The sequence below is a fragment of the Phascolarctos cinereus genome, unplaced genomic scaffold (assembly GCF_003287225.1).
Source record: "Phascolarctos cinereus isolate Bilbo 61053 unplaced genomic scaffold, phaCin_HiC Scaffold_7;HRSCAF=346, whole genome shotgun sequence".
In the NCBI taxonomy this organism is placed as follows: domain Eukaryota; kingdom Metazoa; phylum Chordata; class Mammalia; order Diprotodontia; family Phascolarctidae; genus Phascolarctos; species Phascolarctos cinereus.
The window spans coordinates 41586652-41730830 of record NW_027556180.1 but is presented as its reverse complement, the minus strand read 5'-3'; the positions used below and the strand labels follow the sequence as shown (position 1 = coordinate 41730830).

The following is a 144179-nucleotide window of genomic DNA, read 5'->3' as shown; positions in this document are numbered from 1 at the left end:
CTGTGAGAATCAAATGAAATAATATGTGAATGAAAAAGGAGAAGGAGAAGGAAAAGAAGAAGAAGAAGGATGAGGAGGACAAAGAGGATGAGGACAAGGAAGAGAAAAGAGAAAGAAAGAAAGAAAGAAAGAAAGAAAGAAAGAAAGAAAGAAAGAAAGAAAGAAAGAAAGGAAGGAAGGAAGGAAGGAAGGAAGGAAGGAAGGAAGGAAGGAAGGAAGGAAGGAAGGAAGGAAGGAAGGAAACATTTAGTACAATGTCTAGAACCTAATAGGTGGTATATAAATGCTTACTACTTTCTCTGTTCTCCTCTTGAAACTCTTTCTCAGACCCTTACTATAGCTGTGTGACCCTCTACAAATGACTTGACTTCTCAACTTCAATTTCCTCATCTATAAAAAGGGAATAATAGCACCTATTTCCCAGAGATGTTGTGAGGATCAAATGAGATAATGCATGTAAAATCGTTTACAAATCTTAAATCACTGTATAAATGCTAACTGGTTATATTAAGATGAAAACATGGCTCAGTCCCCAAAAGCAATCTAGGTCAGCCTTTTCTTTCCATACAATTCTGAGTCCAGCTCACTGTTCAACCATAGTCTATGTAAAAAGGAGGCAATGATAGGCCAACTCAACATGCTGTCTATCCAACAGCAAATCCCAGCCGGGAAAGTGTATTAAGTACATAAGTAGCATTAAGCAGCAATGTATTATCGAAGATAGTATGCTAGACTTGGGAGTCAAAAGGAATTGGTTGTAGAGTCAGAGAACCCAAATTTGCATCCTACTTTCGTCACCTTTGTGACTTTGAGTAAGTTATTTCACCTCTCTTAGCCTCAGTTTCCTCATCTGTAAAATGAAAGTGTTGGACCAAATAACTTGTAGGGTCCCTTCCATCTCTGAATCTGTGATCCTGTCACTAGATGGCCTCCAAGGTCCCTTCTCATGCTGGATCTAGAATTGATCTATATCTAGAAAGGTATCTCTCCTCATTCTTGGAATTCAGGGCCTTTTCAAGGCTCAATTCAAGCATCACATCATTCAGGGGTTCTATCCTGATCTTCCTAGCTGCTCATGCCAAAGAGTCCCCACTACCACCACCAATTCCTTTGTATTTATTTTGTATTTTCTTATATGTATAAATGTTATTTCCTTCTAACAAAATGTAAGCTCTTTGAGGGCAGGACCTGTTTTTGCTTTTTCTTTGTATCCTCAACACACAGCTCAGTTCCTGGCACATAGTAGGAGCTTAATAAATTCTTGTTGAACTGAACAATAAGTTTCTCATTTAAAGGGATCTGACTTCCAGTGGGCTATTTTTCAAAATCCGCTTGAGTGAAAGCTAAATAACATCATCTGTAAGGCTGAGCTGGGAGGCTAAGTGGCACCATAGTACATAGAATGCTGGGCCTGGAGTCAGGAAGACTCATCTTCCTGAGTTCAAATGTGACCTCAGACACTTATTAGCTGTGTGACCCTAGGAAAGTCACTTAAACAAACTGCAAAATGAGCTGGAAAAGGAAATGGCAAACCACTCCAGTATCTTGGCCAAGAAAACCCCAAATGGGGTCATGAAAAGTCAGATACAACTGAAGTAACTAAACAACAATAATTTTAAAAAAGTCTAGCTGAAAAAGAATAGTAAAGGAAAATCCCTGGAATGCTAAAAAGAATTATACAGTGAGACCAAGGACTGTGGCAGAGATAACAGAGTCCCATCCATTTTGGAAATGCAAATATTGAACATTGGAAGACTCAAGGAGTGAATGTTTAGAGAGGCATTTTATTTGGATCCACACTCTTTGCTTCTGTGCTCATGGGAAAAAACCTACATATGAACATGTAATCAGAATCAATCTAAATTATGAAGTGGCAGGAAATGAGAAATATTGTTGCTGGAACACAAAAGGGATTGAAGAGGAAACTAAATGGTCTCAATTTTCCTTGTTGGGGCGTTTATAAACCAAGAATCATTAATTGAAAAATTATCCTCCTGGGCAGACTGACTTGGTCTCCCCTTGGAATTTGGCCTTTTGTATTCCAGAGGCTTTCATACCACTGAAAAGAGGCTCAGGTAAATAATAAAAGTAACACAGATGAGAGGGTGGGAAGATGTCATTCCTAGAGCAGGGAAAGCTAATGCAGGAGTCAAAAAAGCCAAGCATTCTTTCAAGTGAGCCATTACCCAAGCGGTAGGATTGCAATAATGAAACTGAACAGAATAATTGCTTTAAATATCTGTTTAAAGGTCTAGTGCAAAGGGGGTAGGGGGTGGGGGGAAGGCAAGGAAAACTGGGCAAAGATAAAGAATGCTAGAAAAGCAGTAGGGAAAGAGACTCAGGGAAAGTCTGCCAACTAAGAGTGGGGGGAGGGGAAATCCAAACAAGAAAGCTAGGGAACAGAGAAAAATGAATCCTTAAAATGGGAAAGAAAGCCCTTGATTGCAGTGGCTGGCCTTCCAAAAATAATCCAAACGTTGCAATTAAGGGCACTGTATGAGCAGCAACAATATGGACTGTTTCCAGCAAAAGATGGTACCAAAGTACCCTCCAGAAAGGGAAGTATCAAATCAATGTTTTCGTCTTCCCAAGTATCCTGTGTCCTTCCCATGAGAGGTGTATTCAGGGCTTCGGGGAGTATTTAAGACCCTCCATAATCTGACTTCAATCTATCTTTCTAACTTTATCTGAGGCAGGATGATGTTATGAATAGAGTTGGGAAGGTCTGGGTTCAAATCTCATCTCAGCCACTTGCTGGCTGTGTGACCCTGAAGAAGTTACTAAATGTCTCTGAGTTTCCATCGGACTCCTTGACTTTTAAAGAGCCTTCCAGCTCTAGATGGTTGGTCCTTTAATCTCACATTGACACCCTTCGTATGTTCTATGCTTCAGCCAAAAGGAAGCCCTTTCCCTTCCCTATTCTTGACCTATCCTTTGTTTCTTTGACAGCTTGGTTCATTCCATTCTCAATTCCTAGAAGGGATTCCAATCCCTGTTCACTTTCGCCCCTTCAAAGTTCTAAAATCACCAATTCAAGTGTCCTAGAAAGGCTTCTCTGACTTCAGTAGGGAAGAATAATCTCTCCTTCACCAGATTCTCATTGCATGTTGTCATCTAGACCTTTCATTCACACTCACTACATTTGGCCTGGGTTCATAAGCTCATAGTGTAAGCTGGGGTTCAAAACTCCCTACCTCAAGTAATAGGGCAGCTAGGCAGTGCCATAGTGCATAGAGTGCTAGGTCTGTAGTCAGGCCCATCTTCTTGAGTTCTTGAGTTCAAATCCAGCCTCAGACTCTTAATCCTAGGCAAGTCACTTCACCCTGTTTGCCTCAGTTTCCTCATCTATAAAATGAGCTGCAGAAGGAAATGGCAAGTCACTTCAGTATCTTTGCCAAGGAAACCCTGAATGAGGTCACAAAGAGTCAAACACAACTAGAAAATCACTGAACAATAACAAAAACCCCAAGTGATGTGGATGAGAGAGCTCAGACTTTTTGACTAAATCAATCAACTTAGTAGTGAACTATGTCTTAATAAATTTGGGAAATGTGACTGAACTTAGGTCATTGAATGCAATCTGATGACTTCCCAGAGAAAATGTCCTTGGATTGATTGCAAAAGATCAAGCACTCTTCTGGGACTGTTTGTGTTTCAGCAAGCCAGCTGGTAATCAAGAACTCTAGCAGGGGTGTTTATGTTGGTTGAGGGAATCACTCGGAGGATAAGGGGAAAGGCCTGAGTCTTAGCACTTTGTAGGTCCCACAAGCAGAATATAAGAAAGTCAAGATTTGAACCCATGTCCTATACCTCTACATTATTCTCCTCATTTTACAGATGAAGAAACTGGGACTCACGTAGGTTAAATGACTTTCTCTTTTCATAGTGTCACAAAGCTAACAAGTGTCTAAGGCTAGATTTGAACCCAAGTCTCGGTTTGACTCCAAGGTAGTGGCTCCTGAGCTGGGCCTTAGAGGAGCAAAAGACTTTCAAAAGTTGGAGATATGTTCCACTGTAGTCACAAGGGATGGCATGCACATGGGGATGGCATGTACAAATGTAGGAGGTGAAACAAGGTGAAACAAATTAGGAAAGAGCAGGAAGCCCAGTTTGGGGGTAAAATATAAAGGAAGAGAAGAAGAGTCATGCAAAACAAGGCCAGGAAGGTAGACCAGAGACAGATTGAGGGAATGGGAAATTTGAGCATAGGCTGCTTTTTCTAAAAGTTGGATCAAAAAGGCAAGCAGAAGGATAGGGACTTAATTTAAGGGGGAGCTGTGCAGGAACCAGAAGGTTGGGTTTTAATTTTTTTATTTAAAAGATATGATGAATGATATGAGATATGAGAATGAGAAGACAGTCAGTAAAGAGATAAAGATTGAAAAAAGGAAAGTCCTGGGAGAGAGGAGGCAATCAAAGACACAGGTGGAAAGGTGAGGATTAATAATGAAGAGAGCCACCTTGTCCTCTGAGGATTAAAGGGAGGATGCCAAGGTGAAAGAAGACGGAGGTTTGAACATGTGTAAGAAGGAATGTGAGGGCTCTCGTGCAGGTTCAAACATTGGCTCATAGTTCTTCCCTACAGATGACATGAGATCTCCTACCTCCTCTTTGTACAAGGGATTTCCCACCAGAATCATGGGATCATAGAGTTAAGTCCTATCTCCTTATTTTCAAAAATAAAGTAGCTGCAGCCCACAGAGGTAAGGGGACTTGACCAAGATCATACAGATAATAAGGGGCAGAGCCAGGTTCTCTGATACCAGACTCCATGTTCTTTCCATTGCATCATTCCAACTCTATAGCATGCCTTACATAGTGAGATGCCTAGAACATTAGGAGCAAACTGGTGCAATGGAAAGCAGTCTGGATTTGGAATCAGGAAAGACTTGAATTCAAATCCTGCCTCAGACACTCACTAGCTTTGTGATGCTATGAAAGGAGAAAGTTGCTTTACCTATCTAAGTTCCAGTTTATTCATCTGTAAAATGGGAAGAATAATTGTAGCTACACCTCAGGATTATTGCAAGCCTTAAATGAATGAATGCATATGAAGTTCTTTGCAAACCTTAAAGTACTATGTAAATGTCAGCTCTTATAGGGGCTGGGCCAAGGGTGGGAACCTGTGCCCTCAAGGCTACATGTGGCCCTCTAGGGCCTCAAGTGCAGACCTTTGACTGAATCTAAACTTCATAGAACAATCTATGATTTCATTAGTATAGGGAACTGTACTAAGGAAAATGTTGTGTTAATTTAAGTCAACACTTTCTTTGCAATTTTTTAGTCTTAAAGAGTAGCCTGGAGTGCCTAGAGTTGCACTGAGAAATTACATGATTTGCCTGAGGTCACACAACCAAGCATGTGACAGAGAAAGGCTCGAACTCAGGTCTTCTTGGCTCCAAGATCAGCTCTATCCACTAAGTCATCCTGCCTCTCAGTGATTATTACTGAGTCATACATGAGCTGATTTACATGTGCTGTTGACCCTGTTCTATAACACTTTGTACCGATATACCCCTTCACAATGAGATCTACCAAAAGCCAATCTGGCATGAATGGGACCAATCTTGGACAAAACTGAAAAAGAGGTGATTTGTCTTTTGTATCCTTCCTTTCTCCTACCTCCCACACTATGACCAGTCATCTAGTCTTAGTGATTCCGGCATCAGGGAATGCAAGAGGAGCACAAATTTGGTGTTAAAGAAGAGCAGGGTATGTCAGGGACGGTTTGTCAACAAGATGCTACCATCCCATGGGTGGCTTTTTGAAAAACACTCAACCACGACATTGAATGAAGATTCAAGAGCTGTAGAAACAATTGCTCTCCTTGATTCAGGGTGAATCAGTATCTGCGTACCCCAATTTCTCTCTTCTCAAAAAAGGAGTCATGGTATTCCTCCAAGAAAGAAGAGACTAGGGTTCAAGTCTGGCCTCTGACCCACATGGGTGATATATGGAAATCAACCTGACTCTCAGAGCCTGAGCAATTCACCAAGACTCCCAAGTGGCATTTGAGATAATGGTCTCCATTGGAAGAAATTGTATCCCTTTTGGTATGGAGTTTCCTCTGTGGGAGTTTCCCACATACAAAAAAAAAAAGTAAACTCAGTGGGAGCTTTGGACATATAAAAAAGAGAGAGAGATCATAATACTCTTGTTCACCACTTCTTCCTACCTGCCTCCTAAAAATATTTTAGAGACACATGAGTGAAATGCCTGGAATTATTCAGAATAAACGTGCTAACAAGCCTCAAGGTGATGGGGATATTTCAGGATTTGTCTTAAAGAAGTCATAGCACATCTAAATTTGGAATGTGAAGCAATGAAATATCAAATATGGAAAGAATTCTGATTCTAAGTATCTGGTAGTCAAATTCTCAAGGCAACAGTGGATAGAAAACTGGATTTGGAATCAGCATTCAAATCCTCAGTGTCATTTAACACCTATGTGGTCATGGGTCAGTCATGATACCTCTCTGGAGTTCAGTTTCCCCATCTGTAGAATTAAGGGGCTGGAATAGATGACCTCTAAGGTCTCTTCCAGATCTAGTCCAGCTCCTCCCTGGAGGGACCTCAGATGTGATCAAACTCATACCTGATGGGTGATGGACGCATTGGCCAAAATAAGGAAGTCAAAATGAGGAATCAATTTGGGGGGAGGAAAAGAGGGAGTGATGTGTTCAGTTTTGGACATACTTCAAGTTGGAGGTGTGACTGGAACACACAGATGGAGCTGTCCATGACACGGTTTGAAATACAGGTCTAAAGTTCAGGAGGAAGCTCTGGACTGGGGGGTGTAGACTTGGGAGTCTTCTTGAATGGGAGTGGCTAAGATTACCAAGGGAAATACTGTAGAGAGAGGAGAAAAGAGAGACAAGGATAGAAACTTAGTGCATGAACACTTGAAAGGGAAGGGCAACCTATTTCCCTTCTTAGGGTTTCATTTCCTTGACATATAAAAGGAAAGGTTTGGTTAAGATAACCTCTAAAGTCAATTTCAGCTCAAAAGGAAGGTTGGAGCTTGGAGGTAGGATGAGGGGGGAGCCTAGGGGGCAGGGGTATCCATGTTCTTCCAAGTCACATTTCTGAGAATTTCTGTCATCAGGCCAACCAGGACAGTGGGTCAGCAGACATCCTGAGGAGAGCTGTTCATTCAAATTAAGTCAAACAAATTAAATATTAAATAGTTAATTAAACATACAAGCTCCTCTCTACTTGAGCAAATACGCATTTGTAAATAATCCCCAGACTGGGAAGACTTAAAAGAATTAATACAGAGTAAAGTAAGTAAAAACAAGAGAATGGTTTAATCAAGAGCCAAAATGTAAAAGAAAAAAAAATGTAAAAGAATGTAACCACTGTAACGTAAAGGACAAAAATACTTGAAAGAACTTAAGAAGTCTGATCAATGTAATAATTACAAATCCACAAGCATGCTTCCCCCTTGACAGAGAGATGATGAACTGGAAGAGTAGAATGAGATTCTCCTTTTCAGACCTGACCAAAGCATGACTTTCGTTTGTCTAACTGTATTTATTTGTTACAAAAGAGGGATTTGGTTTGAAGCAGAGGAAAGAGGTATGGGCAGCAGGTGGGTGGCATGTTTCATTTTCAGTCCTCTGGGCTCATGGTTTATCATTGGATTGACCAAAGTTGTAAAGGCTTTCAAAGTTGTTTTTCCTTACATCTTGGTTGTCATTGCAAGAACTGTTCTCCTGGTCCTGCTTACTTCACTCTGTATCAGTTCTTCCCAATTTCCTTTGAGACTGTCCATTTCATCATTCCTCATGGCACAACAGCATTCTGCTACATTCATATGCCACAATACACTCCAGTAAAGTGGGCACCTTTTTAGTCTCTAGTTTGGAGCTGCTATGAATATTTTTGTGCTTAGAGTTCCATTTCCTCTTTGATCTCAAAAAGGATAAATTATCATGAGGTGATTGTTAAAATTTTCAAAATTTATTTCAGGTTTCCTCTGAATAGCAGCTTCCTTAGAGTATTAAATCTTTGTTTATACATTATTAATTGCTTTCCAGAGAATCTTAAAAAAATAAATAAATAAAGGAAATCTATGGTATTAGAAGTGATTGTTGACCAAAGATCCATCAGAAATGAAAATGAAGTGTAAATGTAAGTGAATGGGAAAAGATTATTCACCAGAATTAATATTCTTTTCAGAGACAATCACTATACAACGCAAAGGGCAATGGCATTATTTACCCCCTAACGCTATCAAAATGAGATTCTCAATAAAGGGAAGAGTCGTATGGTATGATCACATTGTTGAAGATAACAAGGATTCACTAAAAAGAATACTCAAGTCTCATGCTATCAGGGTCAGGCTCATTAGAACCACATCCCTTTCCCTCTTTATGCAAAGTTTTAATTAAGATAAATCTAAGTATAAAGAAACTTCCATTGAGTCCAGGGGAAAACTTAGAATGAGAGCACTAGATGTCAAGAAGAAATGCATATATACCTACACACATACGTATGTAGGTATGTATATATGTATGTATGTGTTGGATTTAAAATTCAAATCTATTTAATGCTTCCGCCCAAAGGATCATAGAACCATAGTTCTATGATGGACCTTGAAGGTCATCTAAAATCAATGAGGTAGGAGTAGTGCTAGATTTGGAGTCAGAGGAGCAGGGCTCAGAACCTGGATCTACTCCGCTGCTCATCTCCTTGGGACCTTGAGCAAGTTGAGGGAGTTGGACTGCCATTATGGGTAGCTGGATTGCCCAGTGGATAGAGCACCTGGCCTGGAGTCAGGAAGACCTGAGTTCAAATCCAGCCTCAGACATTACCAGCTGTGTGACTCTGGGCAAGTCAATTAATCCTGTTTGCCTCAGTTTCCTCATCTGTAAAATGGCAAACCACTACAGTATCTTTACCAAGAAAACCCCGAATGGAGTCACAAAGAGTTGGACATTACTGAAAATGACTAAACAACAACAAAAATTTCTAAGCTCCTGCAGCTCTCATTTTACGATGTGATGGAGCCAGTCTTAACCCTTCAATTTACAAATAAGGAAATTGAGGCACACGTTAAGTGATAAGGTCATGTGAGTGTTGAGGGGGAGAGGCAGTATTCAAAGCCAAGTCAGCAGAGCTCAGTATGTTTCTCTGCCAAGGCACTCACTTCCTCCCTGGAGCAATCTAGGACCTGTCAAGGTCATCAGAAGGGCAGGTTGGAGAATTGAAGACAACGTGCCTCCAAGGCTGATTGAAGTAGAGAGATCACAGGACCTCAGATGCCATCGAGTCCAATTTCCTTAGCTTACAGATAAGGAAGTTGAAGCACCGAATAGCTAAGGGTCACACAGCTAGTCAATGTTGGAGACAGGATTTGACCTCAAGTCTTTTTAACTGAGCCCAGAGGTCTGTCCACTATGCCACCAGTGCCCGTACAAGGTGACAAGGACCCCTATCAGATCAATTTGAGGAAACTTTTCCCTATGGGCACCTTCCTTGCCCGATTCCTTGTAATAATTATAGCTGATATTTATATAACACTTTACCCATACTATTTGATTTGTACCTCATAATAACACTACTAAGTACAGGAGGTATTCCCATTTTACAGATGAGGAAACTTCATATCCGGATCTCCCACCTGTCAAACCCCACCCATTAATCCATGCTATCTCTCGTCACCTTTCTGATCTTAATTTGCTTTTCAAAGCAGCCTTCCCTCCTGGGTAGAGACACTCTCATCAGCCTGTGGAACGCCAGCTTCCTTGGCTGGTATTTCCAGTTCGGAATTATTAAACTGACTGTCTGGCACCTACCAGCTGGAGTTCCATGAGCCCAGTTTCCTGGGGTCTGAATAAGCTGATGACTAAAATTCCAGATCAGCAGGAGTGAGAAACCAAAGTCTGAAGCACCCAAAAGAGTGGGGACCCTGCAGCCTCCCGTGACTCTGTGCCCCACTGCTACCTGTCACAACATTGTTTCCCCTTCATTAAATCCCTTACCCTTAAAAAGTCACTGTATCAGGACTCAAAGAGTTGTCCTGCATTCAAAAACATGTTCCTGGCACTTAGGAAAGAAATGAAACAGATGCCCTCTGTTTTATCGACAATGAGATGCTACAAAACAACCCGAGCTGCTCCTAGGAAATATTTTTACCCTACTAACATATTGCAGAAATAATCATTCTAAAGACTTGCTTCTTTTATCCATAGAGCTCAAAACTCTTTAATAATCAACAGACAAGGATGTATTAAGTGCCTACTATATGACAGGTACTGGCAGCCACAGGATTACTATTTTCCATACCAACATAGGTATCAAGATAGTAGCTGGCATTTACATAATAATTGAAGGTACACAAGACACTTTACAGTGTCTTACGAGTGAACCCCATACCCCTCATCACACCAGCCCAGGCAGCTGCCCACAGACACCATACGTAGGGCACTAAATGGAGGCATGAGCTGCTGCCTTGGAGCTGGCCAGCTAAAAGAGCAGCTATAGCTGTGGACATCTCCAGAACCAGAGGCACTGACCTTCACCATCACACAGTGCAGACATACTGAAAACGCTCCTGTAAGGTTATGGGAAGGACAATAAACAAACACCCCCTGGACCACAGCTGATGCACTGTCAAATGTGAGATGATGGCGGCTTTAGCATAGGGAGGGAAAGGACCTCATCGGTCCCAGCGACCTGAGATTTTGAAAAGCTTGTTTAAGTAGAAGAAGGGATTTACTTTTTAAATCTGGAAGCAGACTTACTAGCTGTGTGACCCTGGGCAAGTCACTTAACCCCATTGCCTAAAATAACAACAACAACAACAAAAATTTGGAAGCAGAGAGGCAAGCATTGAAGGGGCCATTGGAGTGTGTTTGCATTCATGTCAGTCTCTCCGTTTCTCTAATATTTAGAGGCAGCTAGGTGATGCAGAACATAGAGTCAAGAAGGAAGACAAGTTTAAATCCAGTCTCAGACACTTCTTACTTAAGATTCCCTAAGTAAGTCACCTAATCTCCACCTGCCTCAGTTTACTCAACTATAAATGAGGGTAATAATAGCACCTACCTGCCAGGGTTGTTATTGTAACTGTAAAACACTTTGTACGTGGTAAGCATTTAATAAATGCTTGTTTCCTTCCTTTCTCTACCTTCCATCAAAGCTCAGTTTGTATGTTATCTCCCCCATGAGGCATTTTCTGAGCCCCACCCCCCAATCACCAATGCCTCCCCTCCAATTATCTTATATTTTGTATTGTGGTCAAGCGGTTCAAAAGCTAGCATCAAAGCTGGAAAGACCTGGGTTCACAATTTGCCTTAGCCCCACACTGGCTCTGGAAAATAGAGGTTGGAATATTTGAACTTTAAGGACTCTTCTAGTTCTAAAACCCAAACACGATGACCTTCCAGGGCTTACAACCCTCCTGGGAGGGATACAGGACAAGGATTATTGTCCCTATTTTATAGATGAGGAAATGGAGTCTCAGAGAGGTTTGTCTAAACACAGGTACCTGTGCCTTTCTCCTGGAAGTTACCTTGTGTGTGATTTTTTATGTATTTTGTGTGTGCTTCTATATGTGCCCGTTCTCCCCCACCACAGAATGCTCCTCAAGGGCAGAGGCTACTTAATTTTTGCAGTAATCCTAAATCATTCAGCAAGCATCTAGGTGGCACAGCGAATAGAGTGCCAGTCCTGGAGTCAGGAAGCTCACCTTGTTGAGTTCAAATCCAGCCTCACATACTAACCAGCTGTGTGATCCTGGACAAGTCACTTAAACCCTAGTTGCCTTAGTTTCCCCATATGTAAAATGAGCTGAAGGAGAAAATGGCAAACCACTCCAATATCTCTGCCAAGAAAACCCCAAATGGGGTCACAAAGAGTCAGATGCAACTGAACAACAACAATAATTTCTAATCTTCCTGGTGAAGGCCATTGTCTTATTTGGGGCAAGGATCTGAGTTCTTTCACATGCTCCGCCCTGCTGACCTCCAGGCCTCTACCCACTGTACCATGCAGTTGCCCAAAGATTAAAGTGTCCAGTCCCAGGTCCAGGAAGACTCTATATCGTCAATGGGCAGTGAGAGAAGAAATGATTCCTAAGCAAGGCAGTCTAGGCTTAGGCTACCTAGGCAGTGTTCATCTCGGGTGATTTGGAGTAATCTGGAAGCTAGTTCAAGTGCCCCAGTAACTTAAACAATGTAGCTTGAAACCCACTGGTACTTTGGGTAAATCCATTAGCCTGGATTCTAGCTAAAGTTACTTGTCACTTATCCATACTTCACTAGCACCCAAGGTTACCTGAGTAGGGAAGTAATATCGTGGAAAGCATAAAGGCCCTAGAACCAGAAGACCCAAGTTCAAATCCTGTTTCTGATGCTTACCATCAAGGCAGTTAGTAGCACAGTGAATACAGCTCCAGGCTGAAGTCAGGAAGACCTGAATTCAAATCTGACCTCAACCACTAACTATCTGTGTGACCCTGGGCAAGTCACTTAACCCTGTTTGCCTCAGTTTCCTCATCTGTAAAATGAGCTGAAGGAGGAAATGGGAAACTCCTCTAGTATCTTTGCCAAGAAAACCCCAAATGGGGTCACCAAGAGTTGGACACAACTGAAAAGGGCTAAGCAACAACAAATAATTTTTGAATCGCTGAATTTTAAAAGGTTTTTTTCCTCCATATTTTTGAAGGTTCCCAGTGCTTTGCTAAATTTTTTCTAGCTGGCCTCAGGAGCCCTGGAACAACCTGTACATAGATACACATACACAAAATAAAAATAGCAGGAACAAGCATTTATTAATTACCTGCTGTACCAGGCACTGTCCTAATTGCTTTACAAATTTCTCTCATTTGAACCTCAAAACAACCCTGTGAGATAAGGGCCCATTATCATCCATTCTGGGGAATTGCAAGAGACCAAAGACAAAATACCAAACACCAGAAGGCCAAACGTCGGTCCAAAGTTTGAAAATCATCCCTCAAAGTTTACAAAAACAAAGGAACTTTCTTCCTTAATTACAAGGCAGTGCTACTATCGGCAGAGAGGCTCCAGAAGCTAATACGCAGTTAGGCAGCCTTTTCTGCCCATTTGCAAATAGGCATGCCCAGGTTTGGAAAGATTTTCTCACCCTTAGCCAGAGCATTTCTATTTACAAACAGGTAGCCTTATCCAAAAGAAGGGGCACTTATCAGAATGCCATTAACAGACACTAAGATTTTTTTGAGTGATTCCAATAAGGGGGGGGTAAAGTTGTATTTCCTGATTACCAGAACAAATATACACTGACAATGCAATTTAGGCCTGGTTCTAATTCAGTTACATTCATTAAGCACCTGCTATAAACAAAGCTTTATTAAGCATCTACTGTGTAACAAGGCACTAGGAGAGGAAAAAAAAGTGAATGCGACCAAATAAATACAAAGAATATGCAAATAATACACAATAATTTCAAGAAAGAAAGCATGCTGATACAAAAGATGGAAGGAGGCAAGCCCAGGGAACACTTTGCTTCTTACAGGAGGTGGTACTTAGGCTGTGCTTTAAAGGAGGCTGGGAAGTCTGGTAGGCAGTGTATTCACAGATGAACTTAATGTTTTGACTGACTCCCAAATCTTTGGTCTCCTCTGATTTTTCACTATCCTCTCCTGCCAGTTCTTTAAAAGATCCCTTTATCTAGTCTCTCCTGTTATCCTCATGCTAAGTCCTTTCTCTAGACATCCTTCCAAATGAATGAATGAATCGAGCATTTATTGAGCACCTACTATATGCAAAACACTGTTAAGTGCTGGGGATAGAAAAATAAACAAATACAGTGCCTGCTTTCAAGGAGTTCACATTCTAATGGTGGAGACATCACACATGAAAGGTTTCAGCTGCAAATCAGATGGAAAGGTCCCATGGTCAGCAAAGCAGATGGTCATGCCTCTTCTTCATTGTCATTTCCAGTGATAAAATCACATCAGCTTCTGATGTCGAGCCATTTGACAATACCAAGGACTTTGGTGGCAAGAACTCATCCTTTGGATTTGTCTATTTCCGTCCTTCTATTGCTCCTGTTGATGGCCATCACCCCATACACTAAAACTAAGATCCCCACCAAAAGCCTGATACCTGCCCTGGTCACCTTCTTCCTGCTCAGCTCCACTGCCAGGCTTATTTTCTCTCTCAGCTCTGCCTGGACAAATCTCTCTTCTCCTTCCATCCACTTCCTCAGTTGGCTCAGTGCCTTCTCCTTTGCCACCATCTCTAGTGCTTGGAATCAGCATTCTGCATATTCACTGAGCCTCTGGGTATTCTTTTCTAAAGATCTCCTGAAAATCCAATTCCTTCTTAAGGTTGTACTTGGGTTAAATGGAAAAAGGGAGGGAGAGTTTCCAACCTTATCTGATGTATCCAGCCAGTCATCCCCCAGTATCATAACAGGAATGCATATAAATACAAACTGCATAAATAAACCAGCCCAAAAAATTATGGTGAAGCATCAACATGCACAAATCATCCCAGCTCTGAAAAGTTTAACCCTATGCACATCAGTGGTCATCTCACTTTTCATGCATCCTATATTGTGAAGTAAGAATCAAGTCACTCTGACCATCTCTGAACAAACACAGAAGCGCATTGGAGATAATCGTGACAGGTAAGGACATAGTCTGCCAAAAGAACAATTAACTCTATGGTCAATGTAGCACATGTCTAACTATACCATTAAGTTAAATAAATGGGGGAGGGGAGAGAAGTCCAAGGCTTTCCTTCCTAATGAATTCTTCATAACCCAGGAGTGTTCCCTGCTTCTGCAATAGTACTCCCCATGGACCCCAGATACACATTTGGCTAAGCTGACCACCACCTGCCTTTTTTTCTCTCCACCAAAAATAAATAGTTGTTTGTCACTAGATTCCAGACAGATGAAAACACTGAAAACTCTATACGGTCTAAGTAAACATTATTACACACACACACACACACACACACACACACACACACACACACGCATGCACACACGCTCGAACACACGGAGCCAGAAGAAAATTGTAGGCTATCACTTAAACTCTACCCGCTCCATCGCCATTCTGCCACATATCTATTCCATCCATCAAAGAGGGACAGACATTTGTGTGAAGATCAGTCCCTAGGCTGACCAGTAGGTTCCCATGAAGTCAAAGTGTCTGTCTGCTCCTCCTTGCTAGTGTATGCAAAGGAATTATTTGAGAAATTTGTGAAATAAAGGAATGCACAAAGACCATTTCATTTCATAATCCTAAAACTATTTTGATAGTGGTTATTTCTTTCCTTTTAGTTTGCTAAAAATTTGAGTGGATGTGGAAACATTGTACTAATTATTTCTACAAAAGTTAATTTAGAAAGGTGAATATATTTGCTTGAAGTTTTCCTGGATCATCCTAAGAATCTGAGAAGATGAGAACCACACCCACCTAAAACACAATTGTTTCTCATTGAAGCACAAGGCACCAAAACTACACTCTTTGTAAATGATTCCTGATAATTGGCAAGGCAACAAGAATTTATTAAGTACCTACAATGTGCCAGGCATGGAACTAAATGAGCACTAAGTATGCTAACAGTGAGAAAGTTTGAGTTTTCATGATAAAACAGGCTACCCACCTCCCGACAGAGAGGTGATGGACTCAGACTGTGGAGGAGACATCATTTTTTTGAACATGGCCAATGTGAGAATTTGTTTTCCTTGACTGTTCCCATCTGTAATGAGGATTTTGTTCTTAGTATCTCATTTGGGAGAGGGAGAAAGCAGCTCTTCATTTAGAAAAATACGATCAAATGTAATTTTAAAACATTTGAGTCCTAACATGTACTTATTTTTTCCCATCCTTCCCTATGCCTGTCGTTACTTCAAAGTGATGGAGGATCAAAATATATCTTAATTTCTTTTGAAAGGTTTTGCAGTTTCCATTTAAACTCAGAATTGTACTGAGGAGAAGCCCAGGTCTCTCTGTGTGTTTTCCCATACCAAATGCATTTGTCCTCCAAATTGCCAATTTCCACCCCATGTACAGCTTTTTAGTAAATTTGGTGATGCCATTAAGACTTTAATCTTCTCAATAAAATATGTTATGCTGCACATATGTGTGTTAGCTATGTAAACATATATTTCTACATATATACATATATTACCATATAGGTGATACATATTTTAAGTGGACAAATTAAAGATAGGAAATCACCAAGTGATTTAATGTGTAATGATGAGGGATGAGGGGATTTTCACATTTGCAGTATGCACCATTTCCAATGGAATTAATTGTTCTACATGGAACAAAAATACAAAAAACTTTGCTATCAAAAGATGGTACCGAAAGCAAAAGAATAATTCACAAGTAGAAACATGAAAGGATGGGAGAATAGACTCTAATTTGCGATTAATTGACCTGAATCTCCTCCAGCCCCTCTAGTCAGTGTGTGATATTTTTATAGGATAGATTTTTAAATCAAATCCAAGAATGTTGATATTTCCTTTACCTAAGCAGTCAGGGTAAGCTGTCATAGGAACCCTCAGAAAAATTTAGGAGGAAAAAAAGAAAGAAAGGAAGAAACTGAAAATGTAGTATGACAGATCTGAATTCAGACGCCAGGAAAATGTATGTTTGTTTCTATGCTGATGTGGGCGGCTTTTACTCTAGTATTGGTAAACACTATCAAAACGCTCCAGAGGATCAGACATTTGAACAGGCTGTCAGAGGAAAGCAACAGTTCTCAGTATAGGGGGGGGAAAAATACACACACACACACACATACACACACACACGCACACATATATAGCCAAAGTTCCTCTCTTAAATGTGGACTGATAATAAATTTGTTGTCTACTCTAATAGGCAAAAAGAATGCCAGAGTCAATGCTCAGATTCGTCCTTAAGAAATATCTTAAGCATTCAAAAAGAAAGAAAGAAAGAAAGAAATATCTTAAGCAAATACACACAGTTTCAAATGTGCTCCGAGACATCAGCACCAAGGTGAGCTCACCAGCCAAGAAACCTGGAAATTGCTTGGTGCAAGCCTGTAATTCCAGAAGGAACCATCCTGCCTTAGCTCCCTGTCATGGAACTTTAGAAACCATTTGAGTTGCTGACACCCTTCACCCTCAACCCCACCCTAAATCATAAATCTCCCAAGGATATCAACTATGGAGCAAAAGCTTATCTGGTTGCAGAGAGAATGTTTTGAAATATAAGTAGATCTATAGGACAGCTGCATGCTCCATCATAGAAATAGTAACAATTTGAGTCAAGCTACCCACTACAAATTCCAGGGCTAAGCAGAGGCTTTTCAAAGGTTTTTTATTGATTAGAGTTGGGAATTTGGTTTAGTTCGATTTTTTCCAGAGAAATCACATCAGTAATGTTGGCAACTCTGTCATTGAAAAATAGCCAAAATATCTACCTATCCCTCCAAGAAGCCTCAATATCCTTCAGCCTTCCCTAAGCAAGGGTCACTGATTTTAAATCTAGGAGGCATTATAAACTTAACTTTGATAGAGATATATGCAAATCCACCCATATGAATGCATATAAGCAGGAGACTAAAATGTGCTGCTAAGTTATTTACCCTGAATCTTAGATATAGGGATCTGATTTTTAAAACCCAACAACTCTGCTCCAGGTAATAAATTTAGAGCCAATAGCCATAGAAAGTCCTGATGGCTAGTTGTCAGTCCTATTTCCTTATGAATCTGCCTAAACCCTTTTGCTTTCCAAGCTGTTGAGATGATTTTTTTTCCTCTCCAACTCAAATTTCCAAATTTCTTACATATGATGAGAAAGATGGGCACAAGAAATAGAAGTTTGCTGTGAAATGGACTTGAAATTCATAACCAAAGGAATTCTTCTTCCTTCACTCAAAAAGACTCATGTTGACAACATAAAATACAGAAACATCTGTTCTCCTCTTGTCCAGGTTACAGTCTGTATAAGCCAGACTGTAAATATTTCTATGATGCTACTGAAAGTTTTCTTCCTTTTGATAGGGAATGTGTCACTTACAACAAAGTTTCTCATTAAAGGAGTAAGAAGAAAACCTTTTCATGACTAAAAGTGAAAATGTTAATTTTTTTCCTTTCCTTTCAATTATAATCCAAATGAATTTGCAAGTGCCAAAAACTATTAAATTAATATCTAAATCTTATTCCTTCCCCAGTGTCAAGCTTCCAAAATGCAAAGGATGTCTTTGTATCCATAAAACATGACACATTCCCTATAAAATAGCATAAAAGGAAAGAGCCAACTGGACCGTCTAATGTTGTTTCAGCTGAATCTGAGCTCAAGGGTTTTCATAAAAATTTCTGCATCAAAATGCAAATTTCGTCCATGGTGGGGGTGGGGGGAAGTTCCTAAGTGAATATGAGACACGATGGGACAAAGTTGCCCAAAGTAGTTTCAATAATTCCAACAATGTCAGGATCTAAAATAGAAAGGTAAAGTTATGGAGGCAAGAAATTTCAGTTCTTATTATTTCCCAATATTTTCTGTGTAAGCAGCAAACCCTAAGCGGATCAACCATATTTTATGTCATCAGCATTTTCTAAGTGCCATATTTAAGTACTCCAAGGAAAATGCCCTGAGTATGTATAAAGATGAAAGGCTTATGAATATAAATAAAGCTAAGACTCCAACTGCAAACCTTATCATTTTCTAAAATGCATTTTTGTTAAAAATGGCTAAGGATACTTGAATTTTGCTTTCTGGGTTCACTCTCCTCAGGTACAGAAACCAAAATATACATTAAAGAATTTATCATAGTACTTGTCTAAAGAGAGAAAAATCAATAACGACCCCTAACCCCAGTTTGATTCAAAACAGAAAAAAAAAAGGTCACCGAGAGCATCACAGGATTCCCAACAATACCGTAAGACAGTTGCGCCAACCATAAAAACAAAGCCCGGATATTAACCTCCGGTTGTTGATGAATAAGAAAACTATGAAAGTGAGAACAGTGTACCAACAAGGCAGTCCAAACTTTCAAGACTGATGCCTGGCTGCCCTTGAGAGTTCACCTTTATCTCCTGTGAAAAATGCCAATATAAAAATTCTAAAATACCTTCATAAGCCCCAAGGAAAGCCTGCGGACAGACAGATGATGTGATATATTTCTTCCTTCCCATTCTTGGGCAGCTTCTTCTCTCTGCGGCTGAAAGCAAAATGCTTTGAGACTCAGTCGCATATTTAATTAGAAGCAAGCTGCTTGCACTATCACTGTGTGAATCTACCTCTCCAATCTCTCGTGAGTCAATCTTCCCCATCTCTGATTTTTCTTTTATATTTATGCTAGAATATTTAATTGTAGACAAAAGGTTACTCTGGCTGTATTCACTGCACAGAGGCAGAATAATCTGCTTTAAAAGGCTTGACATTTCAGGCTTTTCAAAAAGGCTGAAAAAATTATATCCCTGCTTTTGTTAATCAATGAAGTAGAACTCTCCCGAACAAAGGAATTAAATTGCTTGGTTGGTTTAATAAAACCAACAGAAATAGCAGCTTCCTCTGGGCCTCATTGTGTAGGCATGGCGCACGCATCCAGCACTGTAATTCCATATGATTCAGGGGCAAAACTCTAATTTATGCACACAGTTGGGTTTTTAAATCCTATTCAAGCTCCATCCATTCTGGCTGGTGCTTGGAGACCAGCTTTATCATTAAACTTGACTTTTTTGGAGGTGCAGCCTCCATATAGTAATTTTATTTTATTTTTTTGTTCCTCTGTTTTCACCCCCCAAAAAAAGAGGCTCATTAAAAACATATTAATTTAACGATTACCTTTACCATTTGTTTAGCCAAGAACTAATCATTTTATACTTTTTCTCAGTGAATTTAACTGGGGAAGGGGGGGAGAGGCAAAAGATGTGTGCCAAAAACTTTGATGCAAGCATACAAAATGGTTGTTATAAACACCACTAAGATCAAGCCAGAAAACATGATTTGGCTAGATTTCTATTTTCAGCATGGGTTCACCAATAACCAAGGATGTCTCTCACCAAGGACTTGGGGTCGGTTAAAAAGAAAAGATAACCCAAGTAGGTGGTGACAAATGTCCAGAGTGATACCTCTCTATAAAGTCTAAGCTCATCTCGTGATTTTCCTGAGAGTCTTATCATATGATTAGGAAATAGATGGACAATGTTCATCTGCCAACATCCAGTGCCTTTAGGTACCCTCCCTTTCTTCCATTGCCATTAGGCTGACAAGTGTTCCAACTTTTATGGAGAACAGCATCTCAGTTCAGAAGGATTCATACTGTCCTTGACTCTTCCTCCAACCCCATGACTGGGGAGAGACAAATGGAGGAGTCTCAAATGCAATGTTGCCATTTTCTTCACCACCACAAACTTTTCTTTTGACTGTGGTCTTAGTGTCCTCCACATAGAAGCATCCTCGTCAGCTACCTACCAGTGGCAACACAAACCAACCTAAATATTTCCCAACAGGTCATCAACATGGAGCAGTGGAAAGAGAGTCGGATTGGGAATCAGAGGACCCATTCACCTCTTTGGCCCTCAGCTTCCTCATGCATAAAATGCAGGGTTTGGATGAGGTAAGCTCTAGTATTCATCTGTGATATGATGGTTCTATGACTCAGTACTCCAAGGCATCTAGGATCTCAAGAATGTTGGACTCCCTCCAACAATGCAAGTTGCAACCCATCCTGGGTGATGCTTGTCCATGTTCTCCCATAAATCCATTGCAGGGAGTCCAACATGCTAGAAACCTTCCCCCTCCTCTCCTTCTCTTGCCATCACATGGATAGCAACAGAGCACACAGGCTGTCCATCAGTTTTCTCATGCTCTCACCATGTGACCAGTCTAAGTGGTGTAATAGACAGAACACTAGACTTCTTAGAGTAAGGAAGATCTGGGTTAATATCCTGCCTCTGGTACTACTTGTGTGACCATGGGCAAGTCCCTTCACCACTCTAGGTCTCAGTTTCCTTCTCTGTAAAAGGGTAGATTTGATGGTTTTGAAGGTCTCTGTTAGCTCTAAATGTATGATCTGATAATCCTTTCTTTTTCCCAGTCATACCTATGCTTCTATAATAATAGATAGCTTTAATGGTTCCTCCTGCACAATTCCTCGTTTATAGTGTTTTAAACCACTCACACCTACTATGAACTGTTGCAATACCCTTAGGGTGAGATTCAACTTCAGTTCATCAGAGACCTAGTCAGCTAGGTGTTACAGTGGGGAGAGCACTGGAATTTAAGTCCAGAAGACCTGAATTCAAATCTGGCCTCAGATGCTTACTAACTGTGCAACCCAGGGAAAAATCACTTAACCTCTCTCTGCCTCAGTCTCCCCAACTGTAAAATAAGGATAATAATGGCACCTAACTCCCAGGGTTGTTGTGAGGATCAATATTTGTAATGCACTTAGCACAGTGCCTGGGATGGAGTAGGTGCTATATAAATGCTAGCTATCATTATGATTATTATTTTTATTATTATGATATATAATTTACATATATGCAGCAATATCTGGAAATACAGGAAAGAAAACAATGAGACCTTTTGTTTGGGGAAAAAGATTGAGCTCATTCCAATCTCCCCAAAGAAATCCAGCCTCTCTCCTCATCCAATCAGATTCTTAGATCATCCATGCTCAGCAGACAAGTACTGACTAACCAGCTCTTTCTAAGGGTAAATTAATTTTCCGGAGTACATTTTCCAGTATCTTTGAGTGGTCCGTTGCCTAGCAATGGTCAAGGTCATTGTATAACTTGTGAGAAAGATCGCCATACCTGGAGAGGCAGCCATATCCAACAGGGTTTTGTTCTCTCAACCAAAACACCTGTTGTTAGCCCTTTGTAGAAATAGTCTTGCTCCTTCATTGTTGCATAAAAAGTGGCGAAGTGCGAAGCATACCTGTGTGGGAGTCAGAGGATCTGAAGGACCTTAGAGACGATCTAGTCTAATACTCTCTTTTTACAGAACAGGAAACTGAGGCAAAGAGAGTTTCAGTGACTCATCCAAGGTCATACAGGAACTACATGTTAGAGGAAGATCTTCTGGCTCTAAAACCAGCCCATTTTCCACGCTGCCACTATGGTGAAGGACCTTTCTACAAAATATACTTCTTGTTATTTATATACTTTAATATACTAGAGGAACTAACTTTTCTCCAGCTAATTCCACTAGTGCCAAGGGGAAAAGGAAGAAGAAATGTCCTAGGTTTTCAAGAAATGGAGAAGGTGGATCCCCCCCCCCAGAGACTACACCAACAGACCAGTGGGCTCATTTTCCAGATGTGCATTGCAGCTGGCTAGTTTCTCCCAGAGTCTCTTTAGCCCGTGACCTTGCCCAATCTGACATAGATGTATTCCAGGTTGACCTGGTTATACAGAGCTCATCTTTCTCTGAAGATAAGTCCACATTATACAGTCAAAAGTTAGGATAGCAGTTGGGGCAGGGGACCCATTTGGGGGAAGGTGGTCCTGACCTGTAATTTCATTAACCTAGGGGAATGGGGAGACTCCCTCCAACAACGAAGATCTGCTACTGTTCTTCTCTTAGTCTTAGGGAACCAAAGTATTGGGTTTTGAGGAGCTGAGTGACCTGCACGAGGTGTCAAGCTAAACTTGGCTCTCGATCCACTACACCACTTATGATTGCAAGTACGAGGAAAATTCCAGTTAAGTATTTTCTCAAACCTTTTAGACATGGTAGAGGTGATCTGGCCTGCTGGAGAAAGTGCCAGGCTTGGGATCGGGACAATATGAATTCAAATACAGCAACTGATCCTTATTCCAGGTGTATGACCCTGGGCAAATCATTTACTCTCCCTGAGCCTTACACAATTAATTCCTTAGGACTTAACTACTAAGTTAGGGACAGCTAGGTGTTACAGTGGATAGAGTGTCGGGTCCTGGAGTCAGGAAGACCTGAGTTCAAATACAGCCTCAGATACTTACTAGCTGTTATGACCCTGGGCAAGTCGCTTAAGCCTGTTTGCCTCAGTTTCCTCATCTGTAAAATGAACTAGAGAAGGAAATGACAAACCACTCCAGTGTCTCTGCCAAGAAAACCCCACTGGGGGACTTCTACTTCTGGGAGCCAAGATGGCAGAATAAGAAGTAAGTCACTCTTACCCTCTCTCATTAACCTCTGAAAGCCCATAAAATATCACCCCAGGAAAAGCCCTGGAACAGCTGAACCAGAAGAAAGATGGAGTGCAGCAGTCCAGTAGCCCAGGGAGCTTGAGGAATTAATGGGAAAGGCCCCTCTTGCCCAGGGGAAAGGGGAGCAATACAGAGCCTGAGGCATCCCGGCAAGCTAACAGAAAGCCCCACCTCAGCGTACCAGGAGGAGATCCTGAAGCCCAAGTGGTGAAGCAGGCAAACTCCAACACCTGGACCCCCTGAGTGCCTCAGTAATGGTGGGGAACCAGTGGAAACCAGCTTGGAAACCCCCAGGTGCCTCCACATTCTACAGTAACTAGCTCTCCTAGTGCCTCAGCAAAACTAACAGAAGTAGTGCTCCAAGGGGCCCCAAGCAGATAAACATCCTGCAATATCCATCTGAAAGGAGCTGAAGAAAGTGAAAGGAAGAAAAGGCCAGGGTGAGCAGGAAATCTCCTGGAACCACACTACCCAAACCTACCCCTAGAGTTCCAGTGTTGCTGATTCCAGCCCAACACCAGGTAAGCTGTCAGAACCCTACAGCCTCCAACTGTCAGCATTGGAGGCCCCAGCATACAAAACCAGTGACCAGGCCCTAGGCCCCCAACACAAGAAGCTTGGGTCAGTGCCCTCTGCTCCCCAGCAGGAGAGCTCAATCTCTTTAAAGGCCAGGAAATAAGCAAATACCATGAGCAAAAAGAAACATATGATAGATTTTTATTGTGGGAAGAGTGAAGATCAAGACAGAAATTCTGAAGAGGACAACATCGTCAACAAGCCCACATCTGGAACCTCAAAAGGGAATATGAACTGGTCTGAAGCCCAAAAACCCTTCTTAGAAGAGCTCAAGAAGGATTTTAAAAGTCAAATGAGAGAGGTGGAAGAAAAAATGGGAAAAGAAATGAAAAGGTATGCAAGAGAGAGTCAATAGCTTGGAAAAGGAATGACAAAAATTAACTGAAGAAAACAAGTCCCTAAAAAATACAATTGGCCAAATGGGGAAGGAGGCACAAAATCGAAAAGATAAAAACAATTTGTTAAAAATTAGAATTGGGCAAATGGAAGCTAATGACACTATGAGAGAGCAAGAGTCAGTCAAACAGAAACAAAAAAATGAAAAAATAGATGAAAGTGTAAAATGCCTCACTGGAAAAACAACTGACCTGGAAAATCGATTCAGGAAAGACAACTCAAAAATTATTCATCTACCTAAAAATCATGATTAAAAAAAAGAGCCTGGACAGTATCTTTCAGGAAATCATAAAGGAAAACTGCCCTGAGGTCCTAGAACCAGAGGGTAAAATAGCCATAGAAAGAATCCACTGATCACCTCCTGAAAGAGATCCTAAGTTGAAAATGCCAAGGAATATAGTAGCCAAATTCCAAAATTACCTGGTCAAAGAGAAAATACTGCAAGCAGCCAGAAAGAAACAATTTAAATATCATGGAACCACAGTCAGAATTACACAGGACCTCACAGCTTCTATACCTGTATCTTTGCTCCACATTTGTGCACATTTATGTTGGCTAGGAAGGCCTTTTGTATATGGCCCAGCACCCACAACTTCTGGTTTTGTTGTTCATTTCTAAGCAGGGGCTTGACTCACACTCTGAGGAGTGTTTTGCATGCAGTAGGAAGGCATCAGAATGAACAAGTGCTGTTTGAAGCAGTTAATTGGACCCTCTTCTCACAACTGTTGGTGACTCATAACAGCATGGAGTAGTAGAGTGAAGATGGGACCTTGAGTCAGGAAGACCTGGGTTCAAGTCTTGCCTCTGACACTTAGGATCACATATTGAAAAATGGAAGAGGCATCTTAGAAGTTATCTAGTCCAGGGGGCAGCTGGATGGTACAGTGGATAGAGCACCAGCCCTGAAGTCAGGAGGACCTGAGTTCAAATCCAGCCTCAGACACTTGATACTTACTAGCTCTGTGTGACCCTGGGCAAGTCACTTAACCCTACTTCCCAGCAAAAAAAAAAAAGTTATCTAGTCCAGTCCCTTGCTTTTTTATGTTATCTATTTTATCTTTTCTTATCTTAATCTCTCAAAGGAATATTGATATTTCCCAGGTGCAGCCAAGTCAACTTGGACCTTTCCAAAATATGACATTCGAACTCTTGTTTTTAGACCTTTGCATGGCCCTCACTCCTTACCTCCACCTCTTAGAACCCCAACCTCCCTTTGAGACAAATCTCAGACACTGCCTCCTCCACCAGGCCTTTCCTCTCCATGGCTGCTCATGCTTTCTGCCTCTTGAAATTACTTTGTAAAACTTTGCATATGCTTTGCATTTACTTATCTAGGTATCTGTTTTATCCCTCTAGTAGAATGTAAGCTTCCTGAGGGCAAGAACTGCCTTTATGTTGTCTTTGTATACCTAGCATTTAGCCAGCATGTGGCATAAAGTAGATATTTAATAAACATTTGTGGAATTTGAAGTCTGTTGAAGTGACAGAAGGTGAACCCAATTCTAGATGAGTTCTTATGATTATATAACAGGGTTTGGTGTATGACCAGATCACCTAAAATGAAGGCATCAACATAGGAATATGACAGATATATCGGACAATCCCTTCATTTTACAGATGTAACACCCCTTAGGGCTATCAAGGAGATAAGGTTGCTAGAGATGGATGCATACAGATCAGCATGGAATTCTCTCCCTCTTAGAATTATTAGGGACTTTCATTCCCCAATTGATAAATGGTCAAAGGATATGAATAGGCAGTTGTCAGATGAAAAAACTAAAGCTATCTATAGTCATATGAAAAAATATTCTAAATCACTACAGCTTAGAGAAATGCAAATCAAAAGGTACCACATCATATCTGTCAGATTGGCTAACATGACGAAATAGGAAAATGATAGATGTTGGCGAAGATGTGGGAAAATTGGAACACTAGTACATTGTTGGTGGAGCTGTAAACTGATCCAGCCATTCTGGAGAGCAATTTAGAACCATGCCCAAAGGGCTATAAAACTGTGCATAGCCTTTGACCCAGCAATATCACTTCTAGGTCTGTATCCCAAAAAATTATGCAAATGGGAAAAGTACCCACATGTACAAAAATAGTTATAGCAGCTCTTTTTGTGGTGGCAAAGAATTGGAAATTGAGGGGATGCCCATCAATTGGGGAATGACTGATCAAGTTGTGATATATGAATATAATGGAATACTATTGTGTTATAAGAAATGATGAGCAGGTGGACTTCAGAAAAACCTGGAAAGACTTGTATGGACCGATGCTGAGTGAAGCAAGCAGAACCAGGAGAATATTGTACACAGTAACAGCAGCATTGTGCAATGACCAAGTCTGATAGACTTAACTCTTCTCAGCAATATGAGGATCTAAGACAATTCCAAAAGACCCACGATGGAAAATGCTGTCCACATCCAGAGAATGAACTATGGAGCCTGAATGCAGATTGAAGCATACTATTTTCCCTCTCTTTTTTTTTGTTCTTTCTAGTAGTTTTTCCCTTTGACTCTAATTCTTCTTTACAACATGACTAATGTGAAAATGTGTTTAAATATGATTATACTTGTATAGCCAATCTCAGATTGCACACCATCTTGTGGAGGGGGGAGCAGAAGGAAGAGGAGAAAATTTAGAACTCAAATCTTATGTAAGTGAATGTTGAAAACTAAAAACAAGTAAATAAATAATTTTTAAAAGGATTATTAGAGACTTAGATCTTTCCCCATCTAGACTTAATTGGAAAGCCTGCCCTCTAATATTATAAACCTCCCCACAATCTGTAAAGGGGATGGCAGGCATCCATCTCTAGCACCCGCATCTCCTTAGTGACCCAAGGGACAGAGGAGGAAACTGAAGTCTAGAAAGGTATGTCAACTAGTCCAAGGTCATGCAAGTATAAGAGGCAAGATTAGAACCCAGGCCTCTGTCCTCAAATCAAGCTCTCTTTCTCCTGTGCCACACTGCCTGCCTCACATCCTCATGAGACAAAAGTTTACTAAAGAAGGACCAGCTGTAGATTCTTAGGTAACAACAATTTTATTTCCAAATGATGGTGGAATATACAAACTTTGTCATATTGAAGTGAAGGAAATTAAATAGTCAGATTGGATGTAGGAGTAAGAAATTCACCATTTGAGTCGTTTCCTCAAGTATCTACTGTAGGACCCTGGCTGTAAGTTAGGTGCTATGTTCCTCATTTTCCTTTTCTGTAAAATATTCCATTGACACCCCAAATTGACTCATCAATTATTGCAAAATCCTTGAAAAGACCCAAACTCATACACAAAGAGTCTTCCAGACCAAGAGCTCCCCCCAGGACACTGATAATGTTCTGCACAACATAAAAAGACCCACCAAGAACACAAAGCAAGATGGCAGATGGAATGACTATGTCTAAGCACAGCTGCCCTTCATTACCTCAGCAGCACAAAGAACTCCCTGTGTGGGAGCTCTCTCCACCATGACAGATTGAAAACTCATCCATATTAATAACACTTTCACAGCATGTCAAGCTCTGCAAAAACACTTTCCATACAGCATCTCATTTGACCTTCACAATAATTTTGTGACGTAAGTACTATTATCACCTCCATTTTACAGATCAGAAAGCCTAGGCTCAGAGAGGTTACCGGGCCAGGAGTCAGGAAAACCTGAGTTCAAATCTAGCCTCAGATACTCCCTAGCTGTGTAACTCTGGACAAGTCACTTAACCCTGTTTGCCTCAGTTTCCTCATCAATAAAATGAGCTGGAAGAGGAAATGGCAAACCACCCTAATATCTTTACCAAGACAACTCCAAATGGGGTCACAAAGAGTCATAAACAACTGAAATGACTTAAAAACAACAAAAATGGAGATAATAATAGCATCTACCTCCCAGGGTTGTAGTGAGGATTAATTGAAATAGTATCTGTAAAGTGCTTAACACAGTGCTTGGCACATAGTAAGTGGTATATAAAATCAGCTTTTGTGTTATTATGCTCGTCATCATCATCATCATCATCATCATTATTACCCTGCCACAGAGGTTCAGTTACTTGATAACAAATCACACTTGTCCAAGTAAGCATCCAAGGTGAGATTTGAACCCAGCTCTTCCTGACTTGGAGTTGGCCCTCTATCCCTTAGCCCATGCTGTCTTTGCAATGGCTTGTAATGACAGTGACATTTAGATTAACAGTTAGGTCTGAAATTCCCTCCTGGGTACACTCTTTTTATGCTCAGAAATACAAAGGGAAAGCCAGGCAGGGACCTTGGCTTTCTCATCACCTCTTGGGGATGGCCCCATGGGTGGCTATTATTTTCCTTAAGACAAGTGGCTCCACAACAACTGGGGAAACTAATCACATTCAAGAAGGCAAAGGGGTCTTGGCAAAGCCCTAATGCATTTCAGAAGAACGGTCAGATTCAACCCTCAAGAACCTGGCAGTGTTCTTTTAAGACAATCCAGAAATTAAAAAAAAAAACAAATGGGCTAGATGAATGAAAAGACCTGCAGATGGAAAGAGGGGAGCAGAGAGCACCCCACTATTGAACCTGCCATTTGCCCCAATCAGTGATTTCAAGGCAGATTCAGGATTACCCCGAAAAAAGCAAGGCTTGGGCAAAAAAGGATGGGGACAGTGGAAGAGAGAGTCTCAAATACAGTGTTAAAAAAAGATTCTTTTCTCTTTACTCAGGGGCATGCCCCACTTTGTGTGATAGAGTCCAATTTATATTTAAATGTAAATATAATTTCCAAATAACCGACGGCAGCTCTATTAGAAACACAGTCCAAGGACACAATCCTTTTGCTAAAGAGCTCACACAAGACCAAAGGTTAACCAGAAAAGTCTAAAGGGTCACAGAGTAGACGAGTTTGGAGCTGTGCTTGGAGTTCTGAATGATTCAACTCCAAGGGATCCTGATTGGATGTGAGTGTCTTGGGATTTCCTCAGAATTGTTCAGTACTCTTAGAGAAGACTGGAACTGTACCTAAGACAGGGCAACAGGAGCTTTATCTCCATGAACTGAAATTTAGAAAGTGCACATGGCACTTGGACATCTTAACCAGTTAGAAACAACTAAGTTTAGCAACTAGTTAGCAAAAATTATGAGTTAAAATATCAGATGTAAATGGATAGAGCTCCAGTGTTGGAGTCAGGAAGATCTGAGTTCAAATCCAGCCTCTGACACTTACTAGCTGTGTGACCCTAGGCAAGTCACTTAACCCCAAATGCCTCACCAAAAAGCAAAAACACAACAAAATAAAATAAAATATCAAGTGTAGTACTTTCTCTTCCTTCTTACTGGTGGCCAAATGCCAGAGGAGATGACCTGGCCTTGGCCTGCTTTGTCCAGAAGTAGCTTTATGACGCTCTGGAGTCTCTCTCCCATTAGCTTTTGTCTCCCAAAGTCTGTTTCTTCCTTTAACTCTCTCTTCTCCCACTCTACCAAACTGAATTTATCTTAAAATGTTGATTTCAGGCAGCTTTTTATGCAGTTGCTAGCAGTGTTTCCTAGCGTTTGTACCAGAATTCAGAATCACTAGTTCATTAATTTTCTTTGGGCTTCCTCACTAAGAGAATCACAGATGCTATGGATACAATAGCCTCATTTCCAGGATTTGTGGGACAGTTTCAAATCTTTTTAAAAGAAAGTATGCTTCTTTTTTAATTAAATTTTATTTTTTCAACTAACAAACATGTATTTTCTCTTCCTTCCTGCCCCTCCCCCAACTTAAAGAAAAAGAAAAACAATGCTTGTAGCCAATGCGTATACTTAAGCAAAATAAATTCCTATATTGGCCATGTCCAAAAATGTATGTCTCATTCTGCAACTTGATCCCATCACCTCTCTGACAGGAGGTGGGGAGTAAGCTTCATCATGGATACAGGCACTCTGAAATCCTGGTTGGTCACTGCATTGATAAAGGTGACTACTTTCTATTTCACATTGAGGGGAACAAGGTAAATCTCTCTGGGTTTTAAACCAAAACCTGGGGTGAGGTCCACAAAAGCCCCTGAGCCAGCCAGGGATCCACACTGGAGCTCACAGAATCATAGATTTAGAACCAGAAGTGATCTTAAAAGGTTATTTAGGCCAGTAAATGGAAGCCGGGGAATGCAGTGAGTAAGTAACAGACTAGAATGAAAGCCTTGGGTCTCTGATTCGAATTTCCTGTGTTTGGTTTTGGTTTTTTTTGTTTGTTTGTTTGTTTGTTTTCCCACTGTACCAAGCTGGCCAGTAAATCTGAGAGGTGAGTTCAATTTCCACATGTGTAAAAGGAAGGGGTTCATTCATTTATTCATTCAGAAAGCATTGACTAAGTGCCTACAAAGTGCCAGGCAGTACATTAGTGCAGGAAATAGAGGCAAAACCAAAAACAGTCCTTGCTTTTAAAGAGTTTACCTTTTGTTGGGAGGACACAACAAACATGGCAAATGAGCAACATAAAAATACATACAAAAATTAAATGCCAAATAGAGTAGTCTCTTGGGATAGTGGGCACAGAGCCAGCCTAGGAATCAGGAAGGCCTGGGCTTAAATCCCATCTTTGACAGAGGCTGACTGTGTGCCCTTCAGCAAGTCACATGACCTCTCATTGTCCCCAGGCAATTTTTTATTTTTTTGATCATTATACCTCTGGCTTCTTGGGAGAGTAGAAGTATTTATTTAAAATGCTTCAAGCAATCTTTGAGCTCAAAAGTTCGTACTTTTATAAAGAGAGTTTATTAATTAATTTATTTTTAGTTTTCAATAGTCACTTCTATAAGCTTTTGAGTTTCAATTTTTCTCCCTCTCCCTCCCCAAGACAATGTGCAATCTGATATAGGCTCTACACATACATTCCTATTAAACATATTTTCACATTAGTCATGTTGTAAAGAAGAATTAGAACCAATAGGAGGAACCACAAGAAAGAGGAAACAAAATAAAACAAAAGGAAAAAAAAAAGAGCAAATAGTGGGCTTCAACCTGCATTCAAACTCCATAGTTCTTTCTCTAGATGTGGATAGCATTTTCCATCATGAGACTTTTGAGATGTCTTAGATCCTTGCATTGCTGAGAAGGGCTAAGTCTAATAAAGTTGGTCATTGCACAACGTGGCTATTACTGTGTACAGTGTTCTTCTGGTTCTGCTCACTTCACTCAGCATCAGTCCATACAAGTCTTTCCAGGTTTTTCTGAAATCCGCCTGCTCATCATTTCTTACAGCACAATAGTATTCCATTACATTCATATACCACAACTTGTTCAGCCATTCCCCAATTGATGGGCATCTCCTCCATTTCCAATTCTTCAGGCAATTCTTTTTAAGATTTCAAATGGCAGCAAAGATTGGGATCCACTCTAGTAGAGGGAGTTTTTGAGAGCTCCATGCACTGAGGAAATCACAGGCCTGAAAAAAAATAGAAATAAAAATAAACCAAAAGAACAAACTTTTACAAAATAAAAAAAAATTGTGACACTGGAAGATTTCTCCTTGTCCTGCAAACAGATTTTCTCTGCTTTCCATATGAAGTTAGTCAAATAATCAAAGAACATTTATTAAGCTCTTTAGTATGTGCCATTCACAATCCTAAACCTCAGGAATACAATCAAAGTCACAAACACAGTCCCAGCCCTTGAGAACCTCATACTCTAACAGAGGAGATACTATGTAAATAACTAGGAACACAAAAGGTACACAGGATACCTTTTATATACTTGGAATGTACAAAAAAAAAAATGGAAGATAATCTAGGTGGCACAGTGGATCCAGTGCTGAGCTTGGAGTCAGGAAAGCTCATCTTCCTGAGTTCAAATCTGACCTCAGACTCTTACAGCTGTGTGACCCTGGGCAAGTCACTTAACCCTGTTTACCTCAGTGTCTTCAACTATAAAATGAGATAGAGAAGGACATGGCAAACTACTCCAATATTTTTGCTAAGAAAACCTCAAATGGGGTCATGGAGAGTCAGACACAACTAAAGTGATTGAACAACAAAAAGTTCAGAGAGACAAAACCAGAGGATGGAGGAGGAAGTGAGGGGAACATGATAATAAAGAATTAGGGTTAGATCTAGCACACTTAACATGTCTGCAGATCATCACACTTACTTGCAAATGGATATTTCTCTGAAAATAGGTCACAGTACAGTCATAGTTATTCTGAAAAACCCGACAGAGGTGAAGCTGAGACAATCTTTGAGAGATCTTGAAGAACAGGAGAGTTATCTCTGCTTTGGGGAAGAGTAAGTGCTGTCAATGACCTTGATTTCCAGTCCTGGGAAATTCTATATTAAATTATTAAAGGGATGGTTTACAAGCATGAAGAAAGGGAAGCAACAACAGGTCAACTTGTCTAGTAGATCAGGGCAATACTATCATTGTAATTGGCAAAACAACTGTCCAAGTTCCTCCGGCCATCCTTGTGGACAAGATGGAGAAATGAGGGCTAGAAGGTAGAACTATTTAGGGGGACTCAGAAACTGTTAAATGACTAGGACTGAAGAGTAATCACTGATGGCTCAATGTCAACCTGTGGTTATTGTCATCAGATCTGCAGGTGACGCAAAGCTGAAAGCTATAGATCAAACACCAGACGACAGTTAAAATCGGAAAAGATTCTGGCAAACAAAGATGATGAGTTGAATCTAATAGAATTAAATTAGATAGAGATTAATGGGAGGGGAAGAAAAGGTAAGGGCATAAGCATTTACATGGTGCCTGCTATGTACCAGCCACCATGTTGAGCATTTTTTACAAACAATACCTCATTTGATCCTCACAACAACCCCACAAGATAGATGCTATTATCCCTATTTTACAGTTGAGAAAAATGAGAGAAACCGAGTTTAAGTGACTTGCCCAGGGTCACATAACTACTAAGTGACTGAGACCAGGTTTGAACTCCAATCTTCCTGACTCCAGGCCCAATGGTTTCTTCACTGTGCCATCAGCTGTTTCTGTATACATATAAAGCTTTGCATTTGTTTTTTAAAAATCAGTTTCACAATTTGAGGATGAGGGAGACATGAATAGACAATAGTTCTATGAAAAAAAAAGATCTGGTGTTTGTAGTAGACTAAAAGCTCAATTTGAATTTGCAATCAAAAAGTATTTATTAAATACCTATCATGTGCCAGGCCCTATGCTAGCTACTAAGGTCAAAAAGGCTAAAAAGAAATCACTGTTTCCCTCAAGGAGTTTGCATTTTATGGAGGAAACAAGATACTCACACATATGCAGGAATGACTGAAAATAGTAAATACCAACAAACATTACAAAAAATGAAATTGATCATTTTATGATAATCAGGAAATCAGTTCTTACTGATGTGAATCATTTTTGAAATACCTGTCTGTGGATAGTTAGACCATAGATTCATTAAAGAAAAAATCAAAATTAATATAAACCTCGTAGCAATAATTAAAATCATAAAAAAGGGGGTATAATTAAAACTCTAACCTAACTCTATTCAAACAAGTTACTGATATCAAAAAATGGGAAATAAGTGAAAGAATTGGCATCAACATCAATTGTAACTATTTACTCCAGAAATTTGACCATAGTGAATCAATTGCCATAACAAAGAGTCCAAACAGAAACTAGAAACTAAACTGTCTTAGCCAGCAAACACTTGATCTCCTTGAATAGTAGAGAGATATGGTGGCCAAGAGAAGCACATTTATAAACTACCTTATAAAATCTCACAAAAAAGGATGTTGGAAGATTATAAGCAGCATAAACTACTCATAATGAATCAGAGAGTAGTAGAGGAAAGAATAAGTTTAAAGCAAGTCTGATGACAGAACCAACAGAAGAAACTGGAAAAGAAACTGGAAGCCAGACCCACCCAAACCCCCGAAAAAAAATTAATGAAAGATGGAAAAGTTCTGAAAATAATTTTTAAACAAAGTTTTCAAAATCAAGGACAGCAAAGCCACCATATTTAGACTCCACATCACAGTCCCAGATGTCAGTCAATAACATTTGTCAAGTACCTACTATGTGCCAGGCACTGGGACAAGTCCTAGGGATACAAAGAAAAACAAAAGACAGTCCCTGCTATCAAAGAGCTCACAGTCCAGTGGGGAAGACAACAGGCAAACAAGCACTGGAATTAAAGGGGATGATGTGATGAGAGGATGGTGGTATCCTCAACAGTTATAGGGAAATTAGGAAGATTAAGGGGTTTTGGAGGGAGAAATAAAGGGTTCAGTTTAAGGTATGTTGAGTTTAGGATGTCTATAGGACATCTAGCTTGAGATGTCTGGTGATGTATAGCTAGAGATTAGACTAGGTTAGAGATTAGGAATAGATAGTTACAGGACAAAGTGGAAATGTCAAAAAGACAATGGAGGTAAGAAAAGTAACTGGAATAGACCAAGTACACACAGAGGAAGTTTAAGGTATAGATGTCACAAACTTGAGAGCAGTGAAAGATCAATTCTCAAGGTGTCAGAAAGATACCAAAGGCACAGAAAAAATCTTGAGTTTTATCATTACTACCACCACCTCTTCAAAAAAGGCAACCAGGAAGAAATCAATTAACAACCAAACCACAGGCTCTCTTTCCATCTCTAGCAGGTTGTTTACAGAATAATCTGCCCAAGCACCAAAGGCATCCTTCAGAAGGGCTCAGACAGGCTTTTTCAAATAATCTTCTAGAGTAGACCACATGTCTACAGTCACACAATCAACTGAAACACAAAATCCCACTGTGTTCATTATTTATTGATTTTTTCAAAAGAAAAAGTAAAGATTGACAGTAATACTAAAAAGGAAGTCAGGGGCTTCATGGTATTTTTATCTCCCTATAGATTTCTTTATCCAACTAAGGCTCTCCACTCTCTGCTCTGTCCTGCATGGTATCTCAAGATTAATCTTCTAAAATATTCTTTCACTATGAGCCTACTCTCTTCCAACTCTTTCAGAGGAATATTGCTTAGCCTGACAGTCATGCTCTTCCTATCTTACCCACCCAATCTATCTCGCTGAACCAGTTTTTCTCCCTTATTACTCTCCAGAACTAATACTTGGCTCTATGTAGACCATTTCCATACTGTCCTCAATATGCATCATGTTCACTCCTGCTTTAGAACCTTGTTTCATGTTCTTCTCCCTAGATAAAATGACCTCTCCCTCTATTCCACAAAGAATCTTACATTTCTTAACAAATTTCTCACATAGGTACTTGGTATCCAAACCATATAGACAACTAATAGAAACACAGGGTATCTCAAAGTCCTAATGCAGTTTTATGTGAATTCCTCCTGGTGCCTTCATTTTAGTGAGAGTGCCAGGCTGGCTAGCCTGCATTTCCTCTCTCAGCTGTGTTGCTCATTTTATGGACTTCAGTACCATACCCCTGAGTGAGTCCCTTCATCTTCCCCTGACATCTTTCCCCTCCTTTTTACAGCCCTAATGGGAATATGAGCTCCTCAAGGATAGGGACTATATTTATTTTTGCTTGTATTTATATCACCAGCACTTGGCATGGTGTCTGGCACATGGTAAAAATGTTTAATAAATACTTCTTGCCTTGCCTTGCCTTTCTCCCACAATACAAATCTTACTCAACTTCAGAGGTTTCAGAGGGGAGAGAAAAATCAGTCACTTTAACTTAGTCTAGTTATATGTTTATGCCTTAAATATATTTTCCTTGAGCATAATGTTTTCCCCTTGATTCATTCTGAGATTCTCTTCATTTAATGAATGCATTCAAATATACTTATTCTCCTAATCAAATAACAAATTATTTAATTAGATAATTAAATGGTTTGGGAGTTAAATGATTGATTGGATTAAGTAATGAATTCAATTGGCCACAAGGAAAAAATAAAATTGATTTTGGAAAATTACAAAGAACAAAGTTAACCGCAAAGAAAAGAAATAAGAAGACATGTCTCCCCACTCCTTGGCAGAGATGCAAGGAAGGGGTTATGGAACATTGCACATAGTGTCATTTTTTCAATGTATTGATTATTTTTTTTCTCTTCTTCCTCTTTTTCTTTTTTTAAAAACATTCTTTCCTATAAGGGATAGCTCTCTGAGTGGAAGTAAGGAAGAAGAATAAAGAGGTAAATCTAGGTGAAAAAGAAAAAATGTCAATAAACCTTTATTTTTTTTTTAAAGACTCCTACATTTCTTTCAAAGACCAACTCAAGTCCTACTTATTCTCTGAGTTTTCTCACGGCTGTTCTTTTTCATTTCTTTCAAGCCTAATACTATTTATAGTCCATACTACACAGTTGAGAGCTAAAAGGGCCTTCAGGCATCATCTAGTCCAGTTAGTTGAATATGTGCTGTTTCGTGCTTTTTTAGAGAAAGCTAAGTATCATAGTGTGTAAAGAGCTAGACCTAGAATCAGGAAGGCCAAAGTTATAACATATAAAATTTTTCCCCTAAAGACTGCTTTGACTGCCTCCCAATAATTTTGTTGTTTTTTTCATTGTTGTCATTACTTTTAATGAAATTATTTGCTGTTTCTATTATCCACCACTTCTTTAGAAGTTAATAAATGTTAAATTAATTTTAATACTTTCTTCAGCAGCCATTTATTATGCATTGAGATCAGTAAAAGATGTTTAACATTCCAGACTTCTGCATTTGTTTATGAAAATTTTATGTCCTAACACATAGCCAAAGAACAGCTTAGAAATAGTTATACTTCTTATTTCCATCCAATAATCACCAGAAGCTTATTATATCTAACTTTTAACTTCTTTCTTTACATTGTTGCTGTTGGTGGTGGTGGTGGTGGTTAGATTTGACTAGGTCTGGAAGGGTACATTGAGGTTCCCCACTATTTTAGCTTTACTGTCTAATTCTCCTTGTCACCTATTTAGGTGGTTTTTTTTAAGTCTTTAGATGCTAGGTCATTTTGTGAACATATGTTAAGTATCGATATTAATTCATTGTCTATTAACTTTTAACATAATGTAGTTTTCTTGTTGATATCTTTTAATCAAATCTATTCTTTCTGTTGTCTTGTCTGAGATATAATTGCTAACCCTGCCTTTTTACTTCAGCTAAAGCGCAATAGTTTTTTTGCACCAGTCTCTTATTTTAACTCTGTGTGAATCTTTAAGTTTTAAATGTTGTTTCTTATAGAAAAAATTTATTGTTGGATTCTGTTTTCTAGTTTATTCTGCTACCCTCTTCCATTTTATGGGTGAGCTCATCTTGTTTACATTTATAATTATGATAATTAATTGAGTATTTACCTCCATCCTATTCTTTATATTTTTCCTCTATTTCCCACTCTTTTATACAAAGACGAAGAGGATGGTGAGACAAAATGTGCTTAGCACCAATGTTCTATGCTTCATGAAATCTTCTTCTACTCCACAGCCCCTCTTCTCTTTTCCATACCAAGATAGCAAACACAGCTTTTTACTTTTTTCTTTCCTTTCAATCCCTTCTTCATAACCACACTCCAAGGCAGAGCTTGTTTTAGTTATGTCAAATCCAGGGCAGGGCCAGTAAATGTTCAACAACCAGCTCTCCTGGAAAAAGAATTATACAGATGACACAATTTTAAATTTAATCTGCGTTAGTATTATTTCCTCCATTAGTTTATTAAGTCACAACAGTTAAAAATAAATAAAGCAAGCCTTGATTTGTAGTGTTTGACAATTTCCAGGGTGTAAATGATCAAGCTGAAAATTTAGCAGTTGGCTCTCATGAATCAGTATCAACTGACTCCAGGACACTGCTAGGCCCTAATTTCTCCTTGAATTAATCTTATCTCTTATATCTTTCTCTCCTCTCTCCCTGTTGTTCCTGTTTCACTGTAGAATTGAAGGTATTTTCTGATACAATTCTGTGTTTGTATTTTACCCTCCTTTGACCAGTTCAGATGAAAGTGAGGGTCAAGTGTCACCAGCTTCCTCCGTCCCTTCCTCTTTGTTTGTGTAGTATTTAATTTGTGCACCCTAAGAGAGAAGTTCCTCCCCTTCCTCCTCCTTTCTTCCCTAGCGTATTCTTTTTTCATTCTCTTTCGTTTCTCCTAAGACCATCAAAACATAACAAAAACCATTTCCAGAGCCACTTTTATTTATCTTTCTCTATGACCCCTGAGGAAATTAGGGTTCTAAGGGAACATTTTAATCATCTCCCCCTATTAAAATTCAAAAACTTCATTCTTATTTAGCCCTTTCCAATTATTAATTTGTATTTACTTTTAATATCTTTGTGTTGTGTTCATATTTCAAAGTTTCTACTCAGCTTGGATCTTTTTATCAGAAATGATTGGAAGTCTTCTATTATATTACATCCCCTGCAAGATTATACTCAATTTTACAAGTTAAGTTATTATTTTAGGTAGTTCTCTCTCTCTCCCTCTCTCTTTCCCTCCCTCCCTCTCTCTCTCTCTCTCCCTCTCTCTCTCTCTCTCTCTCTCTCCTCTCTCTTCTCTCTCTCTCTCTCTCTCTCTCTCTTTCTCTCCTCTTTCCCTCCCTCTCTCTTTCTCTCATCTGGGCTTTCAGGTGGTCCAATGATTCTTAAATTATCTTTCCTTGATCTATTTTCCAGGACAGTTTTTTTATATGTTATGCCTTTCATTTTTTTAGTCTTTTGACTTTGTTTTCATATTTCTAGTTGAACTTATTTCTAACCTATGTTTTTCTTTGCAATTTGCTTCTAGATGTTTTGGAATTATCTCCTTCTTTGTCTTGGGTGTCCTTGTTACCACAATAGATTTTTTTATGGTATAAGAATTTTTTTTGTTTGTTTTTGCTTACTCATTCTTCTAGCTTTGCTTCATGAATTGAGATTTTGCCTTAGGGCCTTGCTGGTGCTTTCTCCCAGGTATTGAGTGTTGAGTTCCTCAATGCTTTCCAAGGCTGGAGACCTACAAGCTATTAGTATGCCAAACATGCTCTGATCTAGGGCAATGTCTGATGACTGCCCTTCTGATCTGAGTCTTGCAGTTCCTGACCATGGACAAGCTCCAGGACTCATAGGTAACATGAGTATGGGCTTGTCTCTAGTTTGAGCCCCAGTAAATTGCTGCTGAGCACAACCTCCATCAGTTAGCTGGAAGGAATCTGCAGGTTCACATTGAGGCACAAGTCCCTTCCTGAATCCACACTGGGTTTGTGATCTAGTAGTCCAAAGCAACCAACTCTTCCTGCTCCCTTGAAAAGCTCCTCCATGCTGGATCTGGAATGACCTCCTGTCTTAGTGCACAGCCGAAAGCTCCAGTTCATTTCCTGAGCTGGAAAGTTCTATAAAACCTTCTAGATAAATATGGTTCCCCACTACCAACAGAATTCTGTCTATCTCCCTAGGCTGACCTAGCTAGGAAAATGACTCATTGTGTTTTCTCCTCAGATTTCCAATCATAGCTGGTATTTTTTCTAAGTCTTTGTTGAAGTGGTTGTGGGAGAGAACAGGACAGGACTGCTTTTTCCTGTTCTTCCATATTTTCAGTATTTGCAGAACACCTGTATTAAAAATCTGGTCTCAGACACTATCCATTTGACCCTGGGCAAGTCATTTCACAGCTGTTTGCCTCAATTTCCTCATCTATAAAATGGGAATAACACTAGCACCTACCTTACAAACTTGTGGAAAGAGCAAAGGAAACAATATGCTAAATTACCTTGGAAACCTTAAAGAACCATATAGACTTTGGCTGTCACTGTTATTATCATTTTACCAGCTCATTGGCCCATTGAAGTATTCAAGTATAAGCTTGTGGAGGGCTCCTTTTACTTTTTTTGCATCTTCTATGGCACTAGAAGGCTTGAAAAGAAATTTGTTTAAGTTCTTTTACTTATTTCCTGTGGGCAGAATAATGATGGCTTTGCAAATTAAATTAATTGCATGAAATTAATTGTTTGTATCTTGATAGGGCACAGGGGTGACATAGTGGAAAGAGTGCTAGCTCTGAAGTTAAAGGATCTGGATTCAAATGCTGCCTCAGGTCCTCTGGTTACCTTGAGCTGTAGTTTCTTCAACTGCAAAATAAAGGGGATGGCTTCTGAGATCCTTTCAACTCTAGGGTTAAGATCCTATTAGCCTAAGTATGTGTTTTTAATTAATGTCAGTATTTAAGCACTGAATCAATCTTTACTCTGCCCTCAAGTAGGTCTTACCCTATCAATTTGCAGAACAATTACAAACCAGCTAGTTTTTGCATACCATGTGGCTCTCAACAGATGCATTTCACTCCTGAAACCCTTCATTATTGTGATTATACTCAAGTCCATAAAATCCTAAGAGCATGAGACCCTTGAATTCTCTTTCCTGTTAAGTTCCTCCACCCAGAAACTCAGAGTTGGAAGAGATCTCTGAGGTAATCAAGTTTAATCCACCACCATACAAGAATTCCCTTTATGGTATACTTGACAAATGCTCAGTGTCCATTTGAAGAACTCCAGCAAGGGCTGAATAAATGAGGGCCTGATAAATTATGTAATTTACTCCAAGTAGGGTATTCTCTTGTTTTCATTGAATACCTTAATGAGGAGGAACACTGATAATGCCTCCCTCTTGTGACTTTTAAAAAGTTCATCATTTCTGGGTAATTATTTTATTAATAATGCTAGTATTTTATATGGTTCCTGGGTTTGTTTCAGCAAGTAGATTCCTAAGTATTTTATAATGTCTGCAGTAACTTTAAATGAGATTTCTCTTTTTAGCTCTAGCTGCTGGGCTTTGTTGGTAATATATAGAAATTCCGATGATTTATGTGGGTTTATTTTATAGCCTGCAACTTTGCTAAAGTTGTTTATTATTTCAAGTAGTTTTTTACTTGATTCTCTAGGATTCTCTAAGTGCATCATCATATCATCTTATAATGCTAGCATTTTGTTAATAAAAAGAATGGTGGTTTGGCTATTTCTCTCTTGGAACAATGGCAAATGGTGTACAGTTTATATGCCCTTGGAAAAGTGGGTGGTTAACAATTAATGATGGGTGGACCTATTCTAATGAGGGGCTGGGATAGTGACATCAAGTCACCCTATACAAAGAGACTACTTCTAGACGCAGACTACCCACAGCCTTGGGCAACCTCTGCCCAAATTAGCTAGAGTGGAACACAATGGGCAAGAATTCATTTTAGTTTAGAAGTGAGATCTAGGTGGGTAGAGTAGCAATACCCAGAATAAGGAGAATGTTAATCCTATCTCCCATCAGCCCTGTCCTTGAGAGACTGGGCTTCAAACACAGAAATGGGCCAGAGAAAAAAGCTTGGGTCTCCCCAATTTTACTAACTGGCTGTTAATATGGGAGAGTCTTCCTGTGATGATGATTTTGATCTGGCAAGGAGTTATCCAACTCCTTGGAAGACATGAACTTCACATGGTGTGAATTCCTTGCTTTGCCCTGGGTTGTCCTATTAACGCCATATTAAGGAACACAGATTTGGAACTGGAAAGGACCATAGAGGTCATGGAGCCCAACCCCCTCATTTTACAGATGATAAGCTGGAGATCAGAGAAGTTAGTTGGCTGACATTAGTAAGCATCAAAGGTCAAATCTATACCTGACTCCAAGTACAAGGTTCTCCATCCACTATACCATGCCATACCACGATTGATTCATGTTCATTCATACTCCTGAGCTATCCCTCAGGACCAGGATGGCTTCCTCAAGCTGTCTGGACCAGATTCCCTCAGACTGAGATAAGCCCCTGTTTCCTACTAGCTGCCAGTGTTGTTTCTGACCTCAATATTCATTCTCCCCAATTCCAGCCTTTGCTGAACTTGTAACCAGTTGCTCAAGCTTTTTTGTCCCATCTGTCTTCAGCACCCCTGCCATCAAGCCCCCATCCAGCATGGCTTGAAATGGGCCTCTCCAGAGAGACCCTCTAGGGCAGCTTTGTCCTATATGACATGATGTTATTAATACATGACACGTTGTTATTAATAATCCTCACAAACAAGTCGCAGACCACCTATTTCACCCTCGTTAAGCTGCCATTGCCAGCAATCAAGTCATCAAGCTTGTCTGTAAGCCCCCCGCATCCCAGCCTCTCACATAGACGGTGTCCGTGGTCAGTTCCACTTGCTGACAGCCCAGCAGGGAGGCCTCCATTTATGCAGAGCAGAAAACCAATGAGTCTGAGGGGAACTGAAGCTAGGAAAACAAAGGGACAGAAATGAAGGAGAGAGATGCTCAGAGAGAGGGACAAAAGAGTTCACTGGCCAGACCAGAATTGGAGGAAGGAGAGACAGGTTCCCAGCTCAGACACTGTGGATCCTGGGCAAGTTCACTCCACAAACCTTAGTTTCCTCATCTATAAAATGGGACTAATAATAGCACCTACCCACCTGGGTCATTGTAAGGTTTAAATGAGATAATATACACAAAATACTTTACTAACCTTAAAGTGATACCTAATGTGAGTCATCATTATTATTATCATTCTCATCAGGGGGAGTCGAGATAGAAAAGGTGGTGAGATAAGTCACTTTTTATTCTCTTATGCTGAACATTCAGTAGACTATTGAAAAGGTGGATCAAATGACTTGGTTTTTTTGCAATTGAACAGAAGTGTTGGGATTTAAATCAGTCTTCTGTACAGTCAGTGAAAGCATCTTCCGGAGTACCGAAGGGGCAGAGGACAACAGGGATAAAACTATTTCGTCAAATTCCTCCATGGTTTTTATTTCTTCTGCTAGGTCTCTACACATTGAAAGTTATCAGAATTAGTATTAATAGTGTTAGAGTTGGTACTACTGTTGGTATCAGTGATAGAATTAGTATTAAAATTAGTGTTAGTTCTAGTATTAATATTAGCATTAGTATAAATACTAGTTTCATGTTAGTACTAGTATTAATATTAGTATCTGTCAGTACTGTTATTGATGTTAGTGTTAGTATTAATATTTATGTTAGTGTTAGTATTAATACTAGTATCAGTGTTAGTAGTGTTAGTATTAGTACTAATGTTAGTACTTGTATTAATATTAGTATTAGCATTGGAATTGGTATTAATATTAGTGTTACTGTTAGTATTAGTATTAATATTAGTATCAGTGTAATACTAGTATTAATATTAATGTTAGTATTAATAGTAGTGTCAGTGTTAGTATTAGTACTGGTGTTAATATTAATGTTGGTATTAATATTAATGTTAGTATTAGTAATACTGCCAGTATTAACATTCATGCTAATATTAGTACTTGTGTTAATACTAGTACCAGTATTAGAACTGGAATTAATGTTAGTGTTACTATTAGTTAGCATTGGTGTTAATATTAATGTTAGTGTTAGTTTTAATATCATTGCTAGTATTAGTGTTCATATTAGTATTAATATTAGTATCTAGTATTTTTGTCTTGTGTAATGGACAGAACAGTGGTTAGAGGAATACTCCTTGAAAAAAGTGCCTATTCCTGGTGTACACACAGGGTCCTTCTCAAACTTCCAATTACCTTTTGGACTAAACAAACACAAGAATATCACAGATTGAGAGTTTGGAAATGCCCTTCAGGTTTCATTTATTCATTTGTTCATTCAAGTATTTATTAAGTGCCTACTGTGTTGGAATATGTCAGGATACAAGACCACCTCTCTCTTTTTACTCCTCTCTTTTTACTATTAGGAGACATCTTGTTTCCCAGAGCTAAGGCCCAGCGAGCAAGCTGTGCCCTGAGCTTGGCATCACAACAATCTTTTGCACTCACTCTCTGCATAAATTCTGCTGCAACTAAATCACAGAACTGATGGTCCTTGAGCTCAGGCAAGCACCAAAAGGCCCAGACATGAAGTCCTACTATGGGTCGACTTTTTGTCACTAGGTAACCTCACCATGGCTGTTGTGCCTCACCACTGTTGCTGCACTACCCTGTCTGATTGTTTGTCTAGGCACAAATATATAAATCAAAAGTTTTAGCCCCACTGGCCTGGGTCTCCTGCTAGAGGAAGCCCCAGCACATTTGTCTAATTTCTCTCCCCTGGAGTAAAGAAAGCTTTTTGCTTTTAACCTGGGTGAGCTACTTGGTATTTTTAGAGTTTACAGTGGTTGCAAAATCTTTGTGACTTTTTGGTCATTTGTTGCCAAGAGCTGACAGATACAAAGACAGAGTGAGAAATCGCCCTTGCCTTCAAGGACTATTGAAATTATGTCGTTGTTGATCCTTTGTTTTAAAAGAAGACTAATGATATCACGATGTTGGGGTAAAATAGAGGATGATGAATGACATCTTGACTTGCCCATGAAACTAGTGATAAGCTTGCCTGCTTCCCAAGTGTGTGTGAGAGTGTGAACTAATAATTTCATCCCACTTTAAGGAAGTTATGAAACATAAATCAATAAAATTCTCTTTCATTTAGCTCCTGAGCCCCCAAAAGAAACTATTCAATGTTCAATCATTTTCAGTCATGTCTGACTTTTTGTGACCCCAGTTGGGGTTTTCTTGGCAAAGACACTGGAGGGGTTTGCCATTTCCTTCTCTAGCTCAATTCACAGAAGAGGAAACTTAGGGTAAACAAGGTGAAGTGACCTGCCCAGGGTCACATAGTTACTAAGTATCTGAGGCCAGAATCGAACTCACAAAGATGAGCCTTCCTGACTCCAGGCCTGGCACTCTACCCACTGTGCCACCTAGCTGCCCATAAGGAAGATCCTAGAGTTCTCTAACAGAGACTCTATTTCTTCTATTTCATTCTCTGTCTGTGTGACATACCAGTCACTGCCTCTCTCTCTGACGTCTCATTCCCAGTCATGAAACACATTCAAATCAGAAATAGCTATACTCAGTCACATTTGTATCTCATGTTAGTTTTCAATATTAATTGAATGGAAACAGAATTGACCTTTAAAAAATCACATAACCTTTGAACTTCATAGGATCTCTAAAGCAGAAAGGTAGAGAGACAAAACATACAAATGACATACATCAGTTCTCTTGTATTGGTCCACAGATACGTTTGTTATGTTGGTATGGGGTTGCTCCCCCAGCCTTGCTGGGAGTAGGCAGCAATGACAGTGCTCTAAGTTCAAATGGTAGTTACCCCACACATTCCCTAATGTAGGATCTCTGATGCAGTTCAGCACCTATTCTGCAATACCTATAGAATTGTCTGAGAGGATTTCTTGGAGCACTCAGAAGTTAAGTGATTTGCCCAAGGTCACATAAACATGGGCTTTATATGCCCAGAGGTGGGATTTGAACCACAGTCTTCCTGGCTACACACACACACACACACACACACACACACACACACACACACATCATGAAGTATATATAACATATAATATATCAATCAAGCTTTAGCCTCATTGCCCTGACTCAGTGGATAAAGCACTGGGCCTGGAGTCAAGAAGACCTGAGTTCAAATCCAGCCTCAGATTTGGGGGTATGACTTTGGGCAAGTCACTTAACCTCTGTTTGTCTCAATCCACCAGAAAACAAAATAGCAAAACACTCTGGTATCCTTGCTAAGAAAACTCCATGGAAATTATGGTCCACGGGATTAAGAAGAGTTGGACATGACTGGATAACAACATAAACAGGTAGGTTTTTTTCTCCTCCTTTTTCCTTTTTAATTTAAAGCCCTTTTGATTAGGTTTGCAAGACTTCAGGTAAATATTTTATTACTAGTCATCATTAGTATACTCCACACCTGGTCAGGTGCCTGTCATTCTTATATTTTAAGTTGTGGTCGAGAAATCTAAACCCCCTTCTTAGATGCCATCTTCTTAACCAGATGTTCACTCTCAAAGTCAGTTTTTCTCTTCTGAACTCCTTGCCTTTGAGAAACTGAGCAGCAGTGATGAAAATAGCACCTGTGCCCCTTAAGGTTTTCATATAATCTTGAGCAATGCTTCCTCATACAGGGAATGAGCCTGCTGGGATTCAGTCCTGGAAACTGAGGGATACTGTTTCCACTAAGTACTGGGACACTTCCCAGCTGGCTTCAATGACTCCATAGCCTGGATTGGCATTAACTGGTGGAAATGAGTCAAGGTGCTGGAGTAGGAATTTTGAAGGAGAGAAGGAGGATAAAGTAACCGTAGCTGGGTCTACAGTATATACAGTACTCACTTATCCCCGTTCTGCTGGTGAGTGAGTAGGCACCTCCTGTGGTTCTAGTCATTAGCATATTAACAGAATGTCTCTTTAAGGTGCTTCGTATTTAGGGATAAACAGGTGCACAAGCCAGACATGGTGGAGTCCTCAGGCTTCTGAAGCTAGAAATCCTGATGTCCTTTCAGTGCAAGCACTAGCTACCCAGATAATCCCTGAAAGTAGTCCCCTGTTGCTGGCCAGCAACCATCTGTGATATGAGATTTCATCTACCCTTAATAGGAAGACTCCTAATCTACACTCATTGCCATTCTGTCCTGACCTCACGCTTACTTCTCAACACTTTACAACCTGGATTCTGAGCCCACTACTTATCTAAAACTATCTTCTACAAAGTTACCAACCATCACTCCATTGCTAAATCTGACAGCCTTTTCTCAGTCTTTATTTTCCCCCACTCTGTCCCTTTGCATTGGGTACCCCCAACTTGTACCTAGAATGCTTTTCCACTTCTTCAAATCACTAGTTTCCTTCAAAACCTAGCTCAATGCCACCTCCTACGTGCCCTCCACTAGGTCGTCCCTACCTCCACCCCCCAAATCTTTGTGTTTATTTTGCATGGATCCTGTATATAGTTTTGCGTGTATATTTTTCTCTACATCTAGAATGAGAACTGTTTGAGAGCAGAGATTGTTTCACACTTGCACTTGTATTCCCAGCAGCTAGCACAGTGCTTGGCTTCTCTTCAGCTTTCCACACTATTGACCACTCTCTCCTCTTGAATGCATTCTTTTCACAGATTTTTATGACACTTCTCTTTCTTAGTTCTCCTCCTACCTGTTTTACCACTCCTTCTCCATCTCTTTGCTGAACTGTCATCCACATCTTCCTCCCTATGCATACTCAAGGATTCTGTCCTAGGGCTTCTTTTCTCTTCTCTCATTTCACTTTCTCTTTGGATGATCTCATCAGCTCCCATGGGTTTGTGGGTCATGCAGGAATAATGAGATTTCAGAGGATCAAACTTATCTTGGGGTTTATTGGGCAGCTAGGTGGTGCAGATTGAGCAGTGGGCCAGGAGTTAGGAAGACCTGAGTTCAATTTCAGCTTCAAACATTAGCTATATAACCCTGGGGAAATTACTTAACCCTGTTTGCCTCAGTTTCCTGATCTGTAAAATGCTCAGGAGAAGGAAATGGTAAACCACTCCATTACCTTTTCCAAGCAAATTCTAAATGGGATGGGGGGGGTGGCTAGGCAATGGGGTTAAGTGACTTGCCCAGGGTCACACAGCTAGAAAGTGTCAAGTGTCTGGTCTGAGAGGGGATTTGAACTCAGGTCTTCCTGATCTAGGGCCAGTGCTCTATACACTACGCCACTTAGTTGCCCCCCAGATGCCTATTGACATGTTTGGTGAGCTGGCTGCCTGCAACATCATATAGTATATATTCTATCAAATATAATATTACATGTTATATTTTACATGCGTGTTATTTAATATCATATTATGTTGCATAATTGTGTAATATTATGTAGTGTATATGGCAGTCCATATAATTATACGTTAGGTTACATATCATCGCATGTCACATTGGCTGCTTTGGCTCCCTAGTGCGGAAGCCCCCTCCACCCCCAAGGGCACAGCCCGGCATGGGGCGGGACCGCGGCCCGGCTCGTCCCTCCCTCTCGTCCAATAGGAACCCGCGCCGCCCGAGCTGCAGCCAATCCGCGGCGGACGCTGCGCCCCGCCCCCCCGGCTCGTGCGCCCTTTCACGACAGTCGGGCCGCGGCGCTTTGCGGCGGCCGCCGTTGCTTGGCGTTCGCGTGCTTCCTCTCGCTGTGCTGGACCTGAGGGTGGCGGCGGCCGCGGGGCCGGAGCCGGAGCCGGGGCCTGGAGCTGAGCCGGGCCGGACGCGCGGCCTCTGGGCTGGGATGAGCTGCGTCTTTGCAGGCTCAGGGCAGCGCCGGCCGAGCCATGGTGAGCCGCTTAGGGGCCGGAGGGGAAACTGAGGCAGCGGCAGCGGAGGAGCCCCAGGAAGCCCTGTGGGGCCGCAAGGCCGGAGGGCCTTCTGTTTCTCTGCGGGAAGGGGCGGGGGCGGAGCACGTGAATGGGGACTTGTCCAAGGTCACGCGGGCATGGGCGAGGGGGCAGAACCGGGATTCGAACCCAGGTCCCCAGCCACCCCCGGTAGAGAGCAGCCAGCCTGACCCCAATGTTTTACAAATGGGGAAACTGAGGCCTGGGAAGACTAGAAGAGATGTTATTTTAAGATTCTATAGCACAGGCCGTAGCACACAGTAGGCACTTAATAAAATGCTTGTGCCCCTTAAGTCACTTGGGATCTGAGGCCGTCTAGCCCAACCCCCTCATTTTACAGATGAGGAAACTGAGGCCCCCCCAAATGAAGTGGCTTGATTCGGGCCCAAGACAGACCTGAGTTCAAATCCTGCCACAGATCCCTCGGCCCCACGGTCTCCCTCTGCAATTTGGGGTGACGATAGCCCCCAGGTTGGAGGTTTACAAAGCTCTGATGATGTTCGCTGCTGCTCTTGAACTCAGGGCCTCCAGCTCCATCCCTCCCCCTCTCAGTTGCCTCATCTGTGAAATGGGCCTGAACCACCGGAGGAGAGGTGTCAAGCCCCGGAGCCAGATCACAAAGTCATTGAGGAACGTTTGACAAAATAAGCAAAAATGCCGCATGGCTCAGGGTCACTTATGGCCTGACTCTGCGGCCCCGGGGCGTATCTGTGACCCTGACACCTGGTGCTTAATAACTGTTTATTGAGTCATTCATTCATTTTGTGTGTCTCATGCGGGTATGTCTGGGGACATAGAGCTGTTTGTGTATTATGTGGCTATGCAAATGTGTTATGTGAATATACGCATCTGTTATGTGTATATGCTTTTGCTGACTTGGGCAGACCTGGTGCAAAGTGTAGCAGCTGCAGAGTAGCCAGTTAGGGCTCAAAAGTAAGGAAGAACTAATTGAATTGCAAGTGTCCCTGGGAATATATAACAGGCTGTGTGGGAAGGGAGGGAGGGGTTCCTTTCGGCTGGCTGACCACCCCTCAGGAACGTGGTTGAGGGAATTCTTGCTCTGCCTTCACTCGATGGCCTCTTCTGGTTCCTCTCAGCTCTGAAATTTAACTTAGACTTTAAATTTTTCCTGTGTCTTTTTTTCAAAGATCGCAGGTCCAGAGTCCCCTCTCTGTAATTGGAGTGGGAGGGGCTTGTGTAGATGAAAGCCTTCCATGCTTTGTCCTTTCAGTTAAACAGGGTTTTCCAATGATAAGTGTTTTTTCCTAGGGTTTGAGGAGGCTGCTGTGGGAAAATTAATTCCCACTGGATAAGATTTATTTGTTTTTTGCCTGGTAAGCATCTTCATTGACAGGCCCTGTTCTTTTGCAGTTAATTTCCATCCCAGTGGTATGTTCTACCTGTAGCATTAAGCTACACTGATATTTTAAAGTACTCATTTTAAAAGCCAAAAAAGTAAAAAAAACTTTTAAGTCTGAGAAGATCCTAGATTTAGAGGTGGAAGAGTCAGGGCAGTTTTAGAAATGTTCCTAACGTTGTAGATAAAAGCCAGGGCTGTGTTACTAACTTTTTTTAAAATAAGTTTTACTATTGAAATGTAAGCTGAAAACTGTAAAGAAGAGAAGTGGGGTGGGAAGTCATGTGACAAGGGGAAGGGAAGGAAAGGATGGAAGAAGTAACCGTTTTCTCCCTTCTCTAGGCCAGTACAATGGTAGCAGTGGGACTGACAATCGCAGCTGCAGGATTTGCAGGTTTGTAGAGGATAAGAGAGTGGAAGGAACATGGGGGGCCTGGGGCTTCCTTTTTACGTAAAGTTCTGTTCACTTTTTTGTTTGTTTTAAGGCCGATATGTTTTGCAAACAATGAAGCATATGGAGCCTCAAGTAAAGCAAGCTATTCGAAGTCTGCCAAAATGTGTAAGATTTCTTCTTTTCCTGCTTTTTCATTAAACTGTTTCAACTATGATTGTTGAGGGGGTGGGTGAGAGGGATGGACATTTCTAGGTGATGGTTAGACTCTTTTAGTTCGCAGTTCTACCCCTTCTTCTCCCCCACCAAGAGGACCTAGGTTGCTGAAGGGATCCCATGCCAGTAGACAAGCTGAACAAGGTGATGTCAGTACCAAGTTGCAAGTATAGTACCTGATGCTACTGATCTAGTACAGGGGTTCTTAACCTAGATTTCAGTGGGTCTGTGAACCTGGATGGGGAAAAAATTACCTCCTCATTTCAATGTAGTTGGTTTTCTTTGCAGTCCTATGTATTTTACTTTATGCATTTAAAACATGATTCTGAGAGGTGCATAGACTGCACCACACTGCCAGAGGGGCGTAGGACACACAAAAAGTTAATAATCTCTAATCTAGAAGAATACATGGAAGGTAGATGGGCACCAACTGGAAGGATGTCTTTTTGACCAAAATTAACCTTAGCAGCTTCTGTCAGTACTCTTACTTTCATCTCCAGAAAATTTGGTAGCCCAACCCTAGGGAATTGTGGTCAGATGAGGGGGCCCAGATCTCCTGTGCTCTCAGCTGTCAGTTAAGTTGTCATTCTTCTACCCATGGACCAGCTCCCTTCTTGGCATGGGGTAGATCCTAGTACAAGTAAGGCACCTGGTTTTAACCCCTGCATCCCAAAGTGCGGTCTGCTGTAACACCCACAGGTGACTGGTGATTCTGTATAGAATCTGTCAAGACAGTAATATAGTACTGTCAGGGTATTTCACAATGACTGTCTTTGGGATACAGCTTCAGTAACTATGTCTGGACCTGCATTTTCCTTCTCTGTAAAATGAGGGGCTTAGCTTAGATGACCTCTGAGGCCCCTCTCAGCTCCAGCTCCAGCTCCATCAGTATGATCCATCCTGATGGAATCAGAGCCCCTACCTCAGAAACCATACCCATGTACAAATGGCCCGCAGTGGGGAATGCACCTTATATCTGCCTCCTAGAAGTCTTACCTTGGAAGGCAGGTGCTCTAAGTCACCATGGTCAATGTCCCACCCCAGGATATAAAGAAAACTTTGTTCTGAGACACCACGCTTCCATCTGTGAGACTTGCCATCATCCCCAGAATCGGATTTCTAGAGTTGCAAGGGACATTCTTAGAGATATAGTCCAGACTTAATTCTCACCAGTGCACCCCCTCTCTGGGGTTTCTGAAAAGTGACCCTCTAGTGTTTGAGGTGTCTGTTGACAAAGAACTCACTACTTCCTCAGCTTCCACCTCAGCTCTTACAAGTCTTTCTCATAAGAGTGACTTGTAAGGGAGAGGTCTTCTTACTCAGTCTCCCAGCCTCAGATCTCCCAGCTTTCCAAACTGTTCACACGGCTGCCAGAATGATCCTTCTCAGGCTCCTCCTCCAGGAGAAGGCTCAGAGCCCTACATCTTTTGGTTGTGCGCACCTTCTCTCTCCCCCTCTCTCTCCCTTCCCCCCCCCCCCTACCCCACCCAAATGGATCTCCTCACTCTTCCCTCTACATGATCTTGTCTGCCTGACCTTGCTCAGAACACTGACTTGACTTCATGGCTCCAAATGTCACCTGATTCTCTTTCTGAGGCCACCAGGTGGAAACTGTCCCAAAATTACTTCGTTTGCTTTGTATTTACTTATTTGTGTATACATTGTATCTGCCAGCTGAGATCTAAGTTTTTTCCAGACAGTGACTTTTGTTTTTGTGGTCTCTGGCATCTAGGCCCATGGCTGAGGACTATAGGTACTTAATAAAGGTTGGTTGAATTGGATTTGAACCTAAGTATAGGACTTAAATTTTTGCAAATGCTAAATTTATCTTAGATTTGTCGCAGTATTGCAACCTGTTAAAACCTTTTGAGAACCTATTTCCATGTCACCAACCATCAGGGTCTTCATATAGAAGCTGCTGATTTAACATACTGAGCAGAGCAGAACTCTGGAACTCACCACCAGAGACTTTCCTCTAGGTTGACTATCAGCCTGTTCTAAATGGTTATTCAAACATTTCCATACCTACCTATCCAGCTAACATAACATGGAGATGTTGTCAGATGACATCTTGAAGTCTAGGTCTGCACCATCCCTTTTGTAGTTTTGTGAGCGGGACAAAGACAAGGTCAGTCTGACATTACTTGTGTGTAGTGAATCCAGAGTTTGCTCCTGGTCTTTCTTTTCCACGTTTTGCCGTCATTGATTCAGTTTAATGTTTCTCATATTTTACCAGGTATGGATGATCCCCTGTATTAGTATATAACCCAGTTTAATTATATATTTTAAAATGGGAGTGTTTTTGTGTTTCTAGTCCTATGGCGCCTCTGTTCTCCACAGCTGCCAAAGTCAAGCAATGACATCTGTGGGTTATTTAACGATCCTGTGATGTAATGTGCTCAGGCCAGCTAACTTTACAACATCTCAGAGTTAGAAGACACTTGTAAAATGAGGTTTGTATTCGGATACATCAGAAACTACCCAGTCCACCTGGTACCTGAGGTAGGCCTGTCTCTAATCATCTCTTGAGCGCTCCTGATCCCCTTGGTGTGAAGCCTTATCTTCAGGTTAGACTTCCCACGCTCTGGCAAACGGTCTTCATGGCCCAAGCTCCAGTCCCTTCCTTTGCTGACTCCCCCGCTGTGGGCACCCTTGGGCTTGTTGAAGTCCTTCCAGAGGTGTAGCAGATGTGAGTAAATGTGCAGGAGACAGGGCCTGAGCAGGACAAATGCAATGGGAGAGGCACCTCCCTTGTTACAGAAACCAAGCCTGTCACGGCAGCTGAAGGCGGCGTCCACCTTGGGGGGCCAGCCTTGCCACACTGTTTGACACTTCATACTCCTTGTGTCCATCGTTTGCATTTTAGTTCCTTTACTGCCTAAAGATCATTTTTCTTGCTAGGGACAGTAAGCAGAACAGGCATTAAGGAGCAGCACACCTTTCTGTTCAAATTGATGTATCATCCTGAAGCTGCAGTCCCATTGCTTCCCAAGTCCTGTGTTTGTAGCTTTGTTTGCCGGGCTCAGCACCTCTGAGTCTTTTGCATTCATGTTTGGATCCATACCCTTCTGCTTTCATTTTGGAATATCTTTTTTAAAATCTGACTTCACCACAGAGCTCCTTCTACAGTCATATCACTATTTCGGTGTGCCCCCCTTTGCTTCTTCATAGGGACCCTTTCTAACAGTGGCAGCAGCAGCATTTCTTGGTAGTGTCCTGCTGGCGAGGCCATACAATCGTTCCTAACTTTTCTCTGAAATCTCCTGAAGTCTGTATAGTGACTGTTACCCTCCTTGACTTCACAAACACTAAGATAACATAGTCACTTGATGTCCAAAATTCCTGTGGGTTTTCAGTTCCCCAGCCATTTGGATAGAATCAGGTCCAGAGCAGCAGTTCTGGCGCTTTCCCCATCTTCTGAAAGGTTAAATTCATCAGGGCAAGTGAAGCCTTTATCTTGTGCTTTTAGGAGAGAGCAGAGTTGGATTCTCAAATCAAAATAAAGCCCGTGTGTGGCACGGAGTAGGCACTTACTGCTTATTGACTGACAGCTGTTGTCTCAGCACAGTTCCATTTTTGTCATTGACCTGAATTGAGCACTCCTCTTTCATTCCTTGTATATGGCTGTGCAGACTGTAGCACACTCCCTACAGCAATAATTAACGTTTTCTCCCCCATTGTCCTAAAGCTAAGACCTAAACAACATTTTTAAGTTACTCTTCCAGCCTGCATGGTTGTGTCTGTGTTTTCCATTTGAATTTCAGTTTGGGGGCAGCTAGGTAGCTCAGTGGATAGACCTCCCACCTTGGAGTCAGGAGGACCTGAGTTCAAATCCAGCCTCAGCCACATGAAACTTACTAGCTGTGTGACCCTGGACATGTCATTTAACCCCGATTGCCTCACAAAAATAAGTAGATTTCAGTTTGGCAGCATCTAGTTGAAGATGTCACCTCATATCTAAAACGGGTTCATTAGTTCTGTCTGTGTAGTGCTGAGACTCGAGACTCACCTTTTAGATCAATTCTCTTGTATCTTAAGCACCAAGTGAACTATGATTTAGTACTGTTTGTGAAACTGTTTAAAGAAATTCCACTTAAATTCAATTTCTGTGAAACAAAAACAAGATGCTTCGGTGAAATGCTGTTCTTTGCTAATCTTTTTTTTGAAGATTCATTTGAAGAATTTCTACAAAGTCGTTCTCCAATCTTCCTAGTGCTTTAATTTTTCTTACTGATGTCTTTCCCCTTTCAGGCCTTCAGTGGTGGCTATTACAGAGGCGGGTTTGAACCCAAAATGACAAAGCGAGAAGCTGCACTAATATTAGGAGTAAGGTAAGTTAAACGCCTCATACCACTATCTTGCTTTGAAGTCACACTGGTGCCCAGGGTACATGAGCAAATGGAATTTCCACCATCGAGAGGGAGAAGATTTGATCGTGTGTCTTACATGACTGCGGTAGCTTGGGAAAGTCAAGCTCATCTGTTGTCACCCCTGTTGTATCCATATGGTTCCTTGCCTTACACATTTTTAAAGCCACTGCAGTCACTACAGAAGGGCAGCATGGGAGGAAGCATTTGTATGTGGAAGTAAATGGAACCATCTTATTCACCTCGCTACTTCGAGAGTCTTAGGACAGAACGGTTTGAGGTGAATGTAGGAGGCAGCTTGATTTACATCATTTTTATCATCTAATTTAGTATATATGAGTCCTACATTAGCCTTTATTAACATAATTTTTCAATAAAATTTAGTACAGTCTTATTGTAAGCATTTTTAAAACCTACAAAACCTATTTTGTGGGGATGTGAGGTGTCATTCTCCATAACTAACAATGTCTCGATGGTGATTGATAGGCTGAAAGCATCAGACCAGACCTTTGATAGAAAGAGTGCTGGATTTGGTGTCAGAGGACCTGGTAAAATGCCAGCTATTATTTATAATCTGTCTTTGGCCAGCCACGTTGCCTCACTGGGACTCAGTTTGCACATCTAAACTACCTCTCGTGTCCTACACAGCTCTAAATCTTTGATTCTGTGGTCTGCATCTTTATGGTTTTAATCCTAGCATGTTTTTTATAAGGTCTTGGGTCTTTGACAACATAGTAATTTTAATGTGACTTCCTAAAAGGAGTGGAGTATAGATAAATAGACTTATGAAATATAATTGGATTACATCTGTGGTGATCCTCAGAATAGTTATATTGTCCTTATTTCATAAATAAGCTTATTTAAGAGGTAAAAGAAAATGAGTGATATCTTTGACCAGAATTTCATCTAGAGTAGTGACATATAGCATTTTCATTTTGAGCAGGTCTAAGTATTACTCGTTCTTTGTCTTAATGAAAATGTTCCCCAGAGGCATTTAAAAAGTCTTAGAAATGCCCTTTTTCCAGAACAAGTGAGGTGATCTTGTTCTTAGCAAAAATCAGTTGGACAACATGGACAACTGTTTTTAGAATTCACATATCTTAAACAGTTCTCCTTTGTGTCACTGGCCAATTGTTGTATTCTTAGGAAGTTTTCTGTTGTGCAAACTTCCTTTCGTTTCCAAATACTGAAATATTAAGCAATTTTCTGGGAATATTTATAATATTGTGTTTACTTTTCATGTTCAAAAGACTCCTTTTGTTGGCTTTGTCTAAGCAAATGAATATTTTGCTTGGTTAACTTGAAGTTTTACTCATATTTTAATGAATCCCAGCAATGGGGCTTATATAGGACCTTGTACTATGCAATGACCCTCAAACTCTCAATATCGTAGTCATTTCTGCATATACTTGATGTGGCATGTATTCATCAATAGTTGTTTTTTTAAAAAGTCTCTTTTGGCCCGAAGTCAGTGATTTTTCTTTATTAGCCCTACAGCCAATAAAGGGAAAATTAGGGATGCTCACCGGCGAATCATGCTTTTAAACCACCCAGACAAGGGTAAGTAGTCATTATACTCTTAATGTAAACCTTACTGTTAATGGTGATTGTTAAACTACAAAATAGAAAAGCAGAATTCACTCTCTATTCTTGGTGGTTTTTTCAAGGGAAAAAACTTTAAGTTAGTTATACATTTCAGGTGAAATGTCATGTGTTCAGTATTTTTTCAAAATAAGTATTTTCATTCATGTCCAACTCTTCATGACCCCATTTGGGGTTTTCTTGGCAAAGATACTGGAGTGGTTTGCCATTGACTTCTCCAGCTTATTTTACAGATGAGGAAACTGAAGCAAACAGGATGAAGTGACTTGCCCAGGGTCACACATCTGATCAGTGTCTGAGGCTAGATTTGAACTCAGAAAGATAAATCCTTCTGACTCCTGGCCTGGCACTTTATCCACTGTGCCACCTAGCTGCCTTTTTTCTAAAATATTTGGGGAAATGGTTAATTATTAAAATTCAAAATGCTCCCACTAAGATCTTAAAAATTGTTAACTGGCTGTCATTGCCCAACATCCATCAGATGCAGGTAGATGTCCAGCAGCCTCACTTCCCATCAGGCCTTCTGGGTTTTTTGGCTATCTATTTCAGGAAAGAGTTTTATCCTAGAATATGATCTTTCTTTGGTTGCAGGTTGGGAGATCATACACACTAGAATTCCTTCCTTTCAGTGACTTAGTGTTTCCTAAATGGCCAATCAGAATGATCCTGGGGAAAACTACTGAGGTGTGACAAATGAACTCCTCAAGGGGCCTTAAGTATCACCTCATTCTCTGGATCCCTCTAAAGTCAGGCAGCTGAGGAGCTAAATGGTTGTTTTGTGTTCTGCTTATCTGGGACAGAGTTAGAACCACAATCCTGGACCCTTGACTGTGAGCATTTGACTTAGTATCTTCAGAGAATATACATACACACCTGACCAGACAGCTCATTTGTGGACTAGTTACTTGTAGGCATATAATTATTTTAAAATAGTTCCATATTTCCTCGACAGCGAGAAAATATCTCACTGTGTGATCTTTCAAGAAGCAGATTTGAGAGAAAAAGTTTCAGCTGCTAAAAGTAACTTTTATGTAAAATTGTTATAAGTAACCAAAGGAATATTACTTGGAATACTAAATCAGATGAAATGTTAACGGGTTTCTGGACATCTGATGCAGTAACACATCACTTCTCCATCACCCTCAGCTATTTAAAGAACAGCTAAGAATCAAGTAGTGGCAAAGAGGTTTCTCACCCATAGGAAAGGCTCAGAAGGGGTTCCTTCCTTTCCTTTTTTGCTGATTATCTTAAACATAGTACTAATGACTGGTTATCTGGTTTCCTAATCCACAGCATATTAGGAGCCCCAAAAAAGTAAGCATTGGCTATTGGCTAAATGAGGAATAATGTGAAAAGCAGACACAAGTACTCAGAAGGCCTGGGAGTTGAAGATCTTTCTATGTAGAGGCAAACAGCCCTAGACGCATCAGTTGTCCATTAGAACAACAGAGTTTGCAATATATAATAGTCATTAATGTTTGTAATGATGGCTAAGTCATCAAGAATACCTCTAATTGTGTTCCCCAGTTTGCATTTAGCACAGCATTTGTAATATTTTAGAAGTTTCTGTCAAAAATGTTAAAAGTACACATGTTCATGATTAGTAGGACAAACTTTCTTTTTATCTTGTGAATTCACTTTTATGGAAAGTCTAATTCTTTGCTAATGCCAGCTAACAGGAATTTTATTTATAATTTTTGAAGTAAATATTTCATGTTGTCTATGTGTGAGGATACAGTTCAAGTATTATTTAGTGGCAAAAGAAAAAATATGTATTTTATTCTCTGGTTAGGTAAGACATTTCTTTGCCCAACCTCCATAACTATTCCTTTTCTTTTTTTCTTATAGGAGGATCTCCTTATATAGCAGCCAAAATCAATGAAGCTAAAGATTTATTAGAAAGTCAAGCTAAGAAGTAAAATTAATACACAGATAATTTTAAATTTACATATATATATACATCAATTGCTTTATGTATAGGAGTCCTGATGTTTTATAATAATTTCATAAAAGCTGTAATATTTCTTTACTGGTTGCATTAGTTTGGTATAATTTGGGTTTTTTCTTTTCATTAATTTTGGTGCTATTACAATTATTAGATTACAAATGTTATGGTCTTACAAATTAAGAATATGCTTCCTAATGGGAATTAACTAGAACCTGAAACGTGGTACCTTAGTTAACTTACCTGCAGTACTTTATATTAATATAGCACATTGATTCCACAAGGCTCAAATAACTTTACAGTTTTATGAAATAGATAATGTTCATACATCAGAAATATAATCAGCATAATAAGTTGTGTAAGAGAAGGGTGTCTGTCGATAGGATCCTGGTTTATCGTGACATTTTTTGCATTAAGTACACTGTCCCATAACTTTGCAAATTTTTGTTCTTTAGAATTTTTTAAACAATTTCTCTAGAACACTTTTACCTTTTAAAAAAATGCAGTCTTCATTGTTTAGTCATACAAAATTCATCCTTGTGTAAAATTCCCAGACTTACCAGTGATCCATAACAGCTTTAACACTAGTAGGGAGGAAGACAAAACAAACTTGTCAGGTTCAAACCGTTGGAATCAGAAAAACATGACCGTACTTGCCGCTGGGGACTTCAAGTGCATCTGATCTCATCGATGTGAATGTTCCCTCCAGTGATTAAGAGCTCAACCTGTCCATGACTGCCCATCCTGTGCAGCTCTGACATGTCATTCAACAGGCGTTGGTAATGTGTGAAAAGAACTTAGTGAATTGTAAAGTGCCCCCTAGGTGCTGATTACTGTAAGTGTGCAATCTGGTAGCATTCTAACCTTTGGAAACCAGTAACTCTTATGCAAGTGGACCCTGCAGTGTGCAAAGGATAACGAACTTGCCCAGTGGACCTGTGCAAAAGCAGGTATTCTAATTTGGATAGCAACGTTTTCCATGATAAACGAATCATCTTGTACTTTTTAATACTTAAACATGATTAGCTACAGAATTGGGGGGGTAGAGTTTATTAAAGCAGATTGTCAGGAACTGAGAGGATCAATACTTGGCAGAAAATCCAGAAAAAGTCATTTTTGTTTTGCACACGTTGAATATGGATGTGTATCCGATCTGAGAATTCACAACACTTTAATGTTGACTTCATTTAAGAAGATTAGGAAACCTCCAGGTTTTCTACCTTGCTTCTGTGTTCAGTTTGTACTTTGTGTATCGGTTTGAAGACATACAGAGCAATGCCATCCTAAAAAACCAGTCATTTCCCTGAGTAGGACCAAACCAAAAAGGGGCCTTGGTTTCTATCTTTTCTTCAGTCTAGGGTGATGATAAACCAGATCTTGTTTCCATGAGCAAGCAACTGGATATTAGGTAACAGTATCAAAACTTGAAATTAAGATTTGCCAAGAATAAACTAATTCAGAAAAACCATAATAAATCTAAATTAAGAATTCACTGTACCAAGATCTTCTGCTATGCATTTCATGCAGGCATACCTAGTTCTTATGTAGCAGGAGCAAGCTTAAAATAAAGGTGACTCGAAGCAGAGGTTAGTGAACACTAGGCAGTAGCACTGCAACAACTTTTTCAGGGACCCTCATCCAAGGAATGGAGTAGATGGGCAGAACGGTTGGGGAAGATCTTGGGAAACTCCAGTCACAGACCCCCAGGCTATTGGCCATGGTAAGGAAGGGTGATAAGTGTCGATTTCAGCAGTGTGGGCATTGTCTCCACAGATGCCAGTCACCATCCCTACACATTGCAGATTGGTTGACAGTTGGTGGAGCCAGAAGGGTTCATCTTTTCCTGACCTGTAGCCAGCCCCATGATGAGCTTTTCTGAGCTCTGAAGTCAGGCCATGTTGAGCCATTGGAATATAACTTTAGTGGAGATTTATATGGTCATGATTATAAAATCATTACATTTTTACTGCTGGAAGGGGCTTTAGTAGAGATCAAGTCCGTTCCAGTAGAGGTGGGGGGTCTTGTTGGTATTAAGTCTTAACAGTTTTAAAATAAAACTACCCGATTACTTTGTGTTAGAGAATGTTGATTTGTGATCCTTAGAAAGGATTTTTGTAGAATGCTGGATGAGGTTGAGAAGGCATGTAGGTATGATTCTTGGGACCTGCATTAAATTGAGTGCTCAAACAGATGAAACTGAATCCAAGTTTAATAGCATAAGCGGTTTCATAATTACAGCTCACTATAGGCCTCTCTGCCTCTGTTGCTCTTACTTCCTTGTGACTTACTGCTCTAGTGGTGATTGGCCATCGGTAGCTCTGGAGAGGTGGGGAGAGATAAGGACAGAGTTAGTGCACAGCTCCTCCTAAGAGGAAGCTAGCCTTTTGACTGAATCCAAACTTCATAGAACAAATCCCCCTTAATCAAAGGATTCTTCCGTAAAATTTGGACTCAGTCAAAAGGCTGCACTCAAGGACCCAGAAGGCCACATGTGGCCTGGAGGCCTCAGGTTCTTCACTCCTGGGCTAGACTTTAGAATGCACAGCTGAAAACATTCCATGGTCATGATGGCTACTGTAGGCATCGCTCTTAGCCAAGGTTCTTTGCAATAAATAGAGGCCAGTGATTTCTTTAGTTCGTGTTAAAGTCTTTTCCAAGCCTTCGACTTCCTGCAAGCAACCTTTATCTACTGAGACTACAAAGTTAACCTGTCTCCACACACTGAGGGTCTACCTAGGGACTTGAGGCATAGACCTGGGTTCCAATTCCAGCCCTACTCTGTACTACCTTAGTAACCTTGGACAAATAATTTTATCTCTCTGCTTCTTCATTGTAAAAAAAAAGAGGTTGGGCTAGATAAACTCTAAGGTCCGTTCCAATTAGCAAGGATGTTTGTGTGAGCTGAGCTGACCTAAACCTGGATGTAAGCGAGTAAGTCACCTGCTATTTAATAGGTCTGTTGCTCAAAACAGTTTCTGACTTTAGCGAATCAACAAAGTCACCTTCGGGTATGTTGCTATGGGGGCTTAAAGAAATACACTTGTATAATAAGTGAGCAATCCTACCAGGAGATAGGAAGGAGAAGAAGGTGGTGACTTCAGTCATTCAGAAGGCCCCTGAAAGTCAGCAGAAAGCAAGAAGAGCTGTCCTGAAACCTGCTGTCAAGTACCTTATGGAAAATGAACATTACTGATGACCCAAACTTCATTGTCTGGCTGTTACTAACTGTAGAAGCTAGCTGCTGCTAGCAGACTGTGACAAGTGACAGCGAAATAGCAATGCAAAAACTCAGCGGTCTGAGGCCTGTTAGTGTAAGGGCAAACGTCCCTGCCCCCTCGGTAACCACTGAGGCCCATGCGAGGCTTCATGACAGGAACTGGTTCATGCTCGCCGTGATGCCTGGGCAGCTTGGTGGATAGAGCGCTGGCCCTGGATTCAGGAGGACCTGAGTTCAAATCTGGCCTCAGATACTTGACATTTACTAGCTGTGTGAACCTGGGCAAGTCACTTATCCCCATTGTCTAGCCAAAGAACAATGAAACGATAACAAAAAAGCATGATGCCCATGACTTTTTAAGAAAAAGCTACGCCCTGTGTAGGATTCTGTTTATGTCTCCAGAGAAACTGCACTCTGACACAGGGTCTCATAGCCTGGAGGTGACCCTGAGCTCATGAACACTCATCCTACCGATAAGTGCTTACTATGAGCCAGGCACAGTGCTGGGGTCTGGGGATACAGGGACGAAAAAAGGGTCCTTGTTGAGTTGTAGTCTTTGGGGGGAATATATACATGGAAAGCGTCTGCTAAAATATACATGGTACACTGAGGAGGAGGCTCCAGCAAAAGGGGGCATCGAAAAGCCCTGATGCTGAAGATGGCGTCGTGAGTAGAGAGCGAGTGTCGAAGGCACTGGGGAGGGAGCGTATTGCAGACGAGGTGAAGGCACAGAGATGCGTGTGGGGCACAGCAAGGAGGGGCTGGAGTGCGTGAAGAGGAGTGGTGTGTAGGAATGGAAAACCAGACTGGGGCCAAGCTGTAAAGGGCCTGAAGTGCCAGACAGGATTTTGTATTTGACCCTAGAGGTAATAGGGAGTCGCTGGCGTTAATATTGAATAGGGAAGTGACAGGGCCAGGCCTGTGCTTTAGGAAGACTGCGGGGCAGCTGTGTGGTTGACCAATTGGGAGGCTGTTGGCAGTGGTCCATGTGAGAGCGGATGAGTCTTTGCACCGGGGTGATGGCCGTATCAGTGGAGAGAAGGGATAGATGACAGATGTGGAGGTAGCATAGACTAAGCTGGAAATCTAGAGGTGGACTGCATTTCTTCCACGTAAGCTGGAGAAGCCAGTTAGCATCAATTTGGTCACAAAGGAATGACTTTTTTTAGCCAGTCACAAGTCAGGAAGATCAGGATCTAAGCATCCTAAGTTTGAGATGGGCACTGGTTGAGAACTTCCCCATCCATCCCAGAAATACTGTAAATACTGAGTGTATAGCGTGTGTTCTGACGCATGGAAGTGGGATTTTTATTTTAAAGGGTAAATAAACATTTTGTGATGTTGGTGCTACAAAGGGCAAAATTTAAATTATTTGAAAAAAAAATCTCTCTCCCTGAATACTCAGAAGTTGTCCCATGTTTGTTGTATACTTTTTTTTGGGGGGGGGCTAGGTAATGGGGTTAAGTGACTTGCCCAGGATCACACAGCTACTGTCAGTTGTCTGAGGCTGGATTTGAATTCAGGTCCTCCTGACTCCAGGGCCAGTGCTCTATCTACTGTGCCACCTAGCTGCTCTAGATGTATGCTTTTAAACAGCATGGAACATCACGATACGTTTCACTAGCTACAGTAACAAAATTATTCTTGAGTTTTCAGTGAGCCTGTAATGTTAACATTGCCCTTTCAGGTGCTAAAAGGCGTGGTGTTCAGATGGAATTATCTGATACACATCATTAATAAAATTTCAAGATGCAATCAAGAAGGAACCTGGGGATATATAAAGAATGGAGCTTTTTAGGGGGAAGGAAAGCAGGGAATGAAGGTATCAGTGCAGACAAAAAGGAAATCTGTAAATTCAGGGTAAACACAACAAAAACCTAATGGATGCTACAAGAAATCCTGGGCTGAGGGTAACCTTGGATACCAGGAACCTCAGATAACCTGAGCCCAGTTGTCCCTGCCTCTTGTTGCCAGGGCTACAGAATCCAGGCTGGCTAGAGAGTGCTGTGCACCTGCCTAGGGTCTGTTACCCTAGCAACAGGACATAGGAAACCAGGGCTGGAGGCTCACATTATCCATTAGTCCTGACCCTGGAGTTTGAGCCCTGGTGTTTGAAGGGCCATTGGGAACATGTTAACAATTTAGCCCATGTTGCCCCCTTAGCCGTCACTCTAGATACAATGATATGGAACCCTAATGCATTTGGCTGCTATGACATTTGCCTTAAAACTTTCAAATGTTTCTTAAACTGCATCTCACGGCCAAGTTCTAAAGGAGAACTAAGGTGTAGTGTTGCAGTGTTCCAACAATTCCCGTCTCAGAATAACAGTAGCTGGCATTTACTCTAAATGTCTAATTGTCTCATCTGATCCTCACAACAAGCCAGTGATGAAGGTATTACAGGTATTATTTTTTTAGCAGTTGATTTTTTAGTGTATATGGCACTCCCAATGAGTCAATTCCCTCCACCAATGCAGATCAGCATTTGCTCTGAAACTTATAGTCCTACAGAGTTGCCTAGGGAATTGAAAAATTAAGTGATTTGCATAGGATGCAAATTATCATGTTAATATCCATATGGGCATTGAGGCTATCTTTGGTGAAGGTATGAGAAGGGAAAAAGGCTTTTGCAAACAGTAATCTATAGTAGTCAGTCATATGATTAACTAAAAAGTATAAGAAATACAAGAGCCCACTGCACTTACTGTTTATGAACCATTAAAAAAAAGCATTTGATTACAAAATGCCAACTTAAAGGCATCACTCTGACATAGTGTCTTCCATTGTTCCTTGAAAGATGTGAAAGAGAGAACTTTATCAACCCCTGATTATTGTCGAGCAAGAAACAAAATGGAGATATAGGCTCATCAAACATAATTACTGCCATTATAGAGGGTGTCTAGCACAGAGTCCAAATGGAAAAGACATTCCCTAGATGATGAAATCATCCAGATGTTCTTGTTTGTCAGTGACATTGGACTGATTGCATTAAGCCCTGGAACATTGTACAGCCTCCTAAATGAGAACCAGAATTACTTGAAAGAGTTTGGCCTATCGATACAGGAAGAACCCAGTGAATGAAAAAAGCCTGCTGTCCAGACCAAGCTGAACAATTAATAAAACTTCCACCAACACGTGTGTGTGTGTATGTACATTGCATATATATATGTATGTGTGTGTGTGTATATATGTATGTGTGTGTGTGTGTGTGTGTGTATATATATATATGTATATATATATATATATAAAATACATATATATTTATAGACAGTGACTATATGTAAGATAGTGACTTAGGCACAGAATCGAACAGCACAAGCTGGTTTACCTTTGGGGAATTGGGCTGTTTTTAATGAGCCCGAAAGATTCCTGAAACAGTATTTTTTAACATCATTGCTCTTCTGGTGATACAACATGGCTGTATGTCATGGTACCCAGAAACCTGAGAGATGAAATTGCAAGTTACCAGAAGGAACGGTGAGTGCGAAGTATGAGAGGGCTGCACACACTAAAAGTGAGGAATTGTGCAAAAGAAGGAGTGTAAAGGGTGGAATTGGGTGTTTGGGAAAAGGAGAAGTGGACTGGGCACGTGGCAGGAATAAGAGAAATTCATGCTCTAGCGATTGAGAGAGAGACCCAAGCACAGTGGTAAGATCCTCACTCTCCTACGGTGGAGGACAAGAGTCTTATGGACTACCAGGCATGAATAGGTTGTCATCTGCACCGTTGGAGGCGGTGCCCACGTCGTGGAGAACACCGATAAATGCAAGTCAACTTTGTTTCAAGTCTGTACCATGCCCCACACACACCTTCTGAAATCAGCAAAACAGCAAAGAAGAATCATTGTAACTTGTGGTGCAGTGAAACCCTGAACTTCAGTAGTGATGGTTTTTTAAAGTCTATGTTTTAACTTTAGTAAGTTAGTGCAAACATCAATGAAGTTGTATGTGTTATGCTGCTACTTAAAGTTTTATTGATTTACAGATGAGTAAGCGGAAGCATGGAGTTAAATGACATATAGGAATAGTATTCATCGATTTACATTAAATACAAATGGTGTTTACAGCCATTAATGATGGTTGAACACGTGAGAAAGGTAGAACCAGCTTGAATAGAGAGAGCCGATTGTTAAATTTTCTGTGTGAGCATTTACACCTTGGAAATCAGAAAACCGTACAATTCGGCTTCATTTACCGTTTTGTTGATTTTTGAGACTTAAAGTAATTGAAAAAGGTTAATAACTCAGATTCAACTTAAAAGCATGTTGTGCATTTTTTTCTCTGAGAGCTAATTGTTAAACATTGACTGCCCCTCCCCTAGATATACATGAGCTTTGTATCCAAGGGGGTTTTTGTTTTTTGCAGCAGACTTCTTTATAGTCACACAACTGAGAGGTAGAGAGAGTGCAAGATGGTCCCTATTATCTGATAATTACAGAAAAGCACTTGATAGTGCAAATTTCCACATTTTCTTTAAGGAAGTGTCTTTCTTCTCTCTCTGAAGCGTGTGAAGATTATACAAGATTCCATGACAGGTCTAATCCCAGAAATAAGTGTTTGGTGATCCACTGAGTCACACCATCAAGGGAGCCATAAAATAAGGAGACCCGTGATCCCCAAATCTTGCTGCTGTGGTGGAGCAGCTCTTACACCCAATCCAAATAGAACCATGTAAAGGTTCTACAGATGCACTTGTTGGTACTGGTTGCATTGAAACCTAGAATCGTACAAGGCCTCTTCAAGGAAATCCATGGCTGCTCAGACATCACCCTCCTCATGTCACTGGTCCTCTTCAAGAATGAAAGCCAAACAGCAGTCACTCAAAAGATAGCAGACCACCCACCCACAAGGGGAAAATAAAGTGGATTTAAAAAAAATAAGTGTTGCCCAGATCAGGGGTGGCCTTCTAGGTCCTTGGGTACAGCCTTTTGACCGAGTCCAAGTTTTACAGAACAAATCTTTTTATGAAGGGGATTTGTGAAGTTTGGATTCAGTCAAAGGGCTTGCACTTGAGCTCCTAGAGGTCCATATGTGGCCTCGAGGCCACAGGTTCCCACCCCTGGGCCAGATCATGACATGCAGTTGGCTGGGCAACCCAACAAATTAATCCACTGGTACGTCTATCTTAGTTTTTGCACCCTGAAAATGAGCTAAGCCTATGATTAAATAGGACAAACACAGCCTAGATTATACTTGGACAAATTAATGTTCCTGCCTCCCACCTCACCACGAGTACATGCTGATTGTGTTTCTTTTGTGTTTATTGTTTCCTGAATTTAAGTGAATGAGTGTCCTGGTGAGATGAGAAGATAAAACACCATCAGAAAAGATACTCTCCCCACCCTTCAAATCCATCCCAGCAACTCTAGTCTATAGAAGCAGCACCTTAGTCTGGTAAGGCGCCAGAGTAGACACCATGCATGTGCTTGACCTAGCCCAGAGGATCTGTCCATCACAGTGCCTCACCCCTACCTTAATTTTGTGGAGGCTCCAAAGAGAGAGAAAAGAGCTCCCAGAGCCAAGATTTGTGAGGTACCCTTTGGTCCCCTGTTCCCTGCAGGTGTACCTCACCACCTTTGTGCCCTCAATTTGAGTCCACACTCCCAAGGGACCATGTATGTGCAGAGGAGAAAATGAGTCTTTTGTTTGGTGGAATGTCAATCAGTCAACAAGCATTTATTAAATGTTTACTATGTGCCAGGCATTATGTTAAACACTGAGGATACAAAGGAAGACATGATCCCTACCTTCAAGGAGCTTATTTTCTCAGCAAGGGAGGGGCTGACACAGTCAGATCTACACTTTGGGAAAAACAGTCTGGCAGCTGAGAAGAAGATGGACTGGCATGAGGACATGTGAGGCAGGAAGACCAACCAGAAAGCTACTAGCAATCATCCAGAAGTGATGAGGGCCAGCACCAAGGCCGCAGCTATGTGAGTAGAGAGAAGGGCATGTATGTGGAAGTTGTGAATGCAGTGACAAGACTTGGCCACAGAATAGTTTGAGTAAGGTGTTGAGGATGAGGATGACACTGAAATTTCAAATTTGTTTGACAGGGAGAATGATGGTGCCCCCAGCAATAGTAAGGCATCAGTTATGATGTTCTACTTTTACTACAGGATGGTAAAAGTTTGTAAAATAGAAGGGTTTGGGGTTGGGGAGAACGAGTGTGTTTTGGACATGTTAATTTGAAATTGTCTATAGGGCATCCAGTTTGAAATGTCTAAAAGGCAACTGGTGATACAAGATTGGAGTGAAGGAGAAAGGATAAGGCTATAAAAATAGAGCTGAGAATCATCTCCATAGAAGTGATCATTGAATCCATAAAAGCTAATAAGATCCCCAAATGATATAGTGTATAGGGAGAAGAGAAAAGAGCCCAGGACAGACCCTTAGAGGACATCCACAGTTAGTGGTCATGATCTGGAATGTCAAGCAAAGACAACTGAAAAAGAGCAATCAGATAGATGGAGAGCCAAGAGCATCAAAACCTAGAGAAGAGAGAGAATTCAGGGAAACAGTGAGATGGGTACTATCAGAGGCTGCCCAGAGATCAAGAAAGATGAGGACTGAGAAAAAGGTCATCAGATTTGGCAAATAAGAGATCACAAGAAATTGTGGAGAGAGCAAGGTTAGTTGGATGTTTTGAAACTTCTGTCCTTGCTATATTTTCCCAGACACTATCCTTTCATAAAAGCTAAAAAAAAAAATGACCAAACCAAAAAACTGCATAGTCTTCATTGATCCCATGCTGTTCCCTTTTGCAAAAGTTCAAGGTCAGTACTTTCTTGATGCTTTCTTGGTGTGAAACATAAAAAACCATCGATCAGAAGAGTCACAAAGGAAAGGTGTGTGATGCATGTAAGAGGCTGCAGGTGATTGACGATGTTGACTTACTTCTGAGAACTGATGTAGAAGACACCGGGAACATATATGGTCAGCCTTTATTCACAACCAGGACTGAAACCATGGTCCATGTCCCTTTCTGCTGTACTCCAGCTGCCTAATTTATTTAAAGATATGGAAAACATCAAACGAATAAATGAAAAAGCATTTTTAAAATGCTTACACCACTTACTAGCCATGTGGCCCTGGGCAAGTCACTTAACCCGATTGCCTCACCAAAAAGCAAAATAAATAAACAAACAGAATAAAATAAAATGCTTACAATGTGCCAGGCCCTGTGTTAAACATCAAGGATCCAAACAAAGGTGAAAAACAGTCCCTGCTCTCATCGAGCTCACATTCTGTTGGGAGAGACCACAATTACATACAATCAAACTATGGATGGCATTGATTGGGAATCATCTCAGAGGGAAAGTACTAAGATTAAGGAGGACTTGGCGAGGTTTCTTGCAGAGGGTGGGTCTTCAGCTAAGATTAAAGGAAGCCAGCAGGTGGAGGTGAGGAAGGAGAGATTTCTGGGGACAGCCAATGAAAATGCACAGATTGGGAGACTGAGTGTTTTGTTTGAGAAACTGTCAGGAGGCTGGTGTCACTGAATCTCAGAGCAAAGAGAAGGGGAGGTGTAAGAAGACTTAGGAAGGGGCTAGCTGAAGAAGGGCTTTGAATACCAAGCAGAGCATTTTGTATTTGATTCTGAAAGTGATGGGGAGCTATTTTTAATGACTAGGAGGTGATAATGGTTAGATCTGGGCTTTAGGACTGTTGGCTGACCATGATTGTTAATCATTCAGTTAGCACATCAAGGTGATGCAGAGGCTGCGGCTATCTTTCTAAGCTTTGGCTCCCTGTTTGTGGAGAATTTGTCTATGAAGCTGAATCTGTACCCACACTACTGCCATATGCTCTGAAACCTGCTTTTTGGAAACAAAGTGTTAACACATCAGCCGCCTTCTCTGTTACTTATGTTTTGGTCACAAAGATATACCAGAACAAAACCACAATTCTCTAAGTCAACTTTCCACATTTGGAAGCATGACGTTGCAGGGTAGGGCATCAATGCACTCCAGGTGCTACTGACCCAGCGCTGAGGGACACCCTTGTGGGCCTCAGGAGTCTAAGTGCTTGACAGAGGTCAGAGCTGGCCTTGACAAGTATCAGGTTCCCTGAAGCCAGTTAGCTCCTGGCTGGGCCTCTGGTCCGTTTCACCTTTCATCTCTGCCAACAGTTCAACAAGGCACAGTACACTAGTATCTGTGCAACTGGTACAAGTTGCCTCCAATGCTGCTGTGGTGGTATAAGTTTCCTAAAGAAGAATCCCAGGATCTCCATGCTAGGGATCATGGCCTGTATATAGGCCCCAGTTCCACCAGTCAGGCATCCCTTGAAGAAGGGGATCGGCCCACAAATGAATGGGCATGATGACTTTCGAGGTAAAGTCCAAAATCCTTCTACTTCGAGAACCTATAATTTCATGTGTGTGAGTAGTTCCCCTCTGGTCATAAAGATGGCATCTCTCTTTGGACTTCTACATTGTACACTGCAAACCTGTGTCCAGTGACATCTGCCTTCTTGCTGTTCCTCCAGCAAGACACTCCATCTCCTAACTCTAGGCATCTTTAATGGCTGTCTCCCATGCCTGGAATTCTCTCTCCCTCTTCATCTCATGCTTCTGACTTCTCTGTTGTTGTTGTTCAGTCATTCAGTTATGTCTGGCTCATGACCCCATGGACCACATAGCACGCCAATACTGTCCATAGGGATTTCTTGGCAAAGATACTAACGTGGTTTACCAGTTCTTGCTCCAGTGGATTAAGGCAAATGGGTTAAATGACTTGCCCAAGGTCACAAAGCTAGTGAGTGTCTGAGTTAGGGAGATGTTTACCCCCAAGCCTGTAAGGACTTCCCCTTGAACAGGTAGATGGTGTCTTCAATGTTGCCCAGACTCTAAGTGCTCCGTGGTGCCTGCTTCATTCAGCTGCCTTCGTGGCCGTTGGATGTCCTCCTAACTGAAGTGAGCATTCCAGATTTACTGAACATAGCTCCACTTCACACGTTCTGTGGTCCAGCCAAACCAGCTTACCTGCTCATGAACAACATTCCATTTGCCATCTCAGTGCCTTGAACAGGGCCTGCCTCCACACTTGTCCACATTCCATTGTGCTTTGACCTCCATCTTTTAGAATCCCTAGCTTTGAGGCAGCTAGGTGGTGTAGTGGATAGAGCACCAGCCCAGGAGGACCTGAGTTCAAATGTGGTCTCAGACCAGATACTTGACACTTACTAGCTGTGATCCTGGGCAAGTCACTTAATCCCAATTGCCTCACCAAAAAAAAAAAATCCCAAGCTTTAAGAGTCACTCACTCAAGTGCCACTAACAATAAGGCCTTTTCTGATTCCTGCCCATTGTTATGGACCTCCCCTCCCATATTCCTTTCCACTTATTTGTATGAATTTTGCATTTCTCATCTGTATACATGTTATTTTCTCCTGGTAGAGTGTTAGCATCTTGAGGGGAGGGCTTTTTTTTGTTATTTTGTTTGGTTTTATCTTTGTATCCACCGCACTTAGCACAGTGCCTAGTACTTAATACATTATCAATCAATGCTAAATGCTGGAAAGACAGGATGAGTGCCTGTCCTCAAGTAATTTCTGGAGACAATTTACACAACTAAGTATCCAAAGAGCTCCTCACCTGAGAACGTTTTTCCTTCTTTAAATTTTCCTGGAGCACTTTGGCTCATTTCTTTGAACCCATCCAATTCAGTATTATTGGTGTACCTCACATTCCTGTTTTGACTCTGATGTCATGGATGGTAGACACTTTCTTCATTCTTCTTCCTTTTTAGACCTCCAGGACCTTGCTCAGTGTTCGTGGGTGTGTGCTCCATGTGATCAGGCCCTATATGAGAGGCTCAGAAGACAGAGAGGTCTCACTTTGCTGGTTGGGGGTGGGTTCTTGATTAATCAAAAGAAAAATTCCAGTAAGTTCCTATTCCCTCCAGGATCAAATATGAAATCCTGTTTGGCTGTCAAAGTACTTCATAACCTGGTCCATTCTACATTTCCAGTCTTTTTACATTTTACATCCCTACATATAATTCATTGATCCAGGGATCTGATCCTGGCCTCCCTTATGTTCCTCAACTTTGACACTCAAGCTTCCAAATCCATGCATTTTCAATGGCTGTTGCCCATGTCTTCACTACTGTCTCGGCTCTCACGACTTCCGTCAATACTTAGTTTAAATCCCAACTTCTGTTAGAGGCTTCTCCTGGTCCTTCTCTCTAAGATAATAAATAACAATAGCTAGCATTTATATCGCGCTTTGCAAATATCTCATTTTATCTTCTTAACGACTCTAGCAGGTACTTAGAAAGTGTTTAATAAATGCATACTGACTGACTGCTTAATTCAGTAGGCAATGGGGAGCCATCTGCAGCTTTTGAGGAGGTGACAGGGTGAGCACATTCAAGTCACATTTAGGTTGAGTTATGGAGTCACAATTGTTCCAAAGCTGAAAGGAATCTGATGTGAGCTAGTCCAACCAGCTCCTGAACAGGGGCTTCCAGCATTGATTTAGCACATTGCCTGGTATCACAGCAGGCCCTTCATGAGACAAGCGGCCATTCGGCCTTTGTTTAAAGGCCTCCCAATGGCCATGGTAACAATCCCAGACGCACCTCTCCAAAGTCGTCTTGTCCAGCCGCCCCAGAGATGGAGCACACTCCTGTACTGCCCATGAGGAGGTCGGGGGGGCCAGCATCTTTGATGCAGTCCATCCCGCTTGGGGCCCTGCTCTCACTGGTAGGTTTTCCTTCCAAAGAACCTAAGCCTCCCTCCCTGCAACCCCCCACCCCCACCTTCCATGGCTCCTAGGGCTGCCCTCTAGGGCCAAGCAGGAAAAACCCAATGGCTCTTCCAAATGACAGCCTTTCAAATGGTTGCAGATAGCTCTTATGTCCTCACTTGACTCCTTTCTTCTCCGGGCTAGACATTCCAGATCCTTCAGAAGATCATTTTACATGATCTGCAGCTCTCTGGGCCTCCTTGATCTCTGGCTTCTGAGCCAGAACTCCAGACTTCTTAAGGGGCCTCCTTAAAACTGTGCCTGGGTGTGGCCTGAGCCATCTAATACAGACACTTTCAGGACTCGAGGTCCTGTGATTACAAAGTACAGAACCGTTTTGGTGGAAGCCTGGCAAGGCTTCACACCTGGCTGAGAATGCTGGTGTCAGCCAAGGGGGGGTGGGGGTGAGGGGTGGGAAGATCAGAATGAAAAGCTGGTTTCTGGGGTGGATATTTGATTTGTGGCATATTGAGTTTGAGATTCCAGTAGACCCTCCAGGGGAGAACGGTGAGTTGGCAGTGCAAGTCTGATTCTCAGGAGAGAGGTTGGGGCTAAAGATGATTTTGTTGGTCATAAGCACGGAAATGACAGTCGGTTACAGTGAAGCAAAGAAAGAATTAGATGACCTGAAATGAACTGAGCAAAGGCCAAGACAATAATATACACAATAATTACAACAATGCAAAGGGAAAGAATAATTACCACAAAACAACTGAACATGGGTGTTGCAAAATCACCAAGAGACATGAAACAATAACCTCCCCTTGCTCCTTTGCTAAGAATGGGGATGGGATGGGGTGGGGTGGTGATCCAGATATGGAACACTGCATGTGTTGTCCGATTTTTTAATGCGCTGGTTCTGCTGTTTTGTCCTTTTTTTTTTCTTTTAAAAAGAAGTTCCATCATATGGAAAGGATAGTTGGAACTATGGCAATGGAAGAGACTCCTTGAGGGCATTGGTGAATTACAGGGAACATCTAGTTTGAGGGAGTATATATATGATGAAATATAGAAAAAGAGCGCCTCATCTGAGAATGTTTTTTCTTCAAACAAAATGTTTGGAAAGGAAAAAATGTTTTTCCTTTAGACCAGAAAACCTTCTCTCTCAGAAACAGGGAGAGAATTTCTGAGCAGATTTCAGGGATGGCAAGTGCTATGGAAAGGATTTGAAATAAAAGAGTTAGACCTGGCCATCAACTCACTGATAACTTACCAAAACCTATTTCATAGTGCTGAGTGGAGAAGCCATCATAACGCATGGGGGGTCAGGGATGAAGAAGTAGAGCCGAACTTGGAAGTTCATCAACAAGACCAACACGGACAAACGTGGCAAAACATAATGACTTGTGATTTCACCATGAGAGAAGCAAGTAGAAGCAGGAAAACAGTAGAAAATGACCACATGGTAAAGAATAGCAGCAGCAAACCAGGAGAAACTGAATGTGGCAGAAATAATGACCAGGTCTAGTCCCCAAGAAGAGATATGAGAAAGCACCTCCCTTTGCAGAAGTGGGGGAGTATGAGTGTGCAACACTGCAGGTCAGCCTTTTCTAACATATTTTTTCTAATTCTTTACGATAAAGGAATGGTTCTCAGGGAGGGGGAGACAGTAGTATTATACTGGGAAATGTAGGTGACCAAAAGCCCCCCTATTTTTAAGAAGTTTGGCAGTGAATCAGATAATGGTAGATTGATTGCAAATCAGTTTATAAATGCCATTTATTAAACATGTTTATGCCTGTAACTGCTAAGATCTGGGTCATGATACTTTTTTACTTTCTATTTATGCATTATTTCCTATTTCTCCTTTGCATATTTGTTTGCATGTTGTCTTCTCCATATTGTAGGGCAGGGATTTTTTTCCTCTTCCAGTGTCCACAGCACTTAGCACAGTGCCTGGCACATAGTAGGCACTTACTGTTTATCAACTGATCGACTGATAGACTGATTTTTAGGACATGGGAAATCTAAGCATGGTTCTAGGTGGAGGACAAATAGAGAAAAAACGAGATAAAAAATGAGGCAAACTCCATGATGTGAAGATGTGAATGAGCTCAGATGCTAGAGGGGTTAGTCTTTGTAAAAAAAACCTTTTCTGGAGACAAGGAAATGTGAAGACAGATTTTGAGATGGAGAGTTCATGTCATGACTTGGAAAATGAAGTCGTTTACCCACTGTCTAAGGGCTTGGGAGGTCAAGAATGGGATAAAAGGCTGGAATATAACTATTTGGAAGGGGACCTGTCGGGTGGGGGAAGAAGAATCAAACACAAAGGAATTATGAAATAGCTGACCCAGTAAGCACTCCTTTATTCTCCAAAGCAAGGACCATCACCCAGGAGTGGGAGTGGCATTGGAGAACAACGTCGGAGTTGCTCTGGGAGGGGTACAACCAGGTGAAAGCTGAGGAGGGTCACCAAGATAAAGGTGATCTTTCTGGTCAAGGGTTCTCTGGCTGGAATGGGTTTGTAAAGCATCTCTGAGTTTCAAGTCTGTAGAGCTGGGATCTTTGTAAGCACTTAATCCAAAAGACTAAATCTTTTTTTTTTTTTGGATAAGGAAATTGAAGGCCTGGAGAGGTTGTGGATTCAACAACAGGTATCAAGCAGCAGAACCAAGATTTGAACCCAAATTCTCCAAAATCAATTTACTATCACAACATTTACCGGTGTGAATGGGAGAAATGCAAAGTATTTCCCATCAAGAGAATTTTCTAGGTGTTCATAGCTTCCAAGAAGGCAGCATGAAGACAAAAGAGTTGGGAACTCTGGGAATTCCCAGGGTTCAAGCCCCATGCCCAGGGGAAGCCTCTTATATTTTCAATGCCTCAAGCAACTGAGTACCAATGTACATTTGTGGAAGAAGTCTTCAGACAAATGAAGTAATAATAGCTCAGAACAAAATAAAACCAAGCTTCCACAAAGACCAAGTTCCAAGTAAGGCAGGCTTCTCTTCTCCTGTGGCCCAGGATGCACCATCTTCCTCTAGGTATTTCCATTGACTGTCTCTTCAGGGGAACTCTCTCCTGTGCCTCCTGGCTTTTGTGAAGTCTCAGCTCTGTGAAGCCCTTTCTCCAAGAAGCTGTTCCAAGTTCTCCTTAATCTTTGGGATTTCCCTCTGGTATGATCTCCAACTTGTCCTGTACATATGTTGCATACATGCAGTTGTTTGCATGTTGTTTCTTCCATTTAACAATGGGATCTTTTGAGCAGGATTTATGTTTTTGTATCCCCACTGACACTTGACTTGTACTTGTGGTCGCATCAGTAATGGAAGTGAATTCCTCAGTGACCTCATAAATAGCACCAACAGATAATGCAATATGGACCTTGTATGGGTCCCACCATGTCATTGTGTTATTTGCTCCCCTGAAAGTTCACCACAAGGATCATCATGTATGTCCTAAGCATATTTTTGTGATGTAGGATTCCTAGGACCCAGCCAGAACTAATACACATGTGGGTGATTTCCAGATTGATGATTCTAGTCTAGGGATAGGAAATCACCAACCATTGCAGCATAGGAAGTATATGACATAGGGCATGAAGGAGATCATTCAGTTACTAGTTAACACCCAAAACTAACTGAATTATTCTATTTCAGAACAACTGCAAAGTTACCGGTCACATGGAGTGGTAGCCACCCCAGGCCCTCCCCACACCCCATACTGCTTTGAAATGACCACTCTCTCCAAAATACAAAACCAAGGAAATGCAGTCCTCTTTTGCACTGTAGTAACAATTTTCAGAAGTTTGACTTTTGAGGTTCAATATTTTAACTCTGATTTCACTAAGTGCCACCTTAAAGCTTGTCCAACTTTTCTCAGACTGCCAATGTAGCTGAAGAATTTGTCTTACATTTGACCGTCCTAGTTAGGTTAACTTTTCAAGTTAACAAATTTAAAAGCTTTCCTACAATTTCCTTAATCAGATTTTTCACGTTAGAAGCAAAAAAACCCCTCACAATTCTTCACAGGCTTGATACCCACAAGGTCCTAGTAGTCATGGCTAGAAGCAACTTGAGGATATTCCAGTCTAACTCATTTTAGGCCAAGGGGAAGTTTTAACCTGGGGTCTGTTCTAACATTTCAACAGGATGTTTCCTTTGTAATCCTATGTATTTCATATGCTGCATTTAAATACATTTTTTGAAAGAATTCATAGGCTTCGTCAGACAGACAGGAGTATCCCATGACAAAAAAAAAGGAGGGAGGGAGCACTGAGAATATGTTGCAGCAGAGTTCCCTGTTTGAGGTCATGTAGGTAGGGTGATTTAAACTTGAGTTCTCAAACTCCAGGCCCAGCATGCTTTGCCTGTAAGCCATGAAGAACTAGGGGTGATGATTCAGTAATCGCTTCTTTCCAAATAACTACCCCTACCCATTTTATAGCTCACTTATAACTGGAGGTGGGGTGGGGGAATGGTACAAAGATGGGAGGATGGGAATAAAAATTTACTTAAAAGGTGAACTGAACTTTATACATTTTTTGGTGGGAAAACTTAGACTGAGGTTAAGTATTTGAAATTTTCCTTTTATCCAAAAAAACAAAGAACCTCCCTTCCTCATTCCCAACACTCCCCCACCCCCAGACCAAGTATTGTCTCTGTAGTCAGTACTGGATGGCAGTAACCCAGCTTATTGAGGTAGTGCAAACATGCCCACCAACTCTGACCACTGATTTTTAATGGAACAAATTGGTTTTCATTTTTTGAGGCTGAGACTTAATTGGGGGGGGGGGGGCATTAAGTGACTTGCCCAGGGTCATACAAGCCAGTGTCAAGTGTCTGCAGCCGGATTTGAAACCATGTTTTTCCTGCACAACCTAGCTGCCCCAAGTTTATTTTTCTTCTAAGATCACGTTAGTAGTTTTGGTTTTACTATGTAATTAAAGCTTCTACTTATGTGGAATTTTAAAAACTACTCATGTTTTCAAAGCATGATCAAAAAGGTGTGAATCATATACTATTGATGGTCGAGACCCCAGAGGGCTGTCTGTTACATAGGTGAGGAAAAGATTGGAAAAAGTGACTTGAGAAATGCAACCATAGTAAGTTGGCAAGGCCAGACATCAAGTCCTGTGACTGCCAGGGCTGTTTCCATCTTTGAAGCAAGATTAAGTGGGCACCCCTTAAGTGAACAAGGGATGGCCATGTCCCCCTGGGAAACTACCTCCAAAAAACCCTAATAAACCCCAAGACAAAAGGGAAGACCCATCTCATAATTGTGTTTTCTGACAAGGTTTTACAAAGACAGATGATCAAAGTGATTAATGGCTTAAGGGGCAGAAAGCCTTTTTCTGTACTTTAGACTAATTTAATCTAAAAGTAAGATAATGCTGGGAATTTAAAAACTAGTCAGAAAGTTCCTTTTTAATAAATAGAAAAGTATGGGGCAGTTAAGTAGGGAGCCCAGCATATTTAAAATCTCAAGATGCTCTGAAGTCTAACTTGTTCTAAGAATATTTCTAACTTAAGAGATAATTCGAACATTCATGTGAAGAAAACATTGGAAAAGCATTCAGATGTCCACTGGTCAAGCTGGTTATCTTCCCAACCATAGGGTGGTGAAGAAAAAATTTTCTTAATCTATGATTAAGCTATTGATTTACAGATGGATCATCTCCCAATCAACGACCTCAAAAATATCTGCTTCACTTGTTAAATCAAATACAAACCGGTGTCTCAAGATAAATTTCCTATACTTCCTAAAAAATGAAATCCGTTCAACCTAATATGGAACTCATTTTTTATTTGGGGAGGGAGGGAAGGGAAGAGAAGAGAATGAGGATGAGAGGAAAAAGTGACCCAAATCAGAACCAGCTCTAATAAAAATGAGTAATTTTCCAATTTAACCTAAAGGAAATGAAAACAGGATTTCTTCCCTTACGTCTGCAAAATGAATTTGCTGGATTGCAATGCTACTTTAAAAATATTTTCACCAAGATGTAAATTATTTTCTGGGAATGGAAGGGAGGTGTGTGAGGGAGAAGAAAGTCACAATTTCAATAGAAATAGAATGTTTTTATGATTACATCATACTCAAATCTTCAAATATGCTCTTCAGAATAAAATTTCCAAGTCATTTTTTCATGGTACAAATTGTGTAACTGTCTTCAGGGCATTTAAAAATCATTTTAAAACTCAATGGAAAATTTAAATCTAACTTTATATAATTCATATCTGTAATTGTATAAAAGTATTATACTTTAAATCAAATTTAGATATTAGTTTTTATGATTAGTAAAGGGAAACTTCTCTAGGCCTATCGGTATTTTTTGACTTTGAACAACTGGGGTAGAAAGTAAAAGTTAAAATCCAGCAAATGGAAGATCAAAGTTTATTTTTTACTACCTGCATACAAAAACATATTGCACATCAAACAACCAAAACAAAAATAAAAATACTCTACTAAGGACTAACATATGTAGTTTATACAGAATAAACCTTCTGGAAATTGATCTTTTCAGTAGTTCAGGTTATGTCTGAATGGACATGACTAATTCAGCTTAGTGTTTTAACTAAAGCTATGTTTGATTTTTAAATACTGTACAGTTTAATAAATAAACCAAACAAAGCCTCAATGTAGAACAGTCACTGCCAATATCACCCAGTGTCCCTGCAGTTTGAGAATTTAACAAATGTATTCCAGTGGTCTGCAGCTTTTCCTCTACATACAGCATTTAAAAAACATGTATTAAAACAGACCAGTTTCCAGACTAAACTAATGGAGAAATTACAATTCAGTGCAAAATATTTTAGACTGCATTTCGTTCTAGTTTTCCTCAGGTGAAGAAGTGGTTGCATATTATTAAAAATGTAACAAAAGCAGCTAATGCTTTCATAAAGAATATTACGTTAGGGATCCCCCCCTCCCCCCATCTCTGCCATATTTCGAAAACAAAATATAACATTTCCTATAGCCAGCAATTCTTTTTAATGTTACATATACTATCTCAAGGCACATCTGATGATATATTTATAACACAGTAGGTGTCAAAGAATGTTTTACATATGATTTCTTCAGGATCCCTCCCCTTTCTTTATTCCAAATGGAGGAACTGAAAGTGCGGTGTCAAGACTGGCGATCCATATCCTATCTTTGGCAAGCTGTACGAGCACTATTGTAAAATGTAATGTAAAAGAACTGTAAACTAGCAACTTCAGTTTATGACACGCCGTTGAGCACAGCAGCTTCCTCAGGAGAATTCTCTTCTTCTTTCAAGATGCCGGACTTCTCTTCTTCAGGGCCGTGCTGCAGTTTGGATGCTTCATCGCCAGATGCACTTGTGTGGGGCCGTTGACGGCCTTTTCTGAAGGCGTGTGCTCTTCAATCACGTCTTTTGCCTGCCAAAGGGAGACAACTGTTTCAACTTTGTTATAAATGTAATCTATCCAAGGAGGACAACAGAGCTACGTGAAAATGTCCTACTCACTAGGAAAAGGGAGAGCTTCACTGCCCTATCCCCACCTGGCATCAAGCTTAATAACAAAAACCAAGATATCTACCTCTTGCTATCCAAACAAGGTGTGTTCCACAAGTGCTTGTCATTTACATCATAATCTGTGTAACCTAGGTAAGACACTGGAACTGCCTCATCACTTGGGAGGTCTGGGTAGAAAAACCCCTCTCTGCCCAGCTCAGATCCCACTGGGCCAGACATGCCTGCTCAAACCCTCAATGGTCTAATAAAACCTCAGTCCAGCATGGGTGTGAAGGCATTTTAATCTTTCACAAGACTAGAAGTTAAGTGTCCATAACTCATATCCATAGAACATCCTTCAAGACTCCATTTCTCTATGACTAAGAAGAGTTATATCACGATGCACATAATGGTAAGGAACTCACTGTTAAAAGGAATCACCTTTTCTTAAGTGGATAATTTTCCTCTCATTCATCTGTTTTGTAAATCCAAATTGCGTTCAAATTTGCTTAATGCAGGGTACACACGTATTTAAGATTTGAAACCTAAGATTTCAAGATTCCTAAGATTCATTATTTAAGAATGAGTTGCATGGAAATAATTTGAAGCACAGATCATTAGAGCTGGAGGGAAATTTAGAGATCCCTAGTCCACTGCCCTCAAAAACAAGGAAACTGAGGCCCAGACAGAGACGTCATTTATCCCAAGTAACACCATTAATCAGTGACGCAACTGACCCATGTAGCGCATGCTTCTGAATACCATCAGTTCAGTGGCTCTGTGACTCCAAGATGTTGCCTCCTCTTCTCATACAGCTCATTTCCCAAATTAAGGATAGGACCATTTATTCCTAAGAATTTTTTTTGGGTAACTGAAGTTGATGATAAATTAAATCAGGTTTTAACTTGATGACACAGTGCTTCAATATAATTTATTGCACTTTTTCTAATTCACACCTAATAATCACTAGTCACCCAGTATCAAGCACATTAGCAAAGAACCCTCTCCTGAGGGAAAAGAAGTTTAGGTATGTTTTAAATGATTAACGTAAGCTTCATCAGGGCACAGAGGACATCCCGTTTGGATTTGTAATCCCAATGCCCAGCACATAGCAGGTGCTCTATTGTTTATAAATATCACACAATGAGAATTAAAGAGGAAAGGGAGGCGGGGGGACACAAGGGCTACAGATTAATTCTGCTTACCATTTCTTTCTTGTTTTTAGTCAAAGTTTCCCTTGGCAAGTTTCTTTGTCTGCTCTGAGACTCAGCTCTGGATATATAATCTGCAACTGTGACTGTTAGAGATGAGAGAGAAAAATTACAGGTACTGAAATATAACAGAACATTCCAAAATGTTCTGGATTTAAAGGGCAGTTCCACCACTGAAGGAGGCCTAATGATAGGTTTCCCATTTCTTTATGGCTAAGTATAATGGATCATATTATGCCAACATTAATGGAGTGTGAAATTTTATCTGTATTAACTCATGGCTGGTGAGTGGAAGAGAATGTGGGCAAGTCATTCTTTGCCAAGCACTCAGCCATGTTTTTGCTGCTGCTGATGACAGGTAAGCCAAGGGGTGGGGGATTGAGGACTGTGGTATAAAACCAACCCCCACAACCTCAGATCCCACTGTGAAGGAAAAATAGTTGACATATGCATGTGAAGGCAGAAGAAATTGCCAACCTTTTTGGACCTCCCCCACTAATTTAACCTTCAAGCAGAATACAAAAGTTAATAAACTAATAATTCACCTCCTACACCCTACAGCAAAATCAAAAGAACAAATTTCTACGAATACTAATTGATGAATTTTAAAAATGAAATATTTTTAAAAGCTGAAAACCTCCATTCAACTTTTAAGGAATAAATTACATAGCTAAATCCTGCACAGTGTTTTGCAAATTTACACTTGTCAAAAATTAATGATGCAGGAACAGTATCTTATAAGTGGAGATATTTAATCAGAAACCTCAAATTGTCACAGATATTCAAGTTTGTTTAAAAAAATGGCTTTAAAAATCACAAATGAAACATTTGCATATTTTTACCATCTAATGCCAACATATTACATCCAAATCAGGGAATAGAAGAACACCAATGAAAAGCATCATGGGGAATTATGTAACTAACAAGCAGTTGCAGGGCAACATGCTAACAAACAGAGCAACACTGGGCAAAGGACACATCCAGGTACAAAAGAAAATCCTGGAAACATTCTCCTGGCCCTGCCACCTGTGGCTGGCTTGGGGGTGATGGGACTAGAAAGGGCTGGCACCATACAACATATACTGACCTCACATGGAGCAAGCCTGAAACTCTGGGGAAGACCATGAAAGTCACCTTGGTTCTATGGACAGCGGGTAGCCTGCAATCATGAAGAACTACCATAATGCTTTGATATAACTAAAATAACTGTAGCAACTCCATAGGCAATTGTTTACTACCTATGATTGTTGACATCAGGGCATAACACCAATCCCAAAGGGGATGTATGTGTATGCTCTGTGTGCAGCAAACAACAAAGTGTATAGGATTATATTTATGATGGCTGTTGGGGGACATCAACTCTATATGAATAATTAAAACTAAAGTTGCATAAAATCTGTAAAAGTATAATCCTCTTACAAGCTACTTAAATATGGGGCATGTGTCAATAAATCTAAGATTAACAGACAACTGTACTGAGTGGATGATCTATTGGGAGGGTAATCTAGAAGTATGATTTCATCACTGCAGGGAATGCTGGGGGCAAAATGTGCCTCCACTTATTTGGCCAATCAGTAATTCACATCCCCTATTTAAGCTCAAAGCACAGCAATTAGGTGACTTGTCGAATTACAGAGCTATTATGTGTTAGAAGTAAAAACCCAAGTTTTCTGATGTATCAGCTTCCCCTATAAACTATGCCACAATGCCTATCTTTAAAACATTAATGGAAAAACCGTTTCCCAATTTCATGGAAAAATTCCCCAAAAAGTTCATTTCTAGTTCATTTCCATAAAGTCTTCATTGTGATTGCTTCAATGCAATAATTTACAAACTTTAATTGGCTAATTTCAAGTATTTTTAAATTATATATATATTGGTGGTTTTGTCATTTGTTCCAAGCTGCAACAGGAATGTACAAATTAAAGGTTCAGGAACTGATTTACTATTTTAGACCCCACAGCTTTTTTGTTCACAAACACTTTCAAAATGGATGTCTATTTTCAAAGCACCTCCTGCCTTTTCCATTGCAAATGTGCCCACCTCAGTACAACTGAAAAGACTTATGTGATAAAATGCTTTCTGATCCTGTGTGTGTGTGTGTGTGTGTGTGCGCGCGCATGCACGTGCATGCATGTGAGAGTGCATGTATTTACACATGAATCTCTTTACAACTGTAGCATCAATTTAAAAATGGTTCTTGGCATTATTTTTTAACCATGCTTCTGGGTTCAGCTTAAGCATTTTAATAGTGGCTTCGTTCTTAGGCATAAAAAAGGAACCCTGCTCTGATATTACTAGGTTGAACAAGAAGTTTTTTAGAATTATTTTTTTCCCTCCAAATGCATGGACAGAGCATATTTGAAATTCAGCCAGGCAGTTTTCTACTGACCATTCAAGGCAGGGAGGCAAGTGCTAAGAAGCGAAGTGTCCTGCACTGGGTCTTCTCAGAAACAGCTTAGATCCAGTTTCCATAGCCTAAGAAATAGCTACTTGCATTTCCTTATCATAATCTAACTCTGCTTGGTTCAATGTACAATTTCAAAAGTAAGCTGAGACACAATTTGGAGAGATCTTAGGGATAAGACCATTTCCCTGTTCAACCTTTTGCTCAATTTAAAATCCATGCTGAAGGATGATGAGATACAGAATTGTGAGTGAGGTGGGGAAAATATGAAATTGTTCCATTTTACTGTAAATGAGGGATACAAAGTTCAATGTTGTTCTTATTTTATTTTTTAACTGGACTTGTGATTTGGGTGAGCAAACAAAGACGCAGAGGGGGGGAACTCAGCACCTTCTCTGAAACTTCAGAATCCTAAGAGGACTGCCTGAGTCACTGACAGGTGCTGGGATTGGCCCAGGTTCACACAGCCAATACATCTCAGAGGAAGGATTAGAACCCAGGTTGTCCAGGAGGCCAGGCTGATTCAATCCACTACACCAAGCTGACTCTTGTAAAACACTTCTTGAATATTTTGAATAAAATGCACGTTAGAAAGTTAAATGCTGATGGATGTGTACTGATTTACTGGACTTGTACTGGCAGGGAATACTATTCTTCCAGTGCTGGCTCCTGTGCCTGGAATCCAGGCTCCTAGACTCCCCTCCCCCTCCCTTCCTTTGTCCTTCACCCCCAGGAATCTGGGAGTGAAGTGAGGCCCAGACAGTGAGGGCAGGCGCTGAAAAGGGAGGAAAGAGAGGCAAGTTGGGCCAAAGGGCAGGGGAGATAATAAAGCACCTAGGCCATTGATCACAGATTTACAATAAGTGGGGGTGGAAATATGCCTTTACTAGTCTTTCCAAATTTAGGAATACTCTGTGATTCACAAGAAGGATTTGCTGCAGGAATGTAGTGTCCAATGCCCTTTAGTCTACCAAAACCCAAGTGCATCACAAAATTAAAGGTATCAAAAGGATCATATTCCACATAAAACTTTTCATTTCATGAACTGTATATAGGTCCTTTTGTGAGTTTTCAACTAGTTTTAAAAGTTTACCAGTTTTGCCATGGAGTTTTATGCCCACAATATTTAGATTAAATACTAAGGGTATTGGCATTTTCAGGTTTTATTTGGGAAGAACCACGAAAGGCTGTGTTATGAAAAAAATTCAAAAATTGCTCAATTTAAACGGGTTTATTTCTGGCTTACACAATTTCTTCACTGGAACTATACATGTGATTTTTCTGAACATAAGAAATAGAAATGTGCTCAAAACAACAGACAGAGCAAATAATTTCCTTTAAAGTACAAATCATGATCATTTCTTTTAAAATAAGTTAGCATTCTTTAAATTAGGTTAAGTATTATTAATTTTTAAAAGGTTAGTAAATATAAAGGAAGGGAATCACACACACCATAATAACAGAACATGCATTTGCCTTGTTAGAAAAAAGGGACGCTTCATATTTGGTTTTTAAAAAATCATCATAATGGCCCATAAAAATGAGGTGTTGGATCCAGGTCTAATAAACAGGCACCACCATGCAAGCTGCCCACACGTCAGTCCATCTCAATCACAATCTAGAACACACTCCCGGGGACCAGAGCAGACTTCCTTCCATCTCAAATGTGAAGAGTCTGACAATTATGCCAAAATTGGAGGAGGGAAAGGGAGAGGGAGTGGGGAGGGTGAGATATTCTTCTTATAAAATTTATTTGTATAGGGCTGGGACATGGAGGAGAACAAGACAAAATATTAGTTCAATTAGACAGGTTATTAAACACTTATTGTGTCTTATTAGTTGAGTCAACAATTTATGCAATGCAAATCTTCAATGTATATGCACATGTGTGCACAGTTAAATAGAAAATAGATATTTTTTAAAAGCAGACATGACATTTTTTCATGCTTGTGACCTGATGTTATCAACAGGTCCACACTCAAGTTACCTGGCTGTCTATCTTCTGCCTGACCCCTGAAGCGACGCCTGCGGCTACGATTGCGTCGCTGGGGTTTTTTTTCACTATCATCTGCAATTGCAAAGTTTACCATGAACTATTCTGACAATAAAAAGTCTTTCCTTCAAAGATTTAAGGGGGAAAGAGAAACTGTTTAGACAAACACCAATGATAAACAATATACAGTACTTTTATGAAATACACTGCTATAATCTTAAACATTTTACAAAGAGATGATAAGTTGAATATGGTCTACAGATTATGGGATGCACAACATTTAAGAATCACATACATTCCTCAGACTATTGAGGAGGTAAGGCCATGTCATCTAGGGGATTATGGGCAGGAATATTTCCATAATACTGACATTTTCACCTGCTTTTACAAGCACACATATAAATATGGACAGAAATCTATACACCTCCCCAGTGAGGTGTTAACACAAACATATGAACTAAAGTTCCAATTCTGAGGTTTTACTCTCTAACTGGGGGTGGTGTGTCTGAGGAAGGTATCTTGTCAGGGCAATGAGGGCAAGGAGTGCCTTATATTGCTTTAGTACTTCATTGATTTAACAGCAGCCCTGATAGCCACTGAAGTCATCCCACCCACACTGAGAAATCCATTGTATCTGGCTACAAAACAGGCTTTACGGGTTGAGAACTAATCATATAGCTCTTATGTCAGACATAAGTTACCAAGACTGCTTAAATGAGTTCTCAACTAAAATTCAACTCATAAATGACATTTAAAACTTCACAGATTAATGGTATATGTACCTAAGTGTTTACATACCTAGACCATTTTCATTAACAGAAGCAGTGTCTGATTCTGTCATTCCGTCCATGAGGACAGCATCGTCATCAGTCCTCCGTCTACGAGACCGCCGGCGGCGGTTAGTGCTGTGATGGGACTCACTGGCATCAGTGTCTGCAGTTTGGTCAGACTCTGTATTGTCAAGCAGGCTGTAAGGATTGCTGTCCGGATCTTTAAGCACTGTGTTTGAAGAAGAGTTATGCCCCAGTTAGGACTTTCATTTGCTATGTCACTAATTTCACCAAAGATCAAATACTTGAAAAAAGGCCACACTGTCAAAGTATTTTTCTATACAAAATTCTGAAACATCCAAATATTAAATTCCACGCTTTCTCTAAAGTTCACTTAATACACCACCCTATTACTGAAAGAACTTTTTCCTTAGCAGATTACAGGCTGTGGGCTGCACTGGTTTTTAATGGCCTACTTTTGAGTAGTCATCAACAACTAACTGTACTTCCATGCAATGGCCACAGTGATGTTACTCTAAACAGAAACAACTGTAACAACTCCGTGCAAAAGCACAAAGGATAAAGATTTATTAAACTTGTTTACTAATGATTAGATAACCTGGGAAAAGTTTATTGCTGTTCTAATTGTAAAACTAATTGTAAAAACTACAAAACTGATCCAAACAATCACTATAATTATAACCAGTGAAGAAAACACTGATGAGTAACTGGATTATCTATGGCCCTTTCCAAGTTTTTAAAGCAATTGATCTACCATTAAGGATTGTCTCACAGTGATCTCGTGAAGCTGCTACTATTACTCTCACTCCCATTTCAGAGATGAGAAAAGAGAGAGGCTCAGGAGAGTTAAGGGACTTGGTCATTCATCTTTGTCTTGAGGCTGAGATTCAAATCTAGGTCCTTCCTAATTCAAATTAGAGCATTCATGTGATGCTGTCTCCTGGGATCACTACAAATCATATACCCTAGTGAACTAAACATAAATAACCCATGAGCTAGGTTATGAGAGATATTCAAAACACATACACATACACACACACACACACACCCCAAAACCAAAAAAACTCCCCCAACCTTATTTTCTTATAGTAACTAGGAAGCATACTAATATAATACTAAGTAGCCAAAGGATTCCACTAGAGACATTCATGGAGGCCAATAAAGCCTAGGGGCTCAAGCATAACAGCTCTGAATGGTCCTGAATTATCATCTTTTCAATAAACTGTGAAGTAACATCTAATCCTTTTGACACAGGCATGCAATATAAAGCAAGGCCTACTGGCCTCTGTTCAAACCAGACATGTTCTGATTTATCATGTATCCAATATGTAGTCTACTAAACTGTAGGCTCACTTTTTTGATTCATATCCTTCCAACCCAAAAAGTTGGGGTGTCACTCATACTACCTAATTAACCGGTGCATACACTACTCTGTTAAATGAGAGGGTCTTCAGTGTTCTGTGGGCATCTCCTGCCTCTAACAAACACACCCCTGTGTATCCTTCACCTTGTACTGAGCAGAAGCAGCAGTTGTATATCTATAGCATCATAACAGTAAACTAAAAAGTGCCAGGCTCACACTCATTTTCAAGAGAAATGTCCCTAACATTGCAGAGCATATTACCGGAGCTAATTGATGACTTTCCACCACGGGGCCCCCCACGCCCTCGACCCCCTGAAACGCTTCGGCCCCTCCCTCCAGGGCGTCTCCGGCTGTCCCGCTGGTGTCTGCTCTCTCGGTCATCTTCTCCAGCCAGCGACCAATCACTCAGCTCATCTTTACGTTCAGACTCTGTTTCAGAGGGATTAGACAGTTCGGAGTTTGTGCCTGAAAGGAAAAAGAACATAAACTAATTGGATCAAGCCAACACATCCTTTAAGTCAATATTTGTTTAGCTGTTGATAGCTACCACTAAACAAAATATAATGACGTTAACTGCTCAACATACTGGAGTAGCCCTAAAGTCTGCCATCATCAACAATTCTGAAAACACTTACTTAGCTTTCTCAGGTGGCAAATCTGATACCAAAAGTCATGATGGGCAAAGTGCCACATGACTAACAATAAGATTTAGGAATTCTACCAACAGATCTGGACGTTCATGAAGATGCTATACATTGGAAACTTTAATAACTTAAGTTTTACATATGGGTAAAAACTGGAAATACTAAGCTGAAGTTATGTCTATCTTCTATGACTTTCATTACAACGAAAACTGACCTGTGGATCTGAAGTCACGCCATGCAATACAAAGTGTAGTGCAGCTGAATGGAACTACAGAAACCTGGTAGGTCAAAATTCCATTTGCTGTCAAAGGCTATTACATCAAAGTCAGTAAAGTTGAGAAGTGGAAGTATAAGAATGCCACTGTTTACCACACACTTAGGATTTCTGTCAAATTTTACTGTTCTCTATATGACATTCTTATTTTCTATTTCGATGCCCTCCCCCAAAGTTTCTCTCCATTACAAAGAATGCCCTGCCCTCCCATGTATCCAAATCTTACCCATTCTTCACAGTTCACACCTAGTTGTTCCTGCCCCCAGCCCACAACTCTCTACCAGTTCTAGAGGACATACTGTATAAAAACAGTAAAGTTAGTAATTAAATGTGTATTGTCTTTGACAATTCGGATTTATTTTAGGGGCTGGAGATCCTGCCCCCTAAAACAGACCATAGGCTCCATGAAGACATGGATACCTCTATGCATCTTCCAAATTGTTGATGTTCCAAAATGCAAAGTACCACACAAACTATTTTAAATGGGTCACAGTACACCAAGGGTTAACAAATCTCCATAAGCTGTGTTTATTTTCCAGGCATTTTCTTTGAATAACTCCAAGCCTCCTGAGCCACACAAAAATGGACAACTTACAAATAATGAAGTTGCTTAGCAACTACTTTCAAATTATGCATCCATTATATAAAAGGTTTAAACATTTTAAAAGCTTTAGTAAAGATCCAAGAAAGTCTCCTCCTTTCCTACCTCCCCTTTGTTAACAAAATTTTCAAAAAACCCCTTTTTTCACAAGCTGCTCAATGTTTGACTAGAGCACAACTACAACTCAGTAGTGACATATAAAGAGAAGGTAGCAAGTTCTAAGTACACTAAAAGTAAAAATGGGAGATTATACTCAATTAAGGTTAATAGTTTTACCTCTCTGGGAATGATTAGTATGGACTTCAAAGTCTCAAAATATTCCTGATTCCCAACTGTGAGGTAAACAGCTTCAAGACCTGAGAACTTTTATCATAAGGCTATGTGGTTGGCAAAGATAACAAAGGAAAAGGAAACCTAAAAAGGAAAAGGAGAGTCTTGGAGGGTTCCTTGATTCTTCCCAGTACTAAGAAAATTATTACCATATAGCATATACAGGTGGCTTTGAAGGCATTTGAACCAATGTATTTCTTTGCTCCATTCACTGCTTTTAGAGAAGACCAACAACATAGAGGCAGAGGGGAATCTACCTAGTTTTCAAAGGTATTCAGGCAACAACAACAAAAAAACCCTTCTAAACCAAAAACGACATTTGTAGTAGAGTATAAGGAACACGTATATCCCCACAACAGTGCATCACCCTCAGAAGTCTCAGAAAAGCCTTTAAATCACAGGTGGGACAGGTGGGAAAGCTGGCCACAGAAGAGGCAACAGTGTTTACTGAAGGAGGCTGATTGTGGAAAACATGAAACTACAGTAGAAGGTACAGATTGGGTACATGAGAAAAGTAAAGCTCTGGGAATGGGTAGGTCTACAGGACACAAATGTAGTAGCTGGGAGGAAGCCAAAACAAACTTTTAAAACCTCATTTAGCCAATTAAGCTCATTGCAAAGCTCCACAGCTTTAACTACACTTAAAATTCTCTTCACGGGTTTGATCCTCATCATTGTGTCTTCTCTACTGCCACTTCAAATTGTTTCTCTCATTTTTAAAAATTCCCATGTGGGAAGACCCTGCCGCTAAACTTAACAAAGGGTTAACTTAGCCTGAATTTGAAAAGCTTCTTCTCAGCTAGGATAAGGAAAGTATTGATCTTTGCATCAATTAACTGATAAAAACTTAATATGCCCAAGAGTATAACAGCAAGAACCATTTCCCAATATATTTACATGATCAAAGACATGAACAATCAATTCTAAAATAAATCATAAACTATCAGCTACATGAGAAAGTGTTGCAAATCGTCAAAAATACAAAATAAATTCTGAGAACTGAAAGAGTAAGCACGACTACAAAACCCAATATACTATACAACAACCAACAATGTAAACAATAAAAATTAAATGAATTCTATGTAATTATAATGACCAAACTTTGACACTGTGAAAAGTGTGGAGGGGGGAAACCCTCTTCTCATAGAGGAGAGTGTGAAAACAAGAGGACATGTATGATCATACAATGGTGTAGATATACAGTCGAATCTGATCAACGTCTTAGCTGTCTGAATTTGCTTTACAAATTTTTTTTTTTGCCATAAAGCATAGCCTGATTAGGGAGGGGAGGGGGATTTGGAAGAAGGCCTATTAAACAAATATGAAGCAAAACATTTTTCAAATATTTTAAATTTCTGTTAAAATTATGATTTCAAAATTCGAAGGAGGAAGGAATACAGCCACAAGAAACAATAAAGTGTGAGTAACAGACAATTGTTTTCACATCATTAGTCCAAAAACACTCTACCATAATAATGATCAGGGGGAAAAAAAAACACAAAACACTTTTTTGGAACAAAGTTTTAAAATCATTTTTAGCAGACGTAAGGTCCACCTGTCCATATTTTTAAATTCCTGAGAAAATTAGGCAAACTATAAGGACTTTTTTTAATCCTTCCTCAAGAATGACTGTATGGAAACAGGCGCATAGAAATAAGTGCCCTATAATAAGCACACTTGTAAACAAAATGTAAAGACTAAATACAATTCAAAAGTAGCAACCAGCCATAAGGAGTCTATGAATTGTTCCTGAAGTGACTCAGATGGAAGAGTGCCACCTACTGAATAATCCAAAAAACTTTCTCCTTATAGTGATTTTCCAAATTTGACTCTCTAATAGATGAACAAAGGCCAACATGGGGGGGGGGGGGGCGCACGCGCACGCCAAGGGAGCACAGCTTCATGCCTAAGGTAGCCCTTGAAGGCTACTGGGAATCTGAATAGTGTAAAGGTGGCATGGGAAGACATCTAAAGCACATGGGGAGGTGGGGAAGGACAAAAGCATCCGGGCATTAATGTGGAGAAGGGCTGACTTCTTGTACAGAAGGAATGACAAAAACAGGCCATTTGATTGGGATGGATATGGTAGGTACAAAGGGTACCTTAAGGAATAATTCCCCTGGAAAGGCAGGTAGGAGTCAGATAGGTGTGTTATTTATTAGCCACCCAACAACTGTACCTAAGGATCCCTGCAAGCTGCAGGTTGACATATTAACACTATTTTGTAAAATATTTCCAAATTACATTTGGATTTGACTCAAGGCCTGCATGAACTCTGCTCTAAGGAGTGCTCTGGTCAGCTGGGAACTTTCAGAAAAGCCCTTCAGCAGCTCTGTGGAGGTTGTAAAGAGGGGAGACACTGGACACTGAGGCTCATGAGGCAGGTGAGAGAGGATGATGCCTCAACTCAGGTGATCAATAACTGAGACTGGGGTTCATTTTGAACTTCTTTAGATTTCAGAAATAATTAAAAAGGCAAGAAATGAGTGATGGGGGAAGATGAGAAAAGCATCTATTTGTAAAAATGGGAAAAAGAACACTCCTAAATCATAATATAATTATGCCTTCTATTTTTCTATTTATGCCTTGGGCTTAAAATGAATACTATACAAAAGTGTTCCATCATATAGCAACATGGTATGACAAGGACATTGGATATGACCCAAAATACAGCAAAATGGTCCAAAGAAATTAACTCATTAGTGTTAATATCATCTTTTATGACAAAATAAATATTTAGTAATTGTTATATGAAGGCATGGTTCCTGATTTGTTAAATAAGCCTCTCCTCCCCCCCCCCCCATGGTTGGGAGAAGAGGAAGTCAAGGCATACTTGTATATTTGTGACAATAGATTTTGCCATCATACTTGAACAGATGGCCAATAAAAGTACTGTCCACAGGAACAAAATTTCTGCATTCTTTTTTGTTTCAAAAGTATAGTTAAAAATGTTCCTTTGATATCGCATGTCTGCTAGTAGAAAAAAGAATCCACAGGACAAACTTCTGTTTGAATTTAGTCTTTGGAAACAGTCTCTCTATACACAGTTCCTTTTATTCTCTTCTCAGAAAACAGCTTCAAAGTCAGTGTTCTTTTTGCCACAGTGACCAGGAAAACTATAAGCTAATTCAGTGCCCAAATACAGTAATCTAAGATGTCTAAGCTTTATTAATTCTGTTTCCTTTTGAGGAAATTTTCCTTTACACATGGTTTTATTTTAAATTGCCTTAATCTTGCCTATTTTGCATTGTTTATTTCTATAATCAACTCAAATCCACCTGAAGTATGTGTGCTACAAATCTTAAAAATTTCTAAAATAAACAATGAAAAAGATAAGTGAGCTAAGTTACCCTTAAAATATAACTTAACTGAAAAACTCTTTAAAGACTAGGTTTCTTGACAGAACCTTCAAGTATCTCCTACAAAGGAGAATTTGCTGATAAACAGAATATACTCCCTGACTCCTAAGCAGAAAATGTATGAAAAGAAGGTCTGCAGCTGAAGTGACAACTGGTTAGTTAGCTATGTATGCACAACAAGGCTGGCAATGCCTTTCCATTACCTAGCCTATTTCCATGAATGTAGAAAAAGGAGAAAGAAAAGGGAGGAGACTAGTGACATCAGTGGTGACCAGAAAGGGCAGAAACAGAAATCCCAAACCCCTAAAGCTCTACTGCCTGAGATTCCCAGAAGCTCTAGGCACAAGACACCTTTGTGTGAGGGTCAGAGATCTTACAGCCTTCAGCTGACCACAATTCCATCAGTGACAGATAAGGTAAGTCCATCATACAGCAATATACTCCAGCCTACACAATGTTTAACACAAGCAATTAATCCAGGGGAGATGGCTCTTTTTATTTCTTTTCTTTTTTTTGGCAAGGCAATCAGGGTTAAGTGACTTGCCCAGGGGTCACACAGCTAGTTGAGTATATGTCTAAGGCTGGATTTGAACTTGGGTCCTCATGACTCCAGGGCTGGCACTCTACATACTCCTTAGCTGCCCCCTCTGTTTTCATTTCTTCAAACAGCCCTTTGCTTATCAATCACTGTACTGAACTATCCATTCAGTTAGTTGTTCATATTCATTCTACTTCTAAGATCAATTGGCAAATAACTGGATATGAAAAGCAGGCTTAAGGAGAGGAACATTAGCATTTCCTGCCAAATATGAAAATTTAAGTTTCATGAAATATGAAACATAAATAGGCATATCTATCCCCCAAAACAAAACTGCATTAGGTCAATAAATACAAATCATTCTTTTTACCATAACCAGATGTATAATTAGGGCCGCGACGACCTCTGCCTCTTCCACTATAAGACCTAGAACCTTGTACAGAAGAAACGGTACTCTCATCAGTGGCATAGCCTTTCTCTTTTTCGGGCCCTCTGGTGGAAGAGGGTCTGAAACCCATACCGATCTGCCGGAGCTGCTCATCAATCTGAAGCCTCTCCATCCTTAGCTGCTCTACTTCCTGGAATAAAAAGAGGAAACCTTATGAGTCATCTTTCAGAGCTCGTACATTAATTCCATTCTGCCCCAGCCCAAGAGAACCTGTGGCACCACAATGTATTCAATCATCAAAAAACATTAGATCTCATTCATGCTGTAATGAATTGTATCAGCCAAGGATTTTTAAAAAATTGTTACTTGATGAAAAAATAACACCGATACTTTTTTAAACTATTGACTTTAACAGCTCAGCTTTCAAACTATTATGTTACCAAGAATAAGCTTCTAATAAAGGGTCTCAGAACATCTTTAGAGTACTTTTGAACAGGGACTACATTAAATGATTTACATGTAATGAAACCATTGGAAAGCCAGAGTAAAAACCATGTTATATTTAAATCTTTTAAAAGGTATATATTCTATTATCAAGTTCCTCGGGTGCTCTACTCAACTACTTTATCAGTTGATTATCCAAAGAGTTACACGGAATTGTTTTAACAGAAGTTTTCAAGCAATGCCACCTGGATTAACAGAGGTAGGAGACGTTTTTTCTAAGAGGAGAGCACAATAGTAGCCAGTTTAGGTCGAACTTCTCTGTAGCATCTGTATCTATGTATTTTCTACATTAAAGATATGCATTATTTTTAATTCTCTTTCTGTCATGTACAGAAAGGAGCAGAAGATATTCTGGAAGCTAATACAAAGGCTAGAACATAGAAACAAAGATTATACTTTTCCCTAGTTCTCTTAGTTTAGCAGGACTAGATTTCCCATGTCACAAGGAGAGCAAATTGAGATTGAAGGCACATGATTCAAGAACTTCAAGTGCCCCAGAGCTGCTCTATAGAAAGTACCTGATACCAAAATAAGATTTCACAAGCTTTGAAATAAACACCCTATAAAAATCAAAAAACCAAGATTAGAAATAAGATCAGGTAAATATTCAAGAGAAAGGTACTGAATTACATGAGAATATTTGTGTTCTTTATACCCTACTCTTATGTATCAGCTCCGCATCATGTACAGTTACTGCCAAGAAAGAGTTTGTGGTGACTTCTCAAAACAATTTCTTAATTAGGAGCTGAATTTCTATTTAACATGAAGTAGATAACACTCAACCTGTCAAAAAAATTCTCAGCAAAATAAAATCGAGGGGGGTGGAGCCAAGATGACAGAGTAAAAGCAGTGACTTGCTTGAGCTCTCCCCCAAACCCCTCCAAATACCTGTAAAAAAATGGCTTCAAACAAATTCTAAAGCAGCAGAACCCACAAAAATACAAAGTGAAACAAATTTCCAGCCCAAAATAAAATTGAGATTTCTCTTCAGAATACCTACCTTTAGGTAAGCAATGTGATATTCTAGAAGAACTTGTACGTTTCCAATGCTTTCTTTAGTGCCAACAAATACAAAAGGGACCATTCCCTGGAAAGAGAGGGGATGAAAAGAGTGCATGGAAAAGTAAAAAGAATCTTCATTATAAAAAATTCCAAAGTGAAGTTGGATACAGCAATATTCAAATAAAATTTAAAAACACATTCACCTCTTTTCATTTAATTGATGACAACAAAAATAAACTGAAAGTATTATAAAGAATCTAAAAGATAAAATGCTTACAAGTCTTCCCTGGGCTTCTTAAAAACCTTATTTTGTGTTCAAAGAGTAAGAACGCCAATTGTTCCCCCCTTCCCCCCAAAGATAGACTCTTGCTTTCTCATTTGGTTCAATTCTCAAGGCGCTTTTAGGTTAACACCATCTATGACTATGAATTGAACTTAAGTTGGAAATCTCTTCCACATTCCTTCAAGGGCAACAACTCATGGAACCAACAAGCACCTCTCTCCTGGTCTTCAGGAAATGGGCTCAGCCAATTTAGCTGCAATGAGGTAGAATCCCCCCCACTCTGAACCAGCTCAAACTGTTACAAGTTTTCCTTATAGAAAGGTAGTGGGGATGTCTGCACAGTATATATGGATGAAATTCAGGCTGACCTCAATATATAACATGTAGACATTATGGCATACAGTACACAGTGAGTGGAATAAGGATATTTTCTAACTATCCTCCAATGGAAAAAATCTAGTAGGATCCAATAATGTAAATTTAGACTACTGGACATAAGCAGATAATAGGAGAGAAATAAAAGGATCAGTTAGTTCAGCATACTGGTATTCTGGATACCTCTGCCCCCCCTTCTGTTGAATGGATGGGGTATTTAAAAAATGGCCATTTTGCTACTGAACCTTTTCATCTAACTGGAAGCATCAAATCTGAAAGGTAAAAGTATGGGATGTAGTATCCTCCAATAATGGCAGAACTACAAAGTGTTAAGGATGTTTTAATAGCCATCCTTTTAAAATGTCATCTTTAGTTTTTAACATAACAATCCAAGAACTAAAATCATTGCCTAAATCCCATAAAGGTTTAAATAACTTCATCTCAAGGGAATCACAGAGGCAATCATTGAGCAATTTAACTCACCAGTAAGCAATCACTATTTATAAAGCAATAACTATAAGAAAGGCAGTTCATGTTTTTATACTTAAAAAAGGAGAAATACACTCATTGCCTGCAGGGAGCTTATAATCTAGCGGAGGAGATAAGACATGATCAGGTAAAATACAAGACATAAAAATAATAATTCAACGCAGTTACCTAAGTAATGTCACTAGATTTATCATTGTTTAATTGGAGAACAAATGAAAAGACAACAGCTGTAGGAATTAGAAAAGGGAGGTTCGCTAAACAAAGTAGGAGCTGTGCAGGTGCTTGAAGGACATGGGATGGACCAGCCAGGAGGAAGCTGCAGACATGCGATGTTGTTGTGTTAGAGTACACAATTCAAGTGGAGTTATGTCCATTTGATTTCACTCCTTTGAGGGAAAGCCAGACTGCAGTGGGAGTCAAAAGGGACTTAACTATCAGGCTAAGGAGTGTGGACTTGATCCGACTGGAGAGTTCAGAGTGGACAGGAGGAAGGACAAACTGGATGAAGGAAGAGCAGCGAAGCTGTCGCTGAGTTCCTGGGACTTGTATGATTCACTCCCAAAGAAGAGTAAGCATAGTTTTGGTGACTGGTGTGCAGGGGGGATTGAAAGAGAAAGAGCAAAGATAAATTATAGATTTTAATCAGTCACTAATAGATTGGCATCAACAGGCAACTGAGGGAGGTGGGGAGATTTTGAGGGAATAAAGTTGTTTCTGAAATGAGTGGAATATACTTGTAGCAGGGAACTGGAAGTATAGGACAGATGTTCTGGTGAAAAGTGCAAACTCAGGACAGTAAACTATGTAGAAAAGAGATGAAGCCACAGGAGTACAGAAGATCTCCAAGGGAAAGTATAGGTGAAAAACACAAAGCTGATGACAACATAACATTAGGAAATATTTATGTATATTATTGAAGGAAGGAAAAAAAAACCCACTGCAGAGCAAAAAAGCATTATGCAAAAGCAATTTTCAAAGTGAGATAAGACAAAAACATTCCCAAGTGAGATACTGAGAGGCAAATAAATGCCTTTAGCTCAAGGTCACAAAGTACATTAAACAGCAGAAAACCAGAACCATGTTGAGTCATGTTGCTTTACCAATAAAGCATTTTTATTGACAGGTTAACAAAATTTCACAAGATCTCTTATACTGTATTTTAAGAAAAAATTTTTAAAAGTCCACGTCCACAGACACAGAACTTAGACCTCCAAACCTAAAACACCACCAAATTCTCAAAGGGCCCATCACTCTTTTATCACTTAAGCAATCGCCTAAAATATTCTATCATTTCATCACTGTTCAGTTTAAGCAATATCTAGAAGGCCTTATTTCAGAGACCAAGAATAGGAAATTAATTTAAAAACAACGTATGTAACCAACTAGAATAATTGAAAATTAAAAAAACTATACATCAATAAATCAATTAGAAAGAGCACATAAAAGTAAAGTTTCAAAAAAGGAAAGGCTTAAAAATCAACTTACATCTTCTCTTGGTAGTTTATTTTCATTGTCTCCTTCAATTCTCACCCTAACCACTCCAGATTTGTCCACAATCTCTTGAATCACCTTGCCATTTTTCCCAATAACTTTTCCTTTAATGAGAAAACAAGGATATAACTTATTAAAATGCCACTTTTGTAATTTTACCAGCAACATGAACAAATTCTTTATTACTAGCTCTAAGTTCATGAACCAAACTAACCTTTGCTTCATTGCCAATTCACCAGTAGTCAGAAGATTAACCAACAAAACAAGAGGCAGCCCAAAGATTCCTCCTCTTTGGAAGGACATAGCCTCCACAATACTGTTATCATGTGGAACTCAGATGTGAGACCACGCGGTCATTCCTTAAAAGTCATGTCTGCACCAGACCTCTGCTTTTATTCAAAATATAAATTCCTGTACATTTAACGTTTTCATAAAGCTTAAACATTACACCTGGAAGCTCAGCAACTGACTGGCATTATCCAACTAAACAATCTGAAGGATCTATGTTCACTTCATTTTTATTTAGAAGTTAACTTGTGATTTCATCAATGCATAGAAGTCTAGTAGGTGTGGATAAAATCCTACACCAGTCAATAGATCTTCTGGAACTGAGAATTTAAATGGCTTTGTGCACCTATCTAGCATGCTAAAAGGCAGCACTTGAAGCCAGGTCTTCCATCATGGTTTGGACCTCTAATTATTGCAAATTATGACACAGATGCATTTATAATGACATACATATATAGACAATATTGGTGGGATTATTAGTAAATGATCACATTTCTATCCCCAAAGTATCGGGAATCCTCCCGTGCCAGGACCTCATTAAAGAAATCTGGCTTTTCAGACTAAACTACTGGAAAGCTATTCTTGGAAGCCCTACAATAATGGAATCTTCAATGGGGAAAGTATCTGTTGTCCATGGATTGGGAAGCTCATCACAAGAAGGCTGACCCTGTCAGAAGGAGCACCCACATCAATATTCATCGCTATCCTTTCAATGCATCCAAAGTGTTCGATTTCCATAAGTCTTAGACTTTACACCACAAAGGCAGTTTTTTACTTAACACAGTACAGAGAACTTGAAAGCAGAGTTAATCTGCTAATTGTTTTTCCTTATTCATACACCGGCTGGTGTTGGAACACACATTGAAAAAAAAAACCCAAAAAACAACATTATAATGAATCCATTTCTGTGATTTTTCACACTTTTAATTTCTAGTTCAGTTATTTGCTGAAGACCCACTTTGAACAGGGCACTATACTGTGGGGAAAATATAAAAAGAATATAGCTTTCTATCTTAAAGTAACTCAAAATCTAGTTTGCTGATTAAAAATATTCCTACTTTGAAAAGAAGGAAGATCACTTAGCATCCTCCCAACTTAGAGCTCTTTGTGTTGGCTTTACAGTTTGTAAAGCACTTTCCTCACAACCACCCCGTGAGGTAGGTTGGGCAATGATCTTTATAAAGATGATAAAAATGTGGCTCAGGGATGTTCAAGGACTTGTCCCAAGTCACATGACTACTCAGTGAAAGAAAGAGAACTCAAGCCAGGACTCCTGTCACAAAGTTCTGTGCTCTTTCCACCATACCACCCTCTAGCAAACCAAATCCAAAACTTAAGAATTGTTTAGTAAATCCACGGAAAGCATATTATAATACAAATTCCATGAAACGTTGTATTATCCCATTGATTTACATTAATAAATCATATTCATTCCCTCAGAACCATCCAGTACTAACCTAGACCTGTGTTGCTTCTTGGTAAAGAAGTTGTAAAAACCACATTTTTGCCATAGCATGCAGGGAAGGCCGGATGCAACACAAAAGGATAACAGGGCAGTGGCAGCACCAAGCCAGCCTTTAGCCAAGCAGTGAAAAGGTCCCTCTCCCCCCTCCAGCTTCACCCCCACTAATAGTCAGGGGTAAGGCAAATCAACCCAAGAGTTAGCAGAGGCAGCAGCAACAGCCAGGCACTAAATCAAGATGAAGAAATGCTGATGGAGGCAGTTCTTCTCAGTCCTGAGAAACACCCCCAACAGGACATCAGCAGGTTAATCCAACGGCAGCCTTCCTTTGCCAATTCTGTGGAGTTCTACGGATTCCATCCCTGGCTCCAAGATGCAGGCAATTTAATTGAGAAAGCAAGCCCCTCTTGTGTAGTCTCCCAGTCCCGTCTTCTCCCCCATAAGGTCTCTGACCCTCCCTCTCCCTCCCATGTGAGCTATAGCAGCAGTAGGTGAACTCAAATCATCCTTCTTGGGGCCAGTGGCAGGAACCTACCTCCAAGTTTTAATCAGCCCCACCACAGACTGAATGTGTACCTTAATTGATCATTTCCATAGGTATAAACTCCATAGAGCAGACTGACAAAAGTGAAGCATACCTGCAGTACAAATTGAGCATAAGTGCTGGGGGGACACAGAGTGGAGAGGTGAACTGGAGGTGGGGAAACTGGGAAACATTAAGTTGTCAGGGGACATTTGCAACCTAGAAGGTTTGAGCTATGACCTCCTAAACACCAGACTGATTTTCCTGATGGTTATGGCCAAGGATGTAAAAGATCCATTTCTCTTCTCACTCCTCTGTCTCTGATGTGCCAAGAATACTCTGAGTTGAAGGGCAGTGCTGCTGCATGGAGGCCATGGGGAAAATCTCTCCAACAAGCCTGGGGCAGTGTCAAGCCTGTACTGCCCAGAGGGGAGCTTGCTGCTCCTGCTCTCCTATCCTGCCCAGGATCATGCAATGCAAACAACACAGAGCAATCTAAGCGGAATGGAAGAGACTTAAAAAAAAGAGAGACAGAGACTCAAAAAAGCTGTTGAATCAACCTAAGCAGGAGACTGTCCCTGATTTTTCAGGAATTCCGGTACTTCTCAACCCTGGAAATCCTACCCACAGAGACCATGGAAGTGCAATACAGAATTTTAAAACAGCAAGACACTCGCTATAAAGATGAGGTTACTGAAGCTGAGAAATAAATAAATGATAACTAATTCAAGTACTACAGAAACAAGGCCCATGATAAATAAATAAATTAAAAAAAACCACAACAACCAAAAAAAACACCAGTCTGTCAAACAAGCCAGCAGGGGAATAAAAGGATATCACATCAAGTTTTTTCTCTTTATATTGTATTTTACCCCTCAATGCCTTTCACTATAGAATAAATGAGCAGTTTAATCCTAAAATAATTGACAGCCAAAGATAGGCATATCACCAGTAAGAAAATGCCTGTTTATTTTTTGATTAAAAAGAAAATTTTCTAAAATTATGTTGAAATCACAATACTATGGAATTCAAAGATGTGTCCCAAATACTTGGTTGTTAAAAAATCAATATACTAGAATTTTTAAATATGAGATACCACTGAGTATATTCTACAAGAATTTTGCTATAATGATGATCACAGAATAATGGCTTTTGAACTGGAGGGACCTCAGGTCACATAGTATAGCCCTGTCCTTTTGCTAGTAAGGAAATGGAATTCCAGAAGTAAAATATTTTGCTCAAAGCCATGTGGTAGAGCCAAAATCTGAAGCTAGCTTTGCTGACTCCATATTCAATACCCTTTCTACTTCTGCCTTCAGGATTTAGGCAACAGTTGCCTGTAGTAAGAATCTTATTTCATCCTTTGGATTCCTAATTTAAATTTAGAAGGGCTACTTTAAATCACTACCTTAAATCAGTCATTTTTATTTCAAACAGTTCAATGCACTGTGTTTATATGTCAAGTCAAGTAAGCAGAAATGGAGACCAGTATGAAGGCAAAAGAAACAGGAACACAAAGAGCTGTACCCCAAAGGAAGTTAGTGTTGCTGCAACTCTAATCTTCTTTCTTGACTTCTAATCTAAAGTTGTAAACCAAAGGTTCCTCAAAGAAATCAGGGCAGCTACACTGGCATCAAATGGGAGCTAAAATAGCTAAGATTCTCCCCCTGAATACCACACTCACACCAGAATTCATCCCTCCCGAGTATCAATTTCTAAATCTTCTCAGTCTTTCCTCTTCTAAGTTAAATAAAGGAATAAACATATTTTCCCATACTAAATAAAAATGAAATCCTGCAACTCTGAGTAGTACATGAGTACCAAGGGCCCTGAAGGGATAAGGGGAATACAAGAAGCAGGAAGGAGTTCATTTTCAATATCTGTCTTCTGTAGTGCTTCACATACAATACAGAAAACAAAATTAAGTTATTTTGCTTTTCTTTTTCACACGAGTAGAAAACAAGAATTAGGGCAAAGTAGGCAAGTTGTAAAATCCAATTCTACAGCTATTAGATTCTCACTATAGATGTGAACACAAGTATAGCTGTAATCTGCAAAAGTCTATGCAGCCCAAATGGAAAAGTATCATCACATATTTAATTCAACATTATGTCACTATATTATCTACTTAAGTGCTTTTAAATAAATTAGGATTTAGTAGTGTTACATACCAACTAGATTTCTAGGAACCTGAATAAAATCCTCCACAAATTCCAAGAAACCTCTAGCCTTTTTCACAGCATCAGCACTCTAGAGAAGGGAAAACAAACGGAAACAACCAAGTATTAGAGTTATCCAGCCATACTTGAAATACTGTGTGAGAAAAAGGCCAGTTGCTAACTGGCCTAATGATGCTCCCCTAAAAGGCTGGCCGTCTAAGCACTGAAGACACAATGGGGTTCTAAGGAAGTGCTAGATGATATTCTAAGACAAGCCTGCACAGCATTCTTTTGGCCCTTGGCCCTTAAAAAAACACAGAGGACGTCCCTATGGCTGAGGTCATCCTCAGGCCCCAAAGAATTCTCAGACAGAGCTAATATGGCTCACTGACCCTTTAAAAAAACATGATAAAGAGGCCTAATACCCTCGGGCAGGCCTGTACAATAAAACATGTACCCCAGTAACTGTTACAGGGCTCTGAGAACCAAAGAATTTAAAGCTGTACACAATATGAATATCATCATCTAATCCAAGACCCCAATTTACCAATGAGATTTAAGTCACAAGCCCATGTCAGTACTAAAGACTTCATCTAAGTCTTTCTTTCAATAATAGTATAGAAATGGTTTAAAATTTCCTCCTATGCTAAGGCAGAGCAGAAATACTTTAACCTGACGACTTTAAGGGAAAAAAAATTTTTTTAATAAGATGATCTTCAAAATCATTTGACCAGATGCTGGTCAAATTCAACCTGAATGATGATGGGGAAATTTTAAGGGAAATCTGAAGTTAAAAGATTAGCACAGTTGAGATGAAGAAAGCTATGTGACCCCAAGAGTTAATCTGAAAGAATACTGCTTTCACTTCTGAACAAATCTTAATCAGAGTGAAGCCAATGATTTTTTTTTAAAAGGGGGATCAATTAGCTGTTTCACTTAAAGGACCACAAATAAAAAATTATCGACATAACTTCAATCATGAGGGTTTAGAAGAATAATTTGGATAAAATTGCAGCATTTAATTAACATTCTCTAGTACAGATTTAGAGAATAGAAAATAACGTTACTCTGTTGTAAAAGTTCACACATCACTCATACTTTTCATTAAGAGACTACAGAAACACTATGAAGAAACAGGTTTGAAACATGTCCCCAAACACGGATAAGCAGGGTAGCATAAAAAGTTATATACATTATTACATACTGTAACAGGTTTGAGCTATGACTTCCTAAACCGTAACAGCTGAATTTCTGATTTAATTTTAAAATTAATACATAGCCTACTCTTCCTTTTCCCAACACTGAACTGAAACTCTTCCCATTGTTAAAATAAAATGATAAATGTCCTAATTTGGTTTAAAATGAAAGTGAATCATTTTAGCCAATACAGTCTAAGCAAAAAGGATTTTTTAAAAGGTACAGTAAATTGAGTGTAATACTTTAAATGTAATCATTATGGAAAAGCCACCAAATTTTACCTCTCCGTAGATCCTGAATGTTCCAGTATCCTCATCCAGTTCAATTGCGGTGACTCCTGGAACCTTTCTAGCCTGCTGAATATTACTACCATGGGTTCCTATTGCAAGACCCATTAAGTCTTCTCTCACAATAAATTCTTCATGAAACGCTGCTGCCAATTGTTTTGTACACTAGGAAAACGTAGGAAATTATTTACAGCATCACAGAAAAAAGTCACACAATTACAATCAGCAATTCCCAAGGTAATCCTATAATTAGCAAAAGTAGCATTTTCTCCTAGTCTGTAGTACAGAGTCCCCAAAATCAAACAGGTTGTGTCAGAAAGTTTGATTTTTTTGTTAACTGGAATTCAGAATACATTTTACCATAGAAACCATATTACAAATAGCAACTGCTGGCAGAATGGGCCACGCAAATATTTCAACTATGTTATAAGCTAACTTTGTTTTAAATGTGTTAGCCTGAGAAGATAACTATGGGAATGTATTAACCCACATTTCAGCCAATGCAGAAAACAAGGAGCACTCAGAGGAAAGAGATGAAGATTACTCTACTTCGTACAATCACTGAACAGCTCTGGAGCTGTATGATAAAAGGAAAACAGAAAATTACAACTGGAGGAAAATGTTGGTCCCACATGTTCCTCCTTCATACATTCAGCACGTGTCAAACTCAAATAAGCATAGTGACATAGAATGTTATTTATATTGTTGTTTTCATTAAACATTTCCCAAGTACGTCTTAAGCTGCTTAGGGGCTTCTTATGCAGAATTTTTACAACTATACCCTAGAATCACTGTTCAGACAACTTTATGCCCAAAGTCAAGCAAATAATGATTTCTAATACTGAAATAACTGGACATTAAACAAAACCTACTTACTTCTAAATGTTTGGTGGCTTCTTCATTTCTTGACATAAGCATCAGTTTGGTACGAATACTTCGCAAATGCATATCACTTAAAATATTGACCCTCTTCACAGTTGCTTCACTGGCAGACTACAAAATAAAAAAATTCAAGTTGAAAATGTGTAACAGAAAGAAAAAGAAAAGTCAGTCCTGCCCTGAAGTCACTCACTGTCAGGGAAGACAATATATACAAAATACAGAGCTCTGTGATTCCATCATCAGGGGTAGAAAATATAAAATGTAACATAACAGAAAATATAAAAGAATAAAGGTCCTTGTCAGATTTTTTTTAAGCTACCAGATTTGCTCATCTTTTTTTCCTACTCTTTCTCTGGATTAAAGAAGAAAAAGGGAAGAGGCTACAAGGGGAAAATCAGACAATATAAAATTTCATTTCTTAAATATAATGCCAATGCTACAAGAATTGAAAAGAGGCCTAGGTGAACCAGTAGGACTTATGGGAAGGCAAAGAGTCCTTAAGAATGAAAAGGCCTGGAAGGTTAGAAGCAATTCATATGCATCCCTGTAGGCACTACCCCCATTAATGAGATCCTCCAAGAGCTGCAGAAGCACCAGCACTTATAATAGTATTAGGATCTGTACACATCATTATTATCAAGGTTTAGGTTTACCTACAATTCAATGTTTTACAATATTTAAGTCAGAGATATTTATTCTACTTAAAATGAAGTAAAATCTTACCAGTATCATTAACTGTGTGGTTTCAGCATGGTAAAAAATCCGGCATGCTCCCACCGCTTTTTTAAAATCTTTATGTGCATTTTCATTAGCACACCTAGAAAGAAATTGATATACATGTTTTTATTAACAGGTAATATTGTAAAGACAGTAACATACTGAATGTGACTCCAAATATTAAGTTTCTCACTATAATAATTCTGCTTCACAGAAACCTTTTCTCCCTAAAAGATTTTAATGGCCATTTTAAAAAAGGGGATTTCTACAGCAAGAGATAAGTCATTTTAAATATTTAAAATGATTGAACAGTAAACAGAATTACTCACGCCTCCCTTAAATCCTCAGGAACATCTACTGTGCATTTAAAGAAGGTGTTTTTTTTGACAGTTTTGTTTTGATTGACAGGTCGAAGTCGTTCAAAGGTGACGATTTCATTGTAAGTGGCATCACAAGCAGCATATTCAATGACATAAAACTGGAAAAGAATAAGATAGACTAAAACACTCTCATTTGAAGAGAAAACATACAAATATTCTAGTACAAAAGTTCTACTAATACCAGTCAACTTTTGCGTATCTGTCCACACATGACCTAACTAACTCAATTGCTTTTGCCTAAGATTAAAGTACCTACATTTGCATGCCTTAGTGGATTTTCTTATGGTGTTTTTAATCCCTAGATTCCCAAAACTTGTGGCATTTCAAATTTATTAATGATAGGTTTTATCTAACTGTATCACATTAGATGTAGGTGTTGTGTTATATTGATAATGACCTTGTGTTTTAGAACAATTGACACAGCAATCAACACGCATGTCAGACACAATTTCCTTATATCAGTATCTTTATCCCTTTTTCAGGTTCAAAACAGAGTCATGAGGGAATATGGTCACAACAGTAAGGGTCAGAGACGCTTTAACCTAATATACTTTTAATCCCAATCCCAGCGCTCTCTCCACTGTTTTGCAATATAATTAACAATTTTACCTATATCAAGATTAGATGCATTATACAGTTGAAGAGAAACCCTACTTGTAACTTTTCTAAAAATCTCTGTAAATATCATATTAAAAAAAAATTCCCCTCCAAAGTGGTATTTTTAGACATTTGGCATTAGTAGGTTAATTCTTAAGATTCTTTTATTTTTAAACCAAAAAATTATCTCACCATCTAATTCCAAAGGTGTGGCAAAAAAGTTTACAAAAAGGGAAGTTTTAACTACTGTCTCAGTCCAATTCTCAGATGAGGAAGAGTAGTCAAAAACAAGTTTGGCTATGGGACAATATCAGTAACCCATAAAGTCCCTACCAAACCATGGTAAGGATGATGTAGGAAGGCTGAGGGGAGAGTAGATGAGGATGGCTTGGGACTGGCTGGAACTGATTCTGAAGTCTACTGTTAAACTAGTACTGGTGGTAGACTACCACCTAGTTCAACAGGGATGAAAGCCTAGGCCAGCAGACCCTAAACAAGGACCTATTTGTGACATGCATCTTGTTGATGCAGCAACCCTTCGGGTACCTCTGTCCCATTTCATTCAGTGCCCCTTGCCAAGGATGCTCCCACCCATCTTACATTCAACCCTAACTCCAGATGCTGGTGGTTGTAGTGTGAGTATACAGGGGCATTTCCATGGTGAAAATGACATTGGTTATGTACTAGTTAGCAGCAGTACCCAACTATTCAAGAGCTCTTCTTGAGAAATACTCATTTCTTTACATGCCACCAAAGGGTGATCAGTGGACACCCAAACGGAACCCTCTTTCTAAAGGTACTTGGTTCTAGACATACTGTTACTCACCAATGACAGATTTCAACTATTTAAATGAATGAGTGCAAATTATCTACCTCTTATCGCCACCCCTTCCTACAAGCACACCATTCTAGACAAAACAGCATTTCTTAGGCACAGAATTTTGAAATCAAGAAAGATATTTAAAGGGTACTACTACTACTGCTATTATTTTCAGCAATGATCCCTTTCCTAAACCATCATTCTACGCATAAGACTGTTCTGAATTATTTCCTCATCTCCATTCACTAGATGGCAGAGGGAAAAATGCACCCTATTAGGTGTTAAAAATAACTTACTTCTCCTTTCATCATCCGAACTTTTGCAAGCCACCATCCACATGGTTCTTGGTCATTTGCTCTTGAATAAACCTGAGAGGACATAGTTATGAAATTTAAACACTCAGATCATATCACAGATTATCCAAATTACCATACTGAATCGACATATTGCTAAGAAGATGTGATTGATTCCATCAGGATAATTAGGAGGGTACAAATTATTTTACTGTTTTTTGTTGTTGTTGTTGAATTCTGCTTGGAAAAAAATGTTCCCTAGAAACTTAAAGGTTTTATTGTTAGAATTAAGATTGCATTTAACAAACAGGAAAACAGCCCTTAGCTTAAATTTTAAATTCTTGGGCTTTAGCATATGAATAATTACTCTTCAAACTTTTACCTGGCACGCTTCCACCCATCTTAAGATAATCATCTTGTTTCAGTTTTATCAACATTTTTTGTTGTTGAGTCCTTTCAGTCTCTTCATGACCCCATTTGGGGTTTTCCTGGCAGAGACACTGGAGTGTTTGCCATTTCCTTCTCCAACTCATTTGAGGAAACTGAGCAACTAGAGTTAAGTGACTTGTCTAGGGTCACAAAGCTAAGTGTCTGAGGCCAGATTAGATCTTCCTGCCTGACATTTTATCCACTGTTGCACTTAGCTGTCTATTGCTATGTATCAATTATTTCAAAGGCTGATGAATCTTTCATGAAAATTCACTTCAAGCCAAGCATGACACTTAGCTTCTTTGACAGGAATGTAAATTAAATTGATAAGTACATTCATGGCTTTTTTAAAAAAATAAAATACAGACCATATTCATCATATTTTAACAGATTCTTAACTACTGTTAAATTCTGCTATAAGACCCTTCAAAATACTGGGGGTTTTTTGGTGGTTTTGGGGGTGAGAAAGAAACCCTGAAAGTGCCAGCGTAGGATATTTGATCACTGTCGAATCAGCACCACACTACCTCTGAATATGTTCAGATGAAAAGTTGTCTTTGAAAAATTTTTTTGTCCTTTGCAACATTAGAAACCTAGATTTCATTTTTTTAAAACAAATTTTTCTTTGTTTCCAGAATTGTAAAGTGATTAAGAGGCTCTAAAAAGTCATTGTCTTTTAAAAAACAAATCTTCAGTTTCATCTCTTAAGACTGTATTTCACAATCACTGTCTAAAATAGCAAAATCTGTTTATAATATTCCATTTAAATTTAGAACTCCAAACTTAAGTGTTAAAAAAACTGTTTAAACAAGCAACTGGGAAAAAATATAAAATATCAGAAAATATTCCATTTAAAGAAAAAAAATAGTTATAGTAATCTGCCTTACAAATTTTTTCATTTTGTGATTTTCCTTCTCAAATTTATCTCAGAACAGTTGTTGCCACTCTCCATGACAATCTTTTAAAAATCTATTTCGCTAAGTTGGACTGGGTAGATGGAAGCATATTGGCCCTATTATTTTTATATCTATATCTATATCTATCTATCTATCTATCTATCTGATGTCCTTGGTTCCCTCTTAAAGACCTGGGGGGTGAGACCAGGAAGGACTCTTATAAAGTGATTTAATGAGCAGATGAAAAGAAGGAAGAGGTCCTGGAACAGAGTTTACCACTGATCATGGGGAAAGAAGAATCCTTAAGAGAGAGTCGTTCAAGGGAATCTGATAGTTTCAGGAAAATAATTCTCTAGAGGGCCAAGTTAAATGACAATTAAGTTCATTAAACAAAATTGTTAAATAAACTTTTATCTGAGCTCAGCTGACTATGTTTTTATCTTACTGTGGTATTTTGTGTTTGTCTGGGAATACAATAAAACTGCATAAAAATAGCTTGTGTAACTCTCAGGGTCGTCAGCTTAACATAAGTCTGACAGAATATATGTGCCAAAGCCAGAGTTCAGATGCCTTTATTCCCTCCTTCTCTTCCCCTATGTATTTGTGTACGCGTTCAGATAAGTCTGTTTCATTCTGATCCTCCACCTTCTCTTAATGTGATTTATTTTTTTATCTCCTAGTGTGCTTTCTACCACTTCTTGATGATCCAATTTTGTTTTGTTTTTACCCTGTAGATAAGTCAAAAAAACCACCTCTAAATATATGTAATTAATGTCATTTCTTATGCTTTTCTTGAGAGTTGTAACGATTTACCATTGCTGTGTTTCTCTGGAAGGGAATGGGGCAAGCAAAGAGACAGTGGGAATGTAATAAAAAAATGCTGGTGACGAGGGACTGGATGTGGAAAGCTGCAGAGGCCATCAAGCCTCAGCTGGCCTGTGGCTGAATTGCCTTTTTCCTATTCTTCGTTACAAAGCATAGCTCACCGAGGAAAAGGAAATGAAGGAATATACGCAGAAATGAAGATGCAGGCTTTTAAAAAAAAAGTACAAAAAAAAAGATACAAAAACTGACTACTAAAAAGCATTAGATAAGATGAACGGGTTAAAATTTCAGTTAATAATTCCCAATTTAACCACCATAACTTTCATGCATAAAAAATTAATTCTGTGGTACCTTTTATTTACCTAAGGATAAGAAAGGTTTAGCTTTCACAAACTTTTTAACTAGCGAGGGCTTTTCAAAATTTCTAAGAACAATGAAAGGAAATCATTTCAGTGCAAACAAAATCCTTTCCTTCTGATTTCCCTCCATTTTCTCTCTGGTCCTTTGATCCTCGTCCTTGCTTCCCCAGCTCTCAATTTCTTGCTTTCCTTCAAAATGACTATTAAGATAGAAATTGAAGTTTGTTTTTTAAGCTCCCCTTGTCTTTGAAACATATTTGTGGGCCTAGTGAAACATATTTGTGGGCCTAGTTTTTTCCCAGCGTACAAGTCACCTTTTGACTTCAAAAAGGAAAAAAAATACATATTCTAGAATGACCAAACAATACACCAATCTCTAAGAATGCTGCCTGCATCCTCCACAAATGACTTGCTGGTTTCAGCAAAGAAAAAAATTCCAAAGAATTAACTTATTTGTGCTTTAAACAGATACCAACATTTGCACGATACATATGGAATCACTTACCTCTACTTCATCTCCTTCACTAATTTCTTTTTTTATATCAGGAGGAGGAGGTAATCTTACTTCATTAAACGGAACTTGGCGTTCAGGCTGCCAGCTGAAAATTAAAGATGTTTTATACAATGCTTATGTAAAATTATTTCTCACATAAAGGAGCAGATCTTATTACATCTTTATAATTAACTTCATAGTCATCAACTAAAAACTGAAAAATAATACTCTAGATAGCAGTGGGGGTACCAACTATAACCTGTCAGAAATGACACATAAGTTTTCATTTGGAAATACACTACTGCTGTAAAAACCTTTTATTTTGGAAATGGCATAGCCATGTAACATTTGCTCTAAGGGTTTTGTCCTTTTTTGTTCAGGAGGGAGGAGCAGGTAGAAGAAAAGAAAGTAACTGTTCATAAAAATTCCAAACTACTTTCCATGGAGTTACAAGCTATTAAAATTGCTATCTAAAAATCTAGACAACTTAGAAACTGAATGGTAATAGTCAACTTCCAATGTTGCCTGAAATGAAACATGGAAAATCTATACCTTCTTTTTCTAATATGGATGGAAATCCTTCCCAGCCTTTTGGGCAGAAAATGACTAGTTTGTTGACTTGATTAGGGGGAGGGAGGGGGAAGATGGGGATTTGACATGGCAGCAGCTCAAATATGCTGAAAGGGTCCTGGCAGCCCTGGACTGTGTTATGTAATTATGAATTTTCTCGCCTCCATCAAGCCTTTCCAGACTAAACTAATGCAGCTCAAAATAACATTTGCCTTTACCATTTTTCAGCTTCCATGCCACTTACTGTTTGTTAAAAGGGGACCCAGCCCTTGACAATATAGAGCTCTGAATGGTCTACTTGCTATATGGAACTGGTCTAAATACTAACTGCATAATTTTCAGAGTACGTGTGAGTGTTTGCTTTTAAAGAGATCTTAAGGTGTGCTGGAGCATAGCTGGACTAAATGAATTTTTATTAAAGGGAGGTTTAGAGCCTTTTACCTCTACCTTTCTTCTACATCCTAAAATATATTCTATAATTACTATGCCAAGACTGATGGTAATTCTTGATTTCTCCCTGCCCTTGCACCTCCCAGTTTCAAGCCCTGTCCAACTCATTAAGAAATTAACCTGCCCCTTTTATTTGTCTTTTTATACCTGTTTATATGCATGCCTGTGGGAAGAATATGTTTATAATAGACTGAGGAAAGGCAACTGAGTAGAACTTTTTCAAACTCAAGACTTAGAAATAAAGACTCAACAAACAGATGATGTAGTAAAAAAAAACCTCCATAATTTTAAAGGTTAATAGTAAGAAAAACTTACTTATTTTCAAAAACAACTGTCAGGGAATCCTCGTGAACATCTTTGATAAATCCCTATAAAAACAAAAAACAAGGTCATATATTCAAAGTCAGTTCAATGTTATATGAAAGGTTTTTTAAATGACTCTAAACTTCCCTTGGGAAAATACAAACACAAAACTATTATCTTTACTAAAATGATAAGGTCATCAGATCCATTCTCTTTTACTCTGAGTATCATGTTAATATCTTGAAGTCTAAAAAAATAAGTTCAGATGTCACATTGTTTGAGTATACTACTATGCTGAGCTAAGAACTTAAAGGGGTGAGTGGAGTAGAAAGGAGTAATATTAACATAAACCTTTTATTACAACATTGTAAAACATGTTGTAGCTACCACAGTGTATCAGGGAGGGAAGCTAGTCCCCAGGCGATAAGTCTGTACAAAGGCAGTTCGGAAAGGTTGTACTACATTCTGCATAAAATGTTTCTTACACACAAAGCACCACAACTTCTCAGTATGGTCAAGGACACTTTGTTTATACTGCCACCCCTTACTTCTATCCTGTTACCAAAAAACGTCTAATCCACCTTCCACACAAGAGTCCTTCAAATACTTTAAGACAATGGACAAGAAATGCAGGGAAAACTGAAAAGCAGTCTGTTAGAAATTGAGTGTGTACAAACATTTTAATCCATGTACCATAATAATCTAAACATGCATGCAACCAGAATGCTAAAAAAGCCAAACCACAGAAAAACTAGAAAAGAACCAGGTCAGGTATTTTTCACAATAATGGCAAGGGACAAGAATCCTTAAGCAAACAAGGAACTTTCAAAGGACTGAAACTGAAAAGCTTCTGCAAGGGCAAAAATCAATAAAACTAGGATAAGAAGTGAAACTGATGGGGGAGGGGGGTTAGTGGCACTAAAATCTATGCAACACATTTTCTGGAAGATTAACATTTACTATGTATATGATTAAGAATCTCTTTTCCTAGTCAGGCAAAAAAACAGTTTTCCATTCTTTTGGGGGAAAAAACGCAAAAGACAACTAGTGACAACCACATGAAAGCCTATTCTAAGTACTAGGAATAAGAACCCACTCTCAGGTTCCAGTGTATTCCCAGTAAAATGGAAGGGATGACAAAGGATGAGAAAAATTAATGTTGGAGGAGTTGTATGGAAAAGATTGGCAATGAGTCAGTCAATAAACATTTATCAAGCCCTTATGTGCCAAGCACTGTATTAAGCCTAGAGGATACAAATAAGACAGTCCCTGCCCTCAAAGAGCTTACAATATAATGGGAGTTATCAGCACAGGATCTTGGTGTCATCTAGTCCAAGGGGGGCAGCTAGTGGAAGACGAAAGGAGGAAGAAAAACTCCCTGGCACACCATACCAATGCACTCACAATTAGTGGAGCTGTGAAATGTTTAAATCATCCTGGAAATCCATACCCTTTGACTAATAATGTTAGTTACTTATCCCAAGAAGATGAATACAAAAATTTTATAGCAGTACTCTTAGTAGTAGTAAAGAGCTTGTAACAAAGCAGTTGCCCATTCACTTGGGGAATGGCTAAAAACTTTTGGTATACAAATATAATGGAATATTACTATCCTATAAGAAATTATTAAAATGAATACAAGGATAAGAAAGTTTTGGAAATGGTGGAATGGCAAAATAAATTCTATAGCAAACTTCTCAATAAGGGCTCAGTATTGAAGAAATATAGACAAATTATGTATACATAAATGATCATACACCATTACCCAACAGGTAAGTCCAAACACATGAAAGAATACTGCAAAAATCATTGAGAAATGTAATGCAGAAGTCAATAAAATTATAAAAGTTTTCAATGGCTGTCATATTTTAATTATCCTTGATCTATATTAATACAGTTCACTGAACTTAAGATTATGCATTTTTCTCCTCAAAGTGCCTAATTCAATAGAAGCCAAACTCCTCAGTCCATCATTCAACAAACACCTCCAAATTCTGACTTCAACTGGTAGGCTTTCTCTATCTCCCAACCACTACCCCTACATGAAGTTATTCTACCATCAAATTGAACTATTCAGTCTTTCCCAAACATAATATACCATTTTTTACATCCCTGGCTAGGTTTATAATGTTCTCTTTTCTCCAATGTGTTCTTGTTCTAGCACCCCCAGCTCTGTCCATAAAACTACTTCTGATTCATAATTCAAGGCTGAACAAATGCTCCTTTTAAAAAAAAAAGGATGCAGTACCTTCCTATCTCCCTTACTGTTCTTTCACATTATAGTTGGAGGTCATGGTCTTGTTCCCACTAGACTAAATTTCTCACAGCCAGGCCTGTTAACTATCATTTAGATAGCCCTCACAGACAGTAAGAGGACAGGTTTAAAATGAAAAGAGATGATCTAATCATATGATCCAGCAAGCATTTATCTAGTCTCTACTATGTGTCATGAACTACGGAAAAACAAAAAGATTAGAATTCAAGTCCTCTTGATGCCCTGGACGGTGCTCTATCCACTGCACCACCTAGCTGCCCCTGGAGTATTTTCTGAAATGTTTTCTAAAATACCAATTCAATGTGCTTGTCTTTCTGTTGAATATGTAACATACTATTAAGTACTAAGAAACTGGGGGAGGGGCGAAAAGGACGGACCCACAAGGTAAACTGGGGGGAATACAAGAGTCAGGAAAGATTTGACCTGACTACTGAAGGAAACAGGGATTGGAATCACATTCTGAGCGGAAGGCCTGAGAAGGGAGATGGAATGTCAGTTCAGACAGACCAAAGAACCTGGAAAGATAGGTTGAAGCCTGGATTGTGAAAAGGGTATTTAAATTCCAGGATCCCATATCTGTGTGTGGATAAAGGGAAGTGTGCTTTAGAGTATCATTGGCAGCTTAGTTTGTGGGAAATGGAGATGGAAGATACTTGAGGCAAGGGGATGAATTATGGGACTTAATGCAATAATTCATGAAAGAAGTAAGATAGGCCTGAACTAGAAGAACAGCTTGATTGTAAAGATGAGGAAGCCAAAAAAAAAAAAGAGGCCAGCTAAGTTATTATTACAATTACATGACTTGTTCTACTCACAATCAACTCTGTAAAGCATTCAGCACAGTTCATGGGACATGGTAGGCATTCAATAAAAATGCGTGTTCCCCAACTCCAGCCCATCAAGATTTAGAGCTGGAAGGCATTCCAAGGAGTCACCTAAAACCATTTCTACAAAGCAGAGGTGGAACTAAGAAAGCGATGTTAAATTACTCAAGTCACATAAGAGTAGCAGAAATGGAATTTAAACCGAAGCTTACTTAGGAAGTAGTCAAGTTAAAAAAAAAAAAGGAAGTAGTCAAGTTTAAATCTGAACCCAGGTCAAGTTCTCCCTTAAAGATCTGGGGCTCTGTACAGAAATGGTAAAAGAAGCAGTGGAGATTAATGAATGCCAAAGGTAAATCTAAAGAGAGGAGGAAACAGGAACCCAAAGTAAACACCCACTTTTCATTTAAAAGGAGAGGGAGGGAGAGAACCCAGCAGTCATCAAAAGCTGGGTTTTTTGTTTTTTCATAGAGAAAGTAGTCAATGGAACAGACTAGATAAGGGAAATCAGAAACTATGGGTTTCATGATACTGAAGAACTGGAAATAAAGTTGATGTCCATCCACTGGGAAATAACTGAACAAAGTGTGGAAATGAATGTAATGGAATATTAACTGTGCTGGAAGAAATGATACTTCTTAGCCTGTAATTCAAGGCCACCTGCACAAATTAACAATGACATGACTTTCCATCTAATCCCATCTCCCTCGACGAGTCTTTCAGCTTTCATAGTAAGTCTTTGCAATACATTTTCCATTTGACCATTCTTCAAAGACCTGGTTAAATACATCCCTCAAAAAACTTTTCTAGATTCTATTCAGACCCTGCCAACAAGTCTTTTCTGAAAGTGGCAACTTTCTGTAATACTTCGAATATCTACCTCATTACAATTCTTGGTCTACCTATCTGAAAATGTTTCTTTAAAGTATTAGCTACAAAAGCTACACTGTTTAAGAATCCATTTTATCATGGGACTACCCAAACCCCCTCCCCCACCTCTAGAACTACCTATTTGGATATAAGATCCTCAAAAATCTGTGCTTGTAATATAAATGGCATCAACTTTTAAATAGAATGGATTAGCAACATCTCTCATGAAGTTCCATTTTTTTCTAATTGAGAAAGGGAAATTTTGCAATGAAACCAGGTCTCTAAGTAAGTCTGCATGACAAATGTGGGAGGGGGTTGCTTTAAATACTTAAAAAACTTTTTGGGCACTATATGGAAGGTATGTATCATTTACATACAAACAGTTGAGACTTGACAAGGCAAAACAATAAACCAGAGAAGTCACACAAACTAGGTTCTGTGACTAGGCAACTAAGTCATTTGGTTTCCTGGATTATTGATAACAAACCTGCTCTTTGGGCAGTTACTTTCATTTCTGTCTTTGCATCTCTAAACCTAGCAGCAGCACAGGATCTGGTACTCAGTCAATGCTTACTAACTGGGTCACATGATACCTAATTTTTTTCTAGGCCTAAAATTTATGTTAATGACAGGCAGTCTCATTCCATGAAAACCTGCTTATCAACGACTCAGTGCTCTGTCAAAAAATAAACACCTGACTCCTCAAAACTTTTTTACCTTTTGGACTTTTCTTGGTTTCTGCCTTAAGGTTTTTGTGGAAAGACTCAGGAGGAAAGGAAAAAGGAAGCTTTTAAAAGCTAGCTTAATTCTTAAGCCCCCACAGCTATAACACAAACACACATTTTCAAACCATACACAATCCTACCAAGAGCAGGATTAAGGAGTCTAAGTTCCCTAGAATCCTTGAAGTCCTAACAGGACCTACTAGAACATCTCCCTTTCTAACCTGTAATAGTATTTCTTGTTGGGGGGGTGGTATTAAGAGAAAGAATGAGGAAAAATGAGGAGGAAAAAATGTGCTAGCTTCTGCAGTACATATACTAAATTAAAATGATACAATTTTGCTTAAAGTTATATGTTGGTTTTGTTTGAGTTTTGAAATGCTCCAACTGTTTTTGGAAAACAATTGAGGAAAGTGATTGAATTGCTCCTGAACTTCTGTCCCTGTGATACCACTGGGCATATACCATAAAGAAATAAAAGGCAGTGAAAAGAAGCTCATAAAAAGCAATATGCATATAGCGGGAAGAGACAGGGCTGAACCTGTGATTTCACTGGTACAGTGAACTCATGGGCGAGGAAACCAAACTATCAAGGCAGGCAGCAGATACTCATTAGAGTAGTCATGGTCTTCATCTTAACTGCATGCGTGAAGAGCATTAAGACATGTAAAGTGATTTACCTTTAGCTCATTTTATTTTCACAACCACCTTGTAAGGTAGTTGCTATTATTATCCCTAATTTTACAGATGAGAAAATCAAAGAGAGGGTGAGAAGACCAAGGGAGGAAAGAGGTATAGGACAGACAGATCAAAACTGAGGGAAATAAGATACAGCTGCAATCAAAGAAGAGACACAGTCTGATTGAAAGTCCTTGAGTAAAGGTTGATGACTTAAAGGGTCAGACAGGTCAAGTCTGACCTGCTATAAAAAGAATTTTTTAACCCAGGTTATAGATTGGATCAGGTGTCTGATAACTATCCAATTATAAAATTGAGACCTGGAAGGTGGACATTCATCTATTCAAGCCCTTTCACTTCAGAAATGGGGAAAGTGAGGCTCCAGAGAAAAGCAACTTGCCCCAAATTTCAAAAGCAAAAAGTAAACTGAATGCCTAGATCTGAACTCAGGTCTTCTGAAAACAAATCTAGTGCTTCCTCAATCCCACATAATCCTGTCCTTTGTATTTGTGAGAGGAAAGGCACGTGGAAAGGAAAGAAACAGACTTAATTTGGAAAAATTCTAGAGCTGTTATCAAAGGGACAGTTAGTTAACACCTAGATAAAAAAGCAGTGATCAACAAGGTCTCGGAATGGCTTTATCATTAACAGGTGTGTGTCAGATTAACTTCATTTCCTAGATTGGTGGATCAAGAGAACCATAGATTTGGTGTGCATAAATTTTAGCAGAGCATTCATTTGACTGACGTTTTTCTTTTGGAAAAGATGCAGTGATGTAGGCTGGATAATTTCAGTTAGGTGGGTCTGGAACTAGAGTGGCTAGACCAGAGTTCTTCTGGTCCAATGCTCTCACATTTTATGGTCAAGAAACTGATGCTCAGGTAGGTGACATGCTCAAGGCCCAACTAGCAGTAAATGGAAGATCTCGGATTTAATAAGCCCATGTCATGACTCCAAACTCAGTGCTCTTTTCTAATCAAACCATTCAGTAAATCTGATGTCACCTTGATAAAGATATCTCCACCAGAGATCTTTGCTCAGTTCTGTGTTGTTTCAAGGTTTTTTTTTTTAGAAATGATTTCAATAAAAGCTTGGACATGACATAAAATCAGTAAAGACTGTTAATGTGGTGAGCTCTAAAAAGAGCTTGATAAGCTAGAGCACTGGGCCAAATCCATCAAGGTGTAGCTTAAAGAAAGACAAGCACCCAAGTCTTACATTTCGGTTTAAAAAAAATTTCACAAATATGATCAACACAAGAAAAGCTACTCTTAGACAATTTGTGCAACTCCCCCCCTCCCCCCACCAGACACAAAAGAAGCCACCAGGTGAATTCTAGGGCAACTTACCGAATGAACAACTGAGATGACGGCCTAAAAAAGCTGGACTTATCTTAGGCTGTTGCATTCAAAATAACGGTGTTAAAATTGGTTCTGGTCACACCACATGGGGAATATCACATTCAATTGTCAATACCACATTTTAGGGAAGACACTGAGAGGCTGAGGGGAAATATAGAAAATGATGACCAAGATGCGAAGGAGACTTAATCAGCTGAAGGAATTAAGTCATTTTATCCTCTAGAATACTTGAAAGGACAGATTAGCTGTATAGTCTGAGAAAACAGAATTTAGAAGAAGTTATCACAAAATTTAGTGAGCTTCAAGAGATAGTATATTTCTCTTCCCTTCAAGCCAAGGCTTTATTTACTGTCCACTCAAGTGCCTTATAGGACATTCTTGGCTTTGCTGTTGGGAAGGTGCAGGTCCAAGTTCGGCCTAAGCCAAGATAGCTATATGACTATGGACAAGTCACTTAAACACTTCTCAGGGGAGCACAGAATACTCAGACTATAGCCTCCAGAAAAGTGCTAAACTGAAAATGTATTGCTCAAGAAAGTTCCTCACCCAGAGTGCCCTATGAAAAGGAAATCATAAGTCCGGTTTAAAAAATTAAAGTACTGACAACCAATATTTATGATGTTCCTATGTGATAATTTCCTGATCCAGCTGAACAGGTTGTCTCTACCTCTGCTTCTCTTTATTAGCTAAGAAGATGCATTATATTACAATGTAAATTATATGCCACATTTTTACATAGTTTTAGGTAAGATAAGGCATAGCCAAGTCAGTCTGTAGCCCTACTAGACTGTGAAAGCATGGACCTCTAATGTCTCTCCCCTGGCTATTTTCATGTGCATTACAAACTTTTTTTTTTTTTGAGGTATTGGGGTTAAGTGACTTGGCCTGAGTCACTCAGCTAGTAAGTGTTATGTGTCTGAGGCCACATTTGAACTCAGGTCCTCCTGACTCCAGGGCCAGTGCTCTATCCACTGCCTACCTAGCTGCTCCCCAAATTTTTTTTGGTATTACAAACTTTTGATGTTAACTACATTGAAACATATCACACCTAAGAGCATGTGTCATAAAAAGGATTTTCTTAACCTGGGGGGTCTGTGAGATTTGAAAAAGCAGTCATTTTTCCAGCCTAGGTAAGGTGTAAGGGAGAAAGAAAGGTCTGGGGGCAGGAGTCCATGGAAAGAAGCATTTCAACCTAAGAAGAAGCTATACAGTGGAGAAAAAAGAGGTCCTCAGACGCAGCATTAAGATGCCTGAACTTGTGGAGGGTCCAGGAACAAGTGCCAACTGGCAGTTCTGTCCCTCACTACCTACCTAGTTCCAGGTCAGAAAGCTAGGAAAGACTGAAGAGGCAGCCTGCACCTAGGAGTGGAGTTCCAGAGCAAGGGGCAAACTCAGAAGCAAGAAGATGTGTGACTGACTCCATGAGTGGAGAGTGGCCTCAGTTCCAACTTCCAGCTCAGTCTGAAGCCTGCAGTAGAATAACCATGGCAGGAATTCCAGACCAAAGGGAAACCTACAAAACTTTCTAAATGTCTAATGCCTAGCTTGACTGCAGCCTACTAGAACATCCAACAATGTAAGTCCAACCCAGCAAAACTGAGGATAATCCTTCAGGGGAAAAAAATGCACATTCAGTGAAATAGAGGACTTTCAAGCATTCTTGATGAAAAGACCAGAGCTGAATAGAAAATCTGACTTTTCAGATACAAGACTCAAGAGAAACATGAAGAGGTAAACAGGAAAGAGAAATCATAAGAGACTTGTTAAGGTTGAACTGTTTACATTCTGCATGGAAAGATATTTGTAACTCATGAGTCCTTTCTCAGTATTAGAGTAGTTGGAGGGAAAAAATTATATATTATGTATATAGACAGAGGGCACAGGGTGAGTTGAAGGTAAAGGGATGCTAACTGGGGAATAAAATTAAGGGGTGAGAGAGAACTATATGGAGAGAAGGAGAAAGGGAGAGGTAGAATGGGGTAAATTATCTCACATAAAATAGACAAGAAAAGGCTTTTACAGTGGAGGGGAAAACAGGGGAAGGTGACAGGGAATGAGTGAATCTTATTCTCATCATATTTGGCTTAAGGAGAGAATAACATATACACTCAGTTGGGTATGGAAATTACTCTACAGGAGAATGGGGTTGGGGGAGAAGACAATAGAGCAGGAGAATGATAGAGGGGAGGGCAGATTGGGGCGGGGTAATCAGAAGTAAGCACTTCTAAGGAGGGACAGGGTCAAAAGAGAGAATAAAATAAATGGAGGGGGGCAGGATAGGATTAAGGTAAATATACTTAGTTTTTCCACCATGACTACTATGGAAGTGTTTTGCATGACTACACATCTAAAACCTGTATGCAGATGCTTGCATTCTCAATGAGGGTGGGTGGGGAGGGAGGAAGGGAGAAAATTTGGAACCCAATGTTTTAAAAACATATGTTAAAAAAAATTGTTTTCACATGCAACTGGAAAATAAGATGTATAGGAAATGGGGTATAGAAATCTATCCTGCCCTACAAGAAAACTGAAGGGGAAGGGGATAAAAGGGGGGGAGAGATAGAAGGGAGGGAAGATTAGGAGAAGTATTCAGAATGCATGCCATCTTGGGGTGGGAGGAGGGACAAGATGGGGAGAAAATTTGGAACTAATCTTGTGGAAGTGAATGTTGAAAACTAAAAATAAATACATTTAAAAAAAACTAACAAAAAACAACCTAACTCCACAAGCTTGTTGCTTAAAACCCAAAGGGCAGTGATCAGACTTGGATCTGCATCAGACTACAATGGATCACAAAGTTTGCAGTCCCAAGCCCCAGTTGTCCCTGAGAGCCTGGAATAACAAAGCACATATCGCTGCCCTATCCAAACCCCCCCCCCATAAAGTGTGAACCACCTCACCTCACAAAAACATCCAAAAGTAATTCTCTTGCTAGATATGAATCTTCATTGTAAAGTAATAAAAATTATAGAGAAAAACATTTAACCCAAAGCATTAAATACACTTAAGCTGCTATTATAAGTTTGGGTAGTACTGATCAGCCCCGAGGATGCAGGACCACAATCCAAATGATAAAATTTTATTTTCTGAACTTCCAAAAAAGGAAGGCCATAACCTTGCCTATGCTGACTCAAGAAAGTATGTAAAGAGGACCACCTGAGCAGGATTCTCTTATCACTATGATTTTATTTGTAATTGAGAAGTTCAGAAGCAGAGAAAGCAAGTGTCTTTTGAAATCAAGTGATGAAAGAATTATCTAATAAGGAGTAGTCAACTATGCCAAAAGCTGCAGAGGCAAAGAGAGGATAAGGTCTGAAAAAGGCTACTGGAGGCCAGGGGAAGAATTCTTAACCAAACAAGGGATAAGAATCACAAAGGATAATGTAGATATTATTGTTACATGAAATTACAAAGCTTTTCGGGGGGGGGGGGAGTAAGAAACAGGTGATGAGAGAAGAGAAGGAACTTTTCAAATACACTGTTGGTGGAGTCATGTGTTATCACAAATATTCTGGAAAACAATCAGTAAGTATGTTTTAAAAAGTGACTAAAACATACTAACTTTTATCATCCCACATATAACCCAAGTAGGCCAAAGACAGAAAGGCCTAATCTATACCAAAAACATTCACAGCAGCAAAAGAAATTTTAAAGTAGGTATCCATTGAGAATGGAGTATTTTTCAATTGTTCTTACATATAACTGGGGGAAAAATAAAATATTAAGAAAAAAAGAGAATGGAGTATTACTTGGGCAAATATGAAGAATTCAGAAAAGAGAAAGATGATAACTGATAAAGACTCAAGTAGGCATTAACAGGAAAACAAATCACACAATGACTATAGCAAAGTAAAAGTAAACAATAAATGACAGGGTGATTATAAAAACCAAGCTTAACCCTGAAAAAGAGAGTTGTTATTCATGCTGGTTTTTCTGAACCATCTTCTTCCTCTCTGAATCTTTGCTTCCTATGTATGGAAAAGGGGAAGAACATATTCAGAAAAGAATGTGATGCCAACAAAAGACTCCAGTTAAAAAATAATAAAGGTAATTTGAGAATAGCTGATTTGAAGGTCATGGTGTGAACACAGTTTTAGTAGCACGCTAGGAGATATTCTTCGGCCAAGGGTTACATAAGGAGAGTAGTGCCTAGTATGGTAATGAAGGCATCAGGGGAAGATTTTTTTTTCCACCAACCAATTTACCAATGAAGAGGAGAAAGAGATTGAACAGCAGTTAAGATGGGCTAAAAAGCTATGTCTGGAGTGATGACTGTTTCTGTAGAAAGAAAGAAGGAAACAAGAATTTATTAAGTATGTACTCTCCACCAGAAACTGTTCAAAGGGTTTTATGAATACATAATTTGATCTTCATATCAACCCTGGGTGTCAGGTGCTATTTTACTATCCCCATCTTACAGCTGAGGTAAGGTCTCATTGGGTCCTTGAGATCTATTCATTGAGCCCTGCCCTAGCTGCCGCTAAATAAAGGTCTTGGAGGCTAGAGGATATTCTAATAAGGAAGTCTCAGTGATCAGAGGGTAGGAGGAAAACTGAAAAAGTTTAAGGAAGAAACTAAGGAAGCTCATGTCTGATGGTCTCATTCTTCTGAGTGAAAAAGGTTTAGGTCACTGTGAGATAAATGGAAAGACCCAGGATAATTAAAGGTTCCACATTTTCTCCAGTGAGGCTCAGCAGCCCTCAAGCACAAGCTGAGAAATCAGATAATGGATAATTCAGGGGATAACAGATTCACAGGTCAGGAGGGTTTGAGGAATGGAGAAAACAAGAGAAAAATACACCAGATGGCCTCAATCTTCTTAGTGAAGGACAGTTAGATCGGTTATCTGCCGGTCAAGGGATTCGACAATAAGCAACTAGTGAAACATTTATTAAAGAGGTACACTAGACCTGCAAAGCTATGTATAAAAGCAAGTAAAAGCCTATGTGGAAGAGATGGACTGAGAGAAAGTGATGGTTCAAGGAATCAACAGCCCTAACAGAGGGAAAGCCTACAAGCTTTTAGTTAGGATCAGTGAATGAACTGGAGAGACAGATCTATGTAGCTGTGGTGAGAAAGAATGCCCAAGTACTAGAAACCTTGCTATTAGTCAAGTGTGGCAAAATTGGTGTGGGGTGATGGAAGTTTAAAAGCCAAGAACTGAGGTCAAAGCTGTTAAGCTTTTCAATATGACTACTAAAATTCCAAATAATTATTATCATTATCTCCCCCCACCCCGACTCTCCTTCTGTTCCTGTCTGGAACATTATTAGCTTTTCTTTGTATCCCCTGCACCTAGCTCCTGGCAGGGTACACAGTAGGTGCTTAATACTAGACTGACCAATCGGTTTCATTTCAAATATTTTCCAAGTTACTTTCCCCAAGACAATGGGTACACAAAGACAAAATAAAAAACACCCCAGGCCCTCAGAAAGCTAGCATTTGACTGGAGGGTTGAAACATGCATACAAAGATAAATAAGGTTATCTAAAAGAGAGCCCACTAGAGAGGAAGGAGAGTTATGCAGCTGGGAGTGTGACATGTGAACTGACCCTTAAGCAGCACAGGAATTCTGAAAGGAAGAAATGAGAAGGAAGTTGATAGTGGACAGAAAACAGCTCCAGGGAAAAGACAGCCAGATACCTCCTGCAAGAATTCTGGACAATAAGCTGGTAATTTGTTTTGCTGAACTATACTTATTCGTTATGAGAGGGGGAAGAAGGGAGAACAAGTGGAAAGTAAAACCTTAAAAAAAATCTCCCCCCTCCCACTACCAACCAGTTCTGAAGAACTACTAATAATAGCTTGACTGAAACAGTTCCTAAAGAGGAGGAATGTAAAATAAGGCAGGCCAGAGCCAAAAAAAATGACAGCCTTAAAACAGTCTGAATAAAGAGGCAGCAGCTAGCAGTACAGTGGATAAAGTACTGGGCCTGTTAAAGACCTGAGTTCAAACACAGCCCCAGACCCAGCAAGGCTGGTTTGGGGGGGGGGGGGTTGTCTAGTGACCAGCAGGGAGTGAAGACGTGATATGAGCCAGAGAAACTAACTAGGAGACATCCCTAAATATAGAATGGTTTTGATTTCCTCAGTCAAGATGAAGTTACCTGCTGAAAGAGTATGGGGTGATGGTGCTGGCTCTGGGGCTAAATTACAAAAGTAGCTGCAAGAGGGTTCCACAGTAACAAATTAGGGAAAAATAAAAGGATTCCCATAGAGCAGAGAAAGATTAGATAGCAAATTTGTTTGAAGTGGGACCAGGGGGTAGTTTTGAGCTTCCCCCAAAGCTGCAAAAGCTAGCAGGGGTGGAGTCAGGGTTGAAGAAGGAATACATCAAAGTTGTGAAAGACGGCAGTGGGTAGTAGAAAAACTGTAGGGTCAGTCTATGAAAGTTGAAAAGTGAGTCTAAGGTTCCTTGACGCCAGGAATTCCAGTAGATACTGTGAAAGTGAAGATATTTTAAAAACTGAGGCTACAGTATGGTGGATGGATGGGAGGTTATGGTGAAGAAAATTAGGTTTAAAAGAAGGGAGGCAGATGGGAGATAGATGAAAATATAGGAAGTAAGGTTTGGGTGGAGAGAAAACTGCAAGCAAGCTACTAAACTCATCAAGTTTGAAAGTCTATCACACAACAAGAGTAGAAGATAGCAGACAACCCCTTTGACAGAAGAAAGATAGAGTTGGAGAAAGTGATGAGTGGCCATCAAGGAAGACTGGTTCCAGGAATGTGGTGACCTGGGACTGGGTGTGGGGAGGGAGTCCAATTTTCTCTTAAAGGGAGGAGGCAGAAATAACACTAGTTGAAGAAATATATGTCATAGTAATCCTGTTTCCATTGACTTATTGTGGCACTCCCCCAAATAAGCAGGACTACACCTGTACCAGTTCATTAAAAAAAAAAAATCACATTTATTTTGCAACTATAATTTTTTTCAGTTTCTGAAAACAGTCTCCCCAAATCTGTAAGAGTTCATTACCAGAAAGTGCCATCCAAGTTGTGATATAGTGGAAGTATCTATATCTACCATGAGTAGTAACGGGTAGAGTACTCACACCTATGAAATCACAGCTCCCTTAAGTATTCAAGAAAGAGCAGACAAAAACTTGGGAAGCAAAGAAATTCAACATCATTATAAAACATGCAATTATCACAGCAAAGTCATAAATGAACAGCTAGCTCTCATCTAGACAAGTGACTGAAGTCAAATATCAACAGACAATGATTAAGCACCTACTAATTGTCTGGTACCTGGAGATAACAAAGTAGGAACGAACAGTCTGGCCTCAAAGAGTTTTACATTCTATAGGAAAGACAAAATTCTATGTAAAAGAGCTACAGAATAAGAAGCGATTTGGGGAAGGGTATCAGAAAAGGCGATTAAATAGATCACTCAAAGAAACTAGGGATTCTCAGAGGCATGGATGAGGAGTGAACCAGGGCAGGCAAAGGCATGGGTTAAGCAAGATGCAGTGTATGTGAGGAAGAGCAAGAAGCCTTAATGTGTGCTTAAACATGTACAAGTCTGGAAATGTAAATTCAGGTTAGAATTACATGTTTCAGATACAGTTTGTATCTGATCCTGGAGAGCATTCCTTTAACAATACTACTACTCCTACCTCACACTTAAGCATTCTTGTATGACTAGGATAAAAACACTACCAAGAATAAAAAGGATTCCTGCCCCACTTCCTTGGGTTCCAAAAGGTGGGAATGAATGGTCCACTCATTCTGTAAAGCAGTTTTGGAACCATGCCCCATGGTTTAAAACCATGGATACCTTTTGACTCGGCCATACCACTACTGGATTATACCCCAAATAGTTCACAGAAAAATGAAAAAGTGGCTCTTTTAGTGGTGGCAAAGAAATGAATCCTAAGGGAGAGCTCATGACTTTTGGAATGACTCAACAAACTATGATGTGACTATAATGGTATATACTATTGTATTAACAAGAAACGTGGGGCAGCTAAGTGGCACAGTAGACAGAGCACCCGCCCTGAAGTCAGGACGACTTGGGTTCAAATCCGGCCTCAGACTAAACACTTTCCACTTACTAGCTGTGTGACCCTGGGGCAAGTCATTTAACCCCAACTGCCTACAAAAAAGAAACAAGTGACAGTTTCAGACAAATTGGGAAGATTTATATGACTTGATGCAGAGTGAAGCGAGCAGAAGCAGGAGGACAATTTATACAATAACAACATGGTAAAGACAAAAGTCTGAAAGATTTAAGAAGTGTAACATAATGACCAACTTCAGTATTCCAGAAGACTCCTGATGAAACATGCTACCCACTTTCTGGAGAGAAGTAATGGATTTAAGATGAAGAATGAGCCATACAGTTTGGGTACACAGCTAGTGAGGGAATTTGTTTTGCTTAACTATGCTTATGAGTTTCTTTTCCCCCTCCCCAAATGCAAGGGAGGTAGGGACAGAAAATAGATTTGTTAGTTATAAAAATTAAGGAAACAAAAAGTCTGGCTCTGTTATTTTCTTCAATGAATTCTTAATTAGCATTAGGAGGAAATATCTATACCATGCCAACAAAAGCTGTCAGAGGAATCCCTTGAGGGGTATAACTATAACTTGTATTCTTAGCTCTTCTTTTGGTAAGGATAATTTTTGACATCCTTGTCCACAGTGCTGTCACTTCATGAAAATGTTCAAAAGGCCTTCTAATAGGAATAATCACAGATTTAAACTAAAGTTTGAGCTCACTATTAAGTTCTCTAAATACAACTTTTATTTTCCCTTAAGATACAAGGTAGATTAATTATCCGAAGCAAGCACATAGGACACTGAGGAAAAACTACTACTTTACTCTATGCCCCAAAATCTAAAAAAAAAAAGCTTGCAAATGAAGTTCATTTTGTCACACTTCAAGCAAAGCAATAGAGAACTTTCCTTAAAATGCTAAGTAGCTTCTACTTCAAACCAAGAGCCAGCATCCTTTGTAATGAGGATAAACTAGAGCCTTTCCAGTAAGATCGGGCAGCTTAAGTATTTCTAACACTAATGGAAAGATCACTATTACCATTTGCTATTGTGCTAGAAATGGAGACTACAGCAATACAAAAGAAACTGAAGGAATAAGAATAGGCAAAGAACAAAAAGATCACCTTCTGCAGATGATATAGTTGATTTAGAGAACCCTGAAATAACTTAAAAAATTAAAAAACCTGAAGCAATTAACTTCAGCAAAGTTGCAGGATACAAAATAAACCCATGTTAGTCAGCATTTCTATACATTATCCAAAAAAAAAAACCAACAGGAAGAGATGAAGAAATTCCATTTTAAAAAAGTGTGTGTCGAGTGTGTGTGTGTGTGTGTGTGTGTGTGTGTGTGTGTGTATGTATGGGAGGGGAGCATGAAAGGAGACTGACGGACTGGGATGGAGAGACTCTACGTGGGCTCCAAAACACACTGGTAGGAAATATATGAACTAAATCACAAAGCACTCTTTATATACTGAACTAAATAAATGAAGAAATATTAATTGCTCATAGGTAGGCTGAACCAATATTTTCTTCAAAAATGACAATACTACCTAAATTTATTTACTCATTGCTAATATCCAACAATTACTTCATAAAACTAGAAAAAATAACAATTCATCTCCAGGGACAAAAAGACCAATAATATCAAGGGAATTAATATAGTAAGAAGACATGATCATCAAAACAACTTTGTACTGGCTAAGAAAGATTGGTCAGTAGAACACATATTGTACACAACATACAGAAGCAAAATTACAGTACCCTGGTGTCTGATAAACCCAAAGATCCTACCTACCTACCCAGGCAAGAACTCACCTGGAACTAGGTATACCCTTTGACCCAGTGATCCTGTATAGGCCTACATTCCAAAGAGATCAAAGAGGAAAAGGACTCCTGTACAAAAATATTTGTAGCAGCTCTTCTTATGGAAAAGAACTGAAGAAACTGAAGGAAAGCAACTGGTGACACGGCAAAAACAAATTAATGGTCTATGAGTGAGATGCTGTAAGAAGTGAGCAGGATGGTTTCAGAAAAACCTGGGAAGACTTGCATGAACTGATGCCAAGTGAAGTTAGCAGAACCAGGAGAACAATTTACATAGCAATAGCAATATTATAAAGATAATCAATCTTGAAAAAGGTAGTAACTCAATCAATTCAATGATCCACCAAAATTACAAAGGACTCATTATGAAACATGTTACCCACCTCCAGATAGAGGAAGAATGAACTCAGTGTAGACTAAAACCTTTTCCCTCCTTGGGAGGAGAAGGGGGAATGACCAATTCAGAAATCTGTTTTGCTTTACTCCACATTTATAATGGGTTTTATTACTTTTCTTGTTGTGTTGAGAGGGAGAAAACTCAGAATTGAAAATAAAATTGAATTTTAAAAATGGAAGCAATTAAGTTAAAAGTTGTACAATAAGCTTCCAATTCCAGAATCAATAAAACAGTTGCCTTAATTTAAATATTACAAGATTTAATGTTTAAACAACCTTTAAAAATGTCCTTTAGCATATACTACATTGCTTTTAATCAATATTAGAGAATGAACAGCAATATTTTAAATTTTAGAAAATACTCCATGGTGATTCAAAAACTTTAATCTCAACAATTCTTTGGTGCTGTAAGTAAAATCTTATGTCAGATAAGAGGACATTGAAAATGAAAAGCTGTTTAAAATGAGTTGCCCATAAACATCAAAATTATCTTTGCAGTAAAGTTTTACGAACTGCTTAAGGAAAAAACACTATCTTGTCCATGTATTAATAGCACTACATTTCATACAACTTAATCTAACATGATAATATATATCTATGGCTAATCATTTATTAAATAGCTACAATATGCCACCCAGACACTGACCTAAGTGCTGGGGATCCAACAAAAGTGAAAGTCCCTGTGCCACACTCAAGGAGGGTATACTATCAGGGAAAACAAAGGAAATGATATAAAACAGCTATGGAAAATCATGAAAAGCCCCCAGTGATGGCTGAAAGCAACACTGATTTCATGTACCTATTTGTAAATTAACTACCGCATTAACTACTTATTCAGTAAATTTTAGGCAAACCAGTCATTCAGCCATCAGTCAAACAAGCATTTACTAATAAGGTCTAAGTTTCTCAGGTACACACTTATTAAAAGTTCTAGGGATTCCAAAGTCTAATAACATTCCCTGCCCTCAAGAGCCCAGTCTAATAAGGGAGACAACAAACGAACTGTGTACAAACAGGATATGTACAGGGTAAATTGGAGGTAATCCCAAAGGGAAAGCACTAATAATTAAGGTGCATTGGAAAAGACTTCTTGCAGGTGAAATTTAGCTGAGATTTGAAGGAAGCTGTAGAAAGCATTCCAGGCATGAAGGACAGCAGAGAGTTGAGCGGTACCTAGGGAAAGAAAACAAATCCAAGTAGGTTCATGAGACTAAGGTATAAGAAGACTGGAAAGGTACAGGAGCCAGGCTTTAAAAGTCAAATAGAGGATTACATATTTGATTCTGGAGATGACTGGGAGTCACAGTTAATGGAGTGTGTGTGGTGGTGGTGGGGAGGGAGGGGTATGGTCAGACCTGCAATTTTAGGAAGATCACTGTGGCAAACTGAGTGTAAAATGAATTGCAGTGAGGATAGACAAGGCAGGAAGACCAACGAGGAGGCTATTACACTGATCCAGGTTTGAGATAAGGGACTGCACCAGAGTGGTAAATGTTGTGTGAAAGTACAAACAAGACTTGACAGGGAGTCAATCTAGCCAACAGCTAAATTGCAAGCCTAAGTGACTAGGAGAATGGTGGTCCCCTAAAACAGTAGTAGGGAAGTTTGAAAGTTCGGAAAAGCAGAGGGCTTGGGGAAGAGAAGACAATTAATTCAATCTTGGACATGTTGAATTTTAAATGTCTACAGGACTATTTGTTCAGAAAAACTGGAAAGAAGTCTTGCAGAACCTAGGTGTATATACAGACCAACACCTCACACCATATACCAAGATATATGCTCCAAATGGGTAAATGGTTTAGACATGAAAAGTGACATCCTAAACAGAATTACAGGAAATAAGAAATTATCTGTTAGATCTATGGATAGGAAAACAGTTTATAACCCAATGAGAGAATTCAAGAAATGTAAAATGGTCAATTTTGATCACAAAAATTAAGAAAAGTTTTGCACAAAAGCCAATTTGGCTAAAATTGGAAGAGAAACAGGCAAAAATCTGCAATAAGTTACTCTGATGAAGGTTTCATTCTAAGATAGGCGTCTCTGCATATATCTACCTATATCTATGTCATAATAAAAATAATAATAATAATAATAATGATAAAAAGGGGCAGCTAGGTGGCGCAGTGGATAGAGCACCAGCCCTGAAGTCAGGAGTACCTGAGTTCAAATCTGACCTCAGACCAAACACTTGACACTTACTAGCTGTGTGACCTTGGGCAAGTCACTTAATCCCAACTGCCTAAAAAAAATAATAATAATAATAATAAAATATATATATCTATGTAATAAATACCTACAGATATACCTTGCTATCTGGAATAGGAGTCAAATTTCTAAAACTAAGAGCCATTCTCCCAAATGGGGCTATCAAAAAATATGAACAGTTAAGTTTTCAGAGGAAGAAATCCAGGTTACCTAAAAGCCATTAAAAAAAACCCCCAGAAACACAAACAATGCTCTAAAACATTACTAGAGATATGCAAATTAAAAATAACTAAGAGGTTCTCCCATGTGACTGGCTAAGCTGACAAGGACAAGAAAAGAAAAATGACACGTTAGAAGGACTGCGGCAAAATAGGTACATGAATGCACTGTAGGTATGTCTGACAGCTGGTCTGGACGTTCTGGAGAGCAAATTATCTATGCCCATCATTAATTTTTAAATTAATTAATTTTTTATTTTTAACAATCACTTCCAAAAGCTTTTGAGTTTTAAATTTTCTCCCTCTCCCTCCCCATGATGGTGTAAAATCTGATATAAACTCTACATGTACATTCCTATTAAACATATTTTCACATTAGTCATAGTTGTAGAAAAGAACCCGTAAGAGGAACCACAAGAAAGAAACAAAACAGAAGGAAAAAAAAAGTGCAAATAGTATGCCTGGATCTGCATTCAAACTCCATAGTTCTTTCTCTGGATGTGGATAGCATTTTCTATCATGGGACTTTGAGATGTCTTAGATCCTTGCATTGCTGAGAAGAGCTAAGCCTATCAAAGTGAGTCACTGCACAACGTGGCTGTGACTGTGTACAATGTTCTCCTGGTTTTGCTCTCTTCACTCAGCATCAGTCCATACAAGTCTTTCCAGGTTTTTCTTAAGTCCACCTGCTCATCATTTCTTATAACACAATAGTATTCCATTACATTCATATACCACAACTTGTTCAGCCATTCCCAATTGATGGGCATCCCCATAATTTCCAAATCTTTGCTACCACGGAAAACAGCTGCTATAAAATATTTTTGTACATGTGGGTCCCTTTCCCACTTTTAAGGTCTCTTTGGGATATAGCCCTAGGCATGCTATTGCTGGGTCAGAAGGAGGGAGAGTACATTTTATACCTCTTTGGGCATAGTTCCAAATTGCTCTCCAAAACAGTTGGATCAGTTCACAATTCCACCAACAATGCATTAATATTACAGTGTTCCCACATCTTTTCCAACATTTATCATTTTTTTGTTTTGTCATGTTGGCCAATCTGATAGGTATGATGTGGTACCTCAGTTGTTTTGATTTGCATTTCTCGAATCAGTAATGATTTAGAGCATTTTTTCATATGATTATAGGTGGTTTTAATTTCTTCATCTGCCTATTCATATCCTTTGACCATTTATCAATTGGGAAATGTATTCTTATAAATTTGATTTAGTTCTCTATACATTTTAGAAATGAGGCCCTTATCAGAGACACTGGTTGTAAAAATTCTTTCCCAGTTTTCTGCTTCCCTCCTGATCTTGCTTGCGTTGGCTCTGCGCAATAACTTGTCAATTTAATGTAATCAAAACTATCCATTTTTATGCCCATCATTATTAAACCATGCGATAAGCATCTTCTGATCCAGTCATACCACTACCAGGTCTACATCCTAAAGAGATCAAAGAAAGAAGAAAAGGGAACACACACAGAAAAACACCTATAGCAGCTCTTTGTGTGGGTAGCAAAGAAATGGACCTATCAATTGGGGAAAAGTTCACTAAAGTAATGGTATGTGATTTAATATAACATAATTATGCTGTAAGAAATCAGAAACAGAACAAATTTCAAAGAAACCTATGAATACAGAGTATTCATCATATTTATCATACACAGAGCAAAAATGAGGAAACCAATCTATACAATAACAATGTTGTTTAAAACAAAACTGTGGAAGATTTAAGAATGCTGATCAACGCAGTAACCAGAAGACTCAAGCAACAACTGCATATCATCATGCAGCTAAGACTGGACCTGGAAAACCAATGATTGCTGAGGCTAAGGATTATCGAAGGGATCTCTGCTGGAATAGAGGGATGGAATCTAGTGTGCACATGGGGGGAGAAGGGGACAGGGAAGGGGCAGTCTCAGGAAGGAAAACTGTGCCACTGACACCTCCACCTCTTCCTGCTTGACCCAGTAAAGGAGGAAATCAGAGGGTGAATGAATGTGAGTATATAGAAATGAGGAGGGGCAAAGAGGAAGGCAAGGTTCTCAGCTGAAAGGAGGCAGGGGGACCCATCGAAGGTTTGAGGAGGGAGGAAAAAAAACCTTGGAAAAACTGTGTGACTAAAAGGGATAGTGAATGTATATCAAGATGCAAAAGCATTACCTTGCTGCAAGGAGGGGCCAGTTGAGATTATTTAACAAATTTGTAGTGGACTCAGTAAGTAGTATGTGAATAGGAAAGCAGGAGTAATCCAAAACAGAACCATGGACAAAATTTGCTATCTATTTCCTGACAGAATGGTGATAGACTCAGCGTACAGACTGAGACATATATATCTTGTAGATATAGCCAAAGTAGGAATTTTGTGTGATGATACATTTTTGTTACGAGGGCTTTGTTTTTTCTTTTTTTTTAATGGGGAAAGGCATTTTAGTCACCTGGAAACTTTTTTAAAATTTTACAAGTATCTGCATGACATCTAATTGAAGATGTCCAATATACAGTTGGAGATTTTAGATTATTAGTCAAGAGCTATAGGTTGTATAAAGAGATCTGAGTATCATCAGCCTAGATGATAACTCAATCCATGGGAACTGATAAGATTATAAAGTTAAATAATACAGAAAAAAAGGAAACGGACACACCTTTTGGGGAACCAACCAGTTAATAGTAATGACCTGAATGATCCTGCAAAGGTGACTGAAGAAGTGGTCAGACAGGTAGGCCCCAGGGGTATCTGATCCTAAAAAACCTAGCAAAGAAAGTATCCAGGGAAAGATGTCAAAGAACAGCATCAAAACTTGTAGAGAAGACAAGAAGGATGAAAACTGAGAAAACGTCATTAGAATGGCGCTTAAATGATTTATAACCTGGGAGAGAACTTTTTCGGTTGAAGAAAGGGAAGCACTAACTGTAGTTGTCCTTCAAAGAACTTCGCCACAAAGAAAAATGAGTTAGCGGGGATGGATGGATGGATGGATGGATGAAGTAAGGATTTTATGAGGAAGGGAGGGCTTGAGCAGGGATGAAAAAAGGTTGGGGAAAAAATGCTGTGGTGAGTAGAATAACTAGTGGATTAGGGAGGTGTAAAAAGGATTGCCTCAGCCATTAAGGGCGAAGCTCAGGTTACATAACATAAATTTGTAGTAAACCCAGTCAGTACCTCCTAATCCTCTAAATTTATTATGCTGACTAGCCACAACTGGAGAGTAAAATTTTGGGGGATAGAGACTGTCTGTGATTGAGACTCCACAAGGATCCAGAAAGTGCAGCAATTTACTTCTTCCCTAAACCCCAACTTGCTCACAACCAAACCAGGAAGCCTTACCAACACAAGAGGTATATTCCCTCTTTCCTTCCTTTCGCTCTAACCCTAGACCCAGGCTGACCAGACCCCATGGGGACAATCAACTTGGATGAGATAAATCACCAACTATTCCTTCTAGTGAGATGGAGAACTTCAAGGTCTTAACATCTCCCCTTGCATCTACCCTCCCCACTAAGGTCCTCTAGTCATTACCAAACTCCCTGTCTGCCTAGCTTCCATGCTTATCAGACAGATCCCTGGCACCATCCTCTGAGCTAGAGAGTAACGTAAGGACCCGCTGGGCCTTGTCACCCTGCTCCCCCCCCAACTGCCCAACTTTCTTTTTATGTCGTTTCTCCCAATTAGAACTTAACTTCTTAGAGAGCAGGGATTATCTATTTCTTTTTCTATTTGTTATCACCAGCCCTTAGCATATCTTAAAATAACAGATGCTTAATGGTTTATCCCTTCATTGACACCCAGTTGGTACTAAGTAAAACAGCCATTATTCTGGCCCTTTACAAGATAACTATTAATGTCTCTATTTATCTGAAACTCAATTGCCAGAGATAGAAATAACATTAGAAGCAGAGAGAGATATTTCAGGATATCAAAAGTGTAGCCATGGCACCAAAATATCATTAAATATTAAACAAACACAAAATGCACTGGAGGAAAATTATGTATTTTAGAAATGGTCAATTTTTGTTTTGCTTGACCATAATTATGTCACAAGGATGGATTCTATGGAGGTAAGTAGATGTCACACTGGTGAACTGACTAAAAAAAAATCAATAAATCATTTATAATGGAGAAAATGCAGCATACAGATACACAGTATAATTAACTAGCCATATAGTAAGTATTCAGGGCCTCAGTTTACTCACTTCTAAAATGTGGCCAATAATTCTTAAACTGAACTGTTTTATCAGATCAAATGGGACCATCAGTTCTTTGTAAATCATATAGTATGATACCAACTAGTGATCAGACTGGAAAGGAGAAGGGGCAGGCCCATCCTTCTGCTACCTATTTGTAAAGTGAACAATGACTGGCTATGAAATACAAAACCCCAACTCTTCTTATTTATTAGGGCAGGAAGCAGCAAGAAGGAGAATGGTGACCCCTCAACAAAAGGAATGAAATGGACAGAGGGTGTGGTGGGGATGCCAAATTCTTCACAGATCTGTGCACGGCAAATCATCCCCCTCCCTCCCCCCCTCAACTGATGCCACTCAGCTATGACAGTTAAAGTTAAAAACGAATCTTCAACACTTTCTTAAACAATGATTTTTTTTTTGTTTTAGGCAATTGGGGTTTAAGTGACTTGCCCAGGGTCACACAGCTAGTTAAGTGTCAAGTGGCCGCATTTGAACCCAGGTCCTCCTGACTTCAGGGCCAATGCTCTATCCACTGCGCCACCTAGCTGCCCCTAACAATGATTTTTAAAGGCAAAAAAAATTCCTTACATAAATTTTTCACTCCCAGAATTCATTTATCAAGCCATCGCAGCAGTTATCTATCTTTAAAATACATAGTATTCACCTTCTAAAAGAAAAAATCATCTATTTTTTTGTTCATGGATCCATCCTCTTTGGCAGTCTGCTGAAGACTACCAACCCACTTCTCAAAATGTTTTTAAATTCATAAAAATGCATAGAAATACAAAGGAAACCAATTTATTATGTTGAAATGGTTATCAATTTAAAAAATTTTTTTTTAACACAAATGTGTATGACCCTTTGTGAAGTCTTACTCTAGAGTGATTACAAGGTGGAGAGGAAAGCCCTGATAAACACACGACCAGCCTCAATAGGAACTTTTCTGCTTCTTCAGTTAGTTTCACAGTAAAAATGGTCATCTTAAAACTTGCAAATGTATACCCAATAAGTACATTTTCAAGGTTCATTACCATGCATAAAAGACCTTACATAACTCATTTGATCCATACAACAATCTTGTTAAGTACATATAAAGTCATGTCCCTATTTTACAGATGAGAAAACTGAGGCTCAGGAAGACACAGCTAAGTATATGGAGGAAAGACAAATTTTAGTACTTAAAGCAACTTCAATTGAGGACTTATTTAAAAGGCAGTATTTACATTTCAAACTAAATTGCAACTTACAAGTTTTTACTTAAAAAGATCATCAATCTTTTGAGTCTCTAAATTACAAATTTTAACCATTTGGCATCAAGTTTTGTACTATGAACAACACATCCATTAAAATCATTTCATGAGGCAAATTAAAAATGCAATTCTTCCTTTAAGATGACTACCTGTTAAGACTCAGATTGATGTGCAACATTAATTATTGGTTAACTGTTCTCTCCTTTGTGATGGGTACACGAACACATTGATGAAAGTTTAGTGATAGTTCCTAAATACAAAATACCTGAAAGGTATTCAATCTCAAAATTAGCACTTAAGTCTTTTTACAGTCAAAAGCTACATTTAAGTAGTCTGGGGCCTCAATCTGTAAAATTAATACTTGTACTACCTTATAGGTAGGTGGTGAGAAATGAAAATATTAGGAATAAAAGATAAAACAAATAGACTAATGTATTTATTTTACACTTTAATTTCTTAGAAGTTGATGGTACATTCAATTCAAGTGGGGCACTATGTAGTGGAAAAAGCACAGAAGACAGGTTAAATACTGTCTCTCTTGCCTAAGTCACAAAGGTTTCACAGCATTTCAAAAACTCTTTATTGCCTATTTCTTGGACAGTTAGGAAACAAAATGTTTTGTCAACTATAAAATGTAATGCAAAAATTTATAAATGATGTGACTAGGGAACCTAAATTTAATGCTGCTTCAATGGCTTAGCAACAGCATTAAGGCAAGTACACAGCATTTATTAATACCTACATCTTCCTCCATTTTGCCTAATTTTTGATGGTGAATATGCTAAAGATGATGAATACAAATAAAACTTTAAAAAATACATAATCTTTACCATACCAGCTATCTAGGCTGTCATAATGAACTGCATTGCTAGTTCAATTCTTATTTTACATTTTCTGAATTGTATACTAAGCTATAATTTAATATTTTAAAACTAATTTTTACCAATTAATCATGTATTCTGGATTTCTGATCTCAATGACAAATTACAGCTGGAATCCCAAGTCTTTCTACATATAAATATATGTGCAAGTACTTGTATATATATTTTGGGGGGGGACCAAATGGAGGTAATTAACAAGGAGGGTTTCAAATTTCATGCTACCAACCTGGCATTATTTTCCTTAGAAAGGACACCATGGAAACTTTTCCCTACATAAGCACAAGTATAGTATGACCTAACTTTCAACCTCTCCCTAAGCAAAATGTATCCTTTAGCAATGTTAAAAACCCTCAAAGCTAATAAAAGGATACTTTAAGAATTTTTCTTTTCTAAATTATCAGCGTTAAGTTCTAAGATTATTTCCTAGTGTTTCTCCAGATGTTAATAGCAAGTAATATTCAGGGCTATATTATCCTCCTCACACTTATCATTTTTTAAAATCCCTCCCTCCTTACAACCCAGTCAGGTAGTATAGTGTAGTAATAGCATTCCCATTCTACAGACAAGTAAAACGAAATAAAGTGAGGTCAACGGACCACGCTCTGATTACAGAAGAGCTGGAGTTGGGATTTCTGGTCCAGTATTCTTTCTACTACAGATAGCTTAACTTTAAATTCGAAATCACATTGTCCTGGTGCATTTCACATATTTTAAAGGACTGCAGTCGGAAAAATAAATTTGAGACTATGGACAAAGGATTTTCATCTGTACTTTCTTCTTCCACTTCTCATGCTTCATAATTGGTCTTTAGTCCTTTCCAGTTTTTAACCAATTTTATGAAAATATGAAGGTTTCATCTCTCCTAAAATATTTTACACAGGCTTCTGAAAAAGATGTTCCCTACCTGCAAATTAAGAGCCCTAAAAACAACTTACAAAACCACCTTGGGGAAATAACTGTTAATGGCAAATATAAACACTGTATTTTTCTTTCCAGCTGCCACCAAAAATTAATGCAATGTACTTAAGTCAAAGGAAATATAGTCCCCTTCTCCACTGCCCACGTGGTGGTCTCAAGATGCAGTCAAATGTCTGGAAAAAAATGCACACCATTGTTTCCTATAGAAAATAGAGTACTTCCTAGATCCACTTAGAAAACACTGCACTTTCAGAGTTAAAATACTTAAGTACATGTGGCATTCCATTTAAACAGAAAAATAATTCAAAACCCTAGCCACGGAATTTTGACAGATAAGGAAAATCGTGACCCTTCAATTACAAGTTTGGTTCACTCCATCCTTTAAAAGAATTAAGTCCTGGCTTTGTAAACGCTAACTCCACGCCCACGGACAACTCCACCTCTAAGGTCGCAAAGACTACAGAATTAACCGGGAGCCTCTAGTTCTTCGCAATTTCCCTCATTCCGTGACCCCAGCTGGACCCGGCCGTACCCGGATCCCTACAAAGCTTTCCAAGACACAAAGGCCAGGGGGGATGAGCCCTGGGCCTCGGGCTCCACGTCCCGGAGCCCCCCGGCTCCAGCCTCGTCTGTCACGGAGATGAAAATCCCAGCCTCGAAACGCCGAGGCTCCCGGGGGCCCGAGCCAGGATCTCGTGTCATCAAGACCCGAGGAAGAAGCGGCGGAGGGCAGGCCAAGCAGGCCCCTGCACGGCCGAGCCCGCACGAGTGGACAGCGGAGGCCTCCACAAAAATAGCCCGGACTCTCAAACATCTGAGACCAGGCTTAGGCCGGATGACGGACGGGCGACAGCTGGGGGGAGGGGAAGAGCTGGGGCTGGGGGGTCGTATCGATCTTGTACCATCCCGGCCTAGGTGGGGGCGGGGCAGAAGTATCAAACGAGGTGGGGGGTAAGAAAGAGGAGGTTACCAGGGGATAGAGAACGGGGGAATAGGTTTTTTTTTTTCGGGGGGGAATTTCTGCACTTCCAGGCCTAAACACGTTTCCCCACCTGATCCGACCTCCTCGCCTTTCTTTTCGCTCCCCAAATTAAACCCCCCAACCCTACAAATACGGCCTTGGGTGCTCGAAGCGACAAAACGCCCGAAGAAAGGGCCGCCCCCCCCTCCCTGGGAGACATTCCGGAAATCTCCAAGCGGGTCCCGGGCCCCACGGCCCCACTTCCCGGAGCGATAGAGTGAGGCCCCGCGCGAGACCCGAGAAGCCGGCCCAAGGTCACTGAGCCGCGGGCGCCGCCGCCGGGGCCTGCCCGCCCCCTCGGCGGGCCTATGAACGCACAATCCCGGGGTAGCCCGGGCCCGCCCCACCCCAGCCTGGCGCAGCGCGGCGCCCAGAGGCCTCTGACCGGCCCCAGGCGGCTTCAGAGCCTAACGGAGCCGGGACCCGAGACCGTTAAACCGCGGCCGCCGGCGGCGCCAGGAGGCAGGCCTGGACCGGGCCGCCCTCCTGCCCGCCCGCGCCCCAGCCTGGGCCGCCCACTCCCGGGGCCTCCCCTTCCGACTCCGGCCCCGACGCTGAGCTTGAGCTCGCGTCTATCCCCGCCGCCGCCCCTTTCCCGCCCGGTCCCGGCCTCGGCCCCAGCCCTGTCCCGGCTACCTTGTAGAAAGCCCCGTTGGAGCCGCGAACCTCCACCGTCAACTCCGCCATGTTGGAACCGCAAGGGCCGCCGGGAAGGGGTTCTAGAAACTTTCCAACCAGAGGGGAGGAGGGGGAGGGGCGTGGAGGAGGTGGGGTGAGGGGCGGGGGGAAACAGGGCGGGGACTGGGGATCCCCCGCCCCGCACCCCGGGGTCTCGCCGCGCCGCTGCGCCGCCGCGCCGCCGCCCCCCCCCCCCCGGACGCGCCCGTCCTCCGGCCGCCCAGCCGGATCCCTCCGCCCGCCCGTCTTCTGCACGCCGCGGCCGCAGCGTGACCCGCCGGCTGCCTCCGCCCGCCCGCTGCAGCCTGCCAGCCTGCGAGCCCAGCCAGCCTGGAAGCGCCGCGGGGGCCTGGGGGCGGGGCCAGCCCGGGGCGGGTGGGGGAGGGGAAGAGGGAGGGGCGCCCAGGCGCCCCTGCTCTGCCCCGCCCCCCCCGCTGCCGCTGCTTTGCCGCCCTCCCTTACCGCTACCCTGTCTAGCCCGGGTCATGCTTTGGCCAAGCCTCCCACCCCGACTTGGCCGAGAACCTGACCCCTCCCCCGGGGGTTCGAATCACCCCCTCCCCTCCCCCAACCCATCCGAGGGACCCGCTTTCCTGCCCCCGCCGTGGAGGGTCTTTCTTCTGTTCCCCGTGGGGGGCAGAGCCCATCCACGCCTGTAGACGATCGTGTACAATGAGGTCGGGGAAGCGAAGCTCATCTTTAGATAAGGGGTCTCCCCTCTGGGGCTCAACCCCCGAGAGGGCTGGAAGTCGATTTCGAGACCACTTTCAACACCTCTTCAAAATATTTCAATACAATTGGTTTCCTCTATAAAACTGTTTTACGCACTCAAAAACACTATTCTGAGAGGGGGTCCACCTGCTTCCGAGTGCCAAGGGGGCCCAAGGAACCACCAAAAGGACAAGACCCCTGGAGTTAAATGCCTCCGGACCCCCGCCCGGCCCAAGGAGGCTCTTCCTCAAAGCTCGCGGTGCCATTTTTGTTTGCTGGAGTGCGGTGGAGACCCTGGGCCTCGGGTTGCTTTCACCCTCTACCACCTCCCCTCCCTTTTCCATCTCCCCTGTTAGAACCTGAGGGCCTTGTGTCCCCAACTCTTATCTCATAAAAGCTCTATCTATTTATTAATCTACAGATCAACATTTATTAAGAACCTGCTGTGTGCTAGACCTTGCAGATAACAAAGCCAAAAATAAAGAAACAAATGAGATGTAGTTTACAGATGCAGAGCAATCCCAGCTCCCCAACTTTCAGTCTTTAAGGGTTGCCTGGGAACAGAGAGGTTAAGTGGATTCAATTTCATAGCTGGTGTCCCCTCGGACAACAAGCCTCAAACCCCCCCCCACACACACCTGTTGGCATTTAAGCTGTTTAAAGGGTGTCCAGAAGAGTCAGAAGATCTTAGCCTTGGTGTGGGGCCGATGGCATTTCCTTGACCTAATAGAAAACCTCTCTTCCTTTCTTTGAACAGTCAGCTTGCATTCAACAGAAAACTTTCTATGTCCCAGGCACAGTGTGAAGGTTTCCCACCCCTGGACTGCACAGTAAGCATAGGGGGCACAAATATTGTTTTGTTTTGTTCTAAAATGGTAGAACCTTACCTCTCCCGGATTATGGTCTTAGACATATCTACTTAAAGACACCAATGGAGGAAAATCCATGTTTCCATCTCTTCTTTTTACTTTGATCAAAGGAACAGGATCATTTTCATCACTCCTGCAACTTTGATCCCAAAAATCATCCCCTGGGCACATATGGATTAACTTAAATTTTAATGGATAAACAGATAAGACAATAAACATAAATCTTAGGAAAGAAAATGAGGTCAAGGTGATGAAAACCCTCATTTAGTGAAAAGCAAAACTCAAAAATATGACCTGAGTGGCTTAATAAAAGTGGTAACAGGGTCTCATTTTGTGTAATGAAAAACTTACCTTGGAAATTAAACCTCCTGAACCAGGCTATCTCAATTTAGAAAGACCTAAAGGTGACATGAAGATTTTGTGTCATTTCTGTTGTTTTGTTGAAGATTATGTTGTTCTTGTGTTAATAAGTGAGATGGTAAGCATTTTAAAATCATGTTTTTTCTTCGAAATGTGCATTTAAAGAAATCTCTCAGATATGTTACTATTAATATTGAATAAGGGATTCTCTCAGTGAATAAATATTCATCTCATAAGTAAGGCTTCCCAAAATGATGACCAAAGACAAGGCTAGGGAATGGTAAGGCTGAGATTCAAATCAAGCTCTTCTGTCTCTGAATGTTGGGTAAGTAGTTCTAATAAGAATGGAACTTCCAAGCATTTAAATACAAGACTTCATTTTATCCTCACCAGAGTCTGGTGAAGGAGATGCTATTATCCCATTTTACAGATGAGGAAACAGTCTTCAGAGAGGTTGTGATTTCTTCAGAGTAAGCAGCACAGCTTTCAAGTGTCAGAGGCAGACTTGTGAATCTAGGCTGACTCAAAGCCAAAGTCCTTTTCATTCTAGTCACTAGAAGACCTTGAAGAACCCTCCCTTCCCTTATCTAAAGCCTATGATTCTAAGCCTCAGGCCCTTGTGTGTTCCCACACTACCCATACTCCTTTGAATCCTATCTTTTTCAGCCAAGAATTCTCTCCTACACCATAGTGACAGATCTGGATTTTATAAATGACTCAGCAGGCATAAGGAAGGATGTCTCAACTGTTTTTCTAATGGCTGTTTGGACATCTTTTATTTTTATCACAACCTCTTAGTTTGTTACCATACCAGAAAATTAGCTGGAATGTACTCACAGATATTAAAGAAAATAACATTGGGCCTAATGAGTGAAGTCAGTTAAATTGAGATTGAACAATATTGTCTAACAGCTTTGAAAACAACTACTCCTTTAATTTCCTATGATGACAAATGATTTATGACTGCTTAAAGGGTGTGAGAGTGAGGATGGAAATGCTGATTTTATTTATTTTCCCAGTTCTAGAACAAGCCCTTTGTTCTACAGAGAGTCCTTCAGTTCCTCAGGTTAAGGGTCTGGCTCTGTGCTCCCTAAATCTGATGTAAGCTTCCCAAATGTTACCCCTGTCACTTATGAGCCAAGGCAACCTCGAGGAAATCACGTAATCTTCCTGGGCCTCTTTTTTTGTCGTCGATAAAATGTGAAGGTTGGGTTACATAGCCTCTGAGGCCCTGTCTACCTCTAGACTTATCAGGGAGAGGATTAATGACAAAGCTGAGAAAGTAGGAAGGCTAGCACCTTGTTTGACATGAGTGCTTATGTCAACTGTTTGTTGAATTTCATTCTGAGCTCTAGTTCCTATGCCAGTTACTAATCTAGCTGTTTGACCCAGTACAAATTCCTCAACCTTTCTGTGCTAGAATTTTCAAAGGTACAAGATGGGGATGATGCCAACTGCCAATGTCTCCTCCTTGAGTGGTTTTAAGGGTTAAAATGAGATGATTATAAATTTGAAAGGTTTATTTGGAAGATTATATATGAGATATATAAGAAAGATTCTATATATATATGTGTATACACATACATACACATATATTTAATAAAATGAAGCTGGTTGTGTCATATCCAACTCTATGTGACTCTTCTTAGCAAAGATACTAGAGTGGGTTGCCATTTCCTTCTCCACTGTGTCCCCATTTTACAGACGAGGAGCTCATGCAAATAGGGGCTACTTTTTTTTAATTCATGGATTCTTTTATTAGTTCTTTCAATAACCATTTATTAAGCAACTGAGTAGAACTCACAGAGATTGTGCTAGTTACTCACAGTGGAAAAAATAAAGTGGATGAAAGCAAAGACATTGTCCATATTACAAAATGAAGTCAGAAAGACAGTCCATTGAGTTGTTCCCTCAGTCCATAAATATTAGACAGGAGCTAGAGATAGAAAATTACCTGAGCCCAGATTGAGTAGGAGGAAAAGGGAAGGACAGATTGCCTTTGTGAAATTACATGGCGCTTTCAGTGATCCCAATCTCTTCTCTGTGACAACAGATGAACAGTTTAACATCAACAGCTGCACCATGATCTCATATGGCTGAGAACTGTGTAACACTGTTACCCCAGAAGGATAAGAATTCTAGATAGCAAAAGAACATTGGAGAGATGGGTGAGGTAGGCTGTATCCAATTACCAGGGATGACTCTTGAACAAGGAGCACAAAGATCAGTGCGTCGGACAGAAACACAGAAGTAGGATAGATGAGCAGATAATCTGGGGAGAGTGGGGGGATCAGACCACCGATCCCAGTTCTGGTGCTGGTTCCCTCTGCCCCTGGTTCTGATACCTGGAGGAATTCTGGCTCTTGCTGGGCTGCTACTTGTGCTCTGCAATAGGGTCGTTTTTCTGAATCTTTTTTTCTTTGCTACATGAGATGGATTATTAAGCAGGGGGAGGAGGAGGGATTTCCTTATCAGCAAAATGGGGATAATAATATGTTTAATATCTACCTAATAACATTGTTGTGAAGAAAGCATTTTGCCTTGAACTGCCATAGGAATTTGAGCTAATTCTAATAAAATAAGAGAG

General features: G+C 39.9%; 2 protein-coding genes across 2 annotated transcripts; one reads left to right on the top strand and one right to left on the bottom strand.

Annotated features, from left to right (window-relative positions):
• The first annotated feature begins 47842 nt into the window (after window positions 1-47842).
• DNAJC19 (DnaJ heat shock protein family (Hsp40) member C19) lies at window positions 47843-58060 on the top strand. The gene is made up of 6 exons (XM_020980824.2): window positions 47843-48038; window positions 49798-49849; window positions 49941-50014; window positions 54314-54393; window positions 55919-55989; window positions 57880-58060. The coding sequence occupies exons 1-6, from the start codon at window positions 48036-48038 to the stop codon at window positions 57948-57950; spliced, it is 351 nt and encodes a 116-aa protein (XP_020836483.1). The 5' UTR covers window positions 47843-48035; the 3' UTR covers window positions 57951-58060.
• A 20207-nt stretch (window positions 58061-78267) lies between these two features.
• On the bottom strand, window positions 78268-139742 carry FXR1 (FMR1 autosomal homolog 1). The gene is given in 19 exon segments (XM_078147456.1): window positions 78268-79232; window positions 79235-79288; window positions 80571-80662; window positions 84971-85051; window positions 85775-85975; window positions 87392-87595; window positions 93247-93309; window positions 93397-93454; window positions 94769-94855; window positions 97403-97512; window positions 101853-101931; window positions 103319-103489; window positions 104201-104317; window positions 104930-105023; window positions 105253-105401; window positions 107017-107088; window positions 110028-110121; window positions 111351-111403; window positions 139611-139742. Coding segments are annotated over 19 exon segments (1953 nt in total). The 5' UTR covers window positions 139662-139742; the 3' UTR covers window positions 78268-79109.
• Window positions 139743-144179: the final 4437 nt, after the last annotated feature.

Coding starts and splice junctions, on each gene's coding strand:
- DNAJC19 (XM_020980824.2), top strand. Junction 49,850..49,940: donor CGCAGCTGCAGGATTTGCAG/GTTTGTAGAGGA, acceptor GTTTGTTTTAAG/GCCGATATGTTTTGCAAACA. Junction 50,015..54,313: donor TTCGAAGTCTGCCAAAATGT/GTAAGATTTCTT, acceptor TTCCCCTTTCAG/GCCTTCAGTGGTGGCTATTA.